The sequence below is a fragment of the Antechinus flavipes genome, chromosome 4 (assembly GCF_016432865.1).
Source record: "Antechinus flavipes isolate AdamAnt ecotype Samford, QLD, Australia chromosome 4, AdamAnt_v2, whole genome shotgun sequence".
In the NCBI taxonomy this organism is placed as follows: Eukaryota; Metazoa; Chordata; class Mammalia; order Dasyuromorphia; family Dasyuridae; genus Antechinus; species Antechinus flavipes.
In genome coordinates this window covers 343,822,973-343,967,151 of record NC_067401.1, presented here as the reverse complement: position 1 = coordinate 343,967,151, position 144,179 = coordinate 343,822,973, and the positions used below count along the sequence as shown (strand labels likewise).

At 35.1% G+C, this 144,179-nt stretch overlaps 1 protein-coding gene across 1 annotated transcript; it reads left to right on the top strand.

The window, feature by feature from the left end:
* The first annotated feature begins 35,383 nt into the window (after positions 1–35,383).
* Positions 35,384–137,641, top strand: CNKSR3 (CNKSR family member 3). Its single transcript, XM_051997975.1, has 13 exons — positions 35,384–35,702; positions 89,199–89,362; positions 107,842–108,044; positions 108,524–108,611; positions 116,302–116,343; positions 118,096–118,215; positions 121,318–121,377; positions 128,016–128,084; positions 128,763–128,909; positions 131,469–131,593; positions 133,764–133,972; positions 134,471–134,560; positions 136,234–137,641. The coding sequence occupies exons 1-13, from the start codon at positions 35,651–35,653 to the stop codon at positions 136,527–136,529; spliced, it is 1,665 nt and encodes a 554-aa protein (XP_051853935.1). The 5' UTR covers positions 35,384–35,650; the 3' UTR covers positions 136,530–137,641.
* The last annotated feature ends 6,538 nt before the right edge of the window (positions 137,642–144,179 follow it).

Sequence of the window (144,179 nt, the reverse complement as noted above, 5' to 3'; positions counted from 1 at the left end):
TTCCCTTTCTTGGCATTTAACACCAAAAGCTATGGCAATGGCACATGTAGTTTGCTCTTCTCTCTGTATTTAATTTTGCATTCACCTTGGCAGCATCTTTCAAATACTCCCCCTTCTCTCTTCTGATATTATCACCACCCTGATTCAGATCCTTGTTCATCATCTCAGCCTGTACTAATGCAAAATAATCCTGCTTACTGACAGGTCTGTCGGCCAGAAGTCTCTTTCTACTCTAGTCCATCCTTCATTCAAAGATCAAAATGATTTTCTTAAAGTGCTGGTCCAATTATGTCACTCTTCTACTTAATAAACTTCAATGGCTCTCATCTCCTCTATGATTAAATTAAAATTTTCTGTTTGATATTCAAAGTCCTTTATAACTTATCCCAACCATTCTTTTTTTCAATCTTCTTAGGCCTTATTCCACAACACACACTCTTCAATTCACTTACTTGGAGCTCTTTTCTGTATCAAAAACAAGACACTCCATCTCCTAAGTTTGAGCATGGCTGTCCCCCATGACTAGATGTTGTCCCTCCTTATCTCTGCCTCTTAGCTTCTGCCTTCATTTAAGTCCAGCCAAAATTATACATTGTACAAGAAATCTTTCCCAATTCCTTTGAAGTCTAGCATTTTCCCTTTATTATCTCCTATTCATCTTATATATATAAGGTATATATTTTTTTGCTTAGTGCCACTTCCATTGGAGCAGCTAGGTAATACAGTGGTGGAGTGCTGGGCTTGAAATTAGGAAGATTCAACTTTATCTGTTCAAATCTGGCCCCAGAAACTTAGTAGCTGTGTGACCCTGGGAAAGTCATCCCAGTTTGCCTCAATTCCTCATCTATAAAATGAGCTGGAGAAGGAAATGGCAAACCACTGCAGTATCTTTGTCAAGAAATCCCAAATGGGTCATGGATACAACTGAAAAACAACTTAACAAAAATTCCTGTTAGATTGTGAGCCCCGTGAGGGCAAAAACTGTGTCTTTTGCCTTCCTTTGTACAGTGTCTGACACATAGCTGGCACTTAATAAGTGCTTATTGACTCAAATTACAAAATGGACACACACTCATTTCTGTGGCACAAACAAACAGCCAGATTCACATTTGTAAGTTGTGGTTCATTATGCTAAGTTCTGAACTTATAAGTATTAGGTTCAGTTATGAGGGATATTCTGGAACAAACCCAATTCAAGCCATTCAGATTTTATTCAGGTGGCTCAGATTTTGGATGAGGCATTCCTGAATCAAAAAAAAAAATCAATAAAAACAACTTTATTTAAGACTGAAAAGGATATAATGACCTTTTGGGCTAAGAACTCAGTAATCAGGGGAGCCTCCTAATTGATACCCTAGTTATCACTTCCATATTCATCCCAGTTGTGGCCATACTAGGTCAGAAATATGTTGCTTTAGGGTAGTAAGAATTCTATTAAACTCCTGTAGCAATTCTACATTGGCTAGATTTTTTATGTCTAAAGGGGGTAAGAAAATCAAATTAATCATAATCCAAAGAAAGGCTCCCTGACTCCTTAAAGGGAACTCACACCAGCATTTATTAAATAGTTGCTGCTTCTACTATAGGGCTTCATGCCCTAAAATCATTTTTTCTTTGGCTTATTTTATCTCCATTAATTGTGGTGTCTAGGAAACGTGGCTATAGTTTGAATATAATTCATATCTAGGACTCTATAGATCAACTAATCAATCAACAAGAATTTATTAAGAGTCTACTATTTACCAGATACTGTAGTAGGTACTTTGATACAAAGTTTTAAAAAATTGAAACAGTTCTAGCTCTCAAGGATTTAGAGGAAATAGAAATATGTACTAAATAAACATAATGTAATTTCTTAGGAAAAGCATGAGCAGCTGAGAGATTCTGAAAGATATGGGTAAAAGGACTCCTAGCTCTAATATGACTCCTAGATCTCATGGGATATAGGATGAATTAAAAAATTAGTGGCCTTTATTTTAACTCAAAGAAAATGCAGACAATTTAAAGGGTTCATAATATCCTATATACAATCGATACAATTTTCTGGTGAGTCTACCTTTTTCCAGCACCTATTCAGTCTCCTGGACTCACAGTATTGCCCTGTGGTTTATACTCTGAGGGAAAGTAAATTGGAACTGGCATAGTGTCCCACTTTTAAGAACTCAGGGGTTTCATTTCAACTCAAAAATCAACTTAGTCACAAAGCCTTATGATTCCACTCAGAGAGCCTGAGCTCCACCTGGAAGTAAAATGAATATGAAGTATTAACAGAGAAGGATGATGCCCAGGTCTGTTGTTCCATCACATCAAGGTATTAATCCCTTGCAATTCTTCCAACACTAGGCTGGGACACAAGTACAATACAATCTTCTTGTACCCATGACATATTATGTAGGAACTCCCCCTTCTCTCAACGAAAGGCTGAATTAGTATAGAATCTAGTAATTCTCCATTCTGGCCTCCTAGATAAAAGTCACACAGAATTCCCATATGGCTACTCCAAAGGATCCCAGGGATGCTCCTAGCTCTTCTAACTTTTTGATTTTCTCTAAAAAGGGTGAAAAGGTCAACTCTGCAGCTGACCTCCTTTTTTATAAGCCCACACAAAAGGGTAGCTTTTTCCACAATAGTCAATTCATGTCCTAATAGAAAGGATACAATTAAAGTGCCTAACAAAGGCTCACCAGCCTGTAAGGTCATCAAATCCATCAGGAAGTTTCTTGATCTACCTTCTATCCTTGTAAGAAGGCACCTAAAGGCCAAAATGCCCCTGGGTTGAGGTTCCTAATTCTCTAACCAAGAGTTCCTTTTCTATGTTTTATTTCAAGCTAAGAGGACCTTGTTCCCTTTCTGGATATCATGAATACTGAAGAATTTGAGGCAGTAGAAAAAAGTTGAGAATTAATTTTCTAAAGGATGACAGAATGGTTACTATGTAGGTAAGAGATAAATAAAAAAATAATATAATGGTATCCATTCCATTTCTCACTTGAGTACACATTAGTAAGAACTGTGGGGAGATGATACTTGTCTTAAAAAGGATACAAACAAAATTTAGAAAAACTCACATAATATCCCATTTTCCTTATTCCTATGATTCTGAGTGGAATCATAAGGCTCTGTGACTAAGTTGATTTTTGAGTTGAAACGAAACCCCTAAGTTCTTAAAAGTGGGACACTATGCCAGTTCCAATTTACTTTCCCTCAGAGTATAAACCACAGGGCAATACTGTGAGTCCAGGAGACTGAATAGGTGCTGGGAAAAGGTAGACTCACCAGAAAATTGTATCGATTGTATATAGGATATTATGAACCCTTTAAATTGTCTGCATTTTCTTTGAGTTAAAATAAAGGCCACTAATTTTTTAATTCATCCTATATCCCATGATAAATGGGATAAATCCCACTAAAATGATTTTAAAGGATCATCTCCATGTTTTGATTGCATTGTCTACCAAATACTTCTCTAATAAATGGACCATTATATGAATGTTATGGAATATTATTGTTCTGTAAGAAATGACCAGCAGGATGAATACAGAGAGGCTTGGAGAGACTTACATGAACTGATGTAAAGTGAAATGAGCAGAACCAGGAGATCATTATATACCTTAACAATGATACTGTTTGAGGATATATTCTGATGGAAGTGGATTTCTTTGACAAAGAGAAGATCTAACTCAGTTTCAATTGATCAAAGATGGACAGAAGCAGCTACACCCAAAGAAAGAACACTGGGAAATGAATGCAAACTGCTTGCATTTTTGTTTTTCTTCCAGCATTATTTATACCTTCTGAATCCAATTCTCCCTGTGCAACAAGAGAACTGTTCAGTTCTGCATACATATATTGTAGCTAGGATATACTGTAGGCTATTTAACATGAATAGGACTGCTTGCCATCTGGGGAAGGGGGTGGAGGGAAGGAGGGGAAAGATCAGAACAGAAGTGCAAGGGATAATGTAAAAAATTACCCTGGCATGGGTTCTGTCAATAAAAAGTTATTAATAAATGGACCATTACTTGTGGTTTTTTTTTTTTTTTTTTTTTACTATATAGATTGGAGTTTTGATGATATTTCTTGTATTTGTTCTTTACCTATAGGAAAAAAAATTATTTGGGTTTCTTGCTACTTTTCTTTTCTCTTCTAATGTTATGCAAAAAGAAAATCCATTCAATCCAGTCAATATTTTAATGATAATAGCTAACATTTTTAGAGTGCTTTAAGCACTTGACAAAATTTATCTCATTGAAACTCACAACAACCCTGTGCAGCAGATACTATTATTATCTTCATTTTACAGATGAGGAAGCTGAACTGAGAGATTAAGTGACTTGCCCAGAGTCACACAGCTGATAAGTATTGAAGGCAGACTTCAAACCCATGCCTTCCTGATTCTAATCCAATAGTTGATCCACTGCATCATCTTTTAACCTGTTTTGTGGAATGGTAAATCTTATAGAAAATAAAATTCTTCTGGTTTTTTCTTGACCAGGAAATAGCTCTAATAAGAGTATGTATTGTTTCTTGAGGATCTTCCATAACTTGTCAATCTTAGTTTGCGTTTTTCTTTTAAGAGCATGAATTTTGTTATTTATTATGCAGCAAGGTGGACTATTGAACTAGATAGATAAGCTTGAAATTCCATGAGGTAAAAACCTCATGTGAACAAGATTGTACTGTACTTATGTCCCAGCCTAGAGTTGGAAGTCACCTGCTATAAGCAAGACTTAATGTAAATCATTTTAGAATATAAACAGGTGTATTATATTAATTGACTATCTTTATGAACTGCTTATGTTGCTAAATGGATACATTAAATCAAATTGTTATGCTTTCAAATTTCAAATACACCCCTGGGAATTCACTATATATTTTTTTTTTTTACATCTTATAATTCCTCGTGACATTCCTATGTATTTATCATATTCTAATCTTACTTAAAACTATTTACATACTTGCTTTATCGTCCATACTAAAGGGTAAGTTCCTTGGATCTTACTCATCTTTGAACAGTTAGTGCCTAGCACAGGAGCATGAGGTTACTAGTCATTCAATAAATGTTTACAGAACTGAATTGAATGAAACATATTATAAAAGAAATACTCCTTTGGTAAATTGAATAATTACTCATTTTACACACACACACACACACACACATATCTATATACATACACACATATGTATGTACGTGTATATATATATATATATATATATATTCTTATTTTTATTTTTTAAAAATTTATTTGTTTTTGACATTTATTTTCACAAAATTTTAATTTTCATTTTTTCCTTCCTTCCTCCCCTGACCCTCACAACAAAAGGGAAAAACCATGAAAAAGAAAAAAACAACAAAAGTGAAAAATGGTATCCTTCAAACTGCATTCAGATTCCATAATACTTTCTCTGAATGTGGATAGAATTTTCCACTATGAGTCTTTTATGATTATATTTGATTGTATTACTCAGAAGAGTAAAGTCTATCAAAGTTGATCATTTGAACAATATTGCTATTACTGCATATAATGCTCTCATGGTTCTGTTCAACATCATTCAACATCAGCTTATGCAAGTCTTTCCAGGTTTTTCTGAAGTTCTCCTTACCACCACAAAGAGAGTTGCTATAAACATTTTGGTATATGTTGATCCTTTTCATTTTTTATAATTTTCTTGGGATACAAATCCAGTAAAGATATTTTTGAGTCAAAGGGTATGCATAATTTGATAGTCTTTTGGCTATAGTTCCAAATTGCTCTCCAGAATGATTGGATCAAGTTGCAATGTATTAGCATTCCAAATTGTTCTACATTCTCTCCAACTTTTAGCATTTTCCTTTTCTGTCATATTAATTAATCTGATAGATGTGAAGTGGTACCTCAGAGTTGTTTTAATTTGCATTTCTCTAAACAATAGTGATTTAGAGCATTTTTTCATATGACCATAGATGACTTTAATTTCTTCATCTGAAAAGTGCCTGTGTCTATTTTTTGACCATTTATCAATTGGAGAATGACTAATGTTTTCATAAATTTAATTTAGTTCTCTATACATTTTGGAAATGAGGCTTTTATCAGAAATACTGGCTGTGAAACTGTTTCCCACACGAATACATTGTTGGTGGAGTTGTGAACTGATCCAAACATTTTGGAGAGCAATTTGGAACTATGCTGCAAGGGGTTTCAAACTGTGTATACCCTTTGATCCAGCAGTGTTTCTAGTGGGCCCATATTCCAAAGAAATCATAAAAAAGGGAAAAGGACCCACATGTGCAAAAATATTTGTCAAAACCCTTTTTGTAGCAGCAATGAACTAGAAACTAAGTGAATGCCCATAAGTTGGAGAATGGCAGAATAAGTCATAGAATATGAATTATGATTTTAGCAAGCTTGGAGAGACTTACATGAACTGATGCTAAGTAAACATCTTACTTTAATAGACTTGTGAGGGAGAGAGCCATCTACATCCAGAGAGAGGACTGTGGGGACTAAATGTGGATCACAAGATAGTTTTTTCACTTTTTTTGTTGTTTGCTTGCATTTTTTTTCTTCCTTTTTGATCTGATTTTTCTTGTCGAGTATAAATGTGGAAATATATATAGAAGAATTCTACATGATTAATATATATTGGATTGTTTGCTTTCTAGGGGAGGGAGAGAAAAAAATTTGGAATATAAGGTTTTGCAAGAGTGAATGTTGAAAATTATCTGCATCTATTTTGAAAATAAAAAGCTATTATTTAAAAAAAAAGTTTCACAGATTTCTGCTTCTGGCTGTATTGACTTTGTTAGTGCGAAATCTTTTTAAAATAATGTAATCAAAATTATTTACCTTGCATTTCATAATTTTAAAAAATCTCTTATTTGGTCATAAATTCTTCTCTTCTCCAAGATCTGACAAATTAAACTATTCTTTGCTCTTGTAATTTGCTTATGGTATTACCCTTTACATCTAAATCATGTACCCATAGGTATATAAATATATACATATATGTAATCTAGCTTTTCACATATTGGATTTCTTTAAATGGTTTTATTTATTTAAATTACTTTGACATAAATATTAGTTTATTTAAATGGGATATAATCATTTTCTATTCCTTATGTAAAATCCCAGATCTTGAGCTACAAGGAAACTTGCAGACCATTTATTCCATTTAATGTTTTCATTTTTATAGATGAGGAAATTGAGACCCAGATAGTTTAAATAACTTGGTGAAGTTATATAGGAAGTAAGTGGGAAAACTAAGTTTTGGTCTTCGTTTTCTAAATTTAGTGCACTTGCCATAGTACCTTACTGACAACAATGTTCTCCTTTCTCAGCATATCTCTTATGGCACTTTGTTTTGTAACTTGCTGGTACTTAATGGTGCTTATCTTATTGTATCTCTCTACTAGACTAAAACTTCCTTAGTGTACTAGGGACCCTCTTATTCAAATAAGTCTTTCCCATTGATATGGCATTTTGTATTACTCATATTATTTTATAGTACTGATTCTTTAAAGTCATTAAAGAGTCTTACACATTTTACCAGTTCTTGCCATAGTATTCTTTATTCCCTAGTTTTGGTTCTTGTCTAGGCTTCTTGTTCTCTGCTGTCCAGGCTGGGACAGGTGGATGTTGAGTCAAGGTCTCCTCGACAAATAGCAAAACCCCCAAGGACTTCACTGGTTTAGTATCAGCTTATATGTGGACATTGTGTGTTGTCTCATACTGCTTATTGTGTTTAGTCTCTTCCCTCTCCCATCTTCCCTTTTCACAAATGGAAAAGTGATATTTATAAAGTATAGGTCCAGTCAGGTCCTATGCTTAATCAACTCTAGTGGCTCCCTATTAGTTCTAGAAAAAAATAAACATTCCTCTCTTTGGTATTTAAAGATTGAGATGTGGAAAGGAAAACTGTAATTAAATGCCCTCATTTTACAAATGGGGAACTGAGGTTTAGAGAAGTTTAATTAAGTAAAGTACTCAAGATATATATTAAGTAGCATAATGAGGATTTAGACATGGGTCATTCAATTCCATTAAAAATTTTTTTTGGTATAATTCCAATATTTTTCCATTGTGCCGGATGGCTTCTGCTCCCTTTTGCTTCTCATCTCCTTACTGCTAAATCCTATGGCCATTTCACAGATCTTGTTTCCTGTGAACCTCTCTTTAGACTTCGATAATGTTAAACAAATCCTCTGAAGAGAGCCATCTACACCCAGAGAGAGGACTGTGAGAATTGAATGTGTATCACAACATAGCATTCTCACTCTTTCTGTTGATGTTTGCTTGCATTTTGTTTCTTTTTCAGTTTTTTTCTTCCTTCTTGATCTGATTTTTCTTGTGCAGCAAAATAACTATATAAATATGTATACAGATTTTGTATTTAACATATATTTTAACATATTTAATATGTATTGGACTATCTGCCATCTAGGGGATAGTGAGGGAAAGGAGGGGATAATTTGGAACAAAAGGCTTTGCAAGGATCAATGTTGAAAAATTACCCATGCATATGTTTGATAAATAAAAAGTTTAATAAATAAATAGATAGATAAATTAAAAAAATTTTTTTTAAAGAAACAGAAAACAAAAAAGCAAACCCTCTTCCTGGATAATCTCTTCTCCCTTGGCTTTCAATATACTATTGTCTAATTCCCCTCCAACTAGTCTAGCTACTCCTTACTCACCTTTGCCGAATCATCATAAATTTACATCATGGCCCTACCTACTTCTTCATATGAGGGAAAGCATTAAATGAGGCTGGGAAAGCTTTTGGGGAATTTTAGCTCAGTCCTAAAGGAAGTCAAGGAAACTAGTAGTAAAGAAGAGGAGGGAGAGTATTCCAGGCTTGGTAAAACAACCAATAAAAAGGCACAGATTTGGGAAAGGAAATGTCTTGTGTCAGGAAGGTCAGGGAAACCAGTATCTCTAGACAACAGAATGAGTAGAGGGTTAGTAAATTATAAGAAGACTGGAGAGATTGGAAGGGACGGATTGGGAAAGATTTTAAAGGGCAAACAAGATTTTATATTTTGTCCTGGAAGTAATAGGAACCATTAAAATTTATGGATTGAGGATGGAGGTTGGGGAGTGATTGACATGTAAATTTTAGAAAGATCAATTTAACATCTGAGTGGAAGATGGATTGGAGCCCTAAGGCAGAAAGATCATTCAGAAGACTATTACAATAGTCTGTTGTTCAGTCATTTCCTATTCTTTGTCAACCTATGGAACTTAACATGCTAATATTATCCATGGGGTTTTCTTGGCAGAGATATGTTTGGTCATTTCTTTCTCCAGGAGATTAAGGCAAACGGACTTGCCCAAAGTCACACAGCTAGTCAATATCTGAAGTAAGATTTGAACTTAGATTTTCTTGAGTTCCAGGTCCAGTGCTCTATCCACTGAGCTACCTAGATGCCCATACTACAGTAGGTTAGGAGTGAGGAAATAAAATCCTGCTCCAGGACCATGATAATATCTAAGGAGAGAATGGGGGCATAGATGAAAAAAATATAACGAATTGAAAGGATTTGCCAACTAGTTATATGGGGGTGAGAGGGAAAAGTTAAGAATGACAGCTGGTTATGAGCCTGGGTAATTGGGAGGATAGTGGTACCCTTAACAATAATAGGAAAGTTAGGAAGTGAGTAAGATTTGGAGAAAAGAAAATAAATATATCCCTATTCAATTTCATCCTATTAGATTGTCTGACATTTTAGCCTACTAATATCTTTTTGATACCTACCTCTTTCACCAGATTTCTAGTTACTATGTGCTACAAAGGGAATTTAGGTTCCAGAGAATGGGGAGCCATAGTATAATCTTACTCCACACAGGGCATTTATTAGACAATTGAGTAGTGTAGTAGGATTCTGGGAAGAGATTCATGCACAGTAATGTAGAAAAAATCTAACATTACCCTCATAAAATTTAAACTCACTTCCACTTTTCCATGTTTTCTGAAATAAAAAATAATTGATTACAATTTTCCAGTAAAAAATCTTCAATATAGAACATATGCAAAGTGAAGTACATAGAGCCAAGAAATTTATATACCCAATGACTACAACGATTTACTGTAAATAGAAACAAAATGAAACTGAATACTGAGTTATTATGAAGATCAAGCTTGGCCCTGAAGGAATAACATTTTGTACTTCTCTTCTTTATATGCAAAGGTAAGGGACTAAATACAGAACACTGACTATTTAGATGATATGTTAGTTTTGCTGAACTGCTTTTATTCTTTATGACAAAAGATGATTGGCTAGGAGAAGAGGTACAATAGGTATATCTATCTATTTGTATCTGTCTGTCTATCTATCTATATTTATCTATACATATATGTATATGTACATGAGTATATATACACATATTCATATTATATGAAAAAGATGATAGAAAAACAATATATTAATAATTTTTAAAAAATTGTATACTAGAAAATTTTGGAGAAATTTGGAGAAAATGGTGTTAGATTTGAACCAAGGAAACTAACAAACTAATGATCATATTAGGCTGTTTATTAAGGGTAGCATAGTCGTCTAATTGTTTCAATCATGCCTCTCATGTCACTTTTCATAATCTTTTGGGAGTTTTCTTGACAGAAATACTGGAGTGGTTTGCCATTTCCCTCTCTGTCTCATTTTACAGAAGAGTCAACTCAAATCTCATGAGTTTCTATAGCTATACTGGTGAAGAGAGTATCAACACTGATGATAATATAGATTCATTAAAATATGAAACAATAAACATTGATAAATCTTGAAATGCTTTCCAAATACAGAATCATTAATTAATAAACTAATTTGATATTAAATTTGTTTTTGTTATATTCCAATTTTCAAAAAAAAAAAAAAGGTAAATCATATATGAGAAACAGCATGGTATAATGGATAAAGAGAAGGTCTAGTAGTTACAAAGGTCATGTTCTGCCTCCTCTGATATTTACTGGGTCTTATTTTAATATTTTAATACCTCCAGGCAACTTTCTGGGACTAAAAGTCAAAGAGAAAGCATCATTTTATGTAGGTAAAAGTTCCTCTGAGGGAACTAACTCCCTACATAGTTGAGTTTTTTCCAAAAAGAAAATCCACATATATTCCATATGATAATCTGATATTAAAGAGGATATATATTAATCTTGATACTCTAATTACCACTTCTATAAGATTGCACTTCCCCCAGTAGTATGATGAAATATTGTGAGTATTCTTTTATTCATTTTTTCAATTACTCCATAGGCTTAAAAATAAGCTACACATTTTTCCTGTATCTCAATTGTACAGAACTTGAGCATGTTTTAGAATTGTGCAATTAGTATCAGTGAGTAATCTTGATGATGACATATTTTGGAAAGACCAACAAAGAAATTGACAAAGACAAAGCTGAGGTAGGATGCAGGGGTGATGAAAAACAATAATAATCTATATTCAATTTGAAAGAAATGCAAAAGAAAACCTTCAAATATATATATATATATATATATATATATATATATATATATATATATATATATGGTGATTTTATATGATTATTTTTCAATATTAAACTTTTACATACAAATAAATTTTTTTTGTTTCTTTTTAAAGGGATCTTATTTTAAGAGTGCAGACTATATGTTAGGTGTAGCCTCTGTTTGGAACAATAAAGATTTTTTTTTTAAAGTGAATTTACTACTGGTGAAAGCATAGTCAGGAAGACAATATGGACATTACCACAGGCTGAGGCCCTTGAGGGCTGGGGTTTAATTGAGTTTCCTGGTATTATGTGGCCTGAAGCCAGGGAAAAACCAAAGTGGATACACTGAAGAGAATAGTTCTTTACAACCTTATGTGAAAAATTATAAAGGAGTACTGTGACAGATATGTCTTTTTGCATGCAAGTAATATATACCATAAACACTAAGAGGGTTTAAGATTTTGCAGAGTGCTTTCGGTAGCATGATCTCATCTTAGTGTCGTAATCATTTTGTGAGGCAGATGCTATAGATTTTATCCTGATTTTATATATGTTGAAATTAAGGCTCAGAGAGAGTAGGTAACTTGCCCATGCTCACCCAGCCTAAATTAGAAACATGACTCAAACCAGTTCTTCCTAATTCTCAGTTTAATACTCTCTCTCACTTGATTATGCTGTTTCAGTAATTTACAAGAAATATAGAAAAACTGCACAATCACCATAATAAACATAATAAATCACTAGAATTAAATGGTTATAAAAGAGAAACTGATCAAAAAATTGAAAAAAAAATCAAGGTTAGTCTAGAGAAGAATCAGCTATTTTGTTACACAGAGAGAGGTCCTCCAAAAGGTATTGCAGGGCAGGAAATGTTTCCCTTTCCTTTAATTCACTGTGTTATCCTGGGCAAGTTATTTAATCCCAATTGCATTGCAAACAAACAAACAAACAAACAAAAATTATCTCTTTTCTCCTCATCTTTCTCTCCCCTAAGATGGTAAACAATTTGATTTAGTTTATGTATGTGCAATCATATAAAACACATTTCCCTAGTAGTCACTCTGTAAAAGAAAAAATAGACCAAAAGAAAAAAAAAATGGAAAAAATTAGGGATGTAAATTTGATCTGTGTTCAGACTGACAGTTATTTCTCTGGAGATGAATAACAGTTTTCCTCATGAGAATTCAGCAGTTTTCCTGGATCACTGTATTGCTGGGAATAGCTAAATCATTCAGAGTTGATAATCATACAATGGACTGCTACTGTGTACAATCTTCTCCTGGTTCTGCTCATTCCACTTTGCATCAGTTGGTGTCTTTCCAGAATTTTCTGAAATCCACCTGCTTGTCATTTCTTATAGCACAATAACATCCCATTACATTCATATACCACAATTTGTTTAGCCATTCCCCTGTCATTTACTTTGACTTTTTTAACCCTGATCTGTCCTGTACCTAGTCTCAATTTATAATTTTCAGTGTTTATACTATTTACAAATTATAGTGTTAAATTACCTGTTAAAATTAACCAAGTTTTAATTTTTACCTGATTTGCTGCATTGCAATGCATATTTAAAGCCCTGCCTGATCTGAATGGAAGAAGCTGGTAGTGCCCTTGGCTTTTCCAAAGGAAAGGGAGAGGTAATGGGTCATTCTGACAGTGCTTTAGGTGGTCTGGGAGAGATCTGGCTGTTGGTCTTGGCAGACTGAGGAAGAGCAAGGCTTGTGAATTCATGACAGTAACTAATCAAGGTTGAAGGTACCTTTAGCTTGTAGGCTGATAAGTCTAACTATATAAAAATCAAATATTGACTTAGAAGAAATTAAAGAAAAGGTCATTGGTTTTTTTTAAAAATTATAACTTTTTATTGACAGTACATGTGCATGGGTAATTTTTTACAACATTATCCCTTGCACTCACTTCTTTTTTTTTTTTTTTAAATTTTTATTTAATAATTACTTTATATTGACACTCATTTCTGTTCCAATTTTTTTTCCCTCCCTCCCTCCACCCCCTCCCCTAGATGGCAAGCAGTCCTTTATATGTTGGATATGTTGCAGTATAGCCTAGATACAATATATGTTTGCAGAACCGAACAGTTCTCTTGTTGCATAGGGAGAATTGGATTCAGAAGGTATAAATAACCCGGGAAGAAAAACAAAAATGCAGACAGTTCACATTCGTTTCCCAGTGTTCTTTTTTTGGGTGTAGCTGCTTTTGTCCGTCATTTATCAATTGAAACTCAGGTCTCTTTGTCAAAGAAATCCACTTCCATCAAAATATGTCCTCATACAATATCGTTGTCGAAGTGTATAATGATCTCCTGGTTCTGCTCATTTCACTCAGCATCAGTTCATGTAAGTCTCGCCAAGCCTCTCTGTATTCATCCTGCTGGTCATTTCTTACAGAACAATAATATTCCATAACATTCATATACCACAATTTACCCAGCCATTCTCCAATTGATGGGCACCCATTCATTTTCCAGTTTCTAGCCACTACAAACAGGGCTGCTACAAACATTTTGGCACATAGAGGTCCCTTTCCCTTCTTTAGTATTTCTTTGGGATATAAGCCCAATAGAAACACTGCTGGATCAAAGGGTATGCACAATTTGATAATTTTTTGGGCATAATTCCAGATTGCTCTCCAGAATGGTTGGATTCGTTCACAACTCCACCAACAATGCAATAGTGTCCCAGTTTTCCCGCATCCCCTCCAACATTCATCATTATTTTTTCCTGTCATCTTAGCCAATCTGACAGGTGTGTAGTGGTATCTCAGAGTTGTCTTAATTTGCATTTCTCTGATCAATAATGATTTGGAACACTCTTTCATATGACCTTGCACTCACTTCTGTTCCAACTTTTCCCTTCTCTCCCTCCATCCCCTCCCCTAGATGGCAGGCAGTCTTATATATGTTAAATATGTTGCGGTATATCCTATATACAATATATGTGTGCAGAACCGAACAGTTCTCTTGCATGACAAAAAGAATTGGATTCAGAAGGTAAAAATAACCTGGGGAAAAAAAACAAAAATGCAAACAGTTCACATTCATTTCCTAGTGTTTCTTCTCTGGATGTAGCTGATTCTGTCTATTATTGATCAAATAGAACTGAATTAGATCTTCTCTTTGTCAAAGAAATCCACTTCCATCAGAATACATCCTCATACAATATCGATGTTGAAGTATATAATAATCTCCTGGTTCTGTTCATTTCACTCAGCATCAGTTCATGTAAGTCTCTCCAAGCCTCTCTGTATTCATCCTGCTGGTCATTTCTTACAGAACAATAATATTCCATAATGTTCATATACCACAATTTACTCAACCATTCTCTAATTGATGGGCATCCATTCATTTTCCAGTTTCTAGCCACTACAAACAAGACTGCCACAAACATTTTGGCACATACAGGTCCGAAAAAGTCATTATTAATGTGGAACCAAGAAGTAGATTTTTTTTTATGAGGGTAGAAAATCCTGAAATGTATTTCTATAGTTTTAAAAATGAAAGTAAGCAGAGGTCTTGGAAGTCAAAATGATATGCCTGGAAGAGGTCTGGGAGGAAAATCTTCTGCAGGATATGGGGAGAGGTCCATAGAAACTAAATGACTTTTCTGAGATCATATACTGTTATGAGCCAGAACTCTGAAACAAGGATTCTTACAAGTTTTTAATTCAGTAGAATTGATAAAGACAATGGATATCTAGTTTAGCATGGTGATTAATAGTTCTCTAAGTTCAGTATGATTGACTTAATCTTACAACAAATAATGGTTTCCTAATGATATAATTAATAAAAATATATATTTTTTTTATTTATGGAAACTCAGATCAAATAATGAAACCTTTCTTCATTTCCTATTCAGATGCTAATAATGTCTTTCCCCCCAAATTAACCTGTATTTATTTTAAAAATGTATTTTGTATATACACACATATAAGTACATATAATACATTATATTATATTCATTTTATTTTTATATAACACATTCATATACATACAAACACATATGTGTTTATATAAATACTTATTTTCCTCACTATGCAAGTTCCTGGAGAAAAAGGACAGTTTCATTCTTCACTTTGCTTAGCACTCAACAGATGCCTAATAAATGCTTGTTTGATAGATTGAATCTATCCTTCTTTTTGGCATTTAAGTCCATTTACAACCTACTGTCAACCTGTCTTTCCAGATTAAAAAAGGCCAAGGTCTACCATTTCATCCAAGGATATCTTCAATCATCCTGATCTACATGTGGGCATTGGACCCAGATGGCTCTAGAGGGGAAAATATGGCATGTGACCTTACACAGCCCCCCCTCACCTAAATCCAATTCACTTGCATGTCATAAGATTGCCTCCCTGATGTCAAGATTCTCTTCTAGAATGAAGGATAAACAACAATTTTGAAGCATATTTACTCTAGACCACTAGGTAGTTTACTGGATAGAGTTCTGATCCTAAAGGGAAGAAAAATCTATGTTTAGATTTAGCCTCAAACACTTATTTGGATGCTGGGGAAATTACTTAACTCTCATTTCTAGTCTCAGATTTCTGAACTGTAAAATGGGGTTATAATAGCAGAATACTTAGAAATAGATTATTTCTAATATTATAATATCTCCATATTTTTATTTGTCATTTTCTTTTGGAAGACCTATGATCCCAGTTTTTGGTTTGGGTTTTTTGGTGAATCCTATTAGCTGTGGCTTGTATAGAATTCATGTGTTCTTTAAATGTTGTTGCCTTTTGCTTTTGTTGGTTGTTGATCTATTAGTTGTATGTCTGATTTGCCTCTTTGTTAGCTCTTTGGAGAATTCCCATATCTAAAGCCCTGCCTGACCTGAATGGAAGAAGTTGGTAGTGCGCTTGGCTTTTTCAGGGGAAAGGAAGAGATGATGGGTTAACCTGGTATTTTCTCTATCAAGTTCCTACTTCTATAAAGAATTCTTGCCTCATTCACTGATGCAAAGACTCCTCAGATTGATTTGGGGGAATGCAAGGGCCAAGGATCCTTTTCTGAGTAACTTCCAGGAAGAAGAATCCTTTCCTCTTAAGCTTGATGTTCTGTTCCCTTTTAGTATGTGGCTCTGAGGCCCGTGGTCAGCTTATCTTCTGTGCTGTCCAAGATTTCTAGGTTCCTTCTTTCTTTCCTTCCAGTTGTTGGGTAGTAGTACCTTCCATTTCTCACAAGGTTGAGGGTAGTGGGGTGGGGATGGGCCATTTCAAGCAGAGTCGAAGTCTTGGAGTAGGTAAAGAGCTATAGGGAGACTCTTGAGTTATAAGCCTAAAAAACTGTTTATGCCCATTGCAGTGGTCTTGTAGAATTGCTTGGAGTTGGAACTCATAGTGAGACCTTTAAATTTTGAAATTATCTGGCCTTAGTTGATGAGATTTCTGCCTTCTATGAGGATTCTGTCTCATCTTGTGGATTCAACTTTAATTATTCTCTATCTTGCTCATAATTCCTGTCTTTAACTTTTTTTTTTAAAGATGAAGTTTGTAGAAAGCAATCTTCTGTCATCTTGCTGATTTTTTTGTTCACTCGCTTTTCAGTCATGTCCAACTATTTGTGACTCCATTTAGGATTTTCTTGGCAAAGATACTTGTGTGATTTATCATTTCCCTTTCCAGATGATTTTACTGATGAGGAAGCAAACTGAGGGTTAAGTGAATTGCCTAAGGTCACCCAGCTAGTAGTGTCTGAGGCCAAATTTGAACTCAGGAAGATGCTTTCTGACTCCACGCCCAGCAATCTATCCACTATACCCTCTAACTGCCCTCTCTTGCTGATAGTGTGATCCTAATTTTAAAGAATTAGAATATACTACAATATACTTAGTATTTAAAATATTCTGATCATATTTTCATCATTCTTTGATTTAGAGGGCATTTTAGAATGTATTATCTCATCCTGTGGATAAGCTGCCAAAGAGCCATTAAGTGATTTCCTTGATGAAAAAGCACTTCTTATTAAAATTCTACTAAGAGAACTATAAGCAATGACAACTTGGAAGACAAGGAAACAATGAAACTCAGACAACAACAAATTTAGATTAGAAATCTAGACTAAATTGTCTCTAAAAGAGTAGGCTCAGAAAGAGTTAAAAACTTTTGAAAGAAGCCCAGGAACACTTGTTGAGCTAATGATGGGGGTAATCACCCGTTTATTAGAGCTGCCTTTGGCTTGATTGATAAGCTACATCAGAGCAGTCTAACAAACGCTTATTGAGTGCCTCCTAAGTACATATCCCTGTACCAGGCACTAAGGGGGAAACAAAGAAAGAAAAGATTTTTTCCCTACATCCCAAGAAAGGAGCTCAGAGGAAGAGGCATAGTATGAATAAGGGGTAATTCAGTAGTAAGTGGGTCAGCTGGGTTTGGATTGAAAAATGACTAACCTAATTGAACAAGAAGAAAATAGCTAAAACACGCAAAACACACTAGTCTATCTGGCTCCATCATTCATATGTAGAAATTCAGGAGTTTTTCAGGCTTTAACAGTAAAATAGTGTAGTTGTTTTGGTACTTGGCGGTCACCCACCACACTCAATTTGCTATCATAAGATTGTAGATTGAGAGGTCATCTGATCCAACCCTTTTATTTTACCAATGAGGAAATTAAGGACCAAAGATGAAGTAATTTGCTCAAATGGTACACACACACACACACACACACACACACACACACACACACACACACCCCACACCCTTTTTAATTAATCATCATCTCCTACCAGATTTGGTGCTTTTGATCAAACTGCACATTTTCCCTCTTATTTTAGCAAATGGGTAGAATATCTAGCTAAAGGAGAATTATTTTAATATGACTTTCATCACATATTCTTAAGCATTTCATCTTGTTTTCTAAAGTCAGTTTGATTTACAGCTGATGAGATGGTTTATTGAAATGTTGGCCATAGATGATGATGATGACAGCAATAATAAAGATAATTCTTTTTTCTCTAATTGGCTGAAATCTGGAGGAAAAAAAACTATAATTTTTCAATTTCTGGAAAGTACTCTGGTATATCTCAAAATATGTCAAATGTTGCTTCAACATCTACTTTCCCCTTAATTACTTTTATAATGTATTATATTTTCATATTTTCAAAGATTGGACTATCACAAATTTGGAGCTAGATCTTTGAGAACATCTAATTCTAAGCCAATTCTCTCATTTTAAGATGAGGAAACTAAGATCTAGAGAGGTTCTACATTTTTAAGATGGCCATAGATTCTGGAAAATTTTCCTTTCTTTTCCTTCCTTTCTCTTCCCCCTCACCTCCTTCTCTTCCTCCCTGTTCATTATTTTTTTCTTGTTTTGGTTGCTTCCCAACTAGGTTGCCATTGCTTAAAGTTATCTTTTAGAAATTTGTAAGAGATTGTTTCATCAAAAAGGTCATTTAAATGACTTTCCCCAACTTTTCAGGATTTCATAAATGAGCAGGGGACTTATTTTCCAAGACAGCTAAAATATGGCAGCAGAAATGCTTGCTTATAAAATACAGTCCACTGAGTAATTAGATTATCCTGTTTATAAAGCTATTCTTCTGGAAATATTTTGTTTCCAACCTCATCTTTGGATCACACATCTGATTGGTTATCTTCCTTTAAAGAAACAATGTCATAAAGCTGAATTCAACTAGGGATTCTCTTTGAGCCTGAAGGATTCATTATCTGAATGTGTGGTATTTTTATTTAGTAGTCAGAGTTATGGTTCAAAGTTAATTTGATTTCCATACCTTTGGAAATCAAACATGCCTTCCTTGTCTAAGGCAGCCTTTAAAGTCAACAGGAACTCAGCATTTAGGGCACAGAGAGACCTGATTTACATGGAGAATAAGATGTAAGTTATCTTATATAGTATATGCATATATTACATATAATATATATAATATGGTTGTATAGATTGTTCAAGGAGGACTAGCATCCCTGGTGAAGACTCTTTTCAAGGCTGCTTGTCCACTTTGCTGTTCATCTAGCACTCAACTCTTGCTTTCTGTCTCCAAAAAGCTGTAGCTGAACCCTAGTAAACTGTCTCAACAAATGAACTAAACTAGATTGAGATAACCAATGGACCCTTGGTGAGTTAGGTGGGTATCTACCCCAAACATGTGAAGAATTTCCTCAGTAGAAAATGTGGATGAGAACAATTTGCTTCAATTGCCATGAAGGTATCAGTTATTCTGACTTTTGTCTTACCATTGGACTTCAATGATTCAGGAAGAGAGAATGAGGCTGTCAACCTTGTACGATTCACTTAAATCCAATTCACACATACCGCATAACATTAGTGCTTCTCATCAAAAACCAAGGACAAACAGCAACATAATAAGTGTGTGTATGAATATGTGTATATATGTGCATGTGCTACTTGTCTGTGTTTGAAACAAGCTATTTCTTTCTCCCTTGTTGCAGGAATGGCAGGCAGCTGAGACACTGTAAGGTTTATCTCCTTGCTTGAATGGCAAATTTGGAATTCTCCATGGTCTACTTTTTTCCTCCTGTTGAGAATCTCTACTTGGGTCATTCGACCACATGGAGACTTCAAGGAGTCTCTTAAATATAGAAAATCTACTAGAGACTGACATGAGTTTAGCCTCTGGCCCTTGAAAGACAAAGCTCTCTTATATTCTCTGTGAAGAGTCCTTTTTCCATAAAGGAACTCTTTAAGTTTTTTAACTGCTTAATTAGTAACTGGAGATGGAACCATGTTCAATCTAGTACCATGCTTACATCTGTAAGCCAGTAATGAGTATAAAAGCCAATAATAATAGAAATTATTATAAATGAAAGTTAATCATCACCTATATATCAGAGATCTTAAAGTTGTTGAATTCTCATATTTTTTATATGTGTCTGACTTGCCAACAACAGGCAAGGCCTTTGCTAATCATGTGTGAAAGAGAGCTCCTTCACTCCTAAATTCTGTCCATTTGAATTGAAGAAGCTGGTGATACTGCTGAATTTTCTAAAGGAAAGTGACAGGATAAGAGGTGGTTCTACCACGAGTTTGGGGTGTTATGCATTGAGGTTCTGAGAGAGATGTGGGATTAGATTGTGGCAGGATGAGAAAGAAGAAAACTCATGGGCTCAAAAAGGAAAGCACAGTAGTTACACAAAATCTAGGCTGCCTTGTCAAATGGAAATTGATAAAATAAGTATTTCAACATCAAATTTTGACTTAAAGTTTAAGTTATTCTAGTTATTCTAGATCTGAGAATTAGCTTTATATGAATAGGAAATCCTCAAATGTATTTCTATACAAATATATAAATAGTTTGTGGAATCAGTGTCACAGAACTAAAAATCTATTGATTAGTAAACATTTATTAAATGACCTGATTTAAATCTGACCTTAGATATTTATTACCTGGGTGACCTTGGAAAGTCACTTAATCTCAGCTATCTCAATTGTAAAATGAGGATAATCATAGCACCTATTTCACAGATTGTTGTAAGATATTTGTAAAGTATCTGGCATATAGCAGGTACTTAATAAATGCTTAAAACATTCTTTCTTTACTCCTTTTACAATGTTCACATTGTGCTTTGTTTCGTATTTGCGACTGTCTTTCCCTTCCTATTAAACTGAGTTGTGGAGGGAAAGGAGTACATCTTATTCATCATTATTTTTTCATTGCTCCCAGTCCAATGCCTTGCAAAGAAAAGGTGCTTAATACATATTTGTTCTATCAAACTGAACTAAAAATGGACATTCAATATACTTGCAGATTTTCAAGACTTTCTATCATTTCTACCAACCAAATCAGAAGCTAAATAGTTACATTTAACATATAAGAGCGAATATCAAAGACCATTTTCAAGGAACTCAATATGGACAAATGATTTATGCTTTTTTTTTACATGTATAATGTACACGATATGTTTAAGATTCATATCAACATTAGGAAGCTTAAAAGAAAGATTGTCAGAGTTAAGGTAAAAATAGTAATTATATTACACAAATTAGGTGCAGAGGAAGAAACAGAGACATTGTGGGGGGAGAGGAGGGCTCATAATTCTAAAAACCTACTCACATGAGAAATGGGTTTAATAGGCAACAAATGAAGGGTACAGCATCCTCCAAAATCTATAATGAAGTAAGGGGAGAAGGAGAGAAGGATGGGGAAACAAAAGGTATGGGATCAATGGATGGGGGGTGGTGGTTAAGTAACAGCAAGGAAAGTTAAGAGCAGAATTAAAGCAAAGTCAACAGGGATAAGAAAGATATGTGTGCATGTGTGTGTGTGTTTGTGTATCTATATATGTACATATGTATACATAAATATATTTTTTTCAACTATAGCTTGCTTGGGGTGGAGGGATAAAACAGGGAAAAAAATAAAGTAAAAAAGGTATGTAGCAGAAAACAAAAGAACAATTTACAAGGAAGTAAAGGAAAAATGGATATTCATGAAGTAACTTCTACTAATATACATATATATATACATATATATTTTTTCTTGATCTGGTAATTTGTTGTTATAGTTTTTGAATGCTTCCTGGTGAGAACATTAGGGCATATGATAATGTTCTCTTTTGTTTTGTATTCTTTTTCTGTTTTTCTTATTTTTTGTTTTTTTAAATAAAATGGAAAAAAAAAGTTCAGTCAGTAAAATTAAAATGCATATACATATAGATACAATATACATATATGTATGTGTTTATATGTATACACATGTATATTTACACTCATATTTAAACACACAGGGGTTTGTGTTCTTATTTTAAAAGTTAATCAGTAAAATTAAAATGCATATACGCATGTACATATATACACAACACACATATGTGTATGTATATCGCATGTGTCTACATGTATGCACATGTATATTTACATACTCATCTAAACACATATAGAGGGGTGTGTGTGTGTGTGTGTGTGTGTGGGTGTATTTACTTCCAGAGGAATTTTCAGACAATGATCTCAAGGAACTTTATGTCCAGTAATTGTCACCTGGCAATGCGGGATACTGTTATTATATATCAATTCAAAATTTCTGTTTGAAACAAAAGGTCCTGAGACCTTGAAAGTACATTTATGCATTAGGAGAAAATATTCCACAAAATTAAGTTGAAACTTCAAAAACAACTGGCAAGAAACATATCTGATTCTGTTTGAACATTTTGGAACTTGATAGGGAAGACAACAATTACCATAAATCAGAGGACGAACCATGGCCCTCTTTGTCCATAGGAAGTCCTTTTGTTAGCTGAGTCAGCTGTTGAGGATAAAGTTGTTCACAGTTTTTGTAGTTATTTCTTTGCACACTACCCTTTTCAAAAATGTGTCTTGAATTCTTTGGTAAGAGGAATTAAGAGTGCCAATGAAGTTTATTTTTTTTTTTAATAGTAAATACTTTTAGAAGTTTTAATTTGATCAAGTTATTTTAGGAATTGTAAAAATAGGGAAGATTTCCAGGTGCCCACCCAGTAGGACATAGCCTTTGAGACCCACGGACAAGGCTTAGTAAAAGTAGGCTAGATATCAGTTTCTCCCAGTAGAGGGATGGCTTCATTAACATACCTGCCTGCAGAGATCAAAGGAATTTGAATTTGTTGGGCAGCACTTCTTATGATAAGAAAGCTTTGAGACTTCATTGCCCTGATTGGAAGCTAAATGGTTTTTTGTCTGCCTGATGGGGAAAGCTTGACCCAAGAACTGGCACTAATCAATTTCTTTATAAAGAAATAATTTTATAGATAAACATAGTAGACCTAACTTCAAGAAAACTCCATATATTAATAGGGATTTTTATGCTTTTTCCAATAGAAAATGAACTTTCTCTGGTATTTTACTGCTACATAGAAAACACAGTTACAAAGTTTAGCACAGTACCTGACACCTAGGTGCTTAATAAATGTTTATTGATTTATTTTTAGGAACCTTCTGTTATAGCATTGAAAGTGCTTTAGTAAATGCATGACAAAACCCCCTATCATTGACTCAGTCAACAAGCAATTATTTATTAAGCACCTTTTATGTGCTAGTCACTATGCTAAATCCTGGGGATACAAAGAAAGATAGAAAAAAAATAATAAAACAAGCAAACAAATAAGGACATCAAAAACAGTTCCTGCTCTCCAGGAGCTAACAGTCTAAATGGCAGGAGAGAGGCAAAATGCAAATAATTATGTTCAAACAAAATGTATAAATTTGGGGTAATCTCAGAGGGAAGCACTGAGACTGAGGAGAAAGGTCTCTTGCCGAAAGTGAGACTTCAGCTGAGACTTGAAAGACGTCTGGGAAGCTAAGAGATGGAGAAGAAGATTTTGTGTAAGGGGGAGAGGGCAGCCAGTGAAAATGTTGAGAACTGGAAGGTGGACCACCTAGTAAAGAATCATCACTGATTTGCATGGCACAATGTGGCATAAGGCTAGAAAGGCAGAAAAGGGCCAAGGTATGAGGGATTTTGAAAACTAAACAGAGGGTTTTATATTTGATCCTGGAGATAATCATGAGTCACTGGAATTGACAGAACGGGTGGTATAAGGTGTATGTGAAAATCAGTAAAATTTGCATTTTAAGACCACTATGATAACTGAGTGAAGAAGGAGTTTGGAGAGACTTGAGTCAGAGAGACCAATTAGTAGACTTGCTGTAGTCCACGCTTGAAAAAGTGAGGACCTGCAACAGGATGACTGCAGTGTCAGAAGAAAGCAGGGGAAATATACAACATGTTATGAAGGAAGAAATTAAATGACTTACTGATTATATATGTTGACTGAGAAAAAAGTTGAGAGTGACCACCTGTATTGAAACTCTGGGTCAGTGGGAGGATGGTGGTGCTTTCTATAGTAACAGGATCATTAGGAAACAGGAAGATTTTGGGGAAAAGATCACTTCAGTTTGAAACATGTTATATTTAAGGTTTATACCAGAGCCAGTCCAAGGTATCTAGTAGGCAATTGGAGCTGTGAGACTGAAAGCCAAGAGAGAGGTTGGGATTTGACAAGTAGATGACAGAATAATCTTCATAGAAATGATAATTGAAATGATGGGAACTAATGAGATCACCAAGAGAAATAATATAGAGGGAGAAGAGAAGAGGAATGGGGACAGAGCTCGGAGGCAAAAGAGACAGAAAAAGAAGAGTCAAACAGTAGAACCAGGAGAGAGCCATTTCAGAAAAAGCTAGAAGAAAGAAGATATCAGAAAAATCAAAGGGAATCAGAAAAGAGACAGAACACCAATTTGTCTGCCATTATAAGTAGCCTAGATCCCAGCTTTTGCTCTGATTCACGATCCCATATAGGGTTGCATAGCTAAATATGAGGGGGTCACAACGTTATGATTTATTATCAGTAAATGTTTGATTTGTATATCTATTTTATATATCTACATACCAAGGGGTATGTACAAATTTTTCAGGCAAAAAACGTTCACGAGTGAAAAAAAGTTTAAGAAGCTCTGGCCTAGAGTCCTGAGAGTTTAATTAAATTATCTCAAATAACAAAGCTACTATCTATCTAAAACAGAAATTTGTACAAGTCATCCTGTTTCTTAGCCTGGCTTTCCATCCATTACTACATTCTGTCTTTAACTGAAATAATTCAGTAAATAGAAGTCATCTTCATTGATCTGAGCAAGCTCTGAAGAAAACTCTAGACAGTTTTGAATTCTTTAGTAAAGAGAATGTTAGTTGCACTGTCAAATACTTTACAATGGCAGTAGATGAACCAAAAAAAGGATCTATAAATTAAACCAAATTTGTTTATTAGCCTTGCATGATTTCCCCCCATTTGTGATAATATTGCTTTGAACTGGGGAAGAAGGAAGGAGTTTAATTTGGGATCTTTAGTTTTAAGATGACAAACAACTTTATTTAACAAGATCTTGGTCAGGTTCAAGGGTACACAATGAATTCAGTTTTGAGAACTGATTTTTTTTTTCTTTTATAGAAAAGGGAAAAAAAACCTCCCTCCTTCCCTGAAATTTGGCAAAACAGGATAAATTTTGGGTAATCCCAGAGGAAAGGCACTAAGATTAAGATTAAAGAGGAATGGGGAAGGCTTCTGGTAGAAAGTAAAATTTTCTCAAGACTTGAAGGAAGCCAGGGAAACTAGAAGACAGAGATGAGGAGGAAGAAAGTTTCAGAAAGGGATGGGGACAGTCACTGAAAATTTCCTGAGTCAGGAAATGAAGTGTCCTGTTCAAAGAATAGCAAGGAGGCCTGTGTCAATGAATCATAGAGTATATGGACAGGATAATATATAAGAAGACTAGAAAAGGTAGAAAGGGGCCAGATATGAAGGACTTATGCCCCAGTGCGTAGGCCTTGGGGGTCACTGGATTAGCAATGGCAGCTTTTGGAACTCTTAGTCCACAGATAGTAAGGAGGTAAAACTGGTCAGAAAGAGATTACAAGGGGACTCTTTGCTGGTAGGGTGCAGGATTCTGTTGTATTGCCCATACAAGGTTCTGGGTCACAATTACAGGGCAAGGAAGAGTTCTAATATACTAGAGAGTGGACTCCAGAGCAATGGGTATGCTGGTCATCGTTCCAGGGTAGAAAAGAGTACATGTGGTCACTCAAAGACAAGAGCATAGGCCAGGAGAGCAGTGACCACATCTTTCCTTAGATCATACCACTTTGCAGGAACTGAAAACTTTGAAACCCCTTAGAACTATCTCTGAAATAGGAATACAAAAAACCCTGAAGCTTCAGACAGTGTCCTTTCTACTTAGAGAATGGAGTACAGCTTTAATATAAAAGTTAACAAAGGACTAGAACAAAGAGCAAACAACAACAAAAAACAAACCAGATGGTAACAGGGAAGGTCAAAACACAAACTTAGAAGACAACAAGGAAAATAACTACATGCAAAGGCTCAAATTAAAATACGAATTGATCTCAGTCCCTTCCCCTCCCTCCAAAATAAGAGTTCCTAGTACAACTCAAAAAAATTTTAAAAATCAAAGAGGTAGAGGAGAAATTGGGAAAAGAAATGAGAGTGATATAAAGGAACAACAACAACAATCATTGTGCCAAAGTTCCCTTTTTAATGTCGTGACCCAGTTTCTCCAATCGTCCTATTTAGTTATTCTGCCTTAGGTTATAACCTTTCTCTCTTAATGTTTGAGATAAAAGGTTTTATAACTTTAGGTTATAGATATTCCTTCTTAATGTTTGACAAGATAAAGGTTTATCCATTTTAGATGTCCTTAGAATATCAATAACCTCCCCCACCATTAGGTTATCCCCATGTAGATGCCTCCCCCACTATGTCATTGTTCTTGTTATCCTATAAAAAAGCTTGCTGTCTGGATACTCGGGGCTGGATTCTTTGAGTAATAGTCTCGTCCAGCCCTGGGATCAAACATGGATCCATTGGTCCCAGTATTTCTCTCCATTTAATAAACTATTGAATTGGTCTCTAGTCTCCTGTCTTGCTCAGTTTCTTCGGCATTACACAACAACAAAAACAACAAAACAATTGAAGAAAATAAATAACACTTAAAAAATAGAATAAACCAAAAAGTAAAAGAGGCACAAAAATCCACTGAAGAGAAAAACTCCTTAAAAAGCAGAATTGGCAAAAGAGGAAAAGATATATAAAAAAATCACTGAAGAGAACTCCTTAAAAGTAAATTTGGTCAAATGGAAAAGGAGATACAAAAGCTCAGTGATGAAAATAATTCCTTTAAAGTCAGAGTGGGTAGAAATCGAGAGGAGGCCCATTAACTGGGGAATGGCTGAACAAATTGTGGTATGTGATTAGGATGAAATACTATTGTGTTATAAGAAATGATAAACAGGCTGCTCTCAGAAAAACCTGGAAAGACTTTCATGAATTCATGAAGAGTGAAAGGTACTGTGTACAAAATAACAATAACAAAAGATGATCAGCTGTGAATGACTTTGCTATTCTTAGTAATACAATGAGCCAAGACCATGCTACAGGATTTAGGATGACAAATGCTATCCATATCCAGGGAAAGAACTGTGTCTGAAAGAAACTTTTTTAAAATTTAATTTTCTTGAGGTTTTTTTTTGGGGGGGAATACATGTTTTCTTTCACAACAAGACTTTTATAGAAATGTTTTATATAAATTCACATATGCCTTCTTGATGAAGGGTTGGGGTAAGGAAGTAGGAAGGGAGAGTACTTGGAACTTAAAAGTTTTAAAAACAAATATTAAAAATGGTTTTATATATAACTAGGGAAAAAGAAAATAAAAATTATTAGTTTTTTTTTTAAGTTAGAATTGGATAAGTGGAAACTAATGAATCCATGAGACATCAAGAAACAATAAAACAAGATCAAAATAATGGAAGAAAAATAGAAGAAAATATCAACTATCTAACTGGAAAAAATACACACCTGAAGAAAAAGATCCAGGAGAGAGAGCTTTAAAAATTGTTACCTATTTGAAAGCTATAATTAAAAACAAAAAAGAACCTGGTCATCATATTTTAAGAAATTATCAAGGAAAACTGCCATGATATCCTAGAAACAGAAGGTATAATATAAACTGAATGTACCCATCACCTCCTGCAAGAGATCCCAAAATCAAAATATTATCGCAAAATAACAGTGCTCCCAGGTCAAGCAATATTTGTAAGCAACCAGAAAGAAACAATTCAAATATCATGGAGTCACTGTCAGAATTACTCAAGATTTAGCAGCTTCCACATTAAAGAATCAGAAAGCTTGGAATATGATACATCAGAGGGCAAAGGAGCTAGGATTATAACCACAAATCACTTACCTAGAATAGCTGAGCATAATCCTTTAGGGATAAAAATAGATTGTTATTGAAATAGAGTGCTTTCAAACATTCCTGATGGAAAGACCAGAGTGCAATAGAAAATTTAGCTTTCAAATACAAGACTCAAGAAAAGCATAAAAAGGTAAATAGGAAAGAAAATTCATAAGGAACTCAGTAAGATTAAACTGTTTATATTCCTACATAAGAAGGTGACACTTCTAAGTGTCCTAAGAACTTTTAAAAAAATTATTTATGGCAGTTAGAAGGCATATACATAAAATGAAGGCATGGATGTGAATCAACTTTGATCAGATATTAAAAAATTAAGGGGTAAGAATGAGGGATGCACTGGAAGAAGGGAAAAGGGAGAGAAGGGGACAAATTTTCTAACATTAAAGAGGCACAAAAGTGCCTTTTATAGTGAAGGGTGTGTGAGAAATGGCATTTATTTGCTATCCATAGTTATGAAAATTAGATTGGAGAAATGAAATTTAAATTAGAAAATTGAAACCCACAAGAACATAAAAAAAATAATGGTGGACGTTAACTGCCCCAAAATAATATGAGTGGAAGCTCCTTGGGAACTGGATTGAGTAGGAAACACCCTACCTGAATAAGGATTTGATAGTTGGCAGGCTTTCTTACCTCACATTTTTAGCAATCACTCTTTGGAAACCTCAACCAATGGGGAAAAGAGTCAAGGAGTGGGGAGGGGAGCTCGTATTAGGAAATAAAAAGGGACTGCCTCTTGCTTGTGTCTCTCTCTCAATCCATGCTTTGTGTATCAGAGACTGTGCATTCTTTCTCATGAGAAATATTTTTTTTTCCTTTTTCCAGTACATCTACTGGAACTTTTGATTGTGTTAGTGGTCTTTATCATCCCACAGGAAGATGAAGGGAGGAGGTGGGTTGGCAGACAATTCTCTAGCCTTGTTCTTATCAAAATAGGCCTAAATACAGTACAATATACATATTCAATTGGGTATAAAATTTTATCTTATTCTACAGGAAAGAAGGAGAGGAATGGTTTAAGAGGAGGGGGAGGGCAAATTGGAAGTAGTGGTCAGAAGCAAAAATTTTTGAGGAAGGACAGGGTGAAAGAAGAGAGAAAAACAGGGAAGTCTAAGCAGAGAAAAATAGGATGGAGGGAAATACACAGTAATCATAATTATGACAAAAATTTATAATAAATTTTTCTGATAAAGGTATCATTTCTCAAATATGCAAAGAATGGAGTCAAATTTATAAGAATACAAGTCATTTTCCAATTGATAGGTGATCAAAGGATATGAATAGGCAGTTTTCTGACAAAGAAATCAAAGCTATCTATAGTCAATGAAAAAAGCTATAAATCACTATTGATTAGATAAATACAAACTAAAAAACTGAGATACGATCCCACACCTAATAAATTGGCTAATATGAGAGAAAATCCAAATGATAATTAGAGAGGCTGTAGGAAAATTGGAACAAAAAAACAAGTTGGTGCAATTGTGAACTGATCCAACCATTCTGACAGGCCATTTGGAACTATGCCCAAAGGATCTCTGACCCAGACCACTTCTAAGTCTCTATCCCAAAGAGATTCCTCCCAAAATAAAAGGAAAAGGACCTGTATATTAAAAAATATATATTTTTACTTGCTTTTTTTGTTGTGATGGCAAGGAATTGGAAATCAAGGGGGTATCTATCAATTGGGAAATGGCTAACCAGGTTGTAGCATATGATCGAGATGGAATATTAATGTGCTTTAAAAATGATGAGCAGGATAGTTTCAGAAAAATCTGCAAAGATGTAAATCAATTGATGCAAAGTGAAGTAAACAAAACTTCATTGTACATAATAATAGCAATATTGTATGATCAACAGTTGTAAATGACTTAGCTTTCAGCAATACAATGATCCAAGACAATTCCTAAGGACCTACAATAAAATATGCTATCCATATGCTTTCTTTATTTTTCTTGTTTTTTTTTTTTTTCCTTTTTGGTCTGTGTTTTTTTCAAAACATGAATTAGAAGAAATATTTTGCATAAGTGCATATGTATAATCTATATCAAATTGTTTGCCTTCTCAATCGGGGAAGGCAAGGGACAGAGAGGATCTGAAACTCATTTTTTTTTTTTTATTAAAGCTTTTTATTTTCAAAACATATGCATGGATAATGTTTCGACACTGACCCTTTCAAAACCTTGTATTCCAGTTCCTCCCCTTCCCCCTACTCCCTCTCCTAGATGGCAAGTAATCCAATATATGTTAAACATGGTAAAAATATATGTTAAATCTAATATATGCATACATATTTATACAATTATTTTGCTGCACAAGAAAAATCAGATCAAAAGGAAAAAAATGCAAGCAAACAACAACAAAAAGAGTGAAAATGCTATGTTGTGATCCACCCTCAGTTCCCACAGTTCTTCCTCTGAGTGTAGATGGCTTTCATCATCACAAGATCTTTGGAACTGACCTGAATTATCTGAGTGTTGAAAAGAGCCACCATGTCCAACAGAATTGATCACTGTATACTCTTATTGCCTTATAAATGATCTGGTTCTGCTCATTTTACTTACCATCAGTTCATGTAAGTCTCTCCAGGCCTTTCTGAAATCATCCTGAGGATCATTTCTTATAGAACAATAATATTCCATAACATTCATATACTAGAATTTATTTAGCCATTCTCCAATTGATGGGCATCCGCTCAGTTTCCAGTTTCTGGCCACCACAAAGAGGGCTGCCACAAACATTTTTGCACATGTGGGTCCCTTTCTCTCCTTTAAGATCTCTTTGGGATATAAGCCCAGTAGAAATACTGCTGATCAAAAGATATGCATGTTTTGAAGCATTTAGGACATAGTGGAACTCAAAATTAAAAAAAAAAAGATTGTTAATTTTTTTTGCATATTAAAAAAAGAAAAAAACGATGTAACACTCCTCAATCTCCTCCCTCCTTTTTTTCTCTCTCCCTCCCCTCCCTTGCTAAATCCTTAAGCAGGGGTATTTTGGAGCAACAAGCAAAGCTGTGCTGATTACAGAGCAGTTTGATTGTGTCTATGTTACATACTCAGGGCAGCCAAAAGATAAAATTCTGGAACTTATATAGCAAAGATTGCAAAGTGAGAACTGCATGGCAGAGCATTCAAGGTCTTTGCTTGAATTCACTGTTCTAGGGTTTGGGGGAATACAATGAGTTTCAGTACCTTTGGCCTTGGGAGAGTACGGTAGGGAAGACCAGATTCTATTCATAACTAATAATAATGCAAAGTAGAATGTGAAAGTATACAAAAGAGTTGCTAATAAAGTGTTAAAAGCTTTTTCTTTCTTTCTTTTTTTTTTTTTTTTAGGGGGTATGGGGGTGGGATTTTTTCCCCTGATTGCTAAAAAGGCAATCCAGATAGCAGTTCAAGGAAAAGAGAATTAACAAATTCATGAATTAAACTTTCGTTTATACTTCAATTACACAAAAAAATCTAACCCTGTCTACCGAAGAGATTCTGGCTTGATTACAAGTTATTAGTATCCATTAAAAAAAAAAATGAAACTGTATTTGGATTTCACAAGTCTGCATTTTCCATCTGGAAGTCAAATTTAGCTATCATTTCTACCAACAAACACCTGCAATCAAAGGTATTTTAACAAGTAGCTTTCCTGGCAGGAAGTATAAATAGAAAAATAATTCATTAATTGTCTAATTATTCTGAGCTGTTGCAGACAATAATTTGATTTTTATAATAATGACATTTATGTAGCGTTTAACATTTGGAAAGAACTTTATATTTAGTATTCCACTTGAGCCTCATAACTACTTGGTGAAATAAGTACTGGTAATTATTATTTTTTTTTTAACACAATAAATTTTTACACAAACAGATGAAGAAACTTGAAGCTCAGAGTCACTTATAACTTGTCCAATGTCTCATAGTTAGTGACTAAGTCTTAGTGTCTAAGGCTGGATTTGAACCCAACTCTTCTAAAGTGCCTAGAACTTTAACCATTTGCCCTGGCTTCCTTTTTTTTTTTTTTTTTTTCTTTTTAAATTTAAATTTTCAGATAAGATTAAAGATCTGCAAAGTACTTTACATATATTACTTTATTTGAACCTGTGAAATTGTTATTATTAATTCCATTTTACAGATGAGAAAAATGAGGCTGAGAGGTTAAGTGATTTGCTCAGGGTAATAGCTCAGAGGCTGAATTTGAGTCTTAACTAAAAATTAAATGAGATTTCCAAGAAAACAAATTGTTTTGTTGCTTTCATTTCATAAAAGGAATTATGCATAGCCTGGCCATTTGGTCTGACTTACATCACAACTGGGGACTACAAACATCAGACCAGTAGCATTTATCAAGACCTGAAGCCTCTGGAAAATTTTCAACTGAAAGATAAAATTTCAGTTTACTACTAAATTTTATAATTTTCTAGCATTTTTGTTTTTAAATCTCCACTTGATTCTTCCAAATCACTCCATTTTAATTCTTCATAGGAGACAGAAATCTGTGTATATACGACTTGCTCAGTTTCATAGCTGGATTGCTTTCATGTCTAAATTGTATTTTAAATTATCTTTAAGGTGTTCTCTTAAATAATTACTCCACACATCACTACCTTATCTAAAATAAAAATAGGTCATTTTATTGTTTGCCTGTTTTTACACTCCATGCTTAGCACAGGGCTTGGCATATAGCAGCAAATACTTTGGTATCCATTTTTCCCCAACACCCAGTTGAGCAGAGCTGAATAACAGTCTAGATATAGGTTTTAAAATCTGAAATTTCCACTCAGGGTTATATATTCTTAAGCACCTGAAAGAATGAATTGTTTCTCTATATTAATTAGCCAGGAAAATGCTTCAGGACTCAAGGAATTAAGAGAGGGTCCTTAATGAACACATGTGAGCAATGGGCTATTATTATGAAATTATTTCTGAGTCTGAGACCTCATTTGGGATTTTAAATTTTTTTTTTGACAAAGATACTGGAGTGTTTTACCATTTATTTCTCTAGCTCATTTTACAGATGAGAAAACTGAGGCAAACAGAGTGAAGTGACTTGCTCAGGGTCACAAAGCTAGGAGGTATCTGAAGTCAGATGAGTCTTCTTGACTTCAGGCCCAGAACTTTATCCATGTAGAGGTAGCTGTCCTTAACTATGGAATACCAAGACATTTTGTTTGCTTAGTAGATTTTTAGCTCCTTATATTGATGAGAAAACCAAGATGGAGGGGGATTTTACTGAGAACTTACTACAACTTACCCTAAGTTAGGGTAACAGGTAGGAGTTAGGGTAATAACTCTAGGACTTGAAGGGACCTTAGAGGCCATGTAGTCTAACTTACATTTTACATGAGAAGAAGCAGAGGCCCAGAAGATTAACTCAATTGCCCAAAGTCCTTCACACTATATATGTATCAGAGGCAGGATGTGAATTCAGATTTTTTGATTGAAGATTCCTCTTCCCACTGACTCTGGGTTGGTGAAAGGTGTGCAGAGCAGATTGACTTCACAGAGCTTCTATTGGCTCTTTAAAACCTTTTGCTAATTATAATATCAAAATATTGCTGTATTGCTTGGAGTCCCAGAGGATTTTCATTGCTGCCCACTCAAAGGTCGATAGAGAGATGGAAGTAGGATGCAACATATTACAAATTGTTCAGGGAAATTGCATTGAGGTAACTGGAAACAGGTGGAACCACCTCTAAGAAGAACTAGCCTATGTTCACTCTCTGCTTCCCCTTCCCATTTCTACATTTAGTGTGGGTCTAGAACACATAGAAATAACCATGATTTTAAAATAACAATAATTCATTGTATTGTTTGCTAGTATTTACAATCCATGCTTAGCACAGAACTTGGTATATAGCAAGTGCTAAATAAATGCTTTGGCTTGACAGATTTTGGAGCTATGATCTGACTTCTAATTCAATGCTTTTTTCCATTAACTTTACCTTGTCTGTCCATAAAAGATATAAAATGTGAGAGACACAGAGAAAGAGAAGGAAGAAAGAAAAAGAAGGAGGAGGAGGAGAAGAGGAAGAAGAAAGAAGAAGAGGAAGGATTAGAAGGAGGAGGAGAACTGAAGAAGAAAAAAAGGAAGAAGAAGAATGAAGAAGGAAGAAAGGAAGAGAAGAAGAAAGAAGAAAAACAGAGGCCTTCGTGTAAGAGGTGGCATCTGACCAAGGTGGAGAAAAAAGGCTAAGATTTCAGTCAGGAGAGATGATAGCAGAGGTTGTTAAGGAACAGGAGGTACGAGAAGCACGTGAGCCAAAGTAAAGGGGAGGAAAACTTCCACAGAACGATTTTTGGCTGGAACTAGAATACTTTTAAATTAAGAAAACATCCATGACAACGCAATACTTTCTAAAAGCATTTCAAGTGACCAGAATTCAATGCAGTTCGTGTGTATACGTGTATGTGGTTTGTTGTTCAAATGCAGATAGGCAGAACTGCTCTAATTTTCCAAGGCCATTAAAACAAGGACACATTAAAACATTAGCACAACCACGGTGTCGGGATGAGGGCTGGCGGGGTTTGGAAGTCTGGATGATGTTTAGGAACTGCCACTTAGGGTGAGAGTGAGAAAGTCTAAAAAGAGGGAAAGTAACTGGAGAGTTGGGTGGTTTGCGACCCCCCTCCCCCCTCTCAGGGTTTCACTCAAGCCACCCCGCCCCCGCCCCCACTCTCGTTCCCTTATCCTGTTGGCAACTGAAAGAGTAGAAACTGTGTAACCCGAGACCGGCGTTCTCCCCTCCTCCTCTTTTCCATGTGCGCACCCGGGAGATTACAGAGTTGGAACCTGCTGGCGGGAAGGCTAAAGAGAGGAGCTCCTCCACTCTAGGACTCAGGGGAAGCAGGACTAAGTCCATTAGACACATATACACACGCACCCCGCAGCGCGGTGGGAGCGGCAATAAGCGTCCACTATAGAAAGAGGAGGTGTTGGAGTCGGGAAGAGGAGGGCGTGTCGTGACAACTTTGGAAGCGAGCGGTGCTGGACAGTGGGGCTCCGGCGTGGAAAGGAGCTGCTGCCGGAGCGGTGAGAGGGCTTCGGCAGTCTTAGAGTGGCCCGGCTGTGGCCGGAGCTCTAGCCGGGATCGGACCGAGTACCCCTGGAGGAGGAGGGGAAAGAGGAGGAGGAGGAGGAGGAGGAAGAGGAGGAGGAGGAGTTGCCGCAGCTGGCGTGTTGGCAGCTGGAGGAGGAGCTCCACAGCTGTGTCTGTGTGTGTCGGGGAAGAGGCCGGGCTTGCCCGCCCCGGGAGTCGGAGGGAGGTTGCTAAGAGAGTGGTAGTGCGGGACTGGACGGTACCTGCTGTTACTATCTGTTCTAGCTACCGCGATGGACAGTCTAGAGCGAAGTCTTTAGTCCGGATACAAGAGGATCAGAATCAGCCCTGCCTGAAGGAGGTGTTAGCGGGACGCGGGCGCCGGACGCTTTTGAGAGGACTTTTTAGCCTTAGCCAGGCTGCCTCACCATGGAACCCGTGACCAAGTGGAGCCCCAAGCAAGTGGTGGATTGGACTAAAGGTGAAAACAACTTTTGGGGGACGCTTGCATTTTGTCCTAAGCGGAGTTGGGAAAAGAATGGAGTGCAATGTTTGATGAAGGGCAGGCTGCCTTTTTCCTTTTCGGAGGGGTTGGGGGAAGGGTCCCCAGCCGCAGGGGCAGAAGGGAACAGCTGTCCAAGAGAACCGAAAAGCAAAAGTTGGCTTCAGACCGCCTCGTTCGCCAGACGTCTCCTAACTGCCTTTCCCCAGTTCCCAGCTGGTTTTTTTTTTTTTTGGGGGGGGGGGGAGGGTGGTATTGAGGGTGGGCAGAAGGGGTGGCAAGGCTGGCAGCTTTGGTTGCAAAGTTTGCGGAGTGCTTGGGAACCCTTGCTTTGCTATTTGAGGGGCAGCGGGCAGTAGAAAGCGCGCCCAGGTCCTTAGTTAGGCAAAACTTTTTTCTGTGCCGGCCTTCCTTGCCCAGCCGCGACTCTGGCTGGCTGTGCTCGGACTCGGCAGTCCTCAGTTGAGCAGCCTCAGTTGCTTTAGTTCTGGCCTTTAGAGGCACAACGCACCTTTTGTGTGGGTGGCTCGGGTCGCTCCTCGTAAATGCACCCTGTCCGGAGCAACCCTAAGGAATGAGAAGTCTGATTAGACAGCTAAAGCAAGCGAGCATGATTCTGGCCGGCCGCTTTATTCACTTCCTCCGAGTACACTGCGAGTTGCGCTACATTAACTTTGTAACATTTGGCCGGGCTAGTAATCCTGACCCCAGGAATTCGGAGCACTAGCTGTCTTTTGTCTTTTGCTCTGGGAGGGTGTTGTTGCCGGGAGAAAGTTGCATTCCTAGACTGAGCTTGGGGATTGAAAATGAAGAGAAAGAACTTGCCATCTGTTTTAAGACCAGGGGAAAACCTATTTATCGCCTGTTGAAACTGCCTTAATGGGTAGGAGTGTGTGTATTGGGCTATGACTTGGGCTATTTGTCTGGAGTCGGTGTTAGTCACTTTCACTCTGGGTTGACTTGCCTTCTTTGCAGCATCTCCCTGGAGAGATGATGGAGAAGGCTACTTAGGCTTCTTTTGTTGAGTGGGCGGGCTCTTTCTGGAGAACTGGGCTGCTCCTTTTACCCCAAGGATGCTTTGCTCTACTCTCCTGGGTGTCCTTTCTCATGACGGGATGAAACTTTGGATAAGCTTTTAAAACTCTGTCTCTCCCGTGGGTGTGACCACAATTAAAACTATTAACCTCTTCTTGTAATTGCCCGTGTTTCATGCACACAATGGTATACCTAAGTAAGGATTGGAACCATAGATTATGAAGATCTGAGACTTGAAATCCTTCCTTATTTTATTGATGAAACTGCCCCACGAAGTCTTTCTTAATTTCTCTAAGTTTAATTCGTGTTACATATGTTTATTTCCCATAGAATGTTTTATTGCTTATTTTTATTTATTTCTACTTATTTGTTTATTTAAGCTCCTTTAAGACAGATTTTAGTTTTGTCTTTTTTTTTTCTTTAAATTTTGGGGGAGGCACCCCAGGGCAGTAGAATGAGTATTGTTTTGAATTTCCCATCTAAGAGTCTTCATTAAAGTCCCACATCTCACCCAGAACTGGACTTGAAATCAGGAAGACTGGTTCAAATCTCACTTCTCATACTACTTTTTAAACCTGAATTTGTCCTTTAACTTTATTTAACTTTAGTTTGTTAATCTGTAAAATGGGATTAAGAACAGCACTTACTTCAAGGAGTGGTTGTGATGGTCAAGTGAGATACTATATGTAGAGTGCTGTACAAATCTTAAAGCCTCTACAAAGGTTACTTATTAGGGTTGACTCATTTGTAAAAAGAATTGGATTAGCTCCAAATCTGTAATCCCATGACTGTATCCAGAGTAGTTTCTTAATAAATAAATAATTGTTATTAACATACATAGTGTAGGATTGGTTTTTAATGTTAAGACTTGAGTTCAGTTTAAAATGTGACTCATACCAAGTGCATAGGCTCTCAGTGTCTATCGGCAATTTTCTAAGATTGTGTTAACAGGTCTGCATTAATGAAAGGAATTTCCACCTCAGGGAATTCTCTACATAGATGAAATCATAGATCTAGGGAAAAAATATGAAAACAAGATGATAGGGGTACAAAGGCAAACATGAAATAATAATGCTTGTCCTGAAGAAGCTTACTGGAGGGGTGTTGTGGGAACTCTGGATTCCACATCTCTTTAATCCGAATTCATAGGCTAGGAAATGCTAAAAATAAACAAAACCCTACTTTTTTTTTTTTTAAACAGTCTTAGAAACCGACTTGCTATAGATAAGTTTTTAACATTAGTAGCTATTACTAACATTCGGGGCAGCTGGATGGTTCAGTGGATAGAGTACTGGCATCAGGGTGACCTGAGTTCAAATGTGGTCACAGATACTGGATGTGGATATGGACCTGGGACAAGATACTACGATCTTTTGCCTCTGTTTCCTCATCTGTAAAATGAGCTGGAGAAAGAAATACCACTCCAGTAACCCAGTAGGTCATAAAGAGTTGGATCCAATTGAATAAGTTCAAGTGTTAACCTCTATTGAGCAGCCATTGACAAAACTCTTCTTTCTAGTTGTATATCACTTTACCAGGTAAAAGGCCAGCATGCAGTGAGATAATCCTCCATAACAATGTATGTATCACAGTTTGTTTTGTCTTTCATCAGCTGAAGGGCATCTAAAACAAAAAGTGTTATTTGCAGTATTTAGAGCCTTTCTTTTTATCTGTAACCTAGCAGTAGAATCCCTAGGTCAAAGGGGACATTTTAGCCACTTTGCATAGTTCCAAATTGGTTTCCAGGGCTGGTTGTACCATTTTACAGCCCCACTGGCAATATATTAGCATCTTTATCTTTCCCATAAACCCCCATTTACTATTGTCATGTTTTCTGACCCTTGCTTTTGACTGTAACTAGGGAAATTTATCATATCCTGTAGGACGTGTGTGTATGTGTATGTTTGTTTTCCCCTTGGGATTGGGGTGGTGGTGGGTGTGGGTGTGGTGAAATGGGGGGGGGGGTAAATTTGCATCCTGTTATGTTTGTTCAATGTGATCCCTTGAAAAGGAAGAGCAGATTAAAATATTTCTGGCATCAGGTTGCCTTGACTTTATGACAAACTAAGATTTCTCTCTTTGAAGAAAGTTCCCTGCCGGCCTGAAAGAGCATTTATTTGTAGCACAATACTTCTGTGTCCTAAGGCCTAAGCACTGATTAGGTTGCATACCTGTGGTCAGCACTTGGCAACTTTTCTAAATAATACTGCCTCTTTGGACTACAAGTACAGTGACACAGAGTGACCTGGACTATTTCAATATTTAAGCCTAGAAGGCTATAGAAGGGAGGGTCAAAGTGTGCAGCTAATTAATATATTAAAAAGCTCTACTTTTCTAAATTAATGGCTTACCTTTTTTCTGAAACTATAAATCTTTTTATATTTATAATAATATAAAACACTAATTTGTACAGATTTATTTAATGCCAACTTTTTAGTCTGTCTTTTGTATTATCTCCTCATCCCCATTCTATAGCATGATCCATTTCCCCGAGAAGCAAGTTTCATAAGTTTGTTTGTTTGTTTGCTGGTGCAGCAAAATGCATGGATTCTAAATCCTTGGGATTATGATCCACAGAAATCTTTAGATTAGATAATAGAAAGCATTGTGTGAAGTGAACACAATCTACAATTTAAACTTCTGTGGATGATATTAGGGCTGATATCAGTGAGAATTAGTTCAACTAGCTTCCTTAAGTGTTCATTCTCACCCATGTGGTATCTCTGTTACTAGAGCTTGAAGAGAGACTTTAGAATCACCTCCTTAGGTCTCAGTTTTCTCATCTGTAAAATGAACTGTATGGTTTTGGAGGGCTCCTCCAATCCTTGATCCATGATTCTGTGATAATACTACCTTTCTTCCTGCTCTGAATTGAGTCTTCTTCCTCATCTCCATCTTTCAGAATTCCTTGTTTCTTTCAAAAACTCAGCTCAGCCTTTAAAACAAAACTAATCAATATACAGGGTTGGGGCAGAGGGAGTAGGGAATACTCTTATGCATTCATGTATTTCAATTTATTTAGCCATTCTTTAGTTGATGGGCATCTACTTTGTTTTTGGCTCCTTCTTAAAACAACAAAAAAAGTGCTATTTTGGAATATATGGAGCTCTTTTTTTTTTGTCAGTGACCTTCTTGGCCTGACAGTGGACTCTCTAGGTCAAAGGGGATAGACATTTTACCCTTTTTGTTTACATAACTCCAAATTGTTTTCCAGCCTGGTTGTACTATTTCACAGTCCCACCAGCAATGTACTCCTGTCCCTAACTTTCTCATAACTCCTCCATCATTAACTGTTCCCATTTTTTCTGATTCTTGACTATAACTGAGAAATACCTATAAAACTCTAAAGTAACTCAATTAAAATTCACTAAAGCAGGTACTATTTCTAGAGACTAATCAATTAGATTGATATCTAGTGGCTCTAGTTTGTGAATTCTAAATATTAACTTTCTGTACTTGCTAGTAAGCAAATTAGAATTAAAATGAACCCTAAGGTATTTGCTTATGTGTTGAAGCATTACCTAGAAACAGTAGAAGGTGATTCTTTGAAAAGCTAAACAAACATTTTTTCCAGAAAGTTTGCTGAAGTTCTCTTGACAGGTAGATGTTTTAAGGAAAAAAATCTCGAAAGTGGGGAGGGAAGAGTCTATTGCTTTTGGCAACTCTGGATAATTGTATACCAGTCCTTTGAGACTAGCTTCCATTGTCTTCAGCCAAATGCTTTCTTGACATTCTGAGATGACTACCTTCTTCTGTCATAGAGTAGCCTGAAAGAAAGAATAACAGATGAAATTCCCAGAAATTCACAGGAGACAAAATCTAAAAGTCCTTTGTAAAACCCATGGTCTTATATAGCTACACACAAATGCCCAAAGGAATAAACAAGAACTAGAAGCCCTAATCTAAGGGGTACTGACCTTGATATCATATTAGGTACCACTGGGAAAGAGAACCGTGACTAGACTCCCATTTGTACATGAGCATGTCTCATTCAAATGAATCAGAATAGGTAAAAGGAGAATGGAGAATAGAATTTAGTAGCATAGGATATTAAGCTTGAAAATTGAGAAATCAGATTGGCTAAATGTCCAAGGAGAGGAAATTTGCCATTGAAATATGTTACAATTTCAGGACAGAAAGAGGAGATGAGTTTTGGAAATAAATGGCACCTCCTGACACAATACAAAGTAGTGAAGAAGTTTAGATACCCAGATATTTATTGGTTTTCCTCTATTCTCTCTGTTGGTGAACATTTGTGAGACTGAGTTTTTGAAACCAAATATAAGACTTTTAACCCTACTGAATTTAGTTTTGTTGGATCTACCCTAATATTCTAGATTTTTTTTTTTTATATTCTGACATCCTATTACCTATTTTTTTCAGGTTTATGTCACCTACATCTTTGATAAACATACCACCTAAACTTTGAAATTAATAAAAAAAATATAAAAACAATATAGGTCTGAGCACAGATCCCAGAAGCACTACCTTAGAGACGTTTCTTCAAACCATTAATAACTACTCTGTCATTTAACTAGTTCTGAAACCACTTAACCCCTATTTAATCTATATCTCTCCATCTTTTCCTCAAAAGTATGAGATTGTTTGCCAAATATATTGAATGCAAATACACTATATAATGTTTCCCTAATCTACCATTCTAAGTAATAGCCCTAAGAAGGAAATAATGTTACTCTTTTATTTTTTGTTCTTAATGAATAAATATTAGATATTAGTAATTATTAGACATTCAGTAATCATTCTTCATTAATAATATTCTTAAATTTTGATTGTAATAAAAATCAAATTCATTGTCTTATGATTTTGAAAACATTTCTTTTTTCCTTTTCCCCTTTAAGAAGGGAGATTTGTCTCTCCAATTTTGTGATAGCTTTCTTATTTTACATAATTTTTCAAAGATCACTAGCAGTGTTTCTGTTACATCTTTCATTTTTTTCCAACACCTTAGGTTGCAGGGTGTCTTGAATTTATAAAAGGCAGCCAGCTAGGTGCTTATTTTTCTCCTGATTAATATCCAGTCTCAACTTCTTGATAGAGAAAACAAGTAAAGTATTGAACAGCTTTTCCTCTCCATTGTGAGTTAGCTTTCTATCTATCCTCAGCCACTGTCTTTGAGTTTTTTCCCCAATATAACTTTAAATTTACTTCCTTCTCCTTAAAAATCCCTTGATTTCAATTTAATTGTCATCATTATTAGCCTTAATCCATTCTAAATGTTAGCTTTCTTAGCAAATCTTGCAGGACATTTCCAAGTTCTTGTATTTATAATTAATTAATAGCTCATACTTCCAGTTTTTTTTTAACAAATCATTTTGCATATTCTTAATTATATGAAATATTAATTATTATTAATATTCTTAGTATTAATATTTTGAGCTCACAAACACCAGAAAAAGAATACTTCATATCATACAAAGCACAACATATAAAAGAATTATATGTGAAATCTTGACACTCTACTATGTATAACTTCTTTCTTTGAAAAAGAAAAATTCAACATATTTTCAAAGCAAACCTGTTTGTGTTACTTTCTGTGAATTTTGAAAAAATGCTTCAATGACTCTTTTCTTTTTTCTTGGCAATGCTATCACTAGTTTTCTTTCCTCCTCCAATATGCATAGTTAAACAAAATAAACCCATGCTTTTACGGCATCCAAAAATGTCTATATCATCTTTCAATTCCATCTATTGATTTTTAAGAAGTAGGTAGCATCAGGTATACACTATTTAGGGAATTCCCCACGTTTTTCCCACGTAATCATTTTCTCTTTGAACTTTAGAATTTTTTTCTTAAGTACTTTCCATCTATTGTATGTTCATTTCCCCTCTTGAGTTTTAGACCATCATTTCCTTCCTCTAACTTTCTTGAAACCTGCAACCTCCAAATTTAAGGTACATGTCATTCAAACCTGTGTTTCTTCTCTCTAACAAATTCCTTCTGGGGAGTTCCATCATTTTTAACCTAGCAGTCAGCTCTTGTTGATAACAATCAGATTCAGAATCACAGTTCCCTTGATGGGTTCCTTCACATTTTGAAGGATGATCTGATTATGATCATTAAGGCAAGTCGAGAGTAAGAGTTGCTCTGCTTTTCTGAAGTGAGAACTTCAACTGATGACTAGATTATTACTATAGTATGATAGTATGATATGATTGCATGATTCTTATTTATCTCTTCTATCTGTTTAGGTTGTCTGTAGTATATTTCAATGATTATTCTTTGCCTTTTGTCTCCAACCAATTGTCCTCTACCAGGTGGTTCTTGGTATTACTCATAAGTTGTTTTTTTTTTTTTTAATCCAATGCTATTTACCACCCCTTTCACTACCATTTAGAATGTTGGGCCTGGAATTAGGAAGATTTAAAATCAAAGCTAGCTTCAGACACATTAGTTATGTCACTTATTCTGTATTTGCCTTAGTTTCCTCACTTGTAAAATGGGAATAATAATATCTCCCAGGGTTTTTGTGAGGATCAAATGAGATCATATTTATTTTTTAAAAAGCCTGACACACAGTATATATAAATGTTTCTTCCTTTCGAATAAAGATGACTACTCCTGGCTATATTGTACAAAATGGGTTTTACTCTACCAATAGTAATGATACCTATAAGGTCAGATTTTCCTCCTTGCATTTGTATATAGTTTTCTATATTTTTATTACATAAATTTTATCTTTTGTGTCATACTTTTTTTTTAAGTCTTTATTTGATTATATAAAAATAGGAAAAGGAAAAAAAAATTGCCATGTGCACAGAAAACATAAGAGAGAGGATTTAAAATAGAAAGCAACGAATTTCCATTTCAAGAAAGTTAGCATAATAAATACAATGTATTGTATTCAGAGATGTCCATCTTTTCTTTGCTTTTTTATAGGACAGTCTTCTTACATTATGGTTACTCTGGAGAAGGTGGGGTGGGATAACAGTACTAGCTGATATTCGACTAATACTTTGAATTTTGTAAAAAAAAGTTAGATACATTCTTTTTTTTTTTTTTTTTCCTGAGGCAATTAGGGTTAAGTAACTTGCCCAGGATTATACAGCTAGGCAGTATTAAGTATCTGGGATCAAATTTGAACTCAGATCCTCCAGACTTAGGGGCCAGTGCTCTATCCACTGTGCCACCTAGCTGCCCCAGATACATTCTTTTTTTTTTTTTTTTTTAATTATTATAGCTTTTTATTTACAAGATATATGCATGGGTAATTTTTCAGCACTGACAATTGCAAAACCTTCTGTTCCAACTTTTCCCCTCCTTTCCCCTCTCCTTCCCCCAGATAGCAGGTAGACCAATACATGTTAGATATGTTAAAGTATAAGTTAAATACAATATATGTATACATAGCCATACAGTTATTTTGCTGCACAAGAAAAATCAGACTTTGAAATAAGGTAAAAATTAACCTGAGAAGGAAACCAAAAATGCAGGCGGACAAAAATAGAGGGATTGGAAATGTTGTGTTGTGGTTCACACTCAATTCCCAGAGTTCTTTCGATGGGTATAGCTGGTTCTCTTCATTATTGAACAAATGGAACTGATTTGGTTCATCTCATTGTTGAAGAGGGCCACGTTCATCAGAAATGATCATCATAAAGTATTGTTGTTGAAATATATAATGATCTCCTAGTCCTGCTCATTTCACTCAGCATCATTCTTGTAAGTCTCTCCAGGCCTTTCTGGTCTTTTTTCTTTCTTTTAGGTCATTTCTTACAGAACAATAATATTCCATAATATTCATAGAGCATAACTTATTCAGCCATTCTCCAATTGATGGGCATCCATTCAGTTTCTAGTTTCTGGCCACTACAAACAGGGCTGCCACAAACATTTTGGCACATACAGATCTCTTTCCCTTCTTTGAGATCTCTTTGGATATAAACCCCGTAGTAACACTGCCGGGTCAAAGGGTATACACAGTTTGATAACTTTTTGAAAATAGTTCCAAATTGCTCTCCAGAATGGCTGGATGTGTTCTCAATTCCACCAACAATGAGATACATTCTTTTTTGACCTCATATCTCTATGAAATAGGTGCTGTTATTCCCATTTCTAGATTTGTGTGTGTTTCCATTTCTTAGCTTTCTTTTGTTTTAAAGCCCCTTTACTCAATTTGTATAGTTTCAGCCAAACACATTGCCATCAATCTTTATTCTTGTTCCATCAATGGAGAGGAACTGGTTGTTCTCATACTTCCAAACTTTAGTCCCCAAATACAAATCCCATTCTTAGGACAAGGACAATTCATAGGAAAATACCACTTGGATTACCAAGTTGTGCCTTATTTTGCTCTGAACTTCATAATGTTTCTTACAGCATTATAGATCCCTTCTGGCAATATCCTTGGTACCCAGGTGAATCACCAGAAGTAGGTAATATTTATCTGGTTTGACAAGATTCTCTATTAAGTCCTGGATACAGGCCCTGGAAAACAGGAGATCTCACTGTTGTTCGAAGAGTCATAAACCTTTACTCTTCCTCAGATACCCTAAAAGTCCTTTTTCTCTTTAAATGAGCCTCATATTTGGTAACTAGTGCCAAATTGTCAGTGGAGGTACTTTCCTTTCTCATTTTTGACCTTATTCTTCTACAAGTCAGGATTCTCCTCCTCTGATTCTTTTTTTCCCTTTTCCCATTGGTTTTCACATTGAAGTCCTTTCATTTTCTCCTTTTCCCCTCAAAGATGACTTTATTTTCTCTAATGGGTGGGAGAGACTTTCCTTGAGTCCTTTTTTTCATATTTTCTAGTAGGAAGCCCAACCTGCCCTTAGGTAGCAGTAACTTGGCCCGTTGGAGAAATATATATATGGTGTCTTTGGGGACCAGTCACTTCAAAATTCGTTCTACCTTTTGTATTTACTGGAAGTCAGATTCTCAGTCTTGATTATTATTGTTGTTTTTGGTTAGTAGAACTTGGGAGAATTATTGTGATAAATTGCTTGTTTGGTGAGGAAGTTTGTGGTTGAGAAAACTGAGATAAATAAAAGTTAAGTGACTTGCTCAAGTGTTACACAGGTAAGTATCTGAATTCACATTTGAACTCATATAATACTGACTCCAGCACTGTCTGCTGCATTCCCTAATTATCAAGGTATTAGGATATTGGGTCTTTATTTGATTATTTAAAAAGAGGAAAAGAAAAAAAAATAAAGATAAGATGAAAATTTCTGCTGTCAAGAGATTTGCCATTTAAAGGGAGGTCGGAGGAAGTAACAATATTAGCTGACATTCATATAATACTTTGAAGTTGGTAAATTTTTTTCAATACATTATTTTTTGACCCTCACAACAATTCTCAGAAATAGGTGCCGTTATTATCCTCATTTTATAAAAAAGGAAACTGAAGGTCAACTTGAGTGACTTCATGTCAAATGTTTGCATTAGGATGGGAATCCAGGCCTTTCTGACCCCCAAACTAGCACTTTATATAATTATACCATACTGTTTTTCACTAGCATTGTAATGAGGTTCTGATAACATTTGTTGGTTTAGAACTAGTAGTTATACCTTGGGTTCTGGAATGTCTTTAAAAACTCATTTGGGGTTTTGATCTTGAACTTTGAAGAGATTTTCTTCAGACCATTCTTTTATTTTAAAGTTGAAATTAAAAGATATATTGGTATAGACTTCAAAGTTTTGTTAGACTTGTGGGATTTTTTTTTTTTCTTTTAAAGAGGTTTTTGTATTCACAAGCTTCATTCATGTCATTATTCTTTTCTGGAGCATTCTGCTGTGTGCTGTGCTTTCTGAAACTGCTCATCTGCCTGTGAATGGAGCTTTTGTGAAAGTGGTACAGAACCCAGTTTGTTTGCTTTTGACATCAAGTAGTGATCAAATAATTTTTGCTCTATAATCAGAAGGTCAAATGTGTCCTTAAAACTAAAGTTTTCTTTTAAATGTTAATCAACTAGTTTTTAAAATTCAAAAGTGGTATGCCCCCACCCCCCCAAAAAAAATTCTTTCAAATCTTAATGCAGAAATGTTTTAGCCATGAAAGATTTGAACCTTTGTCCAACTGGAATTACATTTGTTTTCATAACTGTTTGAGGGAAACCCCTCTATGTTACGCAATGGAAAAACCGTGCAGATTGTGGATCTGAATCATACTTTTCTGAAGGAAAGATTTTTTTTTAAAAGGAAACATCCCATTTCCTTATTTTCAGTGGCTTGAAGGTGGGGAGATATCTATGCTTGTGTCCTTTTAGAGATAAAGGACTTAGATTTTTTCAAATGTGCATTAATTGAACTTTTAAAATCTTGGCTTAGCCCAGTGCCAGGCACATGATATAAGGTGCTTTTTCATTCATTTCTTTTGTTTTGACTTTGGTCATTTTGCACTACTGTGATTTGGGACAACCAAGCACATATTACTTTCTGGGATTTGCTGTCTAAAACAATGAAACAGATTTTTAATGTACAGTGGCCCAAACATCATGAAACACCTGTTAAAGTTGTCAGCACCATCTTAACATAGATTCCAACTGGAGCTTTAGACTAATCATTAGCAGATGACACTTGTATTGGTAACATTTATAAAAGAAGTACTTAAAATTGCTGGGAGAAGTATTAAAGATAAACATTTGTTACTATTAAGGCTTTCAAGTGTGTAATTATAAAGTAGCTTGATATTTTCTCTTCATAGGCCTGGTTGAAGTTTTTTCTACAGGAAAAAAGCTCATGTATTGAGGAGAATGTTAAAGAATAGCCTTTTTGGAGGTAAGGAGATCATTATCTATGCTGAAGGGACCTGGTTCAACATACTGGCCACATGTAAGAGAGGGACCTCAATTCTTAAATATTGAGCTTTTTTGAATTGGACCTTTGTATCCACAGGGATACACAGTAGGGAACTTACATTAAGTTTCAAAGATGTATTCTCTCAGTAGAATATCTCCTTGTGTTACTGACAGTTTAAGTGACATAGTCAGGGTCACAAAGTGAGGACTATCAGAGGCTGGATTTCAAAACATGTTTTTCTGACTGTTTCTAGTAATCATTTTACTTTAAATACTTTTGTTTAACTTGGAATTAAAATCACTTTTTCATAAATGGGCACATAAGATAGGAAGAGAGACTTTTTCTCTTGCTGGAAGTTTACTGGATTGATTTTGATCACTGCTTCCCTAGGAATATAAATTTTGTCCTCTTTCTGGGTTCATTTGTGGGGTTTTGCTAGAGAAAGGGCCTTAATATTGAATGTTAATTTTAAGTGGTGTTTTGAAAAAGGAAAGCTACTCTTTATCATCAAGCCTTTTCACTTGTCCCCCAAATCCAAAATTCAAAAAAAACCTACTTAACCATCCAAAAAAACCCAAACCAAACCATAAAATTCTCCAATCCAGCAAATAAAAATGTGATCCAATTTTTTTAAAGTCAGTTGATTTCGTAGAAAAGAGCAACATGCTAGAAGTATTCATTAAAAACCTTCTGTCCTTCAACTTAATTTTTTTTTCCCTTTTCCCTCCCCTGTCTATAAATTCCTTTCAGTAAGCTTAGCAAGAAAGAAGACACAGGGAAATGGAAAAAATAAGAAAGTAAAGTCAGATTTGGAAAATAAAGAAAAGTAAACATTATTAACCTTTGATTCTACTAAATTCCTTCTCCAGTTAAATTTTATCCATCTATTTATTTATTTATTTATTTATTTATTTTTCCCAGACAGGTGAAAGGAATTTGAAGCTTTATTTACCTTTTAAACTTCCAGGGTCCTTAGAACATATATGCTACTTTTCTCTTTATGATAATCCTGTGGAGCACATGTGCTGCTCAGTTATTCATACTCCTTTTCAAATTTGGGCTTATGACAGAAGTCCCTGAGAAATCTGTTTCTTGTAGGTTTTGCAAAAAAAAGAAAAAGAAGGAACCCTTAGAAGCAGTGTTTATTTAGATTTTTTTTTGAGTCATGATTGCCTGAGCTTATATCTCTATTGTGAGATTATTTTCATTCATATATGTATATGTGTAGGTGCATGTATCTGTGTATGATATATGTACATATTGTTTATATATATGTACATTACACATATGAGCATAGTAAATACATACATATTTATATGTACACATGCTTATGCATGCATGTGCATATATATGCGTGTGTGTGTCCCTTGAGGTCTCTTCTGTGAACCATATAAGACCAAGAAAAACTGCAGAAGGGATTTCTGGAGCAACTGAAATATTCTGTTCTATTATCTTAAAACTCTTCTCTTTGATTGTATTGTCAAATTCTTTTCCCAGTTTGTCCCAATAGCAATGTAAGTAGGCTTTCTTGTATGTTTCTCCTTGGATTAGGCCCATGAGAATACATTTTCTTAAATTATTCATTATGCTCTTAGTTGAGATCCTAAGTCAACTTTTACTGAAATACTTTTAAAAAATCTCAGATCCAAGTAATATGGTTCTTTAAAGATGAATAGAGTACTTTGTTGATAACAGTTTTGTGACATTGGTAAAAATATTGTTTTACCCCAATTTTCACATACGAAAGAACTGATATTCAGGTTAAGTCACATATAGTCAATTAGCTAGCATAAGATTTAAGGGTTAGCTGCATAGTTTCTGATTCTTATTCCAATGTAACCAATGGGGAGTTGCTTTTGTAATCACAATTGATGAAGGGAGAAAGGAAAGACATTCAAAACATAGAACCTTAGTTCCCTGTAGTAACTAATTGACATTTAGTTCTAGAAATTTCATGAAGCCAGTGGCTTGACACTCAGGACACATTTCAGTAGACATTTATTAATTAGACACAAATAAAATAAGAAAACTACCTTATTCTTGTATAAGGGACGGCACTAGAAATTGGGAAAAACAGAGAGGGCTCAGTACCTGATTTAAGAAGCTTAATGGAGGCTAAAAGAGAAAAACGTAACCATAAGAAAGGGAAAATGTGATAACAGAGCTATGAATTCAGAGGAAGGCAGGATCATTTTCAGTGAGCAAAAGAAAAGTTGCATTTGAACTGGACTTTGAAGGATGGACAAAATCCCCGTCCTTTTGTGCAATTAAAATGGGAAAATATTAGGTCAGTTGATGTCTAATTTGTTTTTTGATATTCCTGGTTTTCCTGTTATCCTAGGGAAGATGAGCAGGGCCTTTACCCAGCTCTGGGTGCTGTTCATTAATGTTTTTGTTTCCTTGGGCTCCTAGAACCATATCATCTTAACCCAGGTCTTTTGGGGAACCCCAATTCCTCTAGCTTTCAGTATTTCCTTTCTTTTCCCCCCCTGCTTTTCACTTTATAGTGATGATCACTAACTTGAATCCAGATCTTTTCCTCTGCTCCAAGACTCTCCTGCAGAGTTTGCTTATTTTTAAATACTTATTCTCAAATTAGAAATATGTTCTTCTCATATTGAAAGGTGACTTGATATCTGTGCAAACTGTAGTTGAGAGGCTTTTGGGATTTGTAAATTGCCGTGAAAATTTTTGATACCTGCTTTACTCAGAATTATTCCAACTAGGAGGCAGTAGGCAGAGATAACTAGGTCACTGCTTCTAGCACAAAGAGTGAGCTTGTGGTTACAGGTAGGATAGTGTAGCAAGAGGTCACTGGAGGGCATCCAAGAACTAAAGTCAGGTACAGAAGAACAGGATGGAGGCCATCCAGAATGGCTCACCTGGTCATAGTTGTAGTTCAGGTTTGATTGTGGGTTCCTAGAAGTTAAGGAACTCAACTTAGGACTAAGTAAAATTAAACAACATTTGAAGACTGACCAAGTATATGGAGGGTAATGCTTATGAGCCTCAGGATTAGAATTTAGAACTCGAAGATACCTTAGTTATCTAGTCTAGCCTCTTCACTTTACAGATTTGGAAAGTGAGTCCTAGATTAAATACAGTCATTTTTAAATGAGTTTTAAAAGGTTTTGAACCCAGCTCTTTTGTCCTAAAAGTCAGTGCATTATTCTGCTTTTCTTCAAATTCAGGAACTTGGAGAGCAATCAGCAAACTTTTTATTAAGTACTTATTATCTGCAGAGAATTAGGCTAAGGCAGGTGTAAAATTGAGACTCTGGGGCAGTGTTCAGAGTTTAGGATATCAGAGTCATATAATAGAGAAGGAGGAACATCCATGCCATATTGTTACAATAAGCTCTCAAATGCTGGGACATTTCCCCACCTTTGGTTGGGGGAGAGGGTGTGTGTCTAGGAATTATAAGTCCCTTCCTTTAAAGAATTATCTCATGATTAAAAAAAAAAGTCAAAACTCAATACAAGAGATTTCCTTCTTGATTCATCTTGTTCTAAAGTCAAATGAACAGATTCTTAGAGTGTACAGTTAAATTTTCAGATCTGACAGCCCACTTTAATCAATGTCATCAATAGTAATAACTGATCTTTAGTGTTTTTTGAAAATCTTAAAACATTAAAAATCAGCTATCACTATTGATTTGCTCCTCTATAACATTTGTGGAGGTAACAGTTAAGTATGAACATCTCAAATTTTTCAGATGAGAAAATTGAGATTCAGGGGTCATACAGACAGTAAAATACTGAGGGCAGGATTCAAACTTAGTTCTTTTTTGACCCTAAACCTATCACTCTTATCAATACACTAAGCTATTTTGCTACTTAAACAATAGTTTCCTTATGATTTGCACAATCTCAGAATACTCTGGCTTCTTATAAATTCTTTTAAGAATTTCAAGTCTACAATGATGTTCAGATATAACAATTATTTCTGATAATCTTTTCTGGTATCCTAAAAAGTAGCTCCATGTCTTTGACTTGCTCAGAATCACACAGCTACTAAATGTCTGAGGCCAGATTTGAACTCAGGAAGATGAGTCTTGTAGGCTCCAAATTCTATTTATATACTACCTAGCTGCTTTGGGAAAACAGTATGTAAAAAAGGAGCTTGAATAAAGAGCTGGAGCGTGACCTCTGTCATTTATGATTTATACAGAACCTCTAGCCCAGAATCAGATAAAGATCTGAACACCACTTCCTCCTCCCCTCCTTCGCTCCTCCACTTCCTCTACCTCCTCCAACCTTTGGAGAAAGGAGATATTTACTGTATGAAGGAACTTCATCTGGGCCAAAGGAGATTTTTGGTTAGATTTGACCACTTTGTTCAATTCATCCTTCTTTATGAAGGCCATAAAACCCTTGGGTTGCATTGATGAGTTCATTCATCAGACTCTGCAAGATAGTTGCAGTTGAACAGCCAAAATGCTGTGTTTCCCTGCCCTGTTGAGTGTGAGGAGCATGGGAGCAGCAATGTTGGTAATAGAAGTTGCCATGAAGAGGGGTTTTCTTAAGTGACTGAATAGATGACGGCAAATATCTGATTCATGATATTCATGCTTATCACCTTTTTGCCCTTGTGATGACCTAAGCATTTTGGACATTTTATTTTATTTTTTATTTTTATTTGTAATTTTTTATTAAAGCTTTTTATTTTCAAAACATATCCATGGATAATTTTTCAACATTAACCCTTGCAAAATCTTGTGTTCCAAATTTTCCCCTCCTTCCCCCTCCCTTCTTCCCTAGATGGCAAGTAATCCAATATATGTTAAACATGTTAAAATACATGTTAAATCCAATATATGTATACATATTTATGCAGTTATCTTGGTGCACAAGAAAAATAAGATCATAAAAGAACAAAAAAGAGAAAGAAAACAAAATGCAAGTAAATAACAACAAAAAAGTGAAAATGCTATGTTGTGATCCACACTCAGTTCCCACAGACCTCTGGGTATAAATGGTTCTCTTCATCACAGGATCATTGCAGCTAACCTGAATCATATCAATCACTAAGATATTTTAAAAAACACTTATGATGCCCTGCTATATGAAAAAGATAGCATGGTCTTGTAGAGAGATGGCATTGATCAGTATATTCTTTGTGATCCACTCTCAAAAGAGCTTGACACTAGGGAACTCTAGCACAGCAGATGCTATATTGTCTCCATGTTGGTTTGTCAATGACTAAGGACTCTTGTGCAAATGAGGGGGTTAGAATCAAGACCTGAGTTTGCTCCATGGTGGAAAAAAGTGGAAAGTTTTAAGTAGCATCACCTAATTAGACAATAATAATGATGTATAAAAGTTTAGGGAAGGACCTAATTAAACAGTCAACTTTGAAGCAATTAAGAATGAAGTTAGGATCAAAGGTTTTTTTTTTTTTTTTTTTTTTTTAAATGATAAACTATTCATCAGCAATGAAAATAGAGGCATTTTTGAATTTGAACACCACAGCGCTGAATATGCTTATAGAAATAGTATTTGGGGATTCACCATTAAACTTTTGCCCTCTTTCCTATAGTATCAGATTTTCTGGAAGACTTCATTTAAGAAAGCAAACTATAATTTTAATAAGGTTTTGGAAAAGGAATTCTTTAATTTGTGGTGGGTGTTAGAAAATATGGGAAATAGAATAAATTTAAAAAAAAAGAAAAAATAGGCTCACTGGATCCCTAGCAGATGAACAGTTATGAACTTGTTTTTAGGGCTAGGTAGGTTGATGAAAGAATAGGAGCTGTTTTTTCTCCCCTTAAAAGACCACAAGAATTGAAAACAAAACAAAACCAAACCTCCTGTGTGTATATATATATATGTATATATATATACACATATGTAAATAAAATACTTGTTTTGGGGTATCCTCTTTTCACCCTCTTTTGAAAATGGACAATAGTAATCTCATGTCCTTTGTTGTTAAGAACAGTAAACATTAATTATAATCAGTAATTGCAAATATTTAAAAATATGTTTCAGTTCAATATTATAGCCATCTCTTAGGAAATGAGAGATATTAGGGCTAGTGGAGGAAGACAGAAGGAAAAAGAGAGAGAGGGAGCAAATGGCATAGGTGAATGAATTTTGGCTGGAGAATGGGATCTAGACTCCCTTGCTCCTTAGCATATGAGCTTGGCTAAATTGCTTTTCTGGTAGTTAATTTTCTCTTCTCTAAAATGAAGTTGAATCAGATGGTATTTTTAGCTTTTACCATGCTAAATTTAGGAAACAAAAATAGCAAAAGTATTGAACTTGGAGTCTATGGATCAATAGATTCCTGGGTGACCTTGTCTAACAAGTCATTTAGTCTCTGAAGGCTTCACTTAGCCATAAAATGAGAGAGTGTGATAAGATCTCTAAAGATTTTTCAGCCTTGAAATCTGCAACCCTATGAGAGAAAGAGGGAGAGAGGAGATCAATGGGTTTTGAGATCTTTCATTATGTTACTTTAGTGGAATGTAAGCTTCTCAAGGACCTGTATTCTTTATGTCTCACTACCCTGCCAAGGTCTAGGATGGTACTTAGCACAGAGGAGATGCTTCATAAGTGCTTGTTGAATTGAAGTTGTCTTTTGGGCTTTGTAACCATAAGTTCTTATAGTCTTAAATTTCTTTAATCCTTAAATTTTTGGAAGATCTTCTGAATGCAATAATCAAAGAAACCATTAAGTTTTAGGGAGAAGGTTATTCTGCAGAGCTGAACCTTGTTTTTAATCTTTATTATTATTATTATTATTATTTTTACAAAATCTTTATTTTTAAAAAGCAGAACTTTAGTGTCTTTTTTTTCTTCTGGTTATCAAGGCTTTAGATTGATGCATTATTTATCAATCAGACCTCAAAATTGTTTATGTGAAACATTTTTAGAGAGATGTATGAATCACATACTAGACATGCTAGATACAGAAACCTTTCCCATTTGAATTCACTTATCTGGTGTGGAATTTTCTGCTAAGAGCATACAAGTTATATACATTAAAAAATTTAATTAATAGAGCTTTGTTGTGACCTGGAAAAAAAAGATATCAAAAATTTTAATGGACATGTCTAATCATCTCTTTGTTTTGCAAGGTTTTCTGAAATTATAAAGGGATGCTGTCATAGACGGCCTATTACCAGGATTAATAGACAGATTATGAAGACTCAATAGTTTTATCTGATAGAAGCAAAGATGTAACATAATGGGTTGTGGTTTAAAAAAAATCCCAACCCTCCAAAATAATGTGTTAACATCTAAAATTCATCTTTGAAGACTAACATTTTCTCATGCATGTTTTCCCAATGATATTTAGAAGAGGAAAGGGGATAGAAACAAGCATTTATTAAGTATCTACTATTTGCCAGACATTTTGCTAAGTAAGCACTTTTTCACCTCACAATCACTCTGGAAGGCAGGTGCTATTATTACCCCCATTTTAAGTTGAGGAAACTGAGTCAGCATTTAAATAACTTGCTCAGGGTCATGTAACTAGTTTAAGTTGCTTAGGCTGGTTTTGAACTCAGGTCTTCCTGATTCTGGGCTTAGTGCTCCATTCCCACTGTATTCCCTCATTGCTACTTTTTAGAAAAGTTGATCTCTTATAAAAGAATTATTTTGATAAAGATTCTCATACTTTTGGAGGTTATTTCAAGCCATTTAACATTTTTAAGTATCTCTAGACTTAATCAAATAGAAATCTATTTTTTATTTTTAAAACCTAGCTTTGTGTATGTGTGTGTGAGGGTATGTGAGAATGTGCTTGTCTTGCAAACCTTCAGGCTGTGTTTGCTAGACTAGAAGTGACTTTTGCAAAACATTTTCATCAAACTTTGTTGATGTTGGGTGATTTTGTAATCTTGTAACACATGCAGGTTGGTAATTTTCTCACATTCTTGAATTTTTTCCCCCTTTTTAAAGTTCTGAACTTAACAAGTAAAACGAGCATTTCCATATGCACAATAGAACAGATAATGCAGTTATACATGAAACTGTATTTCTGACATGTTGGCTATATAATCTTGGGTAAATCACTAGACCAGCAATGTCAAAATCAAGTAGAAAGGGGACCACTGAACCATACATAAGTTTTCCTGTGGGCCTTATATTGACTTAGAAAATCACATATTTATATTGTTTTATTGTATTTTTATTTATTTTGTTAAATATTTTCACATTCTGCAGCGTTGTGAGCTGCAGCTGGTGTTTTAATAGTCTTTGCTCTAATAGACTCTTTAAGATGATAAATTGCAGAAGAAGGTGCCGACCTGCTTTGGGTGGAGGATGCTTCCATACTTGGGAGTTCCCCATGCCAAGGAAATCACAGGTACAGTCCCTATTCCTATCCTTGATAAGGTAGAATACTTAGAGAAGCTATACAAGCAGAGCTCATCTTTAAAATCAGTCAAAAAAGATGCAAATATTTTTTAAACCACTAAAGAAAACCTCCCAAACTGAAAGAGTAACAGAGTAAGTATTACTGTTAGGATTCAGGGAGACCGCTCTGGAAGAAATGATTGCCTCCTTACATTTTAATTTGTGTAGAATTCTTGAAAGGGTAGGTTTGAAATAAGTGATTTATTAAGTAAATTTAATTTATGATCTCTTGCAGTAACCTTTCCCCTCCTTCCCAGTGGATGGAAGCCTTTTCCACCCAACACTTCACATTTCTGTATAGTAGATGCATAATAAATGCTTTTTGAGATTGAATTTGAAATCTGAACAAGAATGTTGGGGGGGAGGGAGGTTGGTTGGAATAACTATTTTAAAGTGTCTTAGACTTTTAGGGTCCTTTTTATCAAAAGATCTCAGAGCATTTTTATGAGTTAAATAGGAAATGAGAGTCAAATGAGAATGTAGCTAAAAGTCCTGGAATTTTGAAAAAAGCTGTAAAATATCTGAAGGATTTCTACCCCTTCCCCTCCCCCTCCTTAGAGTTTTCTGTTAATATTTATTAATTGCCTACTATATTCAAGACACTGTACTAATGCTGGGGATGCTAAAAGAGCAAAAACATAACTCCTGCCCCGAAGGTTTTAATAGCTAAGACAACAAGGAAACAAATATGTACAAACCAACTATATCTAGGATAAATAGGAGATAATTAAAAGAAAGAAGGTACTAAAATTAAAAGGAAGTAGAGAAGGCTTCCTGCAGAAGGTGGGATTTTAGCTAGGACTTATAGAAAGCCAAGAAAGGCAGTAGAGTGGAGGAAAGTGAGCATGGGGGACAGCCAGAAAGAGAGCCAGGAACCAAGAGATGGCGTGTTCCTGAAATAGCCAGGAAGAAAGGTAGAAAAGTTAGATTATGGAGAGCTTTGAATGCCTAAAAGTGTTTTGTATTGGATTATTTTAGGGCTTTTAACAAAGGATGGGTAGTGATGAAGGTTAAAACTGAAAATCATTTTTACCACTGTATGAAATGAGCCTTTTAAAAAGTCATTTCAGTTGTTGGAATGTAGATGCTTATTGTATAATGAGAGTATGTGATTTTTTCCCTCTTCTTTTTGCATAAAAGAAGAATATAAAAATTTGGGGGATAGAGATGGAATGGTATTCATTACTTGGAGAAACAAGCTTATAAACTGTATTAACATAAATTCTAGGAGTCTTGGTACAGATATTCAGATTTCCAGTGACATGATTTTTTTTTCAATATTATAGCTTTTTATTGACAAAACATATGCATGGGTAATTTTTCAACATTGACCCTTGCAAAAACTTCTGTTCCAGCTTTTCCCTTCCTTCCCTCCACCCCCCTCCCCTAGATGGCAGGCAGTCCCATACATATTAAACATGTGAAAGTATATGTTAAATACAATATACATGTACATATTTATACAGTTATCTTGTTGCACAAGGAAAATTGGATTTAGAAAGGTAAAAATAGCCTGGGAAGAAAAACAAAAATGCAAGTAAACAATAACAGAAAGAGTGCAAATGCTATGTTGTGGTCCACACTCATTTCCCCTGTGTTCTTTCGCTGGATGTAGCTGGTTCTGTTCATTACTGATCAATTGGAACTGAAAATCCCAGATCTTGAGCTACAAGGAATATTATAAAGTGTCTATTTTAAGGAAATGTTAATCTTAATCTTAGTAAACAATTTAAAAAGAACAGATTATTGAGGTGGTGACCTTGCCATACTTGAAGCTAGATAATGGGATGGTAGTTGTAATAACAATAGCTATCAACTATTATGGGATTTTAAGGTTTGTAAAGCATTTTTCATATTTTGTTTTGTTTAATATGCACAGCAGCCTTGCAAAGTAGGGCTACTATTAGTCCTTTTTTACAGATGACATTTAATGATTTCTTGAAGTTTCATTTTCTTTACCATCATCATTATATTCCTATTGTGTTGAGACGATAGCTAGGTGTGCTGTTGGTGATTTCTGGTGCATCAGCTAAATTGAACTAGTCAGGTGCTCTGAGTATTTTTTGCTTGTTTTATTATCACTCAGATTTATTCTATTTACTCCTTTACTGTGAAGTGTTTCTTTTGACCAGCCCAATGGGTGTGACACTCCACGGGTATCTACATGCATGCACCAGTGACTAATAATCCTTGTCATCATCTGGTCCCAACAATTGTACGTGGCAGGATCCGGAGTCCAGCCAAACCCAATTAAGGAGCTCAGCCCATTTTGCCAAGAAGACATTTCACAAGACTTGCTGCTCCTAGAAGCCGTGTGGGAAATAGGTATCAATGTTAATTATCGACCTTCATTAGTCATCAGAAACACTTGACTCTTACTTCCAAGCCGCAGAAATCCACAAACTTCTGAATGGAGGGATTCGCTTAGATACTTATCAAGAAGAAAGAATGGTGGCTCACACTTAACCACAATTATGAGCTCCATAAAACCTCCCACGTGAGAAACATAAACAAATAACATGCAGCATGCTATTACTATTTTAAAAATAAACTGAGGTTTGGGATGGGTAATCTTTCTACTTCTCATTTTTGTGAGGGAGAGTTGGTTCAGTTTATATGTTAAATAAAAAGGCTAAAAGTATTACCTGATAAGCCTATCTGTAGATAAAGTGAGCTTCTTATAAGGTATCTTACTACAAAAGGGAAGGGTATTTTTATTTTCTGTTTAGTGTGTTTGTGCTTTCAGGATGTGCTTTCTGCCAAGATGAACATTTTATATTGCTGTGATCACAGTCCTCATCAACTGAGGCACTACTTTCATAATAAGCCAATCTTGTATATAGCTTGTTGGTACATAGCTATTTACATGTTGTTTTTCCTATTAAGTTGTGAACTCCTTGAGGGCCTTTTGAATTTCATTACCACTTAGTGTAGTGTTTGGCACTTAGTAGGTACTTAATAAATATTTATTAATTGATATGTAAATTTCCATTGATTGAAACAGTCTAGGAGATATCAATTTCATTTACTAAGCTCTTTTTTCTTAATTTCTATAAAATTTCTGTATCTAATTGAGCTCTGTGTAGCCAGATGAACTTTGTAGGGTATTAAACTTGAAGGTCATCTTGGATCCTCATTTTCAGACTTGAAGTTGAAAGGAAACTACAAAATTTTTTTCTCTTAACTTTCAGAGATGGGCAGTTGTAATCTAAGCTAATGGGTAATGATCCTTGAATTCTGATTCTTACGAGTATCAGAAATTTTTGTTATTCAGTTATGGCTAACTTCATGACCCTATTATGAAGATAGTGAAGTGATTTGCCATTTCCTTTTATCCTTATTGAGTATACAGAAGTTGTGACTTGCCCAAGACACAGCTAGTAAGGGTCTTGAAGCTAGACTTGAATTCAGGCTTTCCTGACTCCTGGTCCAGCTCTCCTAACTCCCTATCAGAAATTTTAGCTCTCTTTAATGATTTATGAGTCTCAGTCTTGAGGAAAGCAAGAACTTGAAGCCCTAGGTTAAAATAATAACTCTAACTCTAATAATAATAATTAGATAAATGATATTCAGCATGGTATAGTGGATAGAGGGCCAGATTCAAGAAGGATTTGGATTCAAATCTTGCTTTCAATATACTGACTGGATAGCTTTTTATGTTAAGAGTCAAGACTTAAATATGCTGATGCTGCCTCTATTCATTTTACTAATGCCTCTCCAAAATAGTATTATTATTATAATTTCATTATTATATTAGAATTACATAATTGCTAATATCCGACACTTACCATGCTGCATAGTAATCATTTCTTTGGATACATAGAAAGAAAAAAAGAGCTAGACCTGTATATTTAGGTTGTTTTCTGGGCTTATACTTGGATATTTGGAAGGGAAGGAATAATTCCTTACTATGAAAATACAGGGTGTTTGGGAGACTGAAATCTCAACCAACTCCCAAGTCTGTGGAGATAAACTGGGAACAAGGTTATATTTTGGTAGAACTGGGAATTTGTTAATTCCTATTAGTTAGTGGTGTGAAGAATAGGGACAGGTTCATTTTAAGGTTCTGAAGCATATGTGGGTTTGTTTTTAAGGATTCAGAATTTCTTAATAAAAGACAAAAGGACAACACCATGGGTACTTCTTTTAATATATTACTTGAAAAAAAGCCTACTTTGTAATAGAAATTTGGGATTTTATATGTATCTCTTTTTCTGTTCTTTTTATGTGGAAATGTTCATGTTGATGTTTACTGCTTTCATATTAAAAAAAAAAAAAAAAAGTGATGGATTCCTCGGTCTTGGAAGTTTTAAAACCAAAGCTTGAATGCTCCCTCCTCAGGTGTTTTATACTGGGATTATTTTTGGCTAGGGCTTGGGCTAGATGGCTGATCAGGTCCCTTCAAACTCTACAATCCCGAGGTTCTGCAAAGAGCTCTGTCACTTTCAAGAGTATCCATTTAGAAAGTTTGGATAATATTAGCTACCTTGAATTCGTCATACAGTTTTGTATAAATGCTAAAGGTGTTCCTGGACGCCCACTGTGTTTCATATTTTCTTTAGGAATGCTTGCCTTTCAGTTGTTGTTGCCATGGAGGAAACTTGAAATGAATGATAGGAAACAGCTGTTTATAACTTAGAAAGGAATCTAACCTCATGGCAAAATTTAACGTTCAAAAGAACCGTTAGTGGGGAAATCCTTTCAGATACAACACGTCAGAAATATGGAATGTAGTCCCTATGGCTTCCCCATCCTTTCCCTTCTCTTACGTTGCTTTGTTCTTTTTTACAGTCCCAATTTAAGTAACTCCACTAAGATTTGATCACCTGTGAGCTAGCTAGCTGATGAAATTGGACTTAGAGATGGTTTGATAGGAGTTCAAATCTTCTCTTTACTTCAAATACCTACCAGTTCTCTGACCATAGACCAAGTCAAATAAATTCTTTGAGATTTAGTTTCAGTATTTATTGTGATCAAGGAGATAATATTTATAAAGTGCTTATATAATGTTTGACATCTTCAAACTATAGCTTCTCATTATTGCTATTACTGATGTCTTATCTCATCATTTCATTGGCAAAATACAAGGTATATACAGAAAGAAACACATAGATACAACTCTTGTCTGAGGAACTTATGGACCAAGTAAGAGACTGGTATGAAATTTTTCAGATCATAAAGGAGAAGGAGGAATTTTGGTCATTCAGTCAAAACCCCCTTATTTTGTGGATAAAGATTTCATCAGAAAGATGAAGTGATTTAAACATTAAATGATAAAAGGTAGTAAAGTGAAAAGTTCAGATATATTTAAAAGTATTTTAGAACTGAGTAGAAGTATATATGCTCAGTTGGAAAGGGAGAGTCACTCCCCTCCTCCCCCCTTATATTGCTATATATCTTACTGGAATTGATTCACCTGTTCCCAAAATGATTTGGCTGTTTTCCTGCCTATCTTCCTCCTCAAACCTTTTTTTGGATTGAGAAGAAACGTTATCCTCTTCGCTAATGTTTGTATCTTATTTCAAACTAACACAACTATACTTTTTTTTTTTTAAGGATTCAGAATTTTTAAATAAAAGACAAAAGGACAACACCACAGAAGAATGTTGCTTATCTTTGCCTTGTAGCATCTTAAATGTTAGCAAAATTTCTTTAAAAAACAAAAAGCATTTCATGGGGACAGAAAAAATATTCCATCAATATCTGTCAGCATTTGCCTCCTTTCATTTTGGATAATCTTACTAAAGTTGTCTTTCTATACTCCTTCTAGTCAGTATCTAAGAAGTGGTGGAGTCTTTCAAACATAGGTTGGTATTGAGCCAGCATTTGGGTCATCATTTTTGTTAGAACCTGTTCAAAAAGATTTGAACAGTTAAGGGCCTGTAGAGTTGTACTGAGCCAAAGGGTAGCTTTGGCTTTTGATGCTTGACAGTGGTACGAAAGATTCCTAATGGGAACTGTGATCCTTGTCACCAGCTGTCATAGGTAGTCACCCAATGGGTGGGAGAATTACAGCCCAATTCACTGTTTTTGTAAACCCCAGTTGGATGACAGGAGGAAAGAGCATTTTTGACAGCCTTCTGAACTGAAGTTTTGGCAAGCTGTAGTTCAAAACAAAAATACATCAGCATGCTGCAAACTGCATTTAGGCCTGCTCCCTGTGGTGCATTAGCGATGGTCTGTGCAGGGTGATTGCAGATGGGATGCTCTCACAATGACCTCAGAGTACATTATTTGGGCAAATGGTAAATTGCTTTAGTCATTTGAAAATTTGCCAGCCACTTGTTGTCTTTCTCTCTTTGCTATATTGAAGGTGACCAAGGTTTGGTCTTCTAGTCTATTTTTAAAGAAAACAATCTGATGTAATGTGCTTGTAATTTCCCAACTCCTTTCTACTACTACCATAAACTATATATTACAATTATTTATATAATTGTTAAACATTTCATAATGTTCATAAACATTCCATAATAATCCAGACTTGTGAGAAAATTAGAGGCAAAAATTATAGCCATTTTATTATAGCCACTGGGGAAACTGAGGATCTTCTAAGTTTAACTCATTGATAACCTCCGTGGGCAGAGTTGTGACTTAAAATTTAGGTCTTTTGAGTCTAATTTCAGTGTCCTTTCGTTTAAACATGAGCACTTGAAGTAGATATATGCTAACTATGATAAGGTGGAGGGGTTGACCATGATGATTTGTTATTGTAATAGTTTTTTTTTTTTTTTGCTAATATTTAAATAGTATTTTGGACTTCAAACCTTTTTTTAGGTAGGTAGTAAGACTCCTTTTAAAATAGACTGGGACCCCAGATTCATCTTTTGATGATGTGATTTAGGAGAGCCAAATGATGTATTTTAGAAGAGCAATTGCTGGTTCCAAAGAATGTATTTTGGGGCTCAGCACCAAATGTTGAGGTTGATGCAGGCATCCAGTGTTGGAGTTTGGTCATGTGAAGAATTCTCAGTGATCATTCTCTTTGGCAAAAGGTAGATTTATTTAGAAGAGATTACAGACAAAATAAAGAGATGCAGTAGTCACCAGGAATGGTAAATATGAAATAGAGTTAGGAGAGCACATAGTAAGGAAAGGGATTTTTAACAATTAACAATGGAAAGGACAAGTTCCTTAGTAGAACTCACGATTAACGAGGAGAAAGGGAATACTCTGTGAGGTGGGACCATGTCCTTAACTGACAGGCTAAATCCTGAATCTCTTTGTTAGTTATAAGAAGGAAAAAGACATCATGAGCCATGGCATGGGGGAGGGAAAGGAGACCACAAAGCAGAGTGTCATGGGGGACTATAACCCCAAAAGGGATTCAGCAAAGAGGGCGTGAGCCATGGTCAGATTTATAGGAGAAATGTAACCTCAGGAATTTGACATAACTCATTTCTGACTGAACATAGCCAGGCGGGGCTGCCCACAACCTCCACAGAGGACAGGACTATAAGACTGAATTGATCCCCATCAGTAAATACCCTCCTCTGCTTACTTCAGGGACTAATGCCATCAGTGCTTCAGGCTTTCTCTGCTAACCTCATTATTGAGGTACTGTAGTGTGGGTATGCAAACCTAGAGCTGATCATGTAAAAATGAACAGTTTTCTACTATGTGTGTTTTCATTAAGTCTTAGGTTTTGTTTTTGTTTTTGTTTTTGTTTTTTCTTTTCTTAAATACAGTAAATGAGGTCTCTTAAGGAGATATGCCTGGACTTGTCTGGAGGCTGGGTTGAATTCTTGGCTTTACCCCTTACCAGCTGTGATTGTGGGCACATTATCTAATTTTTTTTTTTTTTTTAAAGCCCCAGTCTCTTTTTCTGAAATCTCTTGTGAGGAAAGTTCTTGCCAAACCTTTAAGGGATCTCTAAATATGAAATTAGGGCAGAGTCAGTCATGGGAAAATGGTTATATTTAGCAGTGAGCTGGTAAATGTTTAACAACTGGCTTTCTGGGAGGAAAAAACAACAACAAAAAATGTATACATGCCAAATTTTTAAGTTTAATCTTCTTTATCAACATTTTCTCCATTATTTTCTTAAGTGTAGCATTCAACAACACATTAAATCAAATCTTGATTTGTAGCATTTGCCAATTTTCCAGGTATAAATGCTCACAATGAAAAGTTAACAATAGGGAGCTGGTGTGAGCTGGATCTAGCCCATTCTTGGTTCTCTATTTCCTTTCAAGCCTTGGACTTAGAGAGGGGATACTGAGAGTACTGGATTTGGAGTCTAGACCCTCTGAATCGCAGTTCTATTCCTTAATTCCTCTGATCTGGGACAAAACATTTAACATCTCTCGTTCTCAGTTTCTCCTCTGTGAAATGAGGAAATTGGAATTGCTGGTTTATAAAGTCTCTCTCTCTCTCTCTCTCTCTCTTCTCTCTCTCTCTCTTCTCTCCCCCTCCCCCCATCTTGGTATTGATGCCCAAAATAACATGACATGGTATACCTTTCACTTCTGACATATATATATATATATATACACACACACACATACATGGTTTGTACCAATAATAATTAGTATGACAATAACAAATATAGAACTTCAATACTCGCAAAACTCTATAAAAAGTATTTAATTTCTTACAACAAACCTTTTAGGTAGATGCCATTATTTATCCCCATTTTACAGATGGGTATTATAGGGATTCTCCAAAAGGGTACCCATTGTTAAATCTAAAATTCAGAAATTCTCCTAATGAATCCATTATTCAAAACTATCTGGAAACTCATACATATGAGGATTTGAAAAATATAAGACAGCTGTAATTTTAGTTGCATGTTGCTTATTTTCACTGGGGAATTTTTAGCAAAGGGCTGTATTTGTATGGAGTTCTCAGTCAACCATTCTTTTGACTCATGCATTCCTAAACTTGCAGCAGGAAGATCTATGTTTATATGAAATATGGGGAAGACATATTCCCCCTTCTTTCTTCTTTGTTGACTAAAGATGCACAGCTGAGCCATTTTTCATTCTCTTGTTTTTAAGGGGACTTCCGATTCAAAAACAGTTCAGGCCTGAAGCAAAGCTAGAAGCAGAACCTAAAGCTTTGTTAGTAATGTGTGTTTACTTACATTTGAGCAGACACACCCTGGCTTGGAATGAAACTATCCCAACTAACTGGGGATAAAAAACTTAGATTTTCCTGGGTTTTAATTGTTTTTGAATAATTGCCTTACCTGTTGAGCCCCTATCAGGGGAATTTCCCTTTCCAACCTTTGGCTCATGGACTCATAAACTTTCTCCACTTTCTTTTTTCTGATGGTCTGTTTTGTCTTGATATCTAGGGCAGTACCAGAATACTTAATATGGAACTTTCATCAAGGGTATGGAGTTCAATTTCATTTGAAGGCAAATGTGGTCCTTTGAGCCTCCTGATTATCACTGCCAATTATCTCTTGGTTTAAAAAAGTCAGTCTTTCCTCTCTTCCCTTTATCCTTTCAAGTAGTTCCCTTCAGTCTTTTTGAGGATACTCTTTTTTAGGGGGTATCATGAGAACAAAAGATGCTAGGTATTGAGCTTTTCAAAATGTTCCTCTAAATATGAGTGGTGGACAGGAGTTCAGAAAGCTTCTTTCTCTAAAGCTCACCAAAACTGCACTACTATGCATTTAAAAAGCATTTGGACACCTTACTTGTCTCAGTAAATCAAGTTTAATTCTGGCAGACTGCAGGAAATGTACATTAAAGAAGATTGCAGACTTTTCCTTTCCTTAAATCCAATATTAGAGTCTTATTGTGACATCATTAGTTTGTTGTTTTTCTTACACCACACTGTTTTCAGTTCAAGAAATATTTATGAAGACTTAGATCTTTGTTCTTCTGGAGCCTAATAGCCTATCAATCCAAATGCACTTATTACCTCCTATGTGCTCAGGGATACAGAAACAAAATGGAAAGTTGCTCTCCTTCCCTTAAGGAAGTTACAATTTAGCCTCAGGAGGCAATATGTACATATGTCGAATTAGACGATACTTTGGGGCATAAGAGGGAACAAATAAGTCAACTGCTTTTTGAATAGATAGCAGTGAGAGTGATGGTGGCAGATACTGTTTGGTGGCTTTGGGGGAATTGGAGAAGACTTCAAAAGACTTGAAATTTCAGTTAAATTTTAAAGGATTAGGCATTGAGCAGTCAAAAAAGTAGAGGGATGATATTGTAGGCAAATACCTAAGATTGAGGTGAAGTATGGCTGTGGTCCTTCCTGTAAATGGTAATGCTGGAATCACCAATGAGGAGAAGAAATTTATTCCCTCACTTTGGAGGTTCCTAAGATAAAGAATGCAGTAGAAAAGGAAGCTAAGGTTTAATGCTGGAAAAGATTTGAACAATCATGTAGTAGAGGTCCTTTACCATTTTTGTGTCATGGACTTTGGCACTCAGGCTGAAGTTTGTGGACCCCCTTCTCAGAATAATATTTTTAAGTGTAGAAAATAAAAATATTTAAAGAAAAATAATTATTATAATAGTGGCAGTATATTTAAAATAAGACAAAACAAGTTCAAGGACTCCCAGGTTAAGACCCCTTCTCATTTTAGAACAAGCCTAGAGGTGTTTAAGGTGACTTTTTCACTCCTGAACCTTTTCACCGATAGCCTCAAAGTTCATGAGTTGTGGATGCTGATCTTGAAAGCTTGGAATTTTCAGACAGTGCTTCAAGTGATTTGCTTACTTGGCCTATCAGGGAGGAGGATTTAAAAAGATGTGGAGTTTTTATTTTTTATTTTTTTGAAAGATCGCTAGGTCTGGCTTATGTATTGATGAAGAAAACTTCCATATCGACAATAAGATAGTTGTAAAGTGGGAGCCAGATGTTTGGTTTTGTTTAATCTGTAAACATTTGTCAAAAACTTGCATGCAATGCGCTTCTAGGCATTGGAATACCAAAAAACAAAATAAAACAAATAAAACCACCACCACCAACAAAAAACTGCCTGCCCTCTGGGAGATTTCATTCTGTTGGTGAAGAATCTGCTTTTTTGTTACAAGAATCAGCTTCTTTTTGTTTGTGGTGTGGAGGTGATTATTAGAAATTTGCAAATGTTTAAAAAACATTAAAACCCCAATATATCAATAAATCAACACTCCCTTTTCCATCACCCTACCATCCCTCAGTAAAAGCTGGCATCAGTTGTGAAATGGTAAATAAGAATGTTGATTTCTTTTGTGAAGTTTAATTATCTAATATTTTGAAATGAATCCATGACAGCATGATACTATAAGGTATTTAGTATATCATTCTACATAAAGTTGCCCATTTAGAAGCACAGATACTTTTCTACTTCTGATCCCCCCTAACTAAAAACTGATATTCTTTTCTTTTCCTTTCATGATTTCCTTAAAATCATGATATGCCTGATTTTCTTCAATCTTGAAAACAAAACAAACCAAAACAAAAAAAGCCCTGAAATATATTTTCAATTTTCCCTTTGCTTTATCTTTTGTATCTGCTCCCAAAAGCCTACTAGTTTTTCCTGGGCAGTATGTTTGCACTTTTCTTTCAAATACCTGAGACTCTTTACTTCAGTTTTCCTTGCTTCATACTACTGTATGGGAAAAACCCTAACTGGAGAGACAGAGAAGCTAGATTCAAATCTTACCTTACTAAATCTCTATGGGATTTATGTGTAGCATGAAAGGGTGGGACTAGATAACCTTTAAATCTTCTCCATTTCTAAATTTGATGATCCTGTCTGATCTCATAATTCCCCATAAATGCTTGTGGTGGAAAATATTTCCTTTTCCTTGGTCTTCTGATCAGTGGTTTGGTCTGACTCTCCAGTGGTGAGTGCTTGTTAGGTATTTTAAACCTTGATAGATAATCAGATTGCATTAGGAATGAAAGAGGGCAGTGAACTTGGTATGGACTGTGAATATTGTTATATTTTGAGGAGGAAGAAGAGGAGCCTGTCCTGAAAACTCCTGAGGTTGCCACATTTTGGAAAACTAGTGATAATTGTGGTTTTGTTTATCTGAATTGTTTTGAGGACATGTTTGCAAATTGCAAGAAAGCCTTGAGCACATTATTGGCTCTTTTAATTGCCTAGTTAGGCTAATAGAAATGCAGCCCCTATTCTTCAGTCTTACTAATAATAATGTTATCTTTTGGAGAAGTTTAAGTGTATATAGTGCATAAGTGCATAAACAAAGCATTTGGTCTATTTTATACAAATATATGTAACAGTTGGTTTGTGCCATATGGATCTGAATGAGACTTGCAGAAAGTATTGATAATCATCTCAGGAATCTCTCTTGCCTTTCTTCCAGGGAAACTTAAGATTCCTACCTTTCAGGAAAAAGTTCAGGAAAAGGGCTGGGCACCCCATTTTCTAGTCTCTAAGAGCAATACTGGACTATAACCATATCTATCTTTTTCCTTAAATATTGGTGGTGTGGGGGCACAATTTTGTTTAAAAAAAAAAAAGAAAAGAAAAAAGAAAAGGTTGGGCAGGTAAGCAGCACAGTAGATAGAGCACCGCCCTGGGGTGTATGAGTAACCTGATTTCAGGCATTAACACTACTTGTGTGACCTTGAGCAGGTCATTTAACCTTATCTGCCTCCAAAAACAAACCAAAAAAGCAAGAGTTCCACAGAACTAAAATTTCCAAATTTTAAAAATGACCCCTTTAAAATGCCATTTTTTTATTAAAGCTTTTTATTTTTCAAAACATATGCATAGATAATTCTGCAACATTAAACCTTGCAAAATCTTGTGTTTCAGTTTTTCCTCCCCTTCTCCCAACCTCCTCCCCTAGATGACAAGTAGTCCAATATATGTTAAACATGGTAGAAATATAAAATGCCATATTTTTAAAAAGCCATTTGAATGTAATTATTTTTAATATACATTCCTTGGGCCCTAAATTAAAATTTCACATAACTTTAATTTGTAGAGCCTTAGATCTCAGTTTCCTCATTTGTAAAATGAGTAGCCAGGTCTTATAACTGCAAATAAATTTGTTAGCCAAAGGACTAAGGTAAAATGAGGGGTTTGGATTAGATGGCTTTTGAGGTCTCTTCTAAATATCTTCTCTGATCCTATTCTTGCTGTCATGATCATGCATTATTTAACTATGGTAGAAAACAGGAAAGCTTTGGTGACACCACATAGAACTGTTTGTCCAGAGACAAAATGTCACCAGACATCTGTGTCTGCTTTTTATCTAGTTTTTCCTCCCTGTTCTCTTGCAATCAGGTGTTTCTTCTTGCTGTCAATGCCCTACTCCTAGCAGACACCCAATCTGCTTCTGATTTGTGACATTTAATCTCTTGTGGACTGGAAAACCAAAGTTTGTAAATTTTTAGGAGTTTTAAGGTTCTAAGTAAAGGTTGGAACTTTTTACTCAGAGGCAAAAGCTTTTATATCTTTTTATTGTAAACCAACACAATTGGTAATTATAAACCAATTTCTCAGAACCTCTTCTCTAATAGGATTGATAAGGTTCATATTGTAGGGACTCTTAATGATTAATAAAGGATACAAAAAACCAAAGGTATAACAAGTGCCTTTCTGGGAGGGGTAGAGTGGGGTAGTGGGGTATGTTGCAATTTAATTGGATACATAGTCAATCACCAAGCATTTACTAAATGCCTACTGTAGCTAGATAGTATGCTAATTGCTGAAGATGCAAAGAGGAAAAAACCATAGTCAATGAGTTTATGGTCTAATAGAGGAGGCAACAGGAAAACAACTATATACAAACAGGGATATATGTGTATGTATATATTTCTATGTATACATATATGTGCACATGCATGTATACATATCCCACATACATATGCATCTGTATTCTGATGTGTGTGTAAAGTCATTCATAAAGGGAAGGCACTAAGATTGAGGAGGGCTGGGAAAGGTTATTTGCAGAAAGGGGAATTTTGAATAAAATGTGAAAGAACCCAGGAGACAGAGGAAGGGAGAAGTTCCAGGCAATGGGGGACAATCTGTGAAAATGCTGAATACTGGAGTTGGAGCATGGTCATTTCCTCTTTAGAAACCTCTTCATATATTTGCACAATCCACATATGTGGACTTTGGCTTCTAAAAAAAAAAAAGAAAAGAAAAAAGAAAAGGTTGGGCAGGTAAGCAGCACAGTAGATAGAGCACCGCCCTGGGGTGTATGAGTAACCTGATTTCAGGCATTAACACTACTTGTGTGACCTTGAGCAGGTCATTTAACCTTATCTGCCTCCAAAAACAAACCAAAAAAGCAAGAGTTCCACAGAACTAAAATTTCCAAATTTTAAAAATGACCCCTTTAAAATGCCATTTTTTTATTAAAGCTTTTTATTTTTCAAAACATATGCATAGATAATTCTGCAACATTAAACCTTGCAAAATCTTGTGTTTCAGTTTTTCCTCCCCTTCTCCCAACCTCCTCCCCTAGATGACAAGTAGTCCAATATATGTTAAACATGGTAGAAATATAAAATGCCATATTTTTAAAAAAGCCATTTGAATGTAATTATTTTTAATATACATTCCTTGGGCCCTAAATTAAAATTTCACATAACTTTAATTTGTAGAGCCTTAGATCTCAGTTTCCTCATTTGTAAAATGAGTAGCCAGGTCTTATAACTGCAAATAAATTTGTTAGCCAAAGGACTAAGGTAAAATGAGGGGTTTGGATTAGATGGCTTTTGAGGTCTCTTCTAAATATCTTCTCTGATCCTATTCTTGCTGTCATGATCATGCATTATTTAACTATGGTAGAAAACAGGAAAGCTTTGGTGACACCACATAGAACTGTTTGTCCAGAGACAAAATGTCACCAGACATCTGTGTCTGCTTTTTATCTAGTTTTTCCTCCCTGTTCTCTTGCAATCAGGTGTTTCTTCTTGCTGTCAATGCCCTACTCCTAGCAGACACCCAATCTGCTTCTGATTTGTGACATTTAATCTCTTGTGGACTGGAAAACCAAAGTTTGTAAATTTTTAGGAGTTTTAAGGTTCTAAGTAAAGGTTGGAACTTTTTACTCAGAGGCAAAAGCTTTTATATCTTTTTATTGTAAACCAACACAATTGGTAATTATAAACCAATTTCTCAGAACCTCTTCTCTAATAGGATTGATAAGGTTCATATTGTAGGGACTCTTAATGATTAATAAAGGATACAAAAAACCAAAGGTATAACAAGTGCCTTTCTGGGAGGGGTAGAGTGGGGTAGTGGGGTATGTTGCAATTTAATTGGATACATAGTCAATCACCAAGCATTTACTAAATGCCTACTGTAGCTAGATAGTATGCTAATTGCTGAAGATGCAAAGAGGAAAAAACCATAGTCAATGAGTTTATGGTCTAATAGAGGAGGCAACAGGAAAACAACTATATACAAACAGGGATATATGTGTATGTATATATTTCTATGTATACATATATGTGCACATGCATGTATACATATCCCACATACATATGCATCTGTATTCTGATGTGTGTGTAAAGTCATTCATAAAGGGAAGGCACTAAGATTGAGGAGGGCTGGGAAAGGTTATTTGCAGAAAGGGGAATTTTGAATAAAATGTGAAAGAACCCAGGAGACAGAGGAAGGGAGAAGTTCCAGGCAATGGGGGACAATCTGTGAAAATGCTGAATACTGGAGTTGGAGCATGGTCATTTCCTCTTTAGAAACCTCTTCATATATTTGCACAATCCACATATGTGGACTTTGGCTTCTAAAAAAAAAAAAGAAGTGGGTTTTATTGCATTCAAGGAGAAATAGAAACTTACCTGTACAAATTATATAGTCAAAGTGAAGTTATACTTTTTGGTTATTCCAAGCACCTTCATTTTACATAGAGCATTCAGAGAAGCCATGTCTTCATTTCTCTCCAGTCTGCACTCCTGCAGTTGCCAGCCTTTCTTTGCAGAAAGTACCCTTTTGTTCCATACTTTTATCTCTTCTTTCCCCTTCCTCCCACCCTTTTGTAAAACCCTAGCTCCTGAACAGAGTTCAATTTAAGAAACTTTGATTACCTACTCTGTGCCAGGAATTCATTGTGTTAAGCTCTGAGAGTACAAAAAGAGGCAAAAGATAGTCCTTCCCCTAAATGTAATGTTCTTGTTTGATTTTCTGGAGGTGTTGGAGCAGCTTTCCTTTCAGCAGATTAATCACTACAAAAATAGTCTGGTGTTAAAGTCCAAAAGCCCTTATTGTTTCCTTCCCCTGGTGCTCAGCTAGCTTTCTCGAGGCCTTCAGAGGGCACTTGGAGAAAAAGCAGTGGAGAAAAAGCAGAACAGGCCTGCCACCCCAGGGTGTGAGATGGGATGAATGAATCTGTCTCTCAGTCCCCCAGGACTGAGCCACTAGGAGCCTGGCCGAAGATGGAACAGATCTCCTTGGCTCTTAGAGCTTCAGTTCCTGCCTCCAGTCCTTTGTCTTCTCTGCCCTGACTCAGACTGAGGCTCCCAGCTTATATGCTCTACACTGAGTATAAACCAATCATTATATCACTAGGACACCATTATTTGTTGTAAGATTAAATCAATCATACCGAACTTAGAGAACTATGAAGCTAAACTAGATAACCATTGTCTCATCAGTTCTACTCATTTAACGTCTTGTAAGAATTGTTGTTTCAGAGTTCTGGCCATAACACCTAAAAGAACTTATAGTCTAATGGGAGAGAGAACATGTGGACAAATGTGTACAGAGAACTACTTTCAATTGGGCTGATTTTTATCTGGCCACTGGACCCAGATGGCTCTGAAGGAGAAAGTGAGACAGATGACCTTGCACAGCCCTCCCTCACTTAAATCCAGTTCACTTGCATGTCATGGTCTGTGATACATGTAACGTGTCACCTCCCTGATGTCTTGGTCCTCTTTGAGAAGGAAGAACAAACAATAATAAAACAAGCTATGTACCAGATAAAAAGGAAATAATGAAAAGAGCAGGAATTGTCTTTCTACTTCTATTTTTATTCTCAGAACTTAGCTGATTTAACTTGACTCTTGTGGGAAGAACAAGGAGACTAGTGTCACTGAATCACAGGTACCTAGTGTGAGTGGGGTAGAGTGTAAGTATAAAGTATAGAAGGAAATAAGTTAAAAAGGAAAAATGCCTGTGCTAGCAAGGAATCTCTCATAAGTGCCGAATGAGTGGTATAGGAATCCAGTGCTGGGGAAATTCAAAGGAAAGAGCACTTTTTGATACTACAAAACAGGTGGGATAGATGTAAAGAATGAAGAAGGATTTTAGCAAGTGGAAAAGTAAGTGAAGGCATTCTAACAGGCAGAGTTGGATGTCTAACATAGACCTTAATAGATGCTTATTGGATTGGGTGGAAATGGGGCAAAGAAAAGATGTCTGACATGAAATGTTGAATTTTGACATGCTGTGGTCTCCTGTAAAGCTTAAACATATTCTTGGCTTCAACTATATACTTTATATTCATATTTTCCAAATCTGTATTTCTCTTTTCCTTTCACACATGTCTACTTGGTTTTCCCATCACTTTTTGCTGGCTACTATATTCCCAAATAAGCTAACCTACTCCTAGTTTACTTATCTCTTTCCATGACCATTTTCTCACTTATTTACACTAAATAAGTTACTCTTGGAGTGATTTTTTGACACTGTCTACCCTTTCTATTCAGTAAACAAATTATTTTAATTTGTTCTATCTATCTTCACGTCTGTCTGTCTTCTGCCTAAGCATTCTTTTATTTCTACCTCCACAGAGACCACCCAAGTCCAGGCTTTCTTTTCCTTACTCCTCAACCATATGACAGCTTCCTGTTAACAGTTCTTTGATTCCCCCTTTCAGTCCATGCATGCATACTTAATCTTCTTTAAATACCTCTTTCATCACACCATTCTTGCTCAAACTCCAGTTTAGCTCTTAAAACCCCCTATAATTTATTCCAACTGAAGGATCTGATATTTGCCTCTGCTCTGCAAAATGAAGTGCCCATTTCAATCAAGATGTCTGCTTAATGATCTCTGTATGTGCTATACTCAGTCCTTCCTTCGTGCTGACCTTTGCTTGTGGGTTTAGACTCTTAGGAGAATGTTTTCTCTAATATCCAGATTATAATATTCTGTATGTCCAGTCTCACACACTCTGTGAAGTCTACCTCCACTATCTCAGAGATCTACTCTCTTCTTGAGCTTAGAGGCAGCTAGAAAGTACAGTGGATAGAGTCAAGAAAGCCTGAGTTTAGATTTGTCCTCACTATGATTATCTATGTTATCCTGGGCAAGTCACTTCACATTTGTTTGCCTCAATTTTCTCATCTGTAAAATGGAGAGTAATAATAATATTTATCTCTCAGGATTATTGTGAGAATCAAATAAGATAATATTTGGAATGTATTTATCAATCAGCAAGCATTTTTAAGTGCTTAGTATATGACAGATGCTGAAACAGATATTAGAAAGACCAAAATAAAATAATCACTGTTCCTAAGGAGTTTACATTCTATTGGGAGGGACAACTTTTGCTTTATTAATTTTATACATGTAAAAGTTGTGTGTATATATTCTTATGTTGTATGTATATAACTAGCTGTGTGCACATGCAGTTTGTGTACACATATACAACAAATACATATAGAATGAATACAAGGTGACAGTGAGTGAAAAACACCAGCAGTTGAAGGGATGAGGGTTGGGTCAAAAAGGACTTGAGTTGAGCCTTGAAGAAAGTAAGAGATTCCATACGTGGAGATGGGGGTGGAAAGGCACAGAGATGGGAGATGGGAAAAAGCAAGATGACCAATTTGGCTAGACCATAATGGGGAGGGAAGAGAGTAGCATATAATAAGTCTGGAGAGATAGGTAGAAGTTAAATGAACCATAGGAGTTGGTTTTATTATATCCTAAAGTATAGGAAAGAGATCACTGTTTCTGAAGTCAGAAAATCTGTGTTCAAATCCCACTTTTCATTATTGGTTGTGACCCTGGGTCATTTGATCTCTCTCTACCTTAGTTTTTTCATCTGTTAAATGAGGGGGTTGAACTAGACCCTCTGACATCCCTTCCAGATCTAGCCAATGGAGTTATTTTAATAGTGTGTCATGGTCAGACCTATAAAGTTCAGTTTGGATGGCCCCTTATTTCTGAAAATAAGACTCACCTATGTTTTAAAATAAAGTATGAAGCTTAATGTTTTATTAAGCTTAGATGATGTAAGCCAGATAATAATTATCCTTAAATTTTAGAAATGCCGAAGTATGCCGTCACTCACTTTTTAATCTATCTTGTAAATAATAGATGTTTTGGATTGGATAGGGGATGCTGAGTTGCATTTAAGCACAAATAGATGATTGTGTTTTTACTGCAGTTGGGACCATTGCTTTCACTAATGCCCATCTAGGCACTTTGTCCCATTATGAATCAAGCTGTCTGTACTTGCCTGGGCTGTGCAGGTGCTCTTTATTTTAATGTGCTTCACATCTATTTGCTCAGAGAAATTGGCCTTTGAAAGTGTTTTTTGTTGAAACTTGAAGAGCCAGGTGCCTCTAGCAAGAGTGAGGACAAGCTCTGGTTTTAGTAGGCTTTATTGGAAATTTGCTAAATACAATTTGTTAACATGAAGATGGGCTATGTCTCAGTCAAGTGGAGTAGATTATTAGATTATTAAAGCTGTTCAATGAGCTGCCTTTTAAATGATTCAGTACAGAGTAAGCCTGAGAATTATTGTAGCCCTAGTATTATTATTGCCATACACCTGACTTGGGGCATCTCCCTTTCAGAGGATATTTTTATATAGTATTTGACATATTCTCCTGACTCCAACTATTTAATCAACTAGACACAACTTAAGTCAATGATGTATAAATCATAGAAAAGAAGGACCTCTATTAAAATGTAAATATGGATTAATTACAATTTTAAGGGAGTGCTTCACTTTAGCTTTTGTATCCAGGTTTTAGCATATGTCTGAGAGGAAGTCAATATGCATTTATTAAATGCATACTAAGTGATAGGCACTGTATTTAAGCACTGGGGATACAAAAAGAAGCAAAAGACAAGTCTCTTTCCCGAAAAGTTCACAATCTCATGAGGGAGAGATAACAAGCAGATATGTGCACATAAAGTATACACAAGACACATAGTAAACATTTAATAAATGCTCTTTGGGAATGGAACCTTTTTTCCTCCTAAAGAAGATCTCAGAAGAACTGTCTCGAGCAATGATTTTAATATAAATAATATAATATAAAAGTGATGCTATGAAAAAACTATAGATATGGTCATTCACTCTGTGTGACTATTAAGTGCTTTCTTCTGCCAACTGTTTTTTTGAGAAATTAAAAAGTACTCCAAAAATATTAACTATTTGCTACTGACCATCAAAAGGATATATGTTTTGAGATCCCCCCTTCCCCTCCCCCAGTAATGTGTCCATGGTTTGCACTGAGCCATCCACACCATTGTGGTCATTACCTCCTTATAAACAGTGGCACATAATTGTGAGCCTATTGGCTAAAGACAAAAGGATTTTTATTTTCTCCAAAACCAATTGACTCATGTAAGAATAGATTATAGCTTTATTATCATTTACTCCTTGCTAGGCCCAAACCTACCACTCTTGGCAAGATCTTGAGCTGGAATTCAGTAAGTTATGTTTTTCTATAGGAAACTTATTTTCCATATGTGTGAATTGGTTATTTTAACAAGATAAAATACCCTTTCCCATGACCTTTTAACTATTAGGATGGCTAGCTGAAATGCATTTCAGGGGTCAAGGCTTAGGAATCTGACCTATCAGTTTGAAGCAATATGTCTTGTGAGAAGAACTATTTCTTCTCCATTTGTGTGCTCTCTTCTCAAAACACCTGTTTAACTTATTCCTTTTAAATCCCATAGCATCTTCTTTTTTTTTTTTTTTCTTTTTTGGGAGGGGGGGAGACTAGGACTCCCTATTTTGTTCAGGCTAGAGTACAGAAACCACTCATAGGTGTGAGCCCACTCCTGATTTTCACACAATCATTTTTGATCTGGACTGATTTGCCTTCTCTTCCAAGGGATCCACAGTAATGGGACTGGACTTAGTGTGGACACTGAATTAGCTTCTCATACTATAGCTCAGATCTCGGGAGTGGAACCCCCACTCTCAGCCTCATTAACAATAGTAATGATAGATATGTGTCACCATTCAGAGCCCATAGTATACTCTTAAGTCTTACACTTAAGCTTTTAGGAATGCTTCCTTTCCTTCAAAGTATGAGAGAGATGTTTCACTTTGGTAGCAAATTATTAAATGTCACTAGATTCTGGAGCAGAAGTGGAGAAACATTATATTGACAAATGGTCCCTAGGTTTCACCAGATTGTCCAAAGGGGTCTATCATCCACAAAAAAGGATAAAAAACCTTGCTCTTCACTGTACTCCATCACATACTAGCACCTTTCAGATTTGTGAAAAATAATTAAATGTTCCTTGTTCTGCTCCTTAAAACTAACTAATTACCCCTCATTATACTTTTTGGTCCACATTATTGCTTTTGCATGTGTGTGTCTACTAAGGTACAAGTGTTTCCTTTGTTTTTGTTTTTATGCTAAAAAGCAGGTCAGTACATGATAGAGTGAACAGGGATGTTCTCTGTGCAATAAGTACACCACAGACATATTTTTGTTTCTGAAGCCCTGGAGGTATATGGGTCTGTACTGACCTGCATTGAAGACCTACCTATCATTTTCCTTCTCTAGTCATATTGTTTCTTTGTCTCATTTTTCAGGTTCTTATTGACACACAGGAAACTTGGAATGCTTTAATTAACTTTAGGTGTGGTTCATAGACACTAAATTTATTTAATTTAAGAAAGCAAAAACTTAGATTTCCCTGAAAATTTATTTTCTTCTTAAATATTTCGATTTAAAAGGGAAATAAGTTGAGGGTGGAGATCCCTGGAATGATAATAAATCATTAAATCCTGATTTAAAAGAAGTCAGTGTCTTTGTCCCCTGCCCCACCATCTACTCACTACCTCATAAGAGATCTGGAGATGAAAGGGATCTAAAAGACCACTTAGTTTAACCTTTCTCATTTTAATTTTAAAATTTTATTTAATTTTTAAAATAATAATAGCTTTTTATTTTTCAAAATACATGCAAAGATAATTTTCAACACTCACACTTGTAAAATCTTGGGTTCCATATTTTTCTCCTTCCTTCCCTAGACAGCAAGTCATCCATTACATGTTAAACGTATGCCATTCTTTTAAACATATTTCTACATTTATCATGCTTCATAAGAAAAATCGGATCAAAAGGGGAAAAAACTAAAGAGAACCTTTCTCTCATTTCATAGTTGAGGCATCTGAAACCCAGAGAGGTCAACTGATTTGCCCAAGCTTACAAAGTAACCTAGTAAGGGATGGGAAGAATTCAAACTTAAGTCCTGTGACTGTCAACAAGTGATCTTTTTGAAACATTGTACCTTATTTCCTCCCTATTGTTGGCAACCTATGGGGATAGTTTAATTTTGTTCATAAAGGCAAGATTAAGAATTAAATGAGATTTAGAGCCTAGCCTATCAGAGAATGTTTTTAGACTCAATCTCTAGTTTAGGGTCAGATCAAAACCAAGATTGAAATCCAGCTATATAACATTGTTTCCAGTTTTGATATCTTATAAACCTGGAAAGCACCTCAGGGAACATATAGTCCAAACTCATTTTATAAACAAGAAAACTGAAGCCCAGAATGTGCTGTCTTGCCTAAGAACTTAGTTCTAAGATTCTGCTAGTTTTAAGGGGATCATCTTGTCTTTTTGCTGATATCTCCTTTGTAATTTTAATATGAAAACAAAGGTAGATTATCAGATATTCTCTAATTTAGCCCATACCTAAATAATAGCATCCTTTAATAGAGCCCAACAAGTGCTTGTTCAGATTTTGCTTGTAGTCTTCTAGCAAGGTTATTCCATTACCTCCTGAGGCAGCTAATTTTACTTTTGGACAGGTTTTGCAGGAAGTTTTTCCATTTGTTATATAGAAATATGCTTCTCTTTTGCCCATTACTCTTAGCTCTCTTCTGATGCAAAATTTCCTCTTTAGCAAGTTAAATATTCCTAGTTCCTTGATCATTTCTTGAAGGATTCAGCCTTTTTTTTTTTTTTTTTACCACCTTCTTTGTTCTCTTTAGAATATATTGCAGTTACCTTTTAAAAACAAGACATATCAAATGGTTCAAGGGGAATTGGTTACTGTAGGTGTGGACTCATCAGGGAAGAGTCCATTAGAACAATGATTACTTCATGTTTAGTATACAGATTAAAAACACATTAGCACTTTGAGGAGTTGTCCTGTCACATTTGTTGAACTTGGAGTTCACTAAAACTCTTGTCTTTTTTTAAGATGAGCTGTTGTCCAGTCATACCTCCTCCATCTTGTACTTGTAAAGTTTTTTTTTTTTAATACATATAAACTTTTTTTTATATAAACTTTTACATAAACTTAAGATACATAGCAAAATAGAAGCTGTAACTTATACAGCAACCATATCTTAGTAAAACCATGGAGCTCAGCCAGGTTGAAGATAACCAACAGACCTCAAAAGTTATTGGTGACTTATGAGAATATCTACCCCAAAGTGGATGAGAACAGTTTGTTCCAATGGCCATGAAGGTGACTAAAACAGATACTATAGCATTCTTAGAGCTTGCTCAGACATCAGAGACATGAAAGTCATCCTACTGCATGCTGGATCATTGCAGTATCTTTCACCTTGCCATTAGACCTTGATGATTGAAAGAGAGAGTGAAGATAATGACCTTACATAATTCTGCATCCAATTCACATGTAAGTCAAGATATTTCATTCAGGCTGTTGTTCTACTTTACTATTTATTAACATTTTTGTGTGTCATGGTTGCCACTTCATTGGCATTTTGTTGAAGGCTATGGACTCCTCAGAATAATGTTTTTAAGTATATGAAATATATAACATTACAGAAGTATTTTCACATATATAACTTATGTGTGTATCTATATAGTTATATAACATATATACGTAAATACAATAAAAATTTCAAAAACTAGCATAGTTTACAGACAACAGGTTAAGAATAGCTGTTAATAGCTAGTCACACTGTCTTTACTCAGCTTTCATTGTACTAGTTGCCCCTTCCAGCCTTTATCCCTTAATCCCAATAATTAAAATATTGATCATCATAGGACCAAAATCAGATCAGGATCATTAGAGACCACTTTCAAAACAGCATTGAAATATTAGTGACTCATAGGTCCAATCATTTGCCATTTCTTCTGTCTCCAAAAAATGTGTTATATTTTTGGATGCACATTTTTAAATATGAAGCAGCAAAAGGCATTGTTAACATTATTGTATTTCTTGTCTTATGAGTAGCTCAAGATCTGCAAATAATTCGCTATTTATTCAACAACCATTTATCAAAATCCTTTATGCAAGGCACTGTACTAGGAACTGGGGACAAAAGGACAAAAACATAGCTTCTGACTTCAAACAGCTTACATTCTACTGAAATGTAATTCCAGTTTAATTCCTTTAGCATCTTATAAGTATTAGGTATGCTTACTTCCTTTAGATGGAGGCAATGAACTGTAAGGAAAATGATTTGTTCAGAGTCACAATAGGAAGCTGGTAGCTGAGCCAAGTGTAGGGTTTAACTTTCTAGCAGTATCAAAAATACAATGTTCACTTCTGTATAAGGGACCCTTTGCATATTTGCCAGGTTATTCCCTGTTGTCACACTTTGCTAATTTTTACCATTTTTGCCAGTTTATTGATACTAGAACTCCAAGATTGCTAACTTAATGGGACTGATACAGACTTAAAAATTATTTTCTCTTAAGTTTTAATAATAATTGAAAGAAAAGTGGAAAAGATGGTGCAGTGATGGATATGGATCTTCCCAGTTTGAAGCTGGCTGAGAGAAGGAGGTGGAAGACCAAAGTAATCAATACCACTAACCCAGGAAGATCATGGGGAGATTTTCAGTGCAATTTTGGGAAGTCAAAGTTTATATTGGCATCCACTGAATCACAAAAAACTGTATTCAGATATCTTATTAGTCAAGAAAGCATGAGAAACCAGAATTTCAAATACTTTGATACTAGAGCTGATGTCACAGTCAGCCAGAATTGATAATGAAACTGAGGAAACTTTCCTTTCTGTTGATGGAGAAGCAAGTGGGGTCTCAGTTACCCATGGATACTGTGCTAGGGCTAGGTAAGGTTCATGTGCAAACATTTTTATCTCTTAGTATCAATTACTGTGACCCTTGTGATGTTTTTTTTCAGGTAGAGGAGAAACATGTCACTTCTTAAAAAGATTCAAAGCCATACAGAAAGTGGAAAAAGTGAAAATCATGACAATTTTGGCAGCCAAATGTTTCTGGTTGAAATTTCACCTAGGTTGCATTACTTAGAAATTCAGAAACTTCTTGTGAGGGCCAAACTTTATCTGATTTCTGATATTTTGGTTATTTGAATCCTTGAGCTGTTTGTACTATACCTATTATTTTTACTTCCTTAAATTAAATTATCCTGTCCAGAGAACATCTTACAGATCTGCTGTTTTGAAGTTCAAGTTATGTGTCATTCACTAATGTAGTATAAAAACAATACAAGCAAAAAACCAGCTTGGAAGGTGACATCCAATGAGGATTTTTGTTTTTCGAAGTTACCTTCCCAGAAGTCGAAAATTCTGAAGAACAGTATACCTCAGGTCTCAAAAGTTATTGCTAATAGGAATAATAGGTGACATTTATAGTGCTCTGGTTTCAGAAGTCTTTAATGATGAGGAAAAGTAGCTGATGTTTATTTGTCATTTATTAATAAATTTATTATTTATAATATTAATCAATACAATTATTATTTATTAATAACATCACTTAACTCCTATTTGTCTCAGTTATTTATCTGTAAAACAAGGGCAGTGGAGAAGGAAATGGCAAACTACTCCATATCTTTGCCAAGAAAACCCCATGGACTTTTGTCGACCTAACTTAGAGTTAAATGATTAAAAAACAGTTATTTTGAGGAAGGTGGAAAACTTCCTGTTTTTTGCTTATTCTTTTGCCACTAGTAAGCAATTTTAACTTTAAATTTTGTTAACCATTCAAGACTGTTTAGATCATTTTTCTTAAGCATGAGAGCTTCAATTCATACTGCAGTAAGCTATAGCATTATTCTGTTCCTGCTTAGCACACAGTCCACAAAGATATTTAAAAGAACATCTCCCCTCACTATGTAATTGAATTAATTTCTTATAGAGAAGCAAGATTAAAGTTTTTTCTGTTATTATTTTACAGGGAAATTCGGAGTATTAGGAGTCTGGATCTGTGTGTTTTTGTTGTTGTTGTTATTGTTTTGATCTTGATCTCAAAAAACTATTTCCTGAATGTTAGGAGACCAGAAAAACAATAAAGAATGAATCATTTTGATAAAGGCTCAGTTGTTTTAGGTGCACTGGGAGTATTGACACCTCTTTACACTCTTCATTGGAGAAGTGTTTTGTTTTGTTTTTTTCCTATGCACAGAGATCTTTGATTTGGGATTTCATATTAAAATTATGAAAATAGTCGATAGTCATGTAATTTTGATGGTGTGAGTGTTGAGTGTAGCTATGGAGAGCAGTGAAAATATCATAAAGCTAAATGTTTAAGCAATTCTGAATTTCTGGCATGGGAATTATTTGTACTTTTGGGGAAATATTATGAAAGAAAGTACTCTGACATCTGATTTTGTGGCCTTGGCTACACTTGATGTTTACCTGGGAAAATAACGAAAAAGAAATGGAGTAACATGGAATCAATTGTAGGACCAGAAACTTTGCTCCAGGAAATAGAGTTCACTTTGCTGCTGTAGTAAGAAAGAATACTGTCTTTGTTGGTTTGGAGTATTGCTGTACATTATTAGAAATATTCTGAATAGCTGTGATCACTGTACGGCATTGTAGAAGAAGGTGTAGGCAATTGAAATGAATTTTACCTGTCCTAGGCCATGACCAAGAAGGGCATTGTTCTTAATTTAAATATAGAATTGGTTTCTTGGTTGTTGCAGAAGAAAAAAATCTCAGTAAACTGAGATGAACTTAATGGGTTAGAAAAATCAAACATAGTAAAATTCCAAGGAATCAGATTCTACTTACTATGAGGGAGCATGAGGTTCAGCCAACATCCTCACCTGTTCACAGCTGTAATAAAGAGTTTTACTTTGATATATAATGAGGCTTGAAACTATAAATATCAGCGAAGGCACACCTAATTAATTTCATGATTGTTCTTACCTGTATGATCTGTCTAAGGGTGAGTTTTTAGGTAAGATATAAAGAGGTAAGTTTGTGCTTTGTTTTTGCATCCAGTCATTGACATCAAAAGATTAGTTGTCACATTCATGTGGAGGTTAAACTGTCTTTAGCCTCAAAAAACTAGAGAAAATAGGGTTCTGTACTCTACTCACCACTTTAGATCAAAAAAGGGATTAATTAAATTTACTTTTAAAAAGTAAACTAAACATATCTGTAATAAAACAAAGTGTGTGTAGAAAATAAAGCTTTTTACTCTGTTGCTCAGCCTCCTTGCTGTGTCTGTAGCCAATTAACTGTTAGTATTATAAGTTAGCAGGTATTGAATACCACTTTGACCCTTTTTTGCTGCTTACTGGAATCACTCAGTTCAATTCATCTTTTGTCTTTCGTCTTCCAGAATAATAATTAGGTTTTGTAAAGCGTTCTTTCTATCTTCAAAGTAAGCTTCTCAGCAGCTTTTTACACTATAGGCTTGCAATGTCACCATACTGGCTTATAGACATTTCTAATGTTCTTTTTGGGTAAATGATACAATATTCTTTTATAACCTGGGTTCTTAACAGAAACAGTTATTTTGCAAACAAAAGATCGATTTAGCCTAATATAATCACTTAGCACTATTTCTGACACTTAATAAATGTTTCTTGACTGACTGATCCAATAGTTTCCATAGTAAAAAAGTCCAAGGCATTTTAACATAGTGTACCCAACACAGCAAGGTCAATTAGAACCTAAGCTGTTATCTGTACAGTTACAAGTTGTATAGAAAATAAAATACTTAAGTTGTATGTAAAAGAAAAACTCACTGTGTGGTTTGGAGTCTATAACTACTCTCCCATATAGGATATAAGAAACATTATTGTGCTGTTTTTCCTGATAGAGAAGGAAACTGAAACATAGGATTGAAATGACTTTTCCACAGTCATACAGCTTTGACTCTCACAGATAGAAAGTAGGTTTGCTGATTTTAAGACCAGTCAGTATTTAGTTTTCTGTTATATCAAACCATCTCCTCAAACAAACATATTTCAAGATACTCAGATTAGAATACATACATCTCTTTTTTCTTTTCTTAATTTAGTTTCTATTCTGAATGATTACCTCAATGTACATATCATATTACTTCTATTTACTCTTACTTAGGCACATAGATTGCTGTGGAATGCTAAGGGCAGAGATTTGAGTCTCAATGTCAGAGATAATCCTGTTCATTCCAAGCATGAAAGGGGTCACAGGGAGCTATGGGAGGCGAGGGAGAGAGTTAACCAAGCTTTCTTCTTCAGTTACCTCTTGACTTGATTATATGATTCTAAATATGATTTTCCATAGCAACTGACACATTTGAGTTATAATAAAATAAAACACACTCCAAAGTCAAATATCAGTAAGTTTGGGGTTTTATCTGTGTCCTTGTATGCCATGCTTAAGCATAGAGAATCAAAAGTTGACTTTGCTTTTGTGATTTTCAGAGGCTTCTAAAAATAGAAAATAATGCTCTAAAGTCTTAAAAATTCAAGCCGATTTGATGAGACAGATGTCTAGAGGGAGACATTTGCTTTTATTCGTTGTTGACACAGTGGGTTATAAACTATCTAAGTTGGGTAGGAGTACCTCAGTTAAAAAAAAAAAATCAGTCAAAAGTTTTCTATAGAGTGGTGGGAAAATAGATAAGGCTTTGACATTCAGGTATAAGATGTGAAATAGGATCCCAAAGTTATGTGCCTGTTCTGTGGATTATAGAAGAAAAGACTTTAAAGAACATCTGATAGGCTGAGGTTTAGCTATGTCATAGTTCTGTGCACTCCACATAGCAGACAATTGAAAGTTGAAGAGGTTGAAGTCTAGATACTAGCTTCCAGTTAGTTAAGAGACAGATCTGTTGTCTGGTTGTGACCTAATTAGTTATCTGATATAACCTTATACGTGAAAAATGAAGAAAAGCTCCAGGTATTTAATGTTAGTACATTTACTATAACTTCTCCTTAAGCTGACTTTTAGTTTTTTATTTGCTTATTATTAATAACAAAGTTGAAATTGGATTTCAATAAAGGGTAAGAATGCCTTGTATCAAGAGCCCGAGATCTGTTAATTAAAAAAAAAAAAAAAAAACAACCTCACATTTTTGCTTATCATTTAACTTGAGTTTCACTGTGTGTGGAAATGACCTGCTTTAAACTTGAGACTAGAAAGTGACTGAAACATCAAAGAGTTGCTATCGCCATCTTTTGTTAACTTGACTTATCATTAGCTACACAAGTGGGGAAACCGTATCAGGTGATTTGTTTGTAGGTGTATAATTTATAAACTACATAGAACCCTTTTCCTGAGTCACCTAAGTTTTACTACTAAATCTGTGGGAGGAACTGATGATATTGCAGGCCCCCAAATTTGTCATTATTCCAAGTTGTCAGTGTTATATCATTGCAGGGATGTGATGATTTGCTGTGTCCTTGGTTAGGTATATTTCCCAAGGGTAAGCTCTAAGAGCTTGAAAATACATCATAATCCTGTAGTTAAGTTCTCCTTTTGTAACATAGATTGTACCAACATACCTGCTATGCCTGATAACATATTCAGTGTTCCTCAGTCATCTCAAAAAACAAACAAACAAACAAAAAAAAACATCTTAAAGAGAAGGGTGTGTGTGTGTGTGTGTGTGTGTGTGTGTGTATACATGCATGCACACATTTTTTCAACTCTTTTCCAAAGTTGTTTGGTTATTGTAATCAACATTCAGCTTCGTTTTCATTGTTTTTGTTTACATTATTGTAATCATTCTGCATATTATTTTCCTGGTTTTGCTTTTTTTTTTTTTTTAAATGCATTTGTTAGTTGGTATAAATCTTCTTACACTTTTCTGAATCCTTCATTTTCATTGTATCTTATAAGGCAGGAATATTCCATTATGTTCATGTACTACAGTTTGTTTTACCATTACCCAGTTGATGGGGAATGCAAGAATGGGAATATGGTCACTAATTTTCAGATGTAGCTGACTCATGTAAAATGTAGCCAAGATGGTTTTTTCTGCCAAAAATTTTTAAAGGTATTTCCATTTCAGTATAAAACTGACCCTATTTAGCTAAAGAACTAAAAGGATTAAGTCATTTCCTATCCTTTAGTAAGGTTCAGTTTTGTGCTGCAGAATGTAATTTTATGTTATAAAATAACACTATATACTGTTAAAATTAACATTTACAAGTCAGTACTTATGAAATGCTTGTTGACTTTGCTTTTGTCTCTTGTCCTTTGCTTCCATTTTATACCTCTACTATTCATAAAGTCATGTTGATTTTTTTGTTGGTGGTTGGCTTATTTTTAAAAGACAGGCTGTTCAGTGTCATTAAAAAACCATTGAACAAGAAAGTAATTTGGAAACTTTGACTCTTAAGTATCATTAACTAACCTATGTGACTTTGGGCAAAATAGTTCCCCTTTTTATATCTTGTTTTTTTCTACAAAATTGTTGCATGTCATTTCTGATTCTTCATGAACCCATCTAAGGTTTTCTTGGCAAAGATATTGGAGTGGTTGTTATTTCTTTTTTTCATTCTGTAAAATTAGGCAGTTGGAATTGATCTTCTCCAAAGTTATTTCAAACTATGATTCTAATTACATCCAATAGTGTGGATATGAGAAAAACTTGTATTGTTTCTATTACTTAGTTAATCCATATGGAGGCTTGTTCTGAATTAATCAAGAATTTATCATGTGACTATAGGAATATTTAATTCCAAACTCAATTCCTCTTCTTTCATACAAGTAAGTGAGAGGACATTTTATGATTCTCCTAATAGCTATTTTTCTTGTAATACAAGAAGACTTTTTATAGACCACTTCCATGTTGGTGATAACCATGTAATACCCAGTTCTGTTGAGAACATTTTAATGAGTATATTTGGAGACCATCCAACATACATCTCATCTAGCAAAAAGATTTTTAAGTAGGTTATATGTAGTAAGAAATATGAGTTGTCTATTTAATATGTAAAGAACTGCTTGCCATCTGGGGGAGGAGGTGGAGGGAGAGAAGGAGGGGAAAAATCGAAACAGAAGTGAGTGCAAGGGATAATGCTGTAAAAAAATTACCCTGGCATGGGTTCTGTCAATAAAAAGTTATTAAAAAAAAAAAAGAAATATGAGTTGTAACATTCTTGTACAAGGAAAATGGATAGTTCCTTTTTAAAAAAAATTAAGTTCTGTTATAGGAGTTAAAACTACAAATAATTTTTTAGAAATCATCTGGTTCACCCTCTTGTCTATTATTTTTCAGTTTGGGAAAGAGGGCTAAATAATCATATTTCACATTTATATTGTCAACTGGACAGAACCAGCCTTTTACTGGTGAGTGACTGGAGCTGAACAGAGCATACCAGAATAGTAGGAAAGTCAAGAATCAAACAGAAATTTAATTTCAAAGTTTGGGAAATATCTGGCAAGTAAGGGGACAGATTAGACACACACGTACTGGGGCACATTTCCCCTCTAATGGGGGAAAATGAGGAATGTGGGGAAATCTTAATATTTATACTAAATGGCTACACAGTGAGCTGTGTCCCTGACAGTGAGGGGAAAGTAACAGTAACAATAAAACAACTTTGTTTCATAACAAGGTTTTCTGAGGCATGGGTACTTTTTGATGCTTGTCAAAGCTCAGAGAACACCTGGTGCTGGTCAAAGCAATATTGTAATTGTGTTTTTTGCCAGAGGGTGAGATCATCCAGAATGTGAGCGCTAAGGATTGTTGTTATTCCAAACTCAGGGCATCATAGCCTGCTTCCTAGACCTTAGCTCTGGAAAACAGGTATCTCCCAATATCTTGACAATATTGTGCTTGCTTTGAAGTTTGCAAAGCTCTTTCTTCACAAGCATAGGGAAGATTTGGGAGGCTAAGTGACTTTTTCTGCTTATAGTGCTAGTGTGTCTTTCAAGTAGGATTTGGAATCAGAATTTTTGATCCCAAGGACAAATCTCTATCTATTGTACTATTCTGTTTTATGCTAGAGTTAAGATTTCCCTTAACCTACTAATATTAATTTAATGCTTTAAATCTTAGCTAAAATTTTACCTTCTACAAAAAACCTTTCTTGACCTTTCTGAAAGTTAGTGTCTTCCTTGTGATAACTCTAAATTTACAAAGCATTATCTTGTTTGTATATAACTTGCTGGTTGTCTCCCAGAAAGTTATATACAAGTTGGATTATTCGATTGTGAGTAGAGACCTTTCTTTGTATTATAGTGTATAAATAATTGGTTATTTGTTCCTTAGTAATATAATATCTCATTTTAACTTGTGATTTTGGGAGAATCACAAGCTAAAATAAGATATCATATTTTGTCCCTGTGGAAGAAGGACAAAATATTGATTCTAGAGTCAGGGGAACTGGATTCAAATTCTGTTTCAAATAATGATAGCAATAATAGCAATTACAAAGAGGAAGTTCGTAACACGTTTTTATAAATATTATTTGATATTCACAACAACCCTGGGAAGTAGATGCTATTATTTTTCCCATTTTACATCTGAGGAAACTGAAGCAGCTAGTTAACTGATTTGCCCAGAGTAACATAACTACTAAGTGTTTGAAGCTAAATTTGGACTCAGAATTTTCTTCACTGTGTCAAGTGCTTTTTCACTATACCACTGGCTGCCTCTGCCATTTATTGTATAGGAGTGACTCTTCGACAGGTTGCCTAATCTCTATGACTCCCAGTTTAATTTTTTATAAAATAGGAATGGGATGGGGGGAGGAGGGGCAGTGTGTATGAATTTATTAAATAATCTCTGAAATTGCTTCTTTTTCTCCCAGCTCTTCAGGCCTTAGACTTCTTGACTTAAAATCAGTTTTTTTAAAAAAAGCTAACTTCCAAACACTTGTTCTTGAACAAGGTGTTTTTTTTGTTGGTGGTGGGCTTTTTTTTTTTTTTTTTTTTTTTTAAGAAAATATCAAAGAATGAATGTGGCAAACAGGTAAAAATTTAGAATGGCAGTGCTGTAATTAATGATCATTAGCTTGATTTATTAATTTGGAAATGTGAATGAAGAGATTCTAATGATTGCCTGTTTCTTTTGCTAGGGTTGGATGATTGCCTCCAGCAGTATGTCCATAAATTTGAACGGGAGAAAATAAATGGTGAACAACTTTTGCAGATTTCCCACCAGGATCTCGAGGAACTGGGTGTCATGCGAATTGGGCACCAAGAACTTGTATTGGAGGCAGTGGATCTTCTATGTGCATTGGTTAGTTACATTGTTTAAAATATACATAAGAATCTACAAATAGAAATGTTGGGGGGTGGGGAGGGGAGCATTAAGGTTCTAATTTTTTTTTTTTTTTTCTTTTCAAACCCAAATCTTACACCTTTTCTCTATTTGAAGCTTGGCTTATGCCAAATTTATAAAAGGGAGAAAGGGAAGGAAGAGATGGGAATAAGAATTTATATGGTACCTTGTTCTTTTTTACAAATATCTTATTTGATCCTCACAACAACTATCAATATATCTTTTTTTTCAGTTGAGGAAAATGAGGTTAATTGATTTGCCAATGTACAAATTGGCATGTTAATCCATGCCTTTCAGACTGTAGGCCCAGTACTTTAGTCACTGAAAATGAATTGAGTTTTCTTTTTTTTTGTTGTTGTTAAATTCATATTTTCTTGACTAATATATAGCAAAATAGAAAAGTAATCCAGAATGAAAATAAAAGCTTGGATTAAGATTAATAGTAGCAATGGGTCTTTATTTTTGTGTAGGCATCTCTGTTGCCGTCAGTTGCTTGGATGTTTAGTGGAATATCAAATAGTTGCTATTTGATATTTTATAATTTCTTACTGGAAAGGAGTGTTGAAGATCATTCCCCTTCCCCATTTTATAGATTTAGAAACTGGGGCCAAAAGTTTTATAAAACTAATTTCATGTTATTCACCAAAGTAGTAATTAATCAGAGTTAAGACTTGGGCCCTGATTTTCTGACTTCAATTTCAGTGATCTAAGGAGAACCCAAAGCCTAAACTCTTTGAAGTAGCCACAATTTTTTTTTTACTGTATTTAAAAATACGAAATTTTTAGTATTTAGGAGGAGGAATTCTGAAGGCAGTCCTTGAGCCTTTGACTTCATTAATCTTGGAAGACTACCACCATGATTAACTAATCAGCAGTTTATTGTCATAGTTACCTAGGGCAAGGTTAAATGATTCCCTCATGGTTATATAGATAGTATGTATCAGAGACAAAAGATAATCCCTGCCCTCAAGAAACTTACAGTTTGTTAGGGGAGATAACAAGCAATCAAATACATACAAAACAAGGCATATACTAAATTAATATGAAATAACTAAGAAAAGAAAGATATTGGAATTAAGAAGGGTTAGGGAAGCTCCTGTTAGAAGATGGAATATTTTAGTTGAGACTTTTAAAGGAAACCAAGAAGTTAGTAGTTGGAGTGGAGCAAAGTGAATATGGAGGATAGCCAATGAAAAATTTGGGAACCAGAAGATGGAGTGTCTTGTGGGTGGAATAAATAGGATGCTAGTGTCACTGTGCCACACTGCTTTTCACAGATAATTAAGATAATAACAAAAATTTTATATGATCCACAAAAATGGTCAAAATAAAAAATACCTAACACTACAAACATCAAAATGATTTATTTTTTAAAAAACTTTTTCTACATTAACACAACCTTAACAATAATAATGGCACCTAGATGATTCAGTAGATAGAGTGTTGGGTCTGGAATTAAGAAGACCTGAGTTCAGTTCTTAGATCAGACACTTTGTAGCTAGCTGTATGACCATTGGCAAGTCACTTAATACTGTTTGCCTCAATTTCCTCATTTATAAAATGAGTTGGAGAAGGAAATGGCAAGCCAATTTAGTATCTTTACTAAGAAAGCCCCAGATGAGTCATGAAGAGTCAGACACGACTGAAAAATAACTGAACTACAACAAAAAGAATAATATTATAGGCATTTAATGATTTATTGCTTGGTTTGTATTTGTATCTCTTGATCACTGAAATGGTAGATCAACTTTACCTGCATTTTACCTGAGCAGATTCAGCCCTAAAACTATTGAATCAAAACTAGCCATATTCTTGTTTCTGCACTAATTTTGTTCCTTTGTATCTCCATCTTCAGGGGAGCATTAAAAAAATTTAATTGCTAAGCATGTTTATCAAGTAAACATGTCAAAAAAACCTCTTAGCCTTTAAGAGAATACTGTCAAATGAATTAATAAGCAAGGAAAAAGTTTTTTTGGCCCCTCCTGGTTTGAGTTTTTTTGCTTCTATATTTTAAAGACAAGTCAACAAACGTTTTTTAGATTTCTACCAATTGCCAGACACTATGCTAAACATTGGGAAAGGAAACAAGCATTTATTAAATTTATTAAATTTTTCACTAACTGATCCTTACATCAGCCTTGGGAGGTGGGTGATTTTATCATTTCCTGAGGTATGTGAAGTTTAAGCAACTCAATCAGAATCACATAGTTAACTAAGTGTCTGAGATCAGATTAAATATAGATCTTCATGATTCCAAACCAGGTATGCCATACACTACCCCATCTACATGCCCTCCTAGACAGCTTAAAGATGCAAAGAAAAGCAAAAAAAGTCTTTGCCTTATAGGAGTTCAAAATCAAATATTTAAAAAATAAATAGTATTCATTTGACTAAAAACTATAGCTCTGGTTCTTTGGATTATACTCAGCATCACTTTGTGCATGTTACTATATTTCATTGTATATTTAATATTTGTGGCATTAAATATTCCATTACATGAATATATGTAGGAGTATTTTACTTAAAAATAGTTCTGTTGAATTGCCTTCGACAGTGTCATGTTATGGATGCCTTTTCTTTAAAAGTCCAGGTTCGGGCAGACAAGAGCATTCAAATTGTAATGTTAGGAAATAGTGCCAGAAGTGTATACAATTACATCACGGAGAATGGTGGGAAAGAATGCTCTCTCGATTATTTTGCCATTGCTGGTCTAAGTTCCATTGATTATATAACACTTGTTGCATTGTCTGAATTCTTAAAATGGACAGAGTCCTGTCTTCCTCTCTGAAATGCACTGTCCTTGTTTAGGAAAAAAAAATGAGGAATTTATTTGTAGTTGATAAATGAGCTGCCACGAGGGAGACACTGCAGCCAAGTGGTCTGAGTGTTAGCCTGGGAGTCAGAATCTTTGAATTTTAATCCTGACTGCCAGTGATTCACTTTGTGACCTTTTTGGGGGGGAGGGGAGGCATTATGCAGTCTGTTTTTTCCATCTATACTGTAACACTCACCTCAGAGGTAGTTGTGTGTCTGAATGTTTAAATGCTTTGCACTCCTGTGGGGGGAAAAGTAGGGGAGTGCTATAGGAATTCTGCCAGTTTACCACACATTCATACCAAATGTATTATTTGCAAAGAAAGGGATTTTACTTTTAGCTGGGGTATGGGAAGTATTAAAAAATATGTATTGGAAAAATTACCTTATAATGTGATCTAAAATATTTAAATTCTTAAATTTTCATTGTCTTTTTCATTTCTGGTGTTAATTGAAAGACAGATAAATTAGCCTGGAATACTATTTTTCTGATGCACCAAAAAATGAAAGGAAGGAGTGGGCAATCATGTGAGCACTCAGTTTGTACATTAAGTGAAATAATGGACATGACAGCTACCTCAGGGCATTCCTTTTTCTTCTCCTTTTCCCTACCTCTTAAAATATTAGAATAGAGTGAACAAAGCTGGAGACAAGCCAGATCCCAAAGCTATGCTTTATCTCCTAACAATTTCCTCCTAATTTCCTTAGTAGACAAAGTTTTGACCTCAGACCCATTTCTGGAAATGCTTTGTGCAGCTCCAGTTAATGCATTAGACAGAAAGTTCATGTGATGTAGTTGAAATAAAGTGCTTGGGAGGGGGGTAGACTAAGGGGATGGCGAGACTGTTTGGTGTCTTTGGTTTCAAATTAAATGATTTTTAGAAGAATACTTGTTCCATTGTTAATCTATGATGCAATGCTTTTTTTTTTTTGGTCATGGCATTCATCTCTTTATTTTTTTCATATTTTAAATTCAGTACTAACTTAAATAGCATTTCCTCCCTTTTGTGTTAAGGAGGGCTTTAACTCTGTTGGTGCATCAATGGCATCATGGTGTAATGGAGAGTGGGTGGAATGGGGAGAAGGAGGGGTTTATTATGAATTCTGCCCTATATGCTCATGAGCTTTGTAATTCTACACTAGTCACTTAACCAGCTCTGGGTCTCAGTTTCCTCATCTATAAAAAGAGCTGGACTCATAAACCTCTGCAGTTTCTTCCACCACTAAAATTGATCATCCTCTGATTCAGTAAGTTGCAAGCTCACGTCTTATTTAATGCCACTTGAAACTGAATTCTTGAGGGCTACTCCAGACTTCGAGGACATGAATCTTCTGAAGGCCAGCTTAGCTAAATTTGGAGAATCACTTCATTATTCAAAGGTTGTTCTCCAGGTGATGAATGGTTTTTGGTCCACTAGCAGTTCATGAACAGTTTCTTAGTATGTGGAAGATTTGTTGTTTCTGTTGATGGGGTTATGGAGTAACCATGCTGAAATCATAGTGATGAATAACCCTTCTCTCCAGCAAATATCTTAACTTGCTTGACTGCTCCTACACTGTCTCCTCTGTTGGCTCATCATCCATATGGTAACTCCTAACTATGGTTGGAACTCAAGGTTCTGTCCCGGGTTCCTCTTCCTCTCCCCCTCCCTCCTTTCATTCCTTCCTCTCTGTTTCTCTCTCTTTCCTTGCCTCTGTCTTACTCTTCCTTTCCCTTCCATCTCTCTCCCCTTCTTCTCCTCCTTTCTCCTGACTTCTGCCCCTCCCCCTCTTGGGAGACTCTTGGCAACCTTTAAATATATAGCCCAAGCACCATTTTCTGCATGAATGCCTTTCTTGATCTACCTAAATGCTAGTGACTTCCACCTCCCAAAGTTTAACTACTTTGTATGTATTTGACTTTATTCACTTTATATTTATGCAGTATATATCTGTCTATAATTGTTATCTTTCTCATTACAACATAAGCCCATTGTGAATAGAAATTGTTTCATTCTTTGTATTTTGGGCAGTGAGATGGTAAAATAGGTAGAGCTTCAGATCTGTAATCGGGAAGACCCCTATTTGCCTCAGTTTCTTCATTTGGAAAATGGGGATAATCATAGCACCTACCTCCCAGGAATGCTGAGTTCAAATGAAATAATAATTTAAAGTGCTTAGCACAGTACTGGCACATAATGTGTGCTATATAAATGCTAGTTAGTAACAGTAGTTGTGCCACATAATAAATAATACTTTTTAGTTGATTGAACCCACTACAAGGTGAACCTTTCCTGAATCAGTCCATTTTTAGTTCTCCACTCCCCCCTATTACTTGTTTTTCATTTGTATTCATTTTATGCTTTCTGTGTTTTTATTTGTATTTCTTGTCTTCTCTATTAGAAAGCAAAAAACTCTTTTTGAGTAGGGAATCTTCCCCCCTTCCTTTCTTCCCTCTTCTTTTTTCCTTCCTTCTATCCTTCCTTCCTTCTTTTCTTCTTCCTTCCTTCCTTCTTTTCTCCTTCTTCTTCCCTCTCTTCTTCTCTCCCTCCACCCTTCTCTCCTTCCTTCCCTTTCTTCCTCTTTCCCTCCCTCCACCTCTTCTTCTTTCCTCTCTCCCTTTTTCCCTCTCTCCCTCCATCTCTCTGTCGCTCTGTCTTCCCAGATGAGGAAACTTACTCCTCTTATATAGATAAGCCTCTTCTTTGCAACTTAAAAGTTTTGAGAGAGTCCCTCAGAGCATTTCTGAGTTTAAGTAATTTGCCCCCTGTCATACAAACAATTTATGTCAGGGGCCCAATTTGATCCAGGTCTTACCTGATGCTAAGACTAGCTCTCCATTTGACCATGTCTGTTTCCATAATACACTGAAGTAATATAGGCAGGTCATTTTGGCTGTTATATATACTTAGAGGTTTATGTGAATTTTATAATACCTTGGAAATACTTAGGGCAAAAACAAGTAACTAATTGGACCATCAATGAAAAACAGAAGTTATATAGTGGGTTGCCATGAGTAAAATAGTTTATAGAGATTAAGAAAATTCCTTAAAAATCTGTTGAAATTTAAGTAAGGCTTGAGATAAAGAAAAGGTGAAATCTCTTGTCATCTAGCTAAGAAGATCTACAAAAAGGACCTTGATTAAAGATTGTTAGGACAGAATTGGGGAAGGGGGATGGGCGAGAGAGGACAACCCAGATTCTCAAACTCAGGTTTGATTTAAAAAGCAGTTTGGATTTAGAACTAGGTGTTGTGTCTGAAGCCTACCAAGAAGGTTTCCTTAAGACTTGGGCTGAGAGATAGCTTAATCAATTTGGGAGTGAAACATAATACAAAACCTTATTTGTTGAACTGTGAAATCCCTTTAATTTACCAGTTTGTACTTTGAAATTCTGCATGCTATATAAGATAGAGTTTTATAAATCAACTTAATTACTAACATGAGCTTGTCCTGGGCAAGAGACATTGATAGATGCTGAGAATACAAAGACCAAAACAAAATGGCCTTTGTCCTTAAGAAGCTTGCTTACTTTTAGGGGAGAGACAACATGGACCTATAATTATAAATAAATGGTAATGTGAACAGGGAGCATAAGCTGATATAATTGGGAAAATCGGGAAAAGCTATACAGAGGATATGGCAGGTTAGCTAAACTTTCAAATTAAGGACTCTTTTAGTGACACAATTGAAGAAGTAGACCATTCCAGGCCTGGGTATTTATCCTACTCAAATGCAGAGGAGGAAGTTTAAATTTGGGTGAGTACCTAGGAGTTGTTCATTCTAGCTGGAATATAGTAGTGTAGAGGTGTAGCAGGAAATGTGTATTAAGTCTAGAAAGGTATATTAGAATTGGAGTTTAAAAAGCCTTAAGCCAGTCTGACAGGTTTGCATTTTATTAGAGTCAATAGGTATTGTAGAATTTTAAACAAATTACATGGACAGACATTTGTCTTATTTGTCAGATGCGTAGAGAGGACATATAGGAGGGAGTAGAGACTTAGAAGCAAGTTTAAGCAGTTTATACTATTAATGGGGCAACTAGATGGTAAAATAGTTAGAGCATTTGGCTTAGACTTAGAAAGATTCAATTTTCTGAGTTCAGATCTGTCTACAGAACTTAGTAGCTGTGTGATCCTGAGCAAGTCACTTTTTGCCTCAATTTGTCATTTGTAAAAAAAACTGGAGAAGGAAATGGCAAACTACTCCAGTATTTCTGCCAAGAAAACTCCAAATAATGTCATGGACAGTTGGACAATACTGAACAATAGCAACATAATACTAATAATAGTAATATAATACTAACATAGACTAAGAAGGAAGTGCTAAATATTCAAACTAAGGTACTGGCTTTATGAGTAGAGAGGACACAAAAATGAGATTATATAAAATGGGAGATAGAATTGATAAGGCTTGACAGTCAACATAAAATGTGAAGGAAAGAGTCAAGTATTACTCTGAGGCTGAAAACCTAGGTGAAGGGAAAGATGACTATACAAATAAAGAAAAGTTACATGGATTTTAGTAGGGATAGATTGAAGTATGTGTGTGTAAAGGGAGAAAGAATAAATAAAAGCAAGATGGAGAAAATGTGAAGGGGACATAGAGAAATTCTGAATATTGGATTCACGGGGAGCTTATGAACTCAACAAAGGAGCAAACATAGAAGAGAAGACAGGCTTCTGGATAACCTTGGTGGGCAGCTACATAAAGGGAAGACAGATAAATAATCCCACAAAGGATACTGAAAAGAAACATTTTAGATAGGGAAAAAATCCAGAAAGAGCAATTTCACAGATAGCAAAAAGAGAGAGTAGGGAGGAGAAAATGAGATCATAGTATCAAAAACTGCCAAGTCAGAGGGGATGAGAACAGAGAAAGAAGATCATTTAACTTAATAGTTAAGAAATCAGTGGCTATTTTGCACAGAACTGTGTCCAGCAGATTTCAAAGAGGTTCAGGAGTAAAAGATGAAAAAGTGACTAGTAGATGGAGAAGAGTGTAAAAGAATTTTCTTTTTCTTTTTAAAAAGAAGTTAGAGGAGGGAAAATGCAAATTTATAGCTTGAGGCAATTACAGGAGCAGACTAAGGTGTTTTGGGGATTATTTTTTAATCTTAATTTTTAAAGAATAGGGAGGCCTGGGCAGCGATTTAGGAACTTGTAGATAAAGTGAGATTGAGACTGATTAGACAGTAATGATTGATGGAACAAGTTCCTGGAGATAAAAATGCAAGACAGAAGTTGTTTGGCAAAGTAGAGGACCAACCCTTTCTCAGAGATTTGAGCAAAGGCCAGGATGAGTAATTATAGGGGTGTGTAATAAATAGGGAGAGGTCAGACCTAAGTTAAGTAGGAGGCAGATTTCAGCTTCTGAAAGAGATACATAAAGGAGAAATTGCTTTAAAAGAGAGGAATAGCATGTGGTCAATAAGAGAAAAAGAGGTTTGCCAGTTAAAGTTTGTGTTAGGGGTGGGCCAGTATACTTTTGTTACAAATTCAACAACAAAAAAATTTGATCCTCAAATGAAGCATTAATAGGTCATTAAACAATTAACAAAAGGATATGCAACAAGGATACATTAACATAGCTTCTATAAATGGAGCCCTCCCTCATCTCTACAGGTCTGGTCATCAAGATGAAATGACTCCAGTAGTCTTCAGCTATCCACATAGAATGGCCCCAACCCATATGCATGGGAAGCCATGTCAGTACAGGCAGAGGCCACCAGGAAAGAGTATCTAGTGAGACACAGATTGAGCCTTGCCCCACCCTGGCTGTTTTTCCCTTTTTTCCTAACCCATATTAGGGATAGGCATAGTGTTGATAAATATTGGTTCTATCAAAACGGGGTAATATGGATATATGGTGAGATAACAAAGCCTTCCATATATCTATGTACTGGGGAATATATGTGACTATGTGTGACTGTGATCTAGCTGAAGATCTGAGTTCAAAATTCTAAGAAGATAATTTCCTAAATCTGTTTGCATGGTTATAACAAAAGTGAACAATCGCTAATGAGCAAGCCTTTCAGGCAGAGATGATACTATGTGGTCTTACAGTTATCCTATTACTAGATTTGTTTTACTCTTAGGAAAGATATCCTTTGTCTTAAGTGTCAAGTTAAATGATATTAGAATAAGAGAAGATAATATAAACTTGCTTCAAAAAGTTTTTTAAAAAGTATAAATGCACATTGTAAGACTCCTTTTTTATTAAGGCTTTTTATTTTCAAAATATATGCATAAATAATTTTCAACATTCATCCTTACACAAAAATTTTGTGTTCCAATTTATTTTTCTCCCTTTCCTCCCCTCCATCCTCTCTCCTAGATGGCAAGCAATCCAGTATATGTTAAAAATCAGATCAAAAGGAAAAAAAAGAGAGAGAAAACAAAAGGCAGGAAACAACAAAAAGAGTGAAAATGCTATGTTGTGATCCACACTCAGTCCCTACAGTCCTTTCTCTGGGTGCAGATGGCTCTCTCCATCATAAGACCATTGGAACTAGTCTGAATCATCTTGCTGATGAAAAGAGCCACAAGTAAGACTCCTTTAACCAGGCCTGTTTTAATCCTCTTATTTTTCATGTTCCAGATCTTTTTCTCCCTCATCTTTATAGTAGAATTAAATTAGGGCAAATTAAAATTGGGGATAGAGATTATAATGTTCTTCCAATGAGGGTGATTTAAAAAAAATGTTTTAATTGCTAAGTAGATTAATCATTAGCCTTCCTTGAAAAAAAGAATTCTTGATCCCATTAAATAAGGGCCTGGATCATGGAGTTCAAGCTGGAAAGGACTTGAGGATCCATCTAGTCCAACTTCTTTATGTTATAAATATGGAGAGTAAGGTTCAAGAAGATTAAATAATTTGCCTTTGGTGACACAAGTAGATAGATTTTCCAAGTAGGATTTGAATCTAAGCCCTCTGAGTCCTAAAATCAGTGCTTTCTCTTCCCGGCTTTTGTAGTTCTTACTTTGGGTCACTTTATACCTTATTTTGGTTCATAGTTTGTACGTAGTTTGAGGTTCACTTATTCATTTATGGAATAGAAAAAACATGGAAGTCATTTACGCACTCAAGAAAAAGATTCTACCTTTCAGAAGGGGAAAGAGAACAAGCATTTGTTTTGGGCACCGTGCTCTAAGTGCTTTATAAATAGCTCATTAGCAACTCACAACAATCCTTAGAGATTGTCATTATTTCCATTTTACAGATGAGGAAACTGAGACAGAGAGAGGTCAAATGGCTTGGTTAGAATTCCAGAGGTGTCTCAGTCTGAACTTGGACTGAGGTCTTCTGATTCCAGACTCAACACTCTTTTCCACCGAGTCACTTACCAGTTTCTCACACAACTGTTATATTTGGAGAATTGTGCTGAGATGGATTAGGTCTTTGACCTTTTGGAATGTAAAAGGATCATAGGATCATAGGTTTAAAGTTGGATAGGATTTTAGTGGTCATTAAGATTAACTCCCTCACCTTTACAAATAAGGAAGGTGAAGCTTAAAAAAAAAGTATTTACCCAATGTCACTCAGCTAGTAAATGTCTGGGGCAGGATTTGGAACTAAGACTTCCGACTCCAAGGCTAGTCCTCTATCCCCAAGATACTGTGCTTCCTCTCCGTGGAAAGGGATATAACATTCACAAATAGTCCATGCGGCAGGGAAGAACACCAGGGAGAAAGGTTGCTCATTTGAGATGGTGGAAGAGGTTTCCTCAAATAGAGTTTCCTGCACTGATAAAATCACAGGCTTGGTCACCTTCCTCCTTTCTCCTAAATAACCAAATAGAATGTCCCTTATAGGTCCCTTCTGAAGTTCTGCTTTTCCCCAAACCAAATGACAAAGATGCCAGAGCCCCAGACGTCATCTTCTGTCCCTCTTCTATTTCTGCTTGTGTGTGATCACCACTCCCAATTTTTCCCATCATCTGGGAAACCTTTTACCTCCCAAGTCAATTCATTTTTTTTTTTTTTTTTTGCTAAGGCCACTGGGGTTAAGTGACTTGCCCAGAGTCACACAACCAAGAAGCGTTAAGTGTCTGAGGTCAGGTTTGAACCCAGATCCTCCTGACTTCAGGACTGGTGCTTCATCCCCTACATCACCAAGCTGCCCCAAGCTCAGGTCCTTCTGACTACAACCTGACTACAACTCTCTGCTGTGCAACCAAGAGGACAAAATTTAATGATACTGAATGGGACTGATTGGATGAAGTATTTCTCAGTTTTGAGTCACATGATCCCTGTTCCTAGAACTGAGACCTGGAAAGGTCATTTGATCTCTGGAGAGATGAGCTTTGAACCCTGAGATACAGAAAGTTGCAGGAAGTGATGTACCCTGTGGGAGGCAGCCAGCATTGGTGATTATCGGTCAAGGATGGTTATGTCCTTTTAATCTATCCAATGAAAAGGCTCGAGTCTTTTGCTTTTAAACCCTGGACAAGCAGGAAGCTGTCCAGGGTCCAGGAGCACATGGTGGAAGTTGGGAAGCTCCCAGCTGTGTCTGGGTCTCTCCCTGCAGGGACTAAATAAATACTTTCTCTTTGTACCTGATGATGTCACTGATTAGTTAATTGGGAAGGGGGTCTTGCACCCGACTTGTCCCACACACCTCTCTAAGAATGAAAACTGGAGGGCAGGAATTAAATATCAGTTAACTTCAATGTTCTGCATATAATAAGTGCTTTCACTGGCTGTTCCTAATCTCAGGAATATTCTCTCTCTTCCTTTCTGCCTCCTGCCTCTTTCAAAATCTCCATCCCAGTCCCATTTTCTGCGAGAACTCCTTCACGCTAGTACTAATTCTTCCCTCTGAGATTATCGCCTAGGTTACTCTCAATATAGCTTGTCAATGTATATAATTGTTTGCATGTTGTCTTTCCGCCTTAGATGGTCGAGTTCGTGGGAACAGGGTCTCTTGGGAACAGGGTCTCTCTCTGTTTTGCCTTTCTGTCCTCAGTGCCTGGTGCATAGCATGTGTTTAATAAATGCTAGTTGACTACTTGATAAAAGGATCTTTTATATATGCTAAGAGGGGTTGTAGTTTCACATAGAGACCTTATTTTAATGTAGCCATAGTATTTATAGCAGAATGTGACCCTAGCAGGGCTAGCTTCCTCACTTTACAGATGAAAAACTGAGGTCCTTAAATAGTTGTGATAAGATTATTTAGCTTTTAGGTAGGAGAACTTGGACTCATCCCTAAGTCCTCTGCTTCCTAAACCCTGTAGTCTTTTTGCTTTTTGAAGTTGTCATTTGAAGCTGCAATGATTTCCAGGTTAGTTTTTGCAGTAATAAAGTACGAATTTCATGTTGAAACCCTCCTCCTCCCCCCTTCCCCATTTACTGTTCAAACAGACAAATCCAATTTGAGAACCTGTTCTTTTTCTGTGTTTCTTTGCAGCAGGCTCTTAAATCAATAATCCTTTCCTGATTATATTTGTACAGTAGGTGGTACTTACCAAGCCAGTAATAATCCATTTGTTATTATCTCCATGTTAGGGGGAGAAAGGGGTGTGTGAGGTGGGGTGTGTGAGGTGGGGTGTGGGATGGAGTGTGGATAGAGAAGGGCAGAGGGGCCTCCCTATGTGAAAGAGACTCTGGAGCAGGATGAGTGTAATTTAAACCTCTTTTCCCTCTCTCTTCCCCCTCTTTCTCTCCTCCCTTGTTTTTTTTTTTTTTTTTTTTTTTTCAGGGCCATACCTGATACTAGTACAGTGATTGAGAATAAAATGTGAATCAGGAAAAGATGAGAGAAGGAAAGCAAGGGAACACTTGGCAGGGAGCTTTATTGTATTGTTTTATCCAAGTGTTGAAGTTTTTAGCTCCTTCTACTTTGCATTTTCACTACTTTCTCTTCAAAAGTGAAGTCAAATAACATTAATTCATTGCTTACTATGTGCCACTCAGAGTGGAAAACACTAGAGATACAAAGAAAGGCAAAACAAAACAAAACAAAAATCTGTTCTCAAAGATCTAGAAGTCTAATGGGAAAGGCAACAGCTAAATACATACAGTATATATTTGGGATAAATTGGAGGTGATTTTAATGAGATTAAAGGAGGATTAGGAAAGGCTTCCTGTAGAAGATAGGACTTTAGCTGAGACTTGAAAGAAGCTAAGGATGTCAAGAGATGCAAAGATGATGAGAGAATGTTCCAGGCCAGTGAAAATGTTCAGATGGAGAGATGGATTGTTCTATACGAGTAATAGCAAGGAACAGTGTTGTGGGGATCAGAAAGTACAGAGAAGGAAGGAGTAAACTGAGATTAGAAAAGTAGAAAAGGGCCAGATTATGAAGAGCCTTAAAAACCAAACAGACGATTTCCTATTTGATCTTGGAGGAAGAGGGAGCCTCTGAAGTTTATTGAAATAAAAAAGATTATTCAAATAGAAAAGCGTTTGAAAGATAAGGTTAATAACTAAAGCTTTTGCAAAAAATTTTTAAATCAATCAATCAAGTGTTTATTAGGCACTTACTATGTGCTAAATTCTGGATTACTCTGATGATATAAAGATAAAGATGAAATTGTCTTTGTCTTAAAGGAAAATTCTTTTAGTGGATGGGTTAGGATTGAGGAGGCAGCATACGTGAATGTAGAGAATATACAGGAATAAAGAAAATGAGCAAGTAAGTTATCCTGACACTGCTATGAGTTGGCTACATGAGAGGAATTTCCCATAACTCAAAGCACTTACGGTGAATTTGAAAGGGCAAATGATTTTCCACTGCAAGGGAATGGAAGTACTAGTGTAATCTGTGTGTAGGGTAGTTTTAAAAATATAGTTGGTGTTATATCATCAATCAGCTTAAAAAAAAAAAACTCTGACAAACATCCAGCTTTGTTATTGTCATTCTCTAGGAAAAAAACCATAATCAAGATGTCATTTCCTAATGTCTAGTAAATGACAGTAAAAAGGATAGATGCACATCCAGGCATTGTTGACATAGAATATTCTTTTTATTATAACATTTATAGTATTTTATTTAAATCTAGAAAAAGCTTAGTTTTTATTGTATGTAACTGGATAAGACCATTTGTATCCATTTATATTTGAGTAGATTAAAAAACCCCAACAAACCAAACATTTTCTCTCCTCCCTCTCCTCCCCCCATGTTAATGATTATTTTATAGCTATGGAAAACCACCTAAATTTAAAACTTAGCTCCAAAAAATATGGCAGTGAAATCAAAGGGAGAATTTTAGATCTGGCAGGTTTAGTATTGATTGCCCAGCAGCTGTAGTTTAAAGGAAAAAAAAAACCCTCAAAACTTAAAACTTTTCACTTTCCATGACTTGTGGTAGAGGAAATTTATTATATATTTCATAAAGCTATAGTCAGATATGAGTTAACTATTTTCAAAAGAAAAGGAAGATTTATTATTGGAAGGTATGTTTATAATCAGGACTTTTTTTTGGAAAACAGTAGTGTAAAAAGTTAGAAGATGGTCCATTGAATCAATCAGGTGAGAAAAGTCAGGGTTGAAAAGAGCTGAAAGGAATTTAGACTTTGTTCAGAAGGAAATGGACTAATCCAGTAAAACACCATAGAGCTTAAGAGATCTATTACATTCATTTTAGATATGAAGAAATAAACTCCGACTAGTGAAATAGGCCCAGAATCACACAGGGAGTTAATAAAACCAACAAGAAACTGAGGTTGCCTCAATTTAAATCTAGATCTCTGTGGCTTTTATGGGGGGTTGGAGTGGGGCTGCTAGCAATACACAAATGTTACTTCTTGTTCTGTCACTCTCAGCCTCCTCTATTCTACCTTACCTGTGGTTCACTCCAGTTCTTACCATGTCATCCATTGTACCCTCTAGAATTCTTGTTCTGAAGTGAATAAACTTGGACCTCTTCCTCTAAATCTCCTTTCGACTAACTGCTTTCACTGAAACCTCGTTTCCCCTAGTGTGTGCCTGGGCAGCCTTACTAGTATTGGCTGTAACTTCATCTATCCCTTCTCTCCTTTTCAGATTCTGGAGGAAGATTTTGGGATATTATTTTCCCCTTATTGACTCCTCTAAATTTGTCCTTTGTCACAATCACTCATCAACTATTTGTTTTTTGAAGTGAATTCTTCCAATTTTTTTTTTTTTTTTTTTTTTTTTTTAAATATCAAATCAAGGTAGCTTTTGGGGATTGCAGCCAGGTAACACTCTTACTCCTTTTACTTAGTGTTCAGTGCTAATTTATCATTTTTTTTTTCTCATTTCTCAATATATGCTCTTGTACCAGAGGGTTTCAGTGTTTATATTGACATTTCCTCAGACTCCTTAACATAATCCCCTTAAATTTCCTTTCCCACTCTTAACATAATCCCCTTAAATTTCCTTTCCCACTCATTCTACCTCAGTCAACACAGGAATTCTGGATCTCAATTTTACCCCTAGATATTCCAGTTCCTTAGTCAAAAACTTTTACATTCACTCTGACTATAACTTATCATTCTGTCCTTTTTAAAGTGACTCACTTGTGCTTCACTTTTGAAATATTTAATACCTAAATCTTTCAGAACTTTTCTAGGACATGATCTTTGCTCTGACTTCCTTTTCTTTCTAATTTCAACTTCATAGTTAAATAATTCAATTCTAAACTCTAAAAAAAAAATTTTTTTTTAATCCTTTGATCCTAGATTGAGATAATTTTCATTCTTTTTCTGTTGCTGAATGCTACTGGAGGAAGTAAAATCATGATGACACTTTAAATTCATATTATTCAGCTTTAATTGGAGACCTCTACAGAAAAGATTTCAAACCTTCTCTTAGTCCTCCCCTGTTTCCTCTTCCTCCACTTCACCCCTTACTAACAACCAAGAACCTCCTTTAGTATTTATTGAGAATATTGAAGCTATTTGCTATGCATTCCTTTTTCATTTCAAGACTCTTTGACATCGCTTGACATCTACTCTACCTTCTGCACATATGTCCTAATGACATATAAAGTGCGCGTCATTCCTTATTAACTCTAGGATGAAATTTGAATTCCTTTCTTTAGCTTCTAAAGCTTTTGCAATCTAACCTTAATGCACATTACTTTTCTTCCTACACTTTATAATCCACTCAATTGATTTTCTCTTTATTTTTCACACCTTTCACTCCAAACCCAAATGCTATTGTACTGATGGTCACCCATTTCTGGATTGTATTCCTTTCTCTTCGGTTTCAGAGAATTCTCTTCCTCTGAAATGCATCTTAAAGCTGTCCACATTCCTTATCTTTATCCTTATGGATACTCATTGTCTTCCCCAACTACCTTGTGTTTTCTGCTTATATTAGTTCTGTGGATATGTATTGTCTTCCCATCTCCTAGCTCTATGGTGTTTAGAATGTAAACTCTTTGAGGGATTGTTTTATTCTTTGTATTTGTATTACTCTTGCTCACACATTAGGCACTTAGTAAATCCTTAATTCATTGAGTGTTACTTCAAGATTTCTTTAAAGCACAACTTGGCTTCCTCTTGGAGGTCTTTTCCCTCTTAAAAACACTGTCTCCCCCCTCTCCGTAATGGAGCTTTCTCCATCTTGAAATTACTTCTTGTTGCTTTGTTATATAGTTATATTTAATTACATATGTAGATGCTTTAATGATGATGATGATAACTAACATATAAGTAGTTCTATATGTGCAGGTATTGCAGTAAGCTTTTTACAAATATTGATACTCACAAAAACCCTGAGAGGTAGATGATATTTTTTAGGAGAAAACTGATTTCCTGATAATTTCCTGAGCCACATGGCTAGCATTTGATGTCACATTTGAATTTAGATCTTTTTGACTCCAGCCTAGCCCCTTAAATAGCTGCTTTGTTTATAAGTATATTTGTATTTACCTGTAAATGTAAATTTCTTGAGGGCAAGGAATGTTTTATTTTTTGTCTTTGTATCCATCATTTAGTTAAGGATAGTGGTACCTAAAGATCAGTATTGTTATGATCTTTCCATGTCTATCCATCTGTTCAATAGACATACATTTTCGATTATTATCTAATAAAGTTCACTACTATATATTTCATCTATGAGACTAAGTCATATTGGGTGTCCATTAAATAATTTTGCATGATAACCAAACTCCCTAGCAAGGAAAAAAAAGTGATCTAGGGTTTGGGAAAGGGGAGATTTTGAGTTATTTAGCTTTTTATGATTTCTAGGTATGAATAATTAGTAAGCATGTTAAGTATCTAGTCTATATCTAGGACTGGAGATAAAGTAGCAAAAATGATACAGATTCTGTCTCTCAATGAATATATTCTCTAGGGAGTAACAACATATAAACATAAAATTGTATATGTGCGCAAAATAGATACAGAAACATATGTGCCCGAGGAGGGTCAGGCTATCTTTCTATCCAGAGAATACTGAATGTACCCTCTACACTGCTGTTTTCACTGGACTAAATTGTCATTTTATAACTTTTAAAGTATAACATGAAGGTTATACATTTAGTGTTGATTTTTGTTCTGATCTTCCTAGAATGTCCTTCATTTCTACCTTAGCCTATTGTATTCCTCCATCATCACTCAGCCCAAATCCTACTTAAGCTAGGATTATATATTCATAAAGAGAGAAAAGTGGTAGAGCTTAGAAATCATTTAATCTGTATTCCTTCATTTTATAGATGAGGGAATCCAAGCCTTGAAGAGGTTGAGTGATTTAGCCCACACAAGAGTGGGAATTTGAACTCAGATTCTGTGACTCAAAATTGCAGTGCTTTGAATCTGGGCCTGTCCTACTTCTCCAGGTTATCTCCCTTCTCTGAACTGGAGTGGTCCTTACTGTTGTACTGACTATGGATCACTGAGACTTCTAGTCTTGTACTTCTATTATTTTGTTTATCAGTTGTGACATCTCAATTATATGAATATGTCTCTGAAAGCAGGACTACTTCTTAACACATTTTTTGTTCACCCATACAGCATAATAACTACTCAACAAATGCTTATTTAGGTTTTGTTCTGTCTTGAAATTATTTCCCCTTAAATTTCCTTTCCCATTCTTTCATTCTACCTCAGCCAACACAGGAATTCTGGATCTCAGTTTTACTCATAGATATTCTAGTTCCTTAGTCAAAAACTTTTATATTCACTCTATCTGTGAATGATGAATAGCAACTACACACATAAAGTATCATGTATATTACCTTGTATGTACTTTACATGTAAAGTTTCATATATGTAAAATAGAAATGATGTGGAGTAGGAACAGAAATATAGAGCAAAAAATACTTTGTAAATTAGCAAAAGGGAATTAACTTATCTTTTGTATAATTAGCAAGTACTACCTTGAAATGGATTGCAGTAAAGTCTGCTGAGTCTCAAAACCCATTTGGGGTTTTCTTGGCAAAAATAATGGAGTGATTTGCCATTTTCTCCTCCAATTCATTTTACAAATGGAGAGACCAAGGCAAACAGGGTTAAGTAACTTGCCCACAGCCACAAAATATGAGACTAGATTTAAACTCATGAAAATGAGTATTCCTCTCTATCTGTTGTACTACCTTTCTGCCTAGTGATACCTTAGAGATTAATCATTCAGGATTTTCAAGCATTTGTTGACTTGCTAAAATTGATATTGGTCTTTTTGGAGTGCTCTTCATAGAGTTTAATTTGTTTTATTTTGTTTTGTTTTCCACAGAATTATGGCCTTGAAACAGATAATATGAAGAATTTGGTTCTGAAACTACGGGCCTCTTCCAATAACTTGCAGAATTATATCAGTAGCCGGCGGAAAAGTTCTACTTATGATGGAAACTCCTCCCGTAAACCTCCTAATGAATTTCTGACTTCGGTGGTGGAACTCATTGGTGCTGCTAAAGCTTTGCTAGCTTGGCTGGATAGGTAACTTTACTAATCTCCTTTTTCTTTTCCTGTCAGGTCAGGAGATGGGATGCCTAGTTGACTTCCTTTTGTTATAGAAACATGAGTAATTTTTTTCTCACATGGACACTCCCCAGGGAATTATGGGTCAGTGACAGACTTCAGAGCCCCTTTGGAAAGTCTTGAAAAGTATCTTAGCAGGAGAAGATACAAGACTGAAATTGTGTAGAGTAAAGATTGTGTAGAGTAATTTGGTTAGTATGAGGTTGATTTTTGGCAGTAGCAAACTCCCTGGTCCATTTTTATTGTTTTTTTATTTTGCCTCCTGTGTTAATGCTAGTCGGGATAAAGTTTTATTAAGTTACAAGATAGGAAAGGGTTATATAGTTAATTATATAATCTGTGGACACATACCTACCAGCTGACGGGGTTGGAAGCCTAGTACATTTCTTGTCTCAAGGAAAGATTTTTTTCCTTCTTTTTTCTTTTTCTTTTTCCAGGACTCCATTTACAGGGATCACTGATTTCTCTGTGACAAAGAATAAAATCATTCAGCTCTGCTTGGATCTGACCACCTCAGTTCAGAAGGTCAGTTAATTCTTTCCTTTGACAGTCTTTCTCCTCTTGCCTTCCCAGAAAATTGAACATTTTTTTGTAGAAAGAAAATAAGTGCACTTTGATATTTTTTGCTCACTTTGATACATGGTGTTTCCAGATTTTACCCCTTTAGGTTCTGCCCAGTGCTTAAAATTGTTTTCTATTAAAAGCCCCTGAACTTCAGAAAGGCCATAGAAATATTAAAATTTATGTCTCTGATACCTTAACTATCTTTAAGCTCTCAGGGCCTCAATTTCCTCATCTGTTAAATAAGATTTTGTACAAGGTCATAGGATTGTTTATAAAGTATACATGATAATCTCTGTCTTTAGAGCTAGAAAGGACCTTGAAGGCCATGTATTCCTCATTTTACAGATAGGAAAACTGAAATCACCAGTGTTTTTTTTTTTTTTTTTTAATGGGAGAGTAAGTTTTCTGATAAGAGCTTCTCCCAACAATTGAGGAGGTGAAAGTGGCAGATTTATGGAGATTTTGTCTACTTGGATTTCAGTATGTCAAGCCCCTTGGGAGCCAGTAGGGTGGGAAATAGGACCAGATTGCCAAAGGAGGAATGAGTTGGCCCCCTGGTTGAAAAACAGTGCCAGTTTATAGCAGCAAGGGCCTGGGAATAATTCCTATACTCTGAGCCCAAGTGAGAAAGGGAAATCTAATCTTTAAAACTAACAAAAACAATTAAAAAGACCTAAAATGAAAGGGACTGGCACAAGATCATGCCAGATGGTGAGTAGCAAAGCCTGAACTTTAGTGATCTCTTAGGGATCCTTTTAGTCCTAATATTTCATAATTCTGTCCATTCTACAGTTATTCTATGTTCATTTGCAAAATAAAATTTGGCAATAAGTTCCATGACCAAACTGGAAAAAAAATATGGAATATTACTCTATCCTCTGTTGATCATATCCCTTTGGGGCTCAGGATCCTGAATGAGTACTGATTTCATTGATTTTGAGGATTTTTTTTCCCCCTAGACCCTAAAAAGTTGATTTTTGAATGGATTAATCCTGATTCTTATGACCTTAAACTGCTAACCATCCCTCGGTTTACCTAATGTTTATGTACTTTGGAGAATGCTTTTGAGGTTGTATTTTTGGAAGAGTGCTCAAAGGATTTAAAGTAACTGTGTGCCTACTCCAAATTTCTTTGGATTGGCATCTGGCTTTTGATAAAGGATGCCTGATGTATATTAAAAATACAGCCAAAAAGCGCCAGTGTCCTCTCTCCAGCTTCCTTCCTTCACTCCTACCTTCATGAAAGAATTAACATAACCTGGTTTTCCCCTTTCCATAGTGCCATTTTGCTGCTGCTGCTGCTGCTTCATGTCAGAATTGATTTGTAAAGCTCTCTGTTTAAAAATTAACTCGAGTACAGTTAAAGGATCTTTTTTAAAACCAACTCTGTGATTTCATAGTTTATGGAATTCCTGGTGAGGTGCTCCCTCTTCCAATGCAGATGGGCATTTTCTTTGTTAATTATAGTCTTTGACAAATTGCCTAAAGGCTTAGAGAAGTGACTAGCTGTGTGTTTTAGAGGCAAGACTGGAATCCAGGTTTTTCTGACTTAAGACCACATCCCTATCCTTTTTGCCAAGCTGTCTAATTGCAATAATAAATGTTCTAAATAGAACAAGCAAGTCTTCTCATAGGACAAACCTGTTTTTGTTGTGGAGGGTTTTTTTTTTTTTTTTCAGGGTTGGCCTTATTTTTATGGTTTTTCTCTTGTGGGAGTACTATGTATATTTAATATGGTTTGAAATAAAAGTAACGGTAGTAATTATGTGGTTACATTTAAGATGAATTAAATGAGTTTTATACTTAGGCAGATATCTACTTCAAGGCAAATGGAATGTTTCTTGTCCACCTAGACTGTATATTTTCTATTTAGGTGAACTATTGGCATGGCTTGGGCAGTTGGCTCTTTTATCCACAGTGAACAATCTGAGGATTCTTACTGCATAGCTGTAAAATTGCAGTAAAGACTCCTTTTGTCTTTAAAATTTTATTTTATTTTTAACTTATGGAATAAAACAAGTATTTCCATAATATAATATAATAAAAAAGATGGTTGCATAGAAAAATAACAGAAGAAACTGCAAATCTATTATATGCAACTTACTATTCTTTTAAATATATAGTAGTTATGTAACTTTCTTTTTCCCCCTTTTTTCTTCTTTTGTCCTCCTCTCCCTCCCATTGGCTGAACCAATTATGGTATATGATTGTGATGGAATACAATATGTGCTAAAAGATGACTACTTGATGACCTTAGAAAAACATTGAAAAATTTGCAAAGAATAAAGATACTCTTTTCTTGTCATCTGATAACTTAAAAAAAAATCATTCATGTGTTTTGAGGAAGGAAACTGAAATTTTATAGTTTGGATTTTGATCTGTCATAAAAAAGTTGAACGATTGGACATTTTATTCTGGGTAGTAAGAATTCTTTCTATAGGAGCAGATAGGTGAAATAATTGATAAGAGTACCTGGAGGCAGAAGGACCTGAGTTCAAATAGGCCTTAGACACTTAATAATTGTGTGATCCTGGACAAGTTACTTAACCTGGATTGCTTCAAAAACAAACAACTTCATTCATATAGTTAAATATTGATAATACTTTCCTCTGAAGATTCCTTTCTCCTCCACTGGTTCTTTTTTAAATTTTAATCAAATCACACCTCTTAGGTGTCTTCCAAGGCTTCCTTTGATCTTTTCCTCCTCTTCCTCCCTTCTCCCCCCCATTCCCTTTCCTTTCTCTCTCCCTCCAACCTACTGTGATTTTCACATTTCTGTTAATGGCACCAGCTTTTTGATTACTCACCAGAATCAAAACCTTCATCTTCTCATATGTCTCCTCCTTAATTACAGCTAAACAACTAGTAGGTCTCCATGTCTGTGGATTCTACTTTCCAATTGTCACTTCCATTCTGTCCTTTATATTCTTGTTGCCTTTGTTTTAGTACATGACACCTTCTAATCCATATTTCTATGGCCCGATTAACCTTTCTAGTACATAGTTCTTGTCGAGTTATTAGAAAGTCAACAGAACTGGAGAGGGCAAAGGGAGTAAAAATATGGTAGCACCCGATTTGGATTTAAACAATTTTGGGATCCAGATTTAGTTATGTGCTAGTCATATTCTCTCCCAGGAACTCAGTTTCCTTGTTTGAAAGGAGCATATTATAGTAGGTGACCTTTGAGGTTTATTTCTATTCTTTGGTGTTTTATCCTATGATTGAGAGGTTCTGGAAGATGAGGGGAAAGGGATTAGGACATCACATGGCACACCTGTACCTTCCCTTCCCGACCTAGCCTTGCAGGTTAGGCTAAATTACCTCTGCCAAACCTAGGAGCCTGAAATGATGCAATGAAATTTTAGCGTACACTTTTCCTGCTTGTAATGTCAGCCTCACCATTTGCCTTAATGTGACAAGTGACTTTTTCCCAGTTTTTTCCCCTGGGACAATCCCTCTGGCTTCCTGCCAGAAACTCTAAAGCCACACCTGCAACCACTTCCTTTAGTCCTCACAAGAACCTATCGTGGGAACTCCATGCTGGCTAGTGGCAGAAAGCTGGGGAGTGTCCTTTCTCTAAAGCTGGCTGGGGCAGTTTTGGGTGGCAGAAAGGTTGTTGGTAGTCACTTGGTTTTGTCTTTACATGAGTAAACCCTTGTAGGTAGCAGTCTATGGGTTTGCCATGGAACTGGGAATTGCTAGTTCTGAGGTCAAATATCTGTTTTGTCATTGACGAGTTCTATTAAGAGCCCTCTGAATTAATCTGTATGTCAGAATGATCTGGCTCACAAGGATGATGTGTCTATAAATTAATGCTTCAGAGATTTATAATGAATGGCTAGAAAAGCAAACCACTGCTTTTATGATAGCATATGGCCCTGTAAGCATGCAGATCTTTAAAACTGATTGTTAATAATTCCTACCATGACAGTTAGAGTATGTCATTAAGTGATGAGTCATTTTAACAGATTGACTCTTTGGGTCACATTTACCAGATGAGGAAGGCATTGAAGTTCACTCAAACTTTCTATTATTCCATTTCCTAAAGGGTCTATAGGTTCTACTTATACAATCTCTTAAATCTGTCTCTATCCCATTCATTCCCCTTTCTTGCCACTTCTACTGCCAAAATCTCCTTTTGAGACCTTTCTCACTTCTTGTCTAGACTATTTATAGTTGACATTTGTTCCTTCTTTTCTCTTCCCTCTAAAATCTATCCTTCATACCACTGTCAAAGTAATCTTTCTGATGCACTGGCTTGATGGGGTTACTCCCCTGCTTAAAAGCCTTCAGTATTTCTCCATTCCCTACTGAATCAAAAATAAACTACTTAACCTGATGTTCAACTCCCTACCTTTCTTTTAAAAATTTCTTCATGCATTCCCTTTTGTGTCCCTAGCCAAGTGAGATTTATAATCTCTTTCTCCCCGTCTTCCCATATTCCTGTATCTAGTTGCCTTTGCTCATAGCATTTCAGATATACCTTTGGCTATTTCTCCTTTTCTTCAAGGTTCTGTTCAGATGCTAACTCCTAAGATTGTGAAAGAATTCCTGTCATGTCTTTATAGCTTTATCCTTTCTTTCTGGAATTTCTCAAGGCCATTGTGACCTACTTTATATTTAATCATTATCTAAGATATGGAATTATCTAAGATATTTGTATTTAATTTTTTTTGTATTTAATCATTATCTAAGATAGGGAATTTATGAGTGAAGAAAGTTCCTCTACCAATTCAGGTTAGTTCCTTCTTGATGACAACTAGTGCCATCAAACTGTGAGAAATTAAGTGCTTTGCTCAGATGCACAGCTGGTATGTGTCAGAGGTGGGATGTGACCTCAGATTCCTAACTGCAAGTTAGTTCTCTGTCCATTATGTGAATCTATTCTGGTTATTTCTGTGCATCTTCCTTAGTAGATCTTAAGTTCCTTGAGAACAAAAACTCTGAAATCTTTATTTTTATATTCCTAGTACCTAGAACATAATTGCTTAGTTGAGTTAGATTAGATTTACTCAGTATGGCCTTGGAATTTTGTTTTTAACAAATTAGATTTATAGTTTTGAATATGTACCATGTTACACAACAAATTGTATGCATATAAAAATTCCAGTGCCTAATGAATTGAATTTTTCCTGGAGTAGTTATACTCTTATACTCTTTCAGGAGTAGGGACTACCTTTTGTCTCTTTTTTTTGTAGCATCTTTAGTATTTAGTACAGTAGGAACTTAACAAATATTGATTGATTTCTGGATATCTTTGTGATCAACATATTTTACTTTATTAACACATAATTCTTTCTTTCATATAATGCCCTCCTTTAAGGGTATTTATCATCTTTTTATTCTCCAGGCCTTAGTAGGCTCAACTCTGTTAAAAAAGTATTTATTGAGTCAAATTGAATTTAGTAATAAGATATTCTCTCAGAAAAAATTAGTTTTTTTTTCTCAGAACTGTGTATTTGCTTGTTTTTTTTTTTTTTTTAAATACCATGAATGTAGGGAGTTAAAAAAGAAAATCACTGATGTTCTTTGTAATTTCTTGCTATTCTTTTGCTACCCTTCCAATAGGCTTCTCTTTTATAACAAATAAAAACTGAAATAAAAATTGTTGCAATTTTATACCATATGCAATCTTTTGCCTCACTTTCCTACTGAGAGGAAAGAAGAAGTTCATTTGTCTGCCTCTTGGGAACAAAATTAGTCTTTGTATTTAGTGAGATCAACTACCTTTTTGAATTATGAGATTACATGTAAAGTGTCTTCTTTGTGAACTTATTTTAAATGATATATAAATGCTAGCTATTATTATTCTCACTTATGCCATTGTTGCCTTTGTCTATAATCTCCTGCTTATCCTTGGCATGGAGCAATTTCCTCTTATAAGGGGCCTAAGTTAATCATGAAGAAGTATGTTAAGAAAATCTTAGAAAAATGTGTTTGAGTTGGAAAATTAGTTATTTTGGAGAAATATTGTAATCATCCAAGTTTTTTAACCTCTGCTACAGGAGCTCCATTTATAAGAGTTGACTGGGCTTTTCAAATTATCTGGTAGTAGGAGAGAGTTAGAATTTGTTGGAAGAAAGACTCCCTACAAATCACAATTCTTTAGTTCCCATGGTATGCCTTGCCTGATTTCTTTTCACCCATTTCCAGGGCACACTGGTTCTGTCTCTTGTAAGTGTTTCTCTAGACTTAAGTGAAATCCATCCTCTGGCCATCTAGAAGCTAGAAGCTAGAAGCTAGAAGCTAAATTTTCTTTATGTATTGTGAAATAATACTTGCTTTTGGAGAATATACCATTGAGTTCAACAGTGCTGAATAAAGTTTAATTTTAGGCCTCCAAGTAAGGTTTATTTTATTTCTGTAAAAAACCTTAAGTTTGAATCAAAATTCTCTATGGCATTCAAAGTCTAGAATGGCTGACAGTTAAAAGTTTTGCTTATGTAGAACATGCATTTAAACATTTTCAGTCTGGCTGCTTTTAAAATGAACAACGGTGATTTCTGTAATTTGACAACTGAGTTCATTCAGTGTTCAAAGTCTTTTTTTGTACCTAAGCTGAGTAAATATGCTTTGCATTCCAGTCCTTCCTTTATTTATTGTCATCAATAACATGCTCTTAAGGGGATTTTTCTTTTTTATTGGCAGTGTGTTAATGAATGTTTTGTTGGGACTTTTTTCCATCTGTGAAGTATAGTATCTGATTTAATCTGGATATTGCTTAAAATAGCCTATTGTGATTTAGTTTATCAACATCCATTATTTGGAAGATATTCTTAGAGGCAGGCACAGAGCTGAAACTTTTGAAGGCTTTCTTGATACCCTGAATGCAAAAAGAGATTAGGGAGACCCATGAGTTTTGGCCACTGGCTACTATGTTGATTTTCCTTTGCTTCTGGTTCACTATTCTTAGAGCTTGTGCCAAGAATAGAAAAATGGATTTGAGAATCAAGGTGACTTAATTCAGTAGATTCCTAATGAATGGTGGACAGGAATCATGTGGGAAGCCAGGTCCTATTCTTCTCTCATTCCTATTGCTAACTTATCTGCCTTACCCCCTTTCCCATTCCCAGGTCCCCAACATTACCTAAATGCCATAAGGTCATGGATTTACACTTTCAAGATGAAATTTTCTTTTACTCTTCTTGGCATCCTTCAATTCTGTTTAAATTTTAATCCTAAAGAATAGGTGTATAGCATATATTTTATGAATATACATTTTTCAGTTCTTATTCTTAAAAACACTTCGTATGCGACGACACATTGTTGGGGTTCCACATCAGTAAGTTGGAACCTATTGGTGGAAAAAAGTGCTATTTCTTTAAGATACTGAAGTCATTTTGCTTTTTCTATGACCCTTTCACATTTAACCTACTTTAGAGAATTTATAGTCTGTGTCCTTCCCCAACCCCCACCTCCCCCAATGCTTTATGATTTCATTAAAGAGATGAAAAGACAACATGTTGGGCATCCTGGTAGCACTTGATACTAGAGAAAATTAAGATGAAAATCTTTCTTGGGGGGAAGAAGAGGGAAAAATTGACATTCACTAGAAGTTCAAGGTAGTTTTTTTTTGTTTTTTTTTGCAATTGACATTAAATTTTTTTTTTTTAATTTCTTAGATTTAATTATTTTTTACCTACTTTCTTTAGGATTGTCCTGTGGCTGAAATGGAGGATAAAGTTATAAATGTTGTAAGTACATTACATTCTTATTCTTATTCCAAATTTTAACAATAAATAAGAATAGAAAGATAGAGGGAAGGAGTAAGCATTTTTAAGAGCTTACTTAATAACTGTGCTCCTTATAAATATCTCAACAGAACAAAAAGGCTAACAGAGGTAGCTGGGGAGATGGTGGATAGAGTACCAGACAGGGAATCAAGAAAACTTGAAGTTTGAATTTGATCTCATATATTTACAAGATGTGTGATTCTACTCACTTAACCTTTTTGCTTTAGTTTCCTCAAACTATAAAATAGGGATCATAAAAACATCTACTTCACAAAATTTTTATGAAGATCAAATGAGATAATATTTATAGACAGTCACTTTGCTTAGTATTTGGAACATTGTAATATACTATATATGTTTATTTTCTTCCCTTCATTTGATAGGTAAGGAACATGTTAATTCAAGTAAGGGAACTGAGAATTCTCTTAGGATTAAAGGGAAGTATTAATGGAGTTTAAGAAAAGCAAAGAACAACAGTACCAAAAACCTCCTTCAAAACCTTCAATCAATATGTGTGGTCTGAGATTCTGAACAGTGATATGTAGCATTTTCACTATTTTATGACTATCTTACCCAGATGTTGTTATTCTGAGTAGTTCTTTTAATGTCGATAAAGCCTTGTTTTAATGAACTTGAGTTAATGTACTCTTTTAGTTTTAGATTTTTTGGGAAATATGTTGACAGAAATCTTTGAGCATGTAGTAACTATTCATCATCACTTCCTCTTTTTGACATAAAACAGGCAAGGCTTTTTGATAAGGCCTTCCTTCTGCTGATGAGGAATTTAGCAGGGCAATTGCTATAAATATATTTTCCATAAATAGGGAGGCTAAACAAATAGGAAGAATTTTTACAGTGTTACCTCTTGTAGTTCTTCCTCTTCCCCTTCTTAAAAAGAAAAAAATAATCTTTGGAATTCATTCATCAGTCCTTTAAATTCTGCAAAGTGTGTGTTTAGTAATGTGAGTGTTATGTTAACTATGTGATGAGAGTCAGCTTAATGCTATGGCCAGAGGGCTGATCTTGGAGGAAAGAGAACCTGCAATTGAGTCCTGCCTTTAATTATTATGGACTGTGTGACCATCTGCAAGTCACTTAATCTGTTCTGTGCTCCCAGACAAATTATGAAAGCTATCGTTGCCAGTCTGCATCATTGGAGAGTTTTAAAATTGGGACTTTTCCACATCAATGTTTAAAAAAATAATAATAGAGCTGAAGCTCACTTAAGGGTTCTATGATTTTATGAGGAGTCTATTTGGTGGGAACTTTTAAGGGATTAAGTGTGCTGTTAAAGTAGAAATTATAAACATCTGATGAGGATGAGATGGGGAGAGGTACATTAACAAAATCCCCAAAACTTTACTAAGTATGGGGTCATTCCCAGTGGCCAGTATTTGAAAGTCTATACCCAGAAGAACTCCTATTGATGATTTATTCATCCTTTCCTCAATGAAAGACAAGGATCTTAGCATATATCCATGCCCTTTAATTAATAATTAATGGTGACTTAATGTGAAAACTGGGAGATGTCACAGAGCAATCTTTTTTAAGGAGTAAAGCACAGTAAAACATTTTCCAGGCATTATTGCTTAAAGAATGTCAGCAAGAACTGAAGATTATAATTGGATCATGTGTTTATATGCAAGTAGTCTTTAGAAATTAATTTGTTAATTTAACCATTTTTGGCTTATTTTTTTCCCCATATAATTTTAGTCCAAGGTCCTAAATAGTATTTGCGATAAGACCATCAGATCAACTACCGATCCAGTCATGAGCCAGTGTGCATGCCTGGAGGAAGTTCATTTACCCAATGTTAAACCTGGAGAGGGCCTGGTAAGTTTTCCAGTATTAGTTCTAAGTAAAATATCATCTAAGTAAAATTATGTTAATGATTGTTCAGTTAACCATAGTTTTCAAAAAGAACCTAAATTAACTCCCATTCCTTTTTTGCATATATGTTTGTGAACTTGAGCTATATTGAGGTTTATTTTGCATCTGTTTAAATGTAAAATGAAAAAAAGATTTGAGTGAAATTGTTACACTAAGAAAAGAAGTGCTTTGTGTGTGTGTGTGTGTGTGTGTGTGTGTGTGTGTGTGTGAGTTGTGTTGGGAAGGCGTTGTGTTTATGGAATATTCATTACTTGACATGTGGATAGTGATAGGAATACTTTAAAGAAAAGATGAACTCTTTGGGCAGGAAAAAAAAAAAAAGTTTTTGCTTGGAACAAAAGCTTGAGAAAGGTTCCATATATTACTTCAGATGCTGTGTGTGACTTTGGAGGTACATCAATAAAATTTGCCAGATCCCTGCTAGAGGACAGGGTTTATATTTAGTTAAATGTTGGAGGACACAGTTGGTAAAACATAAGGAGAGATAGTGGATACTGAGTCTTAATTTTTAAAGGAGACAAGACAATAACTAATTACTTTCAGAGCAAGTAGAAATGAATGCCTCATTCATTAAGAATATTAGGATTGTAGTGATTCAGAGCAAAAGTCAGTCAGTCAACAAGCAAGAATCCAGTGAATTTAATCAGGGAAACTTTCTGGAGGGAGGCATTTTTGAAATCAGATTTTGAAGTCAATGAGATACCTGTTATCAGAGTATTAGAAGTTGTCACACAAGAAGAAAAATAAATATTCAAAAATGCCACAAAAGAATCCAGAGTCTAAATTTGCACTTCGTTGTGCGCAGAGAACAGTGATCTGTATAGAAAAATAGGAACTTTGTAGAAAAATAGTGGGGAAGGAGACTGTTAAAGACCTTCTGAGGCGTTTAGTATTTGGTGTGATATGTAATCTAGAGAATTCTTGTAGATTCTTTAGCAGGTGAATGACAAGATAATTGAAATTGTCTGAAGATGATTCATCATAGGGTATATTGGGGAAGGGTAGAGTAGGGACTGAGCAAGAATTGGAAGTTTTCTCTGTAATTAAATATGTTTTCAAAGAAAGGATAGAGAAGAATATAGTGCTGCATGCTTCCACAACCTTTTTTTTCCTAATTGAGCTAGTGTATTGTCTAAACTTTCCAAAGGATCTGGTAAACCTCAAAGAATGAGCTGAATGATGCTTTTCGGAGAGGTTTATATCCTGTCGTATTTTGCTTCATGATGGTGATCTCCATAATACTCAGTGCTACATGCTAATAGCCTTGTGCTCTAAAAAATGGAAAAGAAAGCTTCTAAAAATTTTTCCTTAAGCTTTCCATGCAATTAGAAAGATGAGATTGTCATGCATGAGATGAATTAGGTAATGACCTACTTATTGAGTACAAAAGAAATACTACAACTTGAATTTATCTAAACTTGGAGTGAAGAGAAGGGAGGCAGCTTTGATTTTAGATTATATATGTTAGTAGTGAAAAAGATCATTTGTTTTTAATTAAGGCAAGAGAAATGAATAAGCTAGATACCTTTTGGCTCCTTATCAGATACTTCTAATTCTGCATTGATTAGATCTAGATTAATTCATGCATTCCTTAGAAGTGGTTTTATTTCAAGGTCCTTGTTCCGTATTTCCTTGTGAAATTAAGCTGCATCAGTATACATGTGGGATTTGTTTTTGTTTTTGGTCTAGACAAGTGATTTCATCATTGAGTGATCGATCTTCTCATAGTGAGGCACTTTCCAGGCTGATGCAGATTTGTTGTGCAATCATTTGTTCTGTCTAATTTGGTGTTTTCTTGTCAAAGATACTGGAGTAATTTTGCCTTTTCCTTCTTCAGTTTGTTTTATGGATAAGAAAACTGAGACAAATAAGTTAAGTAACTTGCCCAAGGTCACACAACTACTAAGTGTCTGAGACCAGACTTGAACTCAGGAAGAGGAGTTTTCTTGACTGCAGGCTCAATACTCTATGCATTGTGACACCTAAGTGCTCCAATCTGTGGGTCAGATCTCTATCCACTGTGCTACACTGTTTCAAAAAAAAAAACACTTGATAGTAATTATAGAAGTGATGGACAAAATCTTGTCTACTGGAAATTTTTAAATTTAATATATAGCCTTCTACTTCCAGTTATTACACTTTTAGGAGAATGCACATTTTAAGCTCCCAAAGCTTTTCATATTTATTTAGAAAAAAAAAAATCATAATAATCAAAGAAACTATAAGAAATCTCATCTTCCAAATAGAGAAATTACCCTCTAGATAAGTTTGTTTTCTCCTCATAAAGCATAGGGAGTTCAGTTAAAGAAAGTATGTTATGTGTCAGATTGGAGGATATTCAATAATATTGAATTCCTCACTTACCTTATTCTGGACACTTTGGCCCATTTGGTGCATAGGAAACTTGGAGAGAGGTTTCTTTATATTTGCCCCACAGTCTGTGAAGTGCCAGTAGGGTTAGCTGCTTTGGGGGATTGATATTACAGCTTCTCCCCGACTGAAAGGCTTCTGAAACTTGCCTCCAACCTTGCTGTTACATTCTGGTGTGCACTAATAATATCTGGTGAAAAAAAGTAGCCTACATTAGTATTGAAGCCAAATTTAATATCCTTTAAAAAATAAGCTCAGCTGAGCTTAAAATTTGTTTGCTTCAAAAATAGCATTTAGAACCTAAATATTAAGGGATGAAAGAAAAAACATAGTTGGTTTGTCTCTAGGCAAAGAAATAGGGAAGAACAGAGTTTGTTAGTTGGACATTTGCATTATCTATGACCTGGCTTTGTTAGAAGAGCTGGCTCTGAGTATTCATCAGATGAGTCTCCAGGGATGTGACAATCCTGGATTTCTAGTGCATAAGTGGTAAATCAAAGAGAAGATTGGCTTCTGGTTGTTTCCTTAGTCTTTCCATGTGTTTGAGATTTCTGTTCTTCCTCAGGTTTCTGAGGAAAGAACAGAGGCTTTCACGTTTGTTTTACTAGTCCTAAATATAGCTGTTGTTTTAACAGAACTGTGTTGTTTAATACATTTGTTTATGGATTACCCTAGGGCATGTACATCAAATCAACATATGATGGACTGCATGTGATTACGGGAACAACAGAAAATGTAAGTCCATGTTAATTAAATTTCAGAAGTATTTTTAAAAGAAATGTGAAAAGTCTACCATGTTTATTTTGATTGTTATTTTTTTTAATTGAGCATTCTTTCTTTCTCCTATCCTCTCCCACTCTAACAAATATGCATAATCAAGTAAAACCAAATTTTTCTTGGGTAAATATTATCCTTGATCTTGAGTCCATCCCTTTTCTATCAGAAGATTGTCCTGTTGCTTTAATTAATTAATTATTTATATTAAAGCTTTTTATTTTTCAAAACATATGCATGGATAATTTTTCAATATTAATTTTTGTAAAACCTTGTATTCCAATTCCCCTCCCCCCCAGATGGCAAGTAGTCCAATATATGTTAAATATGATAGAAATGTATGTCAAATCCAATATATGCATACATATTTAAACAATTAATCTTGCTGCACAAGAAAAATCAAATCAGACCAGAAAAAAATGAGAAAAAAAGTAAAATGCAAGCAAACAACAACAAAAAAAGTGAAAATACTGTATTGTACTGAATATTGACATATTCAATTCCCAGTTCTCTCTCTGGGTGTAGTTAGGAATGGACAGTTTTATTGCTGGTTTCTGTTAATAGAGCTCAGCTTTTTCATCTTCTGTGTGACCTATATTTGCTTTTCACTCTTTTGTATTCTGTCCATTTTTAAAAATTCTCATGCCAAATAACAGCACATTTACTTCTGTGATTTTTTCATGAACAGAAATTGGTGAATACATTTGTTTTGCAGACTTTTTTAAAATTAAAAGCTTGTCAACATAATTGTAGATTGCAGTGTTGGATCTACTACTGGACTGATGTTCATTAGTTAAATTCAGCATATATTCAGCATATTAGTGCTATATATATATACCAGGTACCTTGCCATGTACTGGAGAGGTAAAGACAAAACAACCCTTGCCTTCACAAATCTTTCATTTTATGAGTAAAGTGCATTACACAGATAGGTGGAACACAAGAATTTGAGTGAATAGAGCAAAGGAAAAGTTGGAAAGAGTATCCTAGGAATATTTGAGGAGTATTTTAGGGGATATGGAAAGACTTCCTCCTCTCCTTCCCAGTTATCTCTCTTTCCCCTCAAAGGAAAAAGTAACTGAATTTGGAGCTTTGAAGAAAGACAAATGAGGGGGAAGGAGATATTCTAAGGATAGTGTGGGAAGTGTTTCCCAATATTATAAATATGGGAGAGTTTACTTGTAGAGGCAGAGAAAGAGCTAGAAGACCTGTTTGGCGTGAATGGAGAAGTATGTGAATGGATTTTGTGTAAAATAAAGTTGGGAAAGTTGTTTGGAGCCAAATTATAAAGAGCCTAAAATATGCCAGACTAGGTTGATATTTTTGCTCAAGAAACTAGAAAACCCATTCGCTCAGTAATGGGTGACGGGCATGTTCATACTTGTGCATTTAGGATAAAATTAGGATAATTTAGGATAAATGTGGTAGCTGGTATCAGTGGATAGGAAAGGAAGAAATGGAAGATGGGAAAATGGTGTAGAATGCTGTTAGAATGAGGATTTATCAACTGGTGCTGAAAGTTTAAATTAGGGTGTGAAAGGGGAGAAAAAAAAAGAAGTGAGATATTGTCGAAATAGTCATCATGAAACATCACAACTGATTAGATTTGGGAGAGGCAAGGGAGGAGTCTATGATGATTCTAGTTAGGAATCTGAGTGACTGCAAGGATGTTGATACCCTCAACATTAGAAGAGTGAATAAATAAATAGGGACATTTGGAGAATGACTAGATTTGGAGTGGGAGGGGAAGAGGATGAGTTCTATTTTTGTTATGCTGCATTTGAAAGGTTTATAGGACCCCCAAATAGATGTCTGGAGATGTCCTACAATCTCTCAATGATTCAGGATCAGACTGTGGGAGAGGTACTGGATATCCAGATTTGGATCATTTGCATGAGATGATAATTAGACTCATTGGAACGATTGAGATCATTTGGATAGAGAACCTTGTGATAGTGATGGGATATCACGCACAGGGGTCAGGATAGATCAGAGATAGAGAGGAGTGGTCAGTTGGATAGGAGGAAGAGAGTAGAACCAAAGGAGAGAACAATTACACAGGAGTATGAATGGAAGATGTTTAAGAAGAGAAAATGTATTACAGATGACACAGTGGAAGAGGGGATATAGGAATCTAGGAAGCAGAATTCAGAGAGAAGAAGCAGGGGGAAAGAACTTTTTGACTGAGAGATTAAATAATAATGTTGACATTTGTCTGGTGATAGATGTTATTTTATTTGAACCTCTACGACTCTGAGATAGGAACTTTGGGTATTATCTCCATTTCTCAGATGAGAAAATATCAAGTGATTTGCACATGGCCATGCTCAAGAAGTAGCCAGGTCTTATAACTGGAAATAAATTGGCTAGCCAAAGGACCAAGGGGAGTATCAGCTGATTCAAGTAGAGTATTATCAAAGTCAGTGGTAATGGCAGCCAAGAAATACATGGAAGAAAGAAAACCATTAATTCTATGTAGCCATTTCATTATTCTGTTTCTTTAAGGACCTACTTTGCTCTAGGCATTATGCTAAGCTCTGGAAATAGAAAATTGAAAAAATGAAAAAGTTCCTGTCTTCAAGGAATTTATGTGAGATTGAAGGGAGACAACATGTACCCATGGTAGTATATACCAAGGGAATAAATTAGTGAATAGGAATATTGATGCAAAAAAAAAAAAAGAAAAATGTAAAAAATCAATTAAATTCCTTAAATATATTGAAGAGAAGACAGAAAAACATTCTAAAAGGAAAACAAACATTCAAACATAGTACTGATACTGTCATGTTAAATTTAGTATGTAATTTTAAAAATAAGCTTTACATAATAGATTCACTGTTTCACACACAGTTCTCTTTTCTTTCTGTATTTGGAAGTGTTCACATTGATGTTTATCAAATTTATTTTATATATGTATATAAAAAAAGAATGAAAAATACAGATAATTTAGAAGTGAAGTACTACCAACCTGTACCAAGCTGGAAAAGCTTCATGTAGAAAGGAGTAATTGAAGTGAACTTTGGAGGAAACAAAGTGGTTGGGAAGAGGAAAAAAATAAGCTTTTACATCATACCAGGCATTGTGCTAAGTGCTTTAAGAAAAACAAATATTATATGAATATTTAATGATTATTATTTATGAATATTATCTCATTTTCTCCACATAACGAATCCTGTAATTATTATTCTGTTATAATTTCTATTTTACAACTGAGAAAACTAAAGTAGAATTAAAATGACTTGCCCAGGATCACAGATTTGAGTTCAGATTTTTCTGACTCCAGGTCTATTTCTCTTTCCATTGTTAGCTGCCTGCAGAGGGTAAGGCAGAAATAAGAAGAATGAGTGCATTCCAGGCAAGGGAATAAATAGTACATGCAAAGCATGGAGAAGAGAGAGAGTGTTTTGTGGGAGGAACAGGAAGATGGCCAATATAGTTGTATAAATGGAGTGGAAGGAGAGAATGTACAGGATAAGCCAAAAGTCTTAGTGCTTTAATAACTTAAAATTGCATTTAGAATTTCGGGACACTATAATAAAGGTAAAAATGAAGGTTGAAGCAAGGTTTTAAAGAATTTTAAATGAAAAACAGGCATTTGCATTTGATCCTAGATGTAATAAGGGCACACAAAACTTTATTGGGCTGGGAAATTATGACATGATCACACTTGCTTATTTAGGAATATTACTTTGGCAGCTACATGTGAGATGGAATGGACATATGTGAGATTTGAAGCAGAGAGTCCAATTAGAGGGCTATTACAATAATACAAATAGATAAATGGCTTGGACTAGGATAGAGGTCATCTGGTTAGAGAGGAGAGAATGATGGCCAAAATATTGGCAGAATCAATAGTATAAGGTAGGTAGTTGGCTATATTGGAGAAGTAGAGTAAGGAATGGAGGATGGAATTAATGTTGCCAATCTGGCTGAATGGGAAGATAGTGAAAAAGAATTCTTTGTTTTGTTGTTTTTAACTTCTTAATTCTTGTTTGTTTTCCTCTAGGTTCTGCTTATCTTATTTTGTTTCAGCTCATTAATCTTTGAGCTTTGTTTTATGATGTGAGATTATATTCCATAAAACATATTTCACCATGTATCTTTAAGATTTGATTTGAACAAATCTCTTTTTAACAAGAAAATAATGTGATTTAAGATATACTGATTAGCTTCTTACCTAGAACATCATGCACACAATTTGTAGAAGTTAAAGGCATCTTTCATTAATCTTCCCTTTTTCTCTACTAATTACCAACCTAAAATTCATTGTCAGATCTTGCCATATTGTTTTCATCTGGGTTAGTTTTGGCCATTGCAGTGCAAATCCCATCTCCCATCACCATCAGAGTGATACCTGTACTTTGTACAAAGATATTAAGATGGTCCTTGAACCCGTTCCCTATAACTTGGTACATATTCTGGATAATCTAGCTCTATTATTCCCATTATTCCTCCATAGTACCTAGTAGGTAGAGTGAGAATCCCATAGATTCTCAGTCAGTTTTGGTCAGTCGAGAAGAAAAGGAATCCTACATTCTGTTTTTCAGAGTTGGAATTTTTCATCTATCTGTTCAGTAACTGATTATATTGGATTACTTGAGCAGACCTGTTTAGTCCCAGATCTCTATCTAGTCTACTTGGCAGCAATTTCAACCTTTGATAAACATGTGGAACATTATAACCTTACTACTGAGAGGCCCACAATCATCTTTTTATTGTGTGTGTATTTGTGTGGTTTAAAAGATTGAAATGTGAGACTCTAAATAAAGCTCCCTTTGAATCTGCATGAATTTTCAGGTGGAAAAACTCCATTCACCTGAAACTGATTTCAGAATCATAAAATAAGTGAACGTGGCATAACGGATAGAGTCAGGAAGTCCTGAGTTCAAATTCTACCTCAATTGATTACATGATTCTGAACAAGTCATTTATCCTATCTGACTCAGTCTCCTTATTTATAAATTGAGAAGTTAATTCCAGTCTTTTAGATTTTTTTCCACATTCAAAGCTATGTCTTTATGAATTTTCCTTCATATGTTTAAACAAACAACAAATAGGGAGATGGTGGATTTACTTGAAATATTCCTGACTTAGCTAATCACGTTTCAAAATGTAGATCCAAGAATGGTAAAAATATAGGAGAATAAGGGTTGGCTAAAAGAAACGTAGACAAAACTAGAGAAAAGAGGCTTTCCAAAAAGGGCTTATGTCCTATTGAGTAATGTGCTTTGTAGGAGATTTGTTGTTGGCTGGCGTGGCTGAGACTTGCATGTATTACTAGTCTTTCAGGTGAGCCTTGGCTGGTTGTTATGGTATCAAGGTAAATGTTTTCAAAAATAGCTGTCACAAATGTGAATATCTTAACATTGGACCTAAATACATCAGTGAACATCTCTATTGTTTAATATCATTTGCTTTTTATTGAGTGCCACACCTGCTGGGTGAAAGAGACATACGTATGTGTCTAGGATTTAATTCATGTATAATTATTTATTAAGCACCTGTGTGCTAATCAATGGAAATAAAGGGGGGGGGGGGAAGGAACACAAAACAGTCCCTGCTCTCAAGAAGCTTGCATTCTAAGGGAGAAACATGTATTCATCTAAGAATATACAAAATAAATCCCAATTAAGTCACTTAACCCTGTTTGCCTTAGTTTTCTCATCTGTAAAATGAACTGATAAAGGAGACAACAAAAACCATTTTAATATCGTTCCCAAGAAAACCCCAAATGAGTTCACTAAGAATCACTAATGACTGAAACAACTGAAAAACATCCTGGTGTTTAACATGTAACTTCTATTATTTGATCTAATTTAGCCACTGAAATTCATCTGAGCAAGGCTTTTCCATATAATTTTCCTGTCATATGCCTTCCTCTCTGACCTCCTTCTTTTCACTAGGGTAAACATTCCAACCTTCATAGGGCATTGTTTCCTGTTGTAACAGCTTGGCAAATACTGTTAAAATGAATATGATTTTTAATCAACCAGACTTATAGAGTACTATCTTTAAGCAAGGCCAATAAGATTTATAGGAAGTTAGGAATAAAGTTTTTTTTCTTTTAAAGGATTGTTCAATCCATCTATATGAATAGTGGAGAGAGAAATGGCTTCAGAATTAGGAAAATCTGGGTATTATTTTGTCTATATCTTTGCCATATACTTATTATATGACATCAGGCAAGTCACTTAACCTCTCATTCGTTAAAAGTATAAATTTCACTGATAGAGTGCTTATTGGTAATACCCTATAACAATGAAATCATAGATCCCAGACCATCCCAAAATAGTGAGGTTCTTGAGTGGAGTAGATGTTACTGTGTTTGTGAGCTGTCTGTTGTGAATTTATACACACACACACATTATCTACATGTAGATAGATAACAATACACAGATATATATCTATCAATAGATATCTACTTAGTTAGCTCTAGCTATTTCTTTTTAAATACAGCCTGTAAGAGGTATAGCTACTATTTTTGTTTTTTTTTAATCAGACTTTACACATAGATAACAATGTGCATAGTTAAGTAAAATCTCATATATGTAGATGTTCTCAATATAACTAGATAAATGGTTTTGTTTATTCTTATCCAGTCTCCTGCTGATAAATCTCAGAGGATTCATGCTGGTGATGAAGTGATTCAAGTTAATAAGCAGACTGTGGTAAGTCTTAGCAACCCTCTTAATGATGTTTTGTTTTGAGCATCTTGGGATGTCTACCTAAAATCTTAATTGGATCTAAAATAATTTCCTTGTTGTTGCCTTTGTTGTTGACCTCTCCTTAAAGGAATGATTTGTCAGACATAGGTTATAATATTAAAAACACATGTTCTAGATTCTTTAATTTTTGAAGCAACTTTGGGCATATTCTTGTAGCCTTTTATAATTGTGACTTTCCAACTTCCAGAGGAAAAAAATTGTTTGATTGTTTCGAAGAATTTTTGTGGGATAATATTAGGACTTTTAATTGTTTCACTTACCTCTGTGCTTTGAAACCCTAAGGCACTAGATTTTGAGATATTAAGAGTTGTAGCTGAGGCATTTTTACCTTTCTTAAAGCTCCCATTAATCTTGGTGGTTCAATTTGCTAGCCCTTTAATATGATAAATTGTTGCATAGCCTTTAAAATACCCATGTGTGTGTGTGTTGTGTACATTGATTGTCATTGAGAATTTTCAGGTTTATTTCTTATTGTCACTTCAATGTCTTATAATTAGGCATTTTTTAAACTATATATACAAATGTCTCCTTCAAATAATGGTTCTGAATTTTGATTACCTATGGTAATACCTTTTTCTCTCTCTTCTCCCTGGTGCCCCCTCTCCCCCTTCCTTTTTCAAGGTGGGATGGCAATTAAAAAATCTTGTGCGGAAGTTGCGAGAGAATCCTACAGGAGTTGTGCTCCTCCTCAAGAAACGCCCCACAGGTTCTTTCAACTTCACCCCTGCTCCATTGAAAAACCTAAGATGGAAGCCACCTCTTGTTCAGGTACCAAAAACTAGTGTGAAGCTTGTAAACAAGCTAAATTGGCAATGAATTATTTTTCTTGGAGATTCCAAGATGCCTTCTCTCTATTCCCATCCTCCTTCCTGGTTTCTCCAATTATTTATTTTCTTTCATTTTTAGTTATTAGTTTTCTTAATGATTTTTCTATGTTAAACTTATGAATTGTGAATGTCAGGCTTATTCTGTTTAATTTTCAAAAAACATTCTTTTGAGATATATTTAAAAAACTAGGTCCTTGATTTCCAATGTAATTCTGTCATTCCTTGCCCTCCTTCCTTCCCTCCCTCTTCCCAAAAAGAGACAAATTTTGAAATTATACAAATGTTTGAAGGGACAGAATTGCCTGTATACTAGCTTCAGAACTCTTGGAGTTGAATCCTTAATGAATATTTTCTAAACATAGTAATAAATAGCACTAAAATAAAAGGGTGTACAATTTTGAAGGGTTGGATGGTTAGACACAAAGTAGTTGTAAATGGTCCAGTGCAACAGGAAGTCTCCAATGGAGTAATAATCTGTACTTAGCTTTTTGCAATTTTCCTATTTTTAATCAATAAATTGAATAAAAGCATAGGTAGTATCTGCATCAGATTTGCAAATGACACAACGCTTAGAGTAATAGTTGGATTCACTGGATGATAGGATCCAAAAAGACCTTGGTAGACTAAAGCTTTGGGTTTGCTTTAAAGAAGGTAAAATTCAATAGGGCTAAATGTGAAGTCCTATACTTGGTGGCCAAAAATGATGTTCACAAGTACAAAAAGGGGAGGGGGCATGGTTAGACAGCATTTGAGTCAACAGTATGACATGTGAGCAAAAAAAGCTAATACAGTAGCTTGCAAGAAAAGGGAGGTGGTATACTTCTATACTTCCCTGGTCAGACCTCATTTGGATTTTCACTTTTTATAGTTTAAGAACTATCTCTTTATAGGTAAGTTTCCTTATTGGCCAGCTGAGAAGACATTTAAAAAAAGGTAATCAATTTTATGAAGAGCATTAAGTCTGACATATCAATACCTTCATTTATTAATTACTTATTCCATCCAACATATTTGCTCTTTATGTTAGGAGAGCTATAGATTTATTCTCACAAAATGTATATGTTTAAAACTTGATAATTGAATGTTGAAGGGGAAATTTGACTATAAATTTTGAAATTTTGTATTTAAATGATTGGAAAGTAGAATTCAATTTGTGCCTACTTTCCTCTGAAAATAGGGAAACAGGGGAAACAGTTACTATGAAATTTATTTTTTTTATTTTTCAGCAATATTAGCTAACTTTTTACATAAAGATTGATTAGTATTTTGTATTTGATCATACATTTATGAAATTGAAAGCAGGATGTTGTGTTTTTAGAACAGAACGTAGTTAACATTTTAGAAAATTGTTTCCCTTTTGGGAATTCTTATACTCTGCTCTTAAAATACAGATCTTCACTATCAAGGTGAAGGCATATAGGAGTAAACAAATCCCATTGTCCCCATTTTATAGATGAGAAAACTAAATCTAAGAGAGGCTAAGAGGCTTGTCTGGGATCATAGATAGTAAGGGTCTGAGGAAGCATTTGAATTTAGATCTTTCAGACTTCAAGTGCAGTGCTCATTTGGATGGATCTAATTACTCAGTATAATTATTCAGTGTAGGACTAAAGCAGTGTCTCAAGGGGACATGCAAATGACTACTTGTTTTTTCCTTCAGGACATTTAGCTCTAAAGAATGTCTTCTTTTCTTGACCAGGGAGTTTGGAAATTTGTTATTGCTGTTTTTAATCTTTGTCCAATAAATTTCCTGATTTACCTCCTAATCACCTTTAATTATCATTTGCTTCCTATGAGAGCCAACATACCACAGTAGGTAGAGAGCTGGCCTTAGTGCTGATGCTATTTTGTATTGAGTAAATTCTGTTCCTGAACTCCCTAGATTCATTAAAACACAGACCTGCTTTCCTTCCTTTCCTCTCTTTTCCCCTCCCTCCTTCTTTCCCTCCCTCCCCTCCTCAGAACTATATTTGCTCTGATTGGCACCGGAAGGTATAATGAGAAACAGTGGAGTGATCATTAAAAAAGAAATAGATTTAGACATGAGGTCAGCAATAATTTCCAATCAACTGGAGACATCCTTAATTGGAATGAAACTACTTTGGGAAGTAGTAAGTTCTCTCTTTCTGGAAGTTTTCCAGTCAAGACTGTGATGAGTGTCTGCTAAATATGTTGTGTTTAGATGAAGTTCTTGTTCATATATGAGTCTAGATTATCTTGAGGAACTCTTCAATGTGAAATTAAAAATCTTAGAAATATATTTGTTGAACTGAAGAGGGACTCTTTTGGATAAAGAATGGTATTTAAAGATGGTAAAAAGTGTAAAAATGCCCTAATGCTATATAGACTTGAAAGTTGTTGATTATTGTAGGAAAAAGCATACCAGCTGATACTCTACTTTTTGAGAATGTGAGGGAATGGCAAGCCAGAGTAGATTTGTGGAGGGAAAGGAACAATATTCTCTTGCATTATCTACATCATTGAAATGTTTTTATTTCAGACTTCTCCTCCACCTACTACCACCCAGTCCCCAGAAAGTACTATGGACGCCTCACTGAAGAAAGAGAAATCAGCCATTCTGGATCTTTATATCCCTCCACCACCAGCTGTCCCCTACTCTCCCCGGTATGCAAATAGTTATGCTTTGGATACATGAACTCCTTTTTACCGTGAATTTTTAATGGAACAAAATTTTGAATGTATTATATTAACATGGATTTTGGCAGAATTGAATTTTGAAAGTATTATCAGCATAAATAATTAAAATTCTTAGTTGGAGAAAGAAAGGTAATTATCCTATTCATAAATTTCTTAATGTTTCCTTCTTTTTTAGTAAATGGAGAAAACTTTAAATTGATAATTAGCAAGGTTTTGACCAAGCATTTTGAGGTTTGAAAATATGAGATACTGTATAAAAGCTAGGCACAATGTATTATATCCACTTCATTTTTAATGATGAAATTAATCTTAAATAATTATTCCTAAATAGACAGAGGAATGTGGTAGTAATAGAATACAGTGCATACTTTAAGAAGGCATTATTATTTGGGTAAACAAATTATGTACTTTTAAAAAGTCTGATGTTTAAGAAGAAAATAAGCTTACTGTAATGTTACCTGCCCAATCACAGAAAAAGAACAATTCCCCTCCTAACTTTATTTCTGGGTTCTTATAAGCTATTGAGAGAAGAGAAATAGAAAGGATTAGAGAGTACTTCCAACAATCTTTGTATATCACAGAAATACAACAATGACATATTACATAAAAAAATTATGTCCAAACTGCCATGTATTTAAAATCTCATATTAGCTATGGTTGGTTCGCATAATCAGCTCCATTATTAGAAATTAGGAGGCTTTCAAGAGCTTGTCATGCTTACATGGTGGTACATGTGGGAAGATGCAGAAGGTGTGGGGAGAGAAGTATGCTGAAATGGAGGAAGAAGTCAAAGAAAATGGAATTTTCAGACTAGTTGGAGAAACTATAAGAAAAGCACTTTTCAGAGCAACATGGCAGCCAATTTCAGAAGAGGGTATAGACTAGCAGGAAGAAATAAAGTTAGCTGGGATTGTTCATACAAGACTTCTTAGATAGTGAGTTCCTGGCTATACTTGAGGGACATAAATTCACAGATGGTAAAGGGCATTTCTGCTGCATAGAGAAATACTCAAGTAGGTTATTTATGCAAAACAAAACTTAAGTGAAGCAGGCAGATCAGTTATTTATCCCAGTACTTTTTTTTTTTTTTTTTGCATTTTATCTAATAGGCTTTGTTAATAGAAATCATTTAATTTAAATCTAACCACAGAAGCTATACAGCCTTTATATTTATAAGCAGTTTAGGTGATTTAGCTTTTATTTCAGTGGCTGTACTGACTTCTGGAAATAGTCAAACACTTTGTCTTATTAGGATAACGACTGTTTTGTGCTGCTTGGTATGTATGTAAATAGATTTTTAACTAATATATGTGTCTAGTATCTATTTGTATATATACATGTGTACAAATCTATCATGCACAAAGAGTATTCTCTCCCCCTTGGATCTTGGCAGGAAACTTTCTCTTGGCATGGCAGAAATGATTCAATAGATTACATTCTTAACTTCTGACCTGATGTGATGACTTTTCTGGAGAGACTCTTTAGGTTATCACTGTGACCTCTTTAGAACTAAGTATTTGTATAATTTTGAATCATATCAAAAGTACTTCATTTTATATTTCTTTAAAAGGAACTAGAGATCTTAAGGGGTTTGTGTTTATTTTCAGAGCCACTGTTGGTATGAAATGGTTGTTTTCTTCAATTCATTTCAAAAATCATTTATTTTAAGTGCCTTCTACAATACAGGCCCTGTGTTAGGCATTGATGATAGAAAAAGCAGCGTGATGCACTTCCTGCTTTAAAGAGCTTATATGCTCCTAGGAAATGGGATGAATAGCCTAAATATATGAGGATAGAGTTCAGTGAACATAGCTCAAATACCTGTTGAGTCTTTCTCCCCTTTCCAAACTGGAGATTTTAGACATGGGAGGCCTTTTAGAAGTTCAGTCATTTTATAGATAAGGAAACTGAAACCAAAGAGACTGACCTAAAATCACATAATTAGTAAGTGATAGAGTCAGAATTCACATTCACAACTTCAAGATTCTAAATTGAAGACTTTCCTCAATAGATGAATAGTAATTATATGCTGCACTTTCTCTTGAAAATAGAATGAAATGATTTTTTTTTTTTCCATTTTAACGCCAGGTTAAGGGACCTTTTTGAATTAATACAATTGTTGGATGTAAATTTACAGGGACGAGAAGGGGAGTTTTGTTTATGGAGGTCCCAGTAAATGTAAACAGCCATTGCCAGGCTCAAAGGGCTCGGAATCCCCCAATTCCTTCTTGGACCAAGAGAGTAGAAGGAGAAGATTTACTATTGCTGATTCAGATCAATTGCCTGGCTATTCAGTGGAAGCTAATGTTCTGCCCACAAAAATGAGAGAGAAAACACAGTCTTATGGTGAGTTTATGGATTTTTTTCTTTTGTTTGGTCTTTTACTTATTCGTCTTCCCCTCCCCTTTCCTTATTTGGAAATGCTGGTTGAATTTGGCACAGTCTGAGGGTAATCTGAGGAAAACGTAAACTTCAATGAAAATCTAAGTATAAAACATGTATTCATCTCTCTAAAGTGAAACGTTGTTCTGTCATTACTGTTGAGGGGTATCAAAGCCCAGCTGGATGAGATCAGATTGCACTTTTAACTTTTGGTACATGCCTTTTAAAGTTTTGGGTCACTATGTTCTGTAGACATGGAGCCTGTCATTCTTTATGCCCCTTGTCTAATTGCTTGCCTTATAAACAGAATGCTTTGGAATACTTTCCATATTCTTCAAGTGTTATTGCTACTGCTTGAATACTTGTGGCATTATGAGTGGAATGACTACTTGGTGTTCCGGAAAATTTCTGTTAAGCATAAACGTGCATATCATGCCATCTTTTTTTCTCTTGCCTATATAGGGAAGCCCCGGCCCTTGTCAATGCCTGCAGATGGGAGCTGGATGGGAATTGTGGACCCCTATGCCAGACCCCGAGGACATGGAAGAAAAGGCAAGTTGTATTTTACTTTCAGACAACTCCTGAAGTTCTCAGTGGTTCCAAACTGAGAGGGCTGGCTGATAGGAGTATTCATTGAAACATGAATCAGAGATTATTTGAGAGTGAGTGAAGAAATTTTGTTTCTACTCCCCAGTTTTGTCAAAAACCCAATTCTTGATTTTTATTCACATTTTTGGTACCCTTCATACTTTCTGGGAAGCTTGGAAATGTCCTGGTGTCACTAACTGATGTAGATCCAAGAAAGAGTTGGCTAATGGGTAGAATTTGGCTTGTGCCATTTGTCTTTCCTAACTCTAGGCTGGGTCTAGAATTTTTCTAAGGGTTGTAAACACTTTAATCCTGTCCTCTTTATCTAAATGTAAGGTTTTAAAATCAATTGGAAAAATTAGAAATGGAAGTATAAAAATCCTCCTTTTCTTCCTCCCTTACAACTCCAAGCAGATGGTTTCCTTCTTACTGTGGGCTGCCTTGGGTACATAGAACAGCTAGAAGGAAATTTCTGGAGGACAGCATATCTTGAGTGTATCTATTTTCAAGTTGGGCCTCAGAGTCAATGTTCTTTTCATGAAAATGAGAAAGAAAATAGAGTCTTCAGGTGAGATGTGATTTGTGATCTAGTCAGAAAGGAAGTCATTGAATGTCCCAGGACCTGAGTTTCTTCAACTGTAAATGAGGGGACTGAACCTCATGGCTTCTAAGGTCCATACCAGTTCTGAATCTGTGATCATGGATCATAGTGTATGTGCTGGAGGTGTCAAATAAATATGGTTAATCGGTATTCTACTGTTATTTGGATGAATTTCTTAAAAGAAGTAGAAATTTATTAGTATGCTCTGTAATGTCACTGTGCTCCAATTTATCTTTTTGTTTTGTAGTGTTACAGGTGTTTTTCTGTTTGTATATTTGTAGCCTTTTTATATGATATTTGAATAAATTTCTGACTCTTAATAATTGTAATTATCATTTCTTTCTAAAACTCAGAAGTTCACACAGATAAAATCAGATTATCTGAAGTATGAAGATTATATTTGCAAAATTTCAATTTACTGTATCTAAGTATAGGTCTTATCCCTTCTCTGTCTCTCAAATCTTTTCCATATCAAATCTAAGAAAAGACAATTACATGTATAGATGTTAAAAAATAATTTATTAGCAAACAAGTTTAATTTCATTTTAGAGATACAGCCTATATTTCACTTGATATGACACATTAAAATTTTCTGGAGTTAATCAGCAATTTTAAGGATTTCTTGACAACTTGGTCAAAGTTATTTCCCTTACTCAGCTGCTGATTAGCTTAGATATCGGGAGTATAACATGTAACAAAGAGAATAATGGAAAGAACTTAGGTCTCATTCATGTTCCTTCTCACCATTTTGCAAATTGTTGACACTGGAAAAATCAAAATAAAACCAATAGATATTATTAAGTGCACACAAGGTGCTAGATTCTGGTAAAAAAACAAATAAAACTTCAAGGATCTTACAGTTTTAGTTGACAGTATAAAATTTGAAACATTGAAAAAATAAAAATAATAAAATAATTGAAGATAATAAGATGTTAGAAGGCCACATTGATCAATCAGTACATATAGGAATTTTAAGATGTGTTTTGAGTTGTTAGTTTGAATATTCATCTGAAATATTCTAACTATATTAAAACAGGTGAAGATGCCCTATGCAGGTATTTCAGTAATGAGAGGATACCCCCAATCATTGAAGAAAGTTCCTCACGGCACCGTTTTTCCCGACCTGTGAATGACAGACATCTAGTCCGGGGTGCAGACTACATACGAGGCAGCAGGTGCTACATCAATTCAGATCTTCACAACAGTGCTACCATTCCCTTTCAGGAGGAAGGGAGCAAAAAGAACTCTGTTTCATCATCCAAAAAATCTTCTTCCACGGAACCATCACTACTGGTCAGCTGGATCACTAGACTTAAATTGTTGACTCACTGAGATTCGCCTTTCTCTTGGACTCTTATCACTATCTTGTTACTAAGTGCCTTCGTTCCTCAGCTGACCTCTTCGTATTTTGACCTACAGTATTATGTAGTGACTTCTTGTTTATTTTATTTTATTTTGTTTTGTTTTAGTTTTATTTTATTTTGAAAGCAAGCTTTGAAGTAATTGGACAGAAATGAATTTGGTAGGTGTAATGGTGGTGGGCAGAAGAGAAGGAGAAAACAAAATTCAGAACTATATTACCTTCAAACAAGAAGATTTTGGTTAGCAGCTGGAGACAACTCTGAACTGAAAGTCAGCAGGGCATTTTGATACAGGAACATATGGGGACTGTACGGTGTGTAGCACCATTTGTACTTATATTTTTGTGATTATAATGATGGGAGACCCTGTAGTCATGGAGATATTTTGGGTATGGGGCTTAGCTCCATGGCTTGAAAAAGCTAGTGGGGAAAACACCATGTTCTTTATGGGAAAAAGGTGTGTTCTACAGTTGCATAATATAGCAACTTTGACTTGGAAACTTCAAGTCTGAGAAATGTTTTTGTTTTCTTTGAAAGCAGAGAATGATGTTGGGGAATTTGTTACACTTGGTTATTCCCCTTTTGGTGGAAATTTCATTGTAGGTCATTTAATTCTGGAGCATACAAGCACCCATTAGTTATGGTTTACTACACATGCAAGAAATACATCATCCTTCAGTGGTTCTTTGTGCAGTTTTTGGTCATGTTAGCATGTACCATCTTTAAGGGGAGAAAAAAAGCTATAAGATTGATTTGCTGGTAACCAAAGCGTCTTTCAGAAAAATAAAGCAACCAGTCTTTAGGCTTATGAGTGACTCAGCAGTTTGCATTTTGAACTGTTAAGTATCTACATCCTAGGAAAGAATCCTTTATCAAAAATCTTGCTATTCAGAGATACCTTGGAAATTCTAATGGTCAATAATTTTCAAGTAGCATCTGGTATTTTTTGGGAAAAAGTCATAAAAGTGTTGGGATATAAATTGTGTTTAAATGAATGTATGATATTTTATTAGAAGGAAAAAGTCTTATTGTGTTAATTTAAGTGTTTAAATATAGTTGTATATTTTTCTTACTCTTATCAAATGTGTAGTTGGTGTGTTTCTATTACTGCGCCATGTATAAATTAGCCAAAGTGTGGTGACAAAACTTTATCAATTAAGGCAGATTTTTCTGACTCCCAAGATTTCTCACAACAGTCCATTTATGTGAGAATTCTTGGTGGAGCCATGGGGTAGAGAGGGGTAACCAACATGGAATATTGGGAAAAAACCAAACAAACATGGATTCAGAAGGGGAAAAACCCTGCAGAAAAATAGAGACAGTTTAGGAGAGTTAATTCTAGGTAGGGCTAGCCTGTTTATGGAAGCTATTACTGTCAAAGGTTTTTTCTCCATGTTTTACTATCTCAGTGCTTGGAAGTTTCTTATTATATTATTATCCTGCCTGAAGTTCTATCAGTCATTTGAATCTCTAATAAAAAACAATTCTTTGTAAAAATCTTTGGAAGAGCCATTTCCCAATTTATGGGACATCTATCCATTTTTAGACTTTTCACAACTAAAAGCAGTGCTATAATGTTTGTGCCTAGAATTCTTTTCTCTTTTTATTTAACTGGGTGGGGGGAAGATAGGCCTGACTCAGGCCGTTTCAGATTCAGAGTTAGATCAAAATAAAACTCTAGAACATCATTCAAATAGATAACAAAAACAAATTTACTTATTTAAAGCATATTTAACAAGGAAAATTTATCACTCAATCACTTATTTAGCTTAGGTAAATGAGACCCCTTGAGTCTCATATATACACTGATCCTCTGCCATTTTCGTGTGTGTGTGTGTGTGTGTGTGTGTGTGTGTGTGTGTTGTATGTGTATAGGTTATATATATATTTGTGTGTGTGTGTGTGTGTATGTATGTATATATATATAAATTTGTAAAATTTTCTTTTTGATCTGGGGTTTTGGAAAAATTCAATTATAGTGTTTCTATGTGTTTTCCTTGTAGGATCTCTTTTAAATAGTGATGTGAATGTGTGTGTATCAGAAGAAAACTTTGTTCATATCTTTTCATCATTTATATGTTCAGTAATGGCTCTTGTTCTCAAGTATTTATAAAAATCTTTTAATTTTTAGATACCAGGTCTTTATTTTTCATATAATATTTTAATTTTCTCCAATTATGTGTTATAACAAAAACATTTTTTTAAAGTTTTGAGTTTAAAATTCTATCCTTCCTTTCTTCCCTCCCCCACCTTGAGATGGCAAGCAATTCAATATAGTTTACATATGTACATATTTACATTTTCATATTAGTCATTTGTACAAAGAAGACTTGAATAAAAAAGGAAGAAAGTGGAAAAATAGTATGCTTTGGTCTGTATTCGGATAGTATTGGTTCTTTCTCTGGAGCCAGATAATATATTTCATCATTAATCTTTTGGGATTGTTTTAGGTCATTGTATTGTTGAGAATAGCAAAGCCATTCTCAGTTTTTCATCATACAATGCTGCTGTTACTATGTACAATATCCTCCTGATTCTGTTCATTTCATTTTGTACCAGTTCATGGAAGTCTTTACAGCTTTTTCTGACTCATCCTGCTTGTCATTTCTTAAAAATTTTTTTTTTTAATGTACTTACTTTAAGATAAATACAAAATAAGAAAAACTAAAATAGAAAAAAGAGACAGAAAAAGAACATTGTCATGTGCCCAGCAGAATCTCAGAGAATATTCAAAATATGTAACAATAAATTCCATATCAAGAAAGGATGTATAATAATAGAAGACATTGTATTCATAAATGTCCAACTTTGCTTCCTTGTAGAAATTCTTTTGTTCTCCTCTGTGCACTTTTAAACTTTATTCTTCTCCTCCTTCCTCATCCCTCCTACCTCCCCCAAGCAGGCTACAGTTAAGTGTGGATATATTTTATGCACACAAGCATGAATACATGCATATGCACATGCATGTGTATATGAATGTATACAGATCTGCACATCTACCAATACATATACCTATATCTATATCTATACATATCTATACCTATACATATAAATATATAGGCATTTATATGTACATATACATCTAAAATAATATTAATATGATTGACATATGTAGATTTCTCTCTTGATTGAATCTTGTTTGACTTTGTCTAACATCAATGATTACTATGCTATTTTTTCCCTAATAAATTCTACTCCTGAATTTATTGTTGTGCTTGTGTATCTCTCTTATTTCCTATCCCTGCTAACTCTTCTATTTTAGTTCTACTCCTTAACTTGCCTTGCTGTTACTCTTCCCATCCATGGATTCCTCCTTTATCTTCTCTCCTTATTCTTTCTCTCCCTCTTTATCCCATTCCCATTAGACACCTTATCCCAGTGCAGTTAATCTAATCTAAACATCCTTTTGTACCCAACTTTATCCTATTCTGGTTTCCTTTCCTTTTTATCCCTTTCTCACTAATCTACACACTTTGTCCCACTGCCTTAAATCTTAACACCCTTCTATATTCCATCTTATCTTATTCACTCCCCCTTATTTCTTTGTAGATTTTAGAGGGTGCTATATTCTTCATGGCAGGTTTAGATATTGTTCCTTATTTAACCCAGTAGGTTTTTAGAACTACCAATCCTCTTCCCCAATCTAATGCCTCTGTAGGTCCTTTCTCTGAACTGCATTTGTATAGTATAATTACTATTTTTATCTTCTCCTAGACAGTTTCACTTTTTAGAATCAGATCATACTCAGCTCTGCCCCAATCTTTCTTTTGGACTACCCAATTACTGATGTCAGTCTTAGACATATGATTTACATTTCTACATATAAAACATAAATACTTTGTCCTTGTTGGTCCCTTGAAATTAGTTTTTAATGCTGGTTCTTATATGTTAAATTTTTTTTTTTGAGTTCTAATTTGGTTGAGACAAAATCCTGAAAATCTGCAAGTTCATTGAATGTTTATTTTGTTTTCATTCAATATTATACTTAATTTTGATGGATATATTTTTGACTTGCTGGTCTAATATTTTCAATTGTCAAAATATAACATTCTAGGACCTGTGGCCTTTTATTGTAGCTGCTGATAAATTCTGTACCATTGTAATTGTAGCTCCAGCATATTTGTTTCTTGTAAAATTTTCTCTTTGATCTGGGGTTTTGGAAATTTAGTTATAGTGTTCCTAAATGTTTTCCTTGTAGGATCTCTTTTCAGTAGTGATTGGTGGATTTTTTTTTCTTTTTCTACTCTCCCCTCTTGTAATGTCATTTCAGGACAATTAAAAAATATTGTCTTATTGTGTCAAGGTCCTTTTTTTGATCATAGCTTTCAGGTAGTCCACTTATTTTATACATTTTCTCTTCTTGATCTCTTCACCAGATCTGTTTTTTCTGTTTCACATTCTGTTCTTTTTTTTTTTTTTTTTCATTCTTTATATTTTGTTTTGTTATTTCTTGGTCTATTATAGCTTCCCTGTCTTTCCCTTGCCTAATTCTAATTTTGAAAAAATTATTTTCTTTAAGTTTCTGGATCTCCTTTTCTACTTGGTTGATTTTTTTTCCCCACAATTTTCTTGTTTTTCTTGGATAGTTGGTGATTTTTTTGTTAGTTTTTCCTCAATCTTTCATTTCATTTTTAAAGACTTGAGTTCTATGCATTCTTTGTAGGAAAGCCTTTTTTTTTTTTTAAACTAATATGTAGTTCTCTGAAAATGAACCTTAGTCTTCTGTATTTTCATAGTAAGTTCCTATGGTTGGATTTTTTCTCCTTTGCCTGCAATTTTTTTTTTTTTAAATGAAGATTTATTAGTGTAATTATCTCTAACTTTGAAAACCCCAAAGTTACACCCTCCTGTAAGTGCCTGCAGCCAGCATCCCTGCCCCACTGCTTCTGCATTCACCAGGTGTGCTGATTCCTTCTTGTCCAAAACCTTATCTCAGCAGCACAGCTGGGCCTGGAATTCCTAATCAATAGAAGTTCCCTCAGTCTTTCCAGACTGAAACCCTTGACTCCTAATCAGGGAAGTGGAAGTTGCTGTGTTTTGAACAGAGGCTACCTTAAAATCCAGCTAGCCCTAGGGCCGCCTGCTAGTTGTTTCTGCAGAGCTACCTTGGAAATGTTTGCCCTTCATACTGGTTAAACCTTGGTTTTGGGGTCTTTCTTCAGGTTATCTTGCATCGTTGGCAGGAGGACCCTTGTTCCAGACTCTTATTTGTTTTTCACTTATTTATGTTCCCCCTAAGGTATATTTTTTGTTTATGGGAGAAATCTGGAGAGCTTAGAATTTTCCAACCTACTTCACTATCTTGCCAAAATCCTTCTCTGTTTATTTCTTACAGCACAATAATACTCCATCACAAGCATATACCATAGTTTGTTCAGCCATTCTCCAATTGATGGGCATCCTATTTATTTCCAATTTTTAGCCACCACAAAAAGAGCTGCTATAAATATTTTTTGTTCAAATAGGTTCCTTTCCCTTTTTCTTGATGTCTTTAGGATATAGACTTAGCAGAGGGGTTACCAGACTTTTATAAAGAAATTTGTTGTAATTCTTCCCCCCTCCCCCAGTTAATATGTTCCCTTCTGATTTTCACTGCATTGATTTATTTTCATTTTCAATTTTATTGAATTGAATTCACCACTTTATTTTCTGTTATCTCCTTTGGTTATGATATGACCTATTACATCTAGATCTTAGATCTATTTGGAGCTTAATTGTGGTACCAGATTGAGATGATGGTCTAAATATTTTTGCCAGACTGCTTTCTATCTTTCTCAGTATTTTTTTTTTTTTTTCTTTTCAAATAGTTCTTATCCCTGTAGTTGAATTTTTGGGGTTTATGGAACTTAATCAGTTCTGGTTGACTTTTCTGATTTTTAATCATTAACAAATGGTTTTAATAATTAAGGTTTTGCAGTATATTTTTAAGATTTGGTACCAGACACTTTATTTCTATGTTTTTTATTACCATAAGGAATGATATTATGACTATTTTGCAATATGTCGAACTTTCATTTTTGGTTTTAACTACCTTTGAATATATGCCCAAGAATAGGATGATAGATTCAAATGCTTTGGATGTGAGTGGAAAATTCCAAATTGTTATCTTGGATTGGATGAATTCATGGCTTTACTAGCATTGTATTTATGGATATGTCTTCTGATAACCTTTTTTTCCATTGACTTCTCAGTTTTTGTCAACTTTGCTAATTTCCAAGATGCTGGGTAAAATCTCAGAATTGTTTTAATTTGCAGTTCTCTTGTCCTTAATGATTTGGAATGTTTTCATATGGTCATATATAATTAGCTATTCTTTTGAAAACTATTTGTTCATATCTTTTGGTCACCTGCCAATTACAGAATGATTTTAGCATTCCTTTCAGTCACCCTAAACATAGAAAAAAAAAATACAGAATGAAAAATCCTGGGTTCCAATTTTCCCCTCTGTAAAATGAAGGAATTGGATTGTATGACCTGTAATATTCCTTCCTGCTCCTTCTCTCCTGTATTGCTAGATGGAAGAAATTGCCAGGAACCTCTTTCATTGAACTTTTAGAGACTTGCAACATCAGTGAGTAGAGAATGTTTTGAATGGATGGGGACAGAGCTCATATTAGTGTGTTTTGGGCTGAGAATAATTTAAACTTTGTACTGAAGGAAGTGTACAAACTTTTTTCCCTGAAGAAATATCCTGTGTTAGTTTGCTCATTAAAAAAAAAAAAAAAAAAAAAAAAAAACTATCAATGGAAAGCAGGAAAGGGCCCAGAGTCCAGCCTTATCAAAGCAAAAGTTCACTTTTTATGAAAAGTGGTATGGCTCCAGTTCTCTTGAAATAATTAATTGCTTCCAGAACAGTAAGTTGTCTCTGTAACAGAAAATGTTTTCCAAAATTAAAGATACCAAATTGGTTTGTTTTAGAAAACTTAAGTGCATATGCTTAAGTTGAATAAACTATAATCATTAGTCACTTTGTATCAGAACAAGGAAACTTTTTCTATTAAGGATCATAAAACTATGAAATAAAATGGAAGGCTATAATCATCTTAATATATTACATATATTAAAATTAAAAATAATATATCTAAATTCTACATTTCCCCAACTATGCATGGAATAGGTCCTATGCATACAATAGGTATGCATGTATGTTGTACATGTATTAGTACATTCCTTAAATATATAATGTTTTTTGGTTATGCATTTTCACATGCAATCTTAAAAGTAAATATTTCAATTACTCATTTTGCAGTTCAGAAGATTGAGCTCAGAGAGATTGACTTAGTCAGATATAGTACCTAAGCTAGTAAAAGGTTTAACTGGGAACTAACTTACCTTCAATTTCTAAAACATGGCCTTATCCCACCAATGAATATTGCCTCAGTTGAAATTAAAGGGAGAAAGTCTTACACATCTAAATTAAGATAAGTAAACTCAAAGTTCATTCAATAAATAAGATGAATACTATAGAAATATACTTCAGTTTTATAGTTTTTCCATAGTGGCCATTTTGAGGGAAATAAAACTAAAAAAAGGTGGAGAAAGAAAAGTTTACTTAAGATTCAAAATCATTTCATTTATTAACTCATATTTGTATAGCATTTTATATGAAATAGGTAGTGCA

Bases quoted from the DNA above. Each gene is read 5' to 3' on its own strand.
- CNKSR3 (XM_051997975.1), top strand. From the start codon at position 35,651: ATGGAACCCGTGACCAAGTGGAGCCCCAAGCAAGTGGTGGATTGGACT. The intron at 118,216-121,317 runs GTAAGTTTTCCA...GGATTACCCTAG, and splicing joins TTAAACCTGGAGAGGGCCTG to GGCATGTACATCAAATCAAC. The intron at 131,594-133,763 runs GTATGCAAATAG...GTAAATTTACAG, and splicing joins GCTGTCCCCTACTCTCCCCG to GGACGAGAAGGGGAGTTTTG.